Source organism: Platichthys flesus, chromosome 13, assembly GCF_949316205.1.
Source record: "Platichthys flesus chromosome 13, fPlaFle2.1, whole genome shotgun sequence".
In the NCBI taxonomy this organism is placed as follows: domain Eukaryota; kingdom Metazoa; phylum Chordata; class Actinopteri; order Pleuronectiformes; family Pleuronectidae; genus Platichthys; species Platichthys flesus.
This window is the reverse complement of record NC_084957.1, coordinates 3865696-4009874: the sequence shown is the minus strand read 5'-3', so window position 1 is coordinate 4009874 and position 144179 is coordinate 3865696. Positions and strand designations below refer to the sequence as shown.

Below are 144179 nucleotides of genomic sequence, written 5' to 3'. Positions count from 1 at the left end.
ACTGCGACAGAGCGACGCCCTCTGGAGGAGGAGGAGTGATATGACGCCTTTTGTCAGGGACGCAAACCATTTCCACACTTTCAGGAGATTTCCATGTGTTGTTTTGTTTATGTTCAGGTCACTGCATGGCTTCCAGGGGGCGCTCTGCTCTGCATGGGTATATCATCTCTGTGAACGAGTATAATGAAAAGTTTGCTGTCATAGAAAAGGTGCCACCACAGCAGAACTTTCTCTTTAGAGCGAAAGTTCCTCTTTCACACTTGTTTTACTTTCTCTGTCTTACCCCTCCCTCCTTCCCCCCTGCCCCCCCCCCCCCCCCCCCATCTCCCTCTGAACTGTTCTAGGCTGACGTCTGAAGTCACTGGAATGGGCACACTCTAATTTCTACCCACACCCCCCCCACACACACACACATCCCCCAGTGCATCACATGACTTCTCCCCCCAAATATTAAGTGACTTTTGAAATCGTATCGTTTCCAGTATTTCCCAGTAAAGACCAGTATCTGCACTGTTCCACCTGCTGTATCTGAAACACTGCTGTCTCTGATTCTGAAAGGTCACTTTGATTTCTCACACGTTTTGTTTCACCTCATGTTTTCACATCACGTCACGTTTTTGCCCTGCAGGCGCCTGAGAGTTTATGCAAAGATCGGTGTCACGTTTGAAACCGAGGTTTTTCCCTCCTCCATCACACGCTTACACGTTATATAAGACCAGTAAAGAGATTCAACACGAATCGTCAACAAGCCACGATTTAACCAGATATTTTGTATTTCACGCTGATTTCACGAGTGGTGAAATGGGTGTTTTACTGTGTGCCTGTAGACATTTGCCTGTTTGACTCTTGTGATGATCTGCACTCTAGATTGTTCTGCATGATGTACTTCAGATTCACTTTGACATTAAATGTGTGAAAACGGAGAGAGAGGGATATGGAACAAACCATGAACAGTCTGCATATGACCTGGACTGGTCCAGTGTGATATTACTGTACCTTCTGGGTAAAAGCCAGTAAAGATCCACTCTACTGCACAATTATCATTCTTTTCATGACTTTCACGACACAAAGATTAGATAAATAATACGACTGCAGCAAAGAGTGAAATTCAACTGCATGTTAGCGATTTTGCCGCATTTTTATTCACCTGTATTCCAATCACACGTACTGGTTTGTTACTTATTTATCTCAAAGCGACTAAGTAGCAGATGCATGGCCTGGGAATCATCCATGGAATATATTTGCGCTCATGTTTAGCGAGTGCGATTCCCAGTTTGTGTCCAAAGGGCTTAAGAGCTCCTGGGCAGCCAGACTCTCATTTGTCAATCACATGTATTTTTCAGCTCCTTCCTCGAAGAAGCTCATTACAGTTTGGAAGTCACCAAATCACTGCAGGCACTGAAGAGGTTGTGGGTTTTCTGTTTGTCATGTAGAAAACATACCTGCACTCGTTACTGGCTTTGCAGATATTCTCTACATATATATTTGTACGACTCTCTGCATTGGTCATCCACTGTAAAGCCCGGGCCATGCTGGGTGTGTGAGGGGATGGTTCACCACAGTCTACATGTCACGAGCATCTCTACAGTTACCCTGTCGCTCTTCTGCATGGTCAGAGGCCGACTCAAGATCCAGTTGGTCAATCTAAAGCTGAATGTATTTAAAAAAATGTATTTTATCCACCGACATTTATACACTGGGTTAAAAACACTTCAATCAGGTTGAATATGATACTTATCTGAATGTGTTGAATGTCATGAGGTCGGGCAGCTTAGTACTTTTAGTACACTAGATACATACAGTGTTATGTAACATGTTGAATATGAAGCATAAACTTGCAGCAAGAGTTTTCCTGTGTTTCAGGCTATACGATGAAATAGAAGTAAAGTATATCTCCAATAACACTGACACGGCTGGGATTTAATGATTGCAGGTATAACAGATATTTGTACTCCACATTAGCTTAACACACTTGTGCTTTTTGCCCCCCCACACACACACACTCCCCCCACACTCCCCCCAGCCTGGCTCGTCATAACTCCAGCTCTAATTATAGAAAACAACATCTGGGCCTCGCTGTTGGTGTCATCGCGGTTTTTACGCTCAGATACTTGGATTGTGATTAGGTTTGATTACACATGATGACTCTGTAATGTGTCATCATTAAAACAAGGCTGCTTGTGCCACACATCGCTCCAGCTAAACACAATCACATCACACACGTACAAGTCCATACATTAGAACACATCTGGCTGCATCAAGATGTGCTTCAGTTGAGCAATCTGAGGAAAGGCTGATTGAGGGTGTAAAGATTTTTAATAAAAGGAAAAACTTCCAGTTATCTGCAGAGTCTGATCATTGAAGGAGTTTGCAGGTTCGAGGCCAGTTTAGGGATCGTGACCCATTTGCAAACATCTCAGTTGCCTTTTTTCTTTTTTAATTTGTCATATTTCGATCCGTCACGTTCATCTCATCATTTTCATCCACCTCTCCTGTGTTGCTTCTGTAATTTCCAGTGCTATATTAAACAATTTTTTTGTTACTGTGCAAAAATTGTAAAGTTAGCAGCGAGGTGATATAAATAATGCTGTTTGAAGAAATGTGTCAGATCATGTTTATGCTTGATCATTTGCTTTTCTTGGAGATCTGTATTGGATTTATTATTTATGGAGGTTGACTCTGAAATGTTTTGTAAGAAGAAGAGAATAAAGTTTGTTTTTCTTTTCCCTTGACTTCCTGAAGTTTTGTCTTCTTGTTTATTGTGCTGGAGACGTGTCTTCACTATAACAGAATCTACAACATCTTAAATATTTATTTGGCTGAAGTATTTCATTACCTCCCTGACTCATCGCTTTTGTAGATTGTCCAGAGAAAACTGCAAATGAATTCTAAGCAAGGATTTTTACATTTCTTGCTGATAAAATCATGAAAACAAGTGATTTGATATCATTCAGGTCTTTTCCAACTAGGTTTTTCTAATGGGTCCCACCACGTCCTCACTGAACAGACTATAACTCAGGACCAGAATAACCCGGCGGCCAGTTAGTCAACACTTCTTCTCAACTCAACGACCATGAAGTGGAAAAACTAGCTGCGGTAAATCTCTGAAATCTACATTCGAGACAGGTTAATGGAAATTAAGACGCTAACTGATTTAGTTATGTCTGTTTCCCTTGAATCAGCTGTGATTGACTCGTGCACACACAGGCGCTGACGCTGGAAAGACAGTTTTCTTGTAATCCTATAAGGTCTTTCACATATCATCAATATTAATGTCATGCTTTTAAAGGTTTTCGTTTATTTAACCTCAATATCTGACTCAATGAGGGTTTGATTCAGCCACATGGAGACAAATGATGCTCCCATTCCGGTTCATAATTTTAATTTGTGTTATTACTTGAGAAGGTTCACGCTCTCTCACGTTCAGGAAACACTTTCCTCTGTCTGTCCATTGATCGTTGCTCTGATTGGCCACCTGGGTTACTCTCTTCTGATTGGTCAACAGCTTCCAATGCCTGTAAGAAAGGTCGGCCTCCGCTTTGATCTTCCTGCCTTTGATAGGGGGCGTGTCAGGCTAGCTGCTATGTTTGCGTTATGCAAATGAGGAGGACGTGACATCATGATGCCCCTGGAGGATCAGCTGGACGACTGACGAGGCGTTTCAGGAGCTTAACAAGGAGAACTCACCTTTTTTCATCCACCTCTCTTGTGTTGCTTCTGTAATTTTTAGTGCTTACATTAAAAAAACTTTTTTGTTATTGTGCTTTTAGATCAGCAAAAATTGTAAAGTTATCAGCGAGCTGATATAAATAATGCTGTTTGAAGAAATGTGTCAGATCATGTTTAAACTTGGACTATGGGCAGAGAAGGTCTCTGGTTTGTCTCTGGTTCGACTCCACGGAGAGACAACAAAATACGAACCTGGATTGATCTGTCCAAAAATCCAAGAGTCTCCCTACCCTGTCTAGTGCCCCTGAGCAAGGCACCTTACTCCCCCAACATCTGCTCCCCGAGCGCCGTACGTGGTCGCTCACTGCTCTGTGTGTCCTGCACCAGATGGGTCAAAAGCAGAAGTTAAATTTCCCTACCTTCATGAGTGTTCCTTTGCATGTCTGTGCATGTGTTTGGGACTAATAAATGCATCTTAATCTTAATCTTAATCTTAATCACGTCCTTACTAAACTGACTATAACTCACTGTAGGACCAGAATAACCCGGCGGCCAGTTAGTCAACACTTCTACTCAACTCAACGACCATAAAGTGGAGAAACTAGCTGCGGTAAATCTCTGAAATCTACATTCGAGACAGGTTAATGGAAATTAAGACGCTAACTGATTTAGTTATGTCTGTTTCCCTTGAATCAGCTGTGATTGAGTCGTGCACACACAGGCGCTGACGCGGGAACGGCAGTTTTCTTGTAATCCTATAAGGTCTTTCACATATCATCAATATTAATGTCATGCTTTTAAAGGTTTTTGTTTATTTAGCCTCGATATCTGACTCAATGAGGGTTTGATTCAGCCACATGGAGACAAATGATGCTCACATTCAGGTTCATCTTTTTAAATTGTGTTTTTATTTGAGAAGGTTAACGCTCTCTCACGTTCAGGAAACACTTTCCTCAGTCTGTCCATTGATCGATGCTCTGATTGGCCACCTGGGTTAGTCTCTTCTGATTGGTCAACAGCTTCCAATGCCTGTAAGAAAGGTCGGCCTCCGCTTTGATCTTCCTGCCTTTGATAGGGGGCGTGTCAGGCTATCTGGTATGTTTGCGTTATGCACATGAGGAGGACGTGACATCATGATGCCCCTGGAGGATCAGCTGGACGACTGACGAGGCGTTTCAGGAGCTTAACGAGGAGAAACTCACCTGATCGTTGTCTTTGGGCTTTTTAATGCTGCAGACATTTTACATACACAAAAACCCTAGAAAGTAGAAAGTATATAAACTATATATTATCTTCCCTTTGATGCCATATCGCAGTCAATTGTCCTTGTCTCTGCTTTTCTACACTATAATACTGTATAATTTACTACACTACAATTTAAATCCTATTGTTTAACAGATTTCTCAGGAATGGCCTCAGTCCCAAAGCAAAGTGCAGCTGAGGCTAAACGGCTCAATGGATCTAACACTTGCAGTGTCTCACATCTAAATGAGTGGGTTCTGGTAACTGGACGCCCACAGGGGACATCTTCAGCCATTAGGCCTGTTGCAAATTAACTCTGTTCCTCCCGGGGGGGGACTAGAGGTCACCTTATATGCAGCTCAGTCATCGGTCGACACCAAATCTTTGGTGGCTGCCCAGTTCTCGAGCAGCTTGTGATTTCTCTCCCAAAGTCCCAGATTGATTTAGCAGCTCATTCACCGTGTGAGGAGAAGGAGAGATTATCCTCGTGCCAAACAAATGACAACCTTGGCAGCAGAAAGGGTACGACTCAAATTATTGGAAAACTTCAAAACTTCAAAGCACGTTGTGTTTTTTGCAACATTCATTAACTTCATCGAGGAAGAGATGGCCTCATGTATGTGAACTTTTCCTTTTAGTCATATCACTGCAACTACTGTAAGAATAAGGTTCAATAAAAATATTGAATATGATTAAATCATCAACTTTTACATTAAATATCAATCTATCAGTTATATGCTTATTTTCAAGCACTAAACTTGAACGATGTTGTTTCTTTTGTTACATAATTTAAATTAAGTTGTGTTTTTACTGATATATATACTGGAATTATATCTACATTTTGTCAGCGTGTTATAGCTGCAGCCCAGTGGCTTAGAATGAACTGCTTCTCCACATATGAATAACAGAGAGAGACTCATCATGGAGATTAATTGGAGTGTTTAATTTATTCTGTAATTAACAGCTGATGTGACACAATCTGCTTTCCCCCTGTTGTGTTAGCTCCTCTGCATCTGGCGCTCGGTGAGGGAAACACTCAGTTGTGTGTGAGTGTGTGTGTGTGTGTGTGTGTGTGTGGTGTGGTGGGGGGGGGGGGGGGCTCTGCAGCTTGGTGAGATCAGATGTTTGATTTTCGATGGAATGAGGAGCAGCAGCTGCCCGGAGCAGATTGTTGAAGACGGTTTTAGTGAATCACCGCTGACAGGCTCTCGAGGAACACACTTAAAATCCTCGGTCTACTTTCACCAGTGGAACAAAGAAACACTCGTAAAGTTCACGTCTCATTGTTGTTGGCTTGTTCATCTGGTGGTTGTAGAACTATAGAGCAGGGAGCCAGTTATTAATTATTATTTATTCATGTCACTGATCAAATTTTTTTGTTACAGTTTTTCTAATACAGTAGAAACAGTTCACAGTGATTTCATCTGTCCCCGGCCAAATTCAGCGGTTGATTACTATAACCATATTGTGTTGCTTCTGTGTGATCGTCCCAGAACTTGAGGGAAATGTAACGGTGGTTTTAAAGATAAGGGTGATATCACATTGTACACACACACAAAAACACACAAACACACACTTCTCTCTCTCTCTCTCTGGCTGACTGGCACACACACACAAGCAGAGAAACACACACAGACTCAGCTGACGTCTCTGACCGGCTACAGTTAAAACATTGATCACATAATGAACAATACTTTTATTAAATCTTTCTTCATAGCTGCGTTCAAGCTCTCCCACTGACACCCAAACAGACACACAAATTCACACAAACACACACACACACACACACATATAGAGAGACATAGTTCAAGTGAAGATATTGATTATATCTGCTTGAAGGTTTCTTCTATCATGGTCTCAAGCACCTTTCAGCTGGATCACTTCCAATTGCACAAAAAGCTAATTTCCCTTGGACATTAGCTATGAATGCAGGTGAGATGTTTGAACACTAATGCTCACATCATTGACGTCCTCCTGAGGATTTGAACATCACCACCAATTTCCACTGACAACAAAGGGCTTCTCCATTCGACCCGTCTATAATTAAAACCAGTCTGAGATCGATGCTCCCATCTCACTTCGCTTAAAGGCCTTTAGCATGTTATGCAAGTGGCTGTCATCAATGCAGTGTCAATACAACCACAGGTCAGGGACAAGGCAGGAGGAACCCGACAGTACACAGAGGAAGTCGCCTGTATTAAGAAGATCTCAGGGTCAAACGGCCGAGTGAATCCTCTTCATCTTCTTCTTCATTACGTTACATATTTCTCTCCAGCAATTTGAACTTTTAATCTTTTGAAAGAGTCGACGCAGTCCTGTAAGTCGTCTTGGAGAAAATTGCATGGCCTGCTGGGCAGGAAGTGAATCCACCTGTGGGTTTGGTTTGGTTGTTAACTGGAGGTGGAGGTTTTATCTTTCATAAAGGTAATTTACCTTATGAATCATACATGCACGTGTGTGAGGCTCTGGGGCCACATGGGTCTGTCTGCACAGTTTCTTCCAGTGCATTTACAACCAGATGCTAAGCCTCCACTTACTTTAATTATATAATTAAATATAATTATATACCAATGATTGATATAATGATATAAAATAATCATTGGGTATATGAAATGTAGTTTGTAAGGAGGCCCATTTCGTAGCTTGTTCCAGTTCCTGTCTTTACTTGGACATAATGTTGTTTTTAAAGTTAAAGGGATGGTTCAGAGGAATATAACAATTCTCTCCTTATCCACTCTCCACTCTGCTGAGGGAGGAGTGGGTGAAGGGTTTGATTCCACAAGCACTTTTACAGATTCAGGGGTAAACAGCGCTGCAGCCAAAACCAAAACAACTGAAGTACCACGAGGACTGATTCTTTACACGTAAAAGAAACAACAGTAAACAGAAAACATGTAGGAATGAGTCATGAAAACGTCTCAGTGTTTTCCAGTGGATCATCTGCACATTATCCACTCTGAACACCATTTTGTTGATTTTCGATTTTTCTCTTTCAAATTAGTAAAATCTAATTTCATGCCAGAGCTGACAGTGTATTGATTAACTAGCCCCCTGCTGCTCTCAATGAATCTGTCTGTCTCTCTCTCACACACACACACACACACACATCGACAACACACCCGTCCGCCTTTGGAGTTGTTAAGTAAAACATTGCATTGCTCTGTTCACAGTAATGATGTTTATTTGCATATAGAGCAGGGAAGTAAAATGTTAGAAAGAGCTGATAAGTATTTCCTGCAAAGTTTTGAAGTTGAAATGAAGGTGATATTTTCCAGGAGGTTTTTGGTTTTTGCTTCTTTAATCTTCCATCTGGACTCAACACAGTTTGTTTTTATTACCCCACCACAGAGAAGCTCTTGTCCAAAGAAATCGGCTCTAACTTTCCATTAATAAAAGATATAAAAGGAAACCAATCTTTTGTTTCCGTTGCAAGAAAACATCACACATTCATCTCCATCTGAGGTTAATATTAATACATATAAACTAATATATTATGCATTCCTAATTACTATGATGGACAATGTGCACTGAAAACTCATCCATGAAAGAATGGGCTCACAAGTCTGTGCTTCTTTCATGAAACAGGGTTTGCTTGCTTTCCTCATTCCTCCTGTTCATACAGGAGGAATCCACACCACAAGTTGAGCTGAGCATCGTTAATGAAATAAGAGAATAATATGGTTGAATGGCTGATGGTAAATAATGTTCTCCTTCCGGCCGTGTGTCACAACAATCTGCGTGTTACTCCGCGTCCTCCTGTCACACAGACAGCTCGTAACGTGTCACAGCTGCTGATCAGACGCCCCCCCCCCCCCCCCCCCCCGCTGCCTTGCCCACTGCGACAGAGTAAACATAACTGTGATGAATGGTTTCAAACTGCTGCCTCTCATCAGCACCCTGACCCACTTCCACAGAGATGAATTCACTTTGTCTGAGGAAAAGACCAAAGTGATGCACATGACTGAGCAGGTAGGCGACAGGAGGTGGAGGCAGCTGAGCTGAGTGATGTGTCAGCAAATTCCATCGCACTCCGAGATTCATTACAGGGGCATGTGGACAGGACGCTGGGGAGAGGCCTCCTGGACAGACACTCTCTGTCTCCTAAGTAAACTCTTCCTCCACAACACACACACACTGTCAGTGTCACAACTGGGGGGGGTGGGCGGGGGGGGGGGGGGGGGGGTCTCCCTAAGTTGGATGAATGTGTTTTGTGTTGGGAGCTGCTATTAGTCCTCAAAGGGGCAATTACAGGCCTGGACCAGTCAAATTAGTCCTAAATCCTGTTTTATAGAAATAGATGGCGATCATTAGAAACTTCAGCAGGGTGTTAATCGTTGGAAGAATGTGGAGAGATGTCATCTTATTCCCAGTGTACCCAGTCCACAGCTTCATACTCCCAATACAGCATTTTGGGTCAAAACTTATTGTGACAGGAACAAAAACTAGGTCAGACAGAGAGGAAACTCATCCGAGGCCTCGTTAATTACAACGCATTGACACAGAGACAAACCTGTTGCTGCTGTTCATCGAGATGAATGGATGCGTTTACCTGCATCTCACCCGGATCCAGATTTTCCCTGCTTGCTCCTTTAAATTCATTAAGCAAGGTTAGGGCAAGCTGCCGATGTGGAAAGCCTCATCTCTCCGGCAGCATGTTGCAGGATGTTATTTCTACTGCTCTCGCAACAGCTGCTCTCCAAATCCCTGACCTTGGCTTTCTTTTTACCCGAGTGTCACAGTCCTAACATTTTCTAAAACAGTGGGTGTGTTTGTGTTTGTGTGTATTTTGTCAGACTGAAACCACCTGATCCTTTGTGAGGTGCGGCAAGTATGAAATTAACGTGTGAAGGTCCGGCAGCGTTCGTGTGAGATATATTTTAAGATTAAATTCCTCCCTCCCTGCAGCTGCTTGTGTTGTCTCGGGTCAAGCTCCTCTATTCAATATCCTTGAGCTAATTCGTTCTAATTTAGCATATAAGCAGCTGCTGATGTCGCCCTATGTTGGGACCGAGTGAATGATGGATCAGTGGTTATTAGTGGTCATGAGTGGTGGATGAAGGAGGGAGCGGAGCGGAGTGATGCTGCAGTCAGAGGCAGTAAACACAGCGTTGATAGTGGTTTAGTCAGAAAGGCTCTTTGTGCCTCCTTCCCAATATAATGGTTCCCAGTTTGGCCTGCCATCAGTGTGTGGGTGTTGTTATGGGTCCGGCCTGCACCCTGACACATTTAACAGCGTTGACTAACTCTATTATTTTTGAATCTTTATTTACGGACCATCAACAGTTTAATGGCTTTCATTCTCTTTAGTCGTATAGTTTTGTTATAATTTATTTGTTGTTTAATTCCTAACGGGCGCTTAAAAGTTTCCAAGCCGCCCGGTGCTATGACTGCACCTGAGTGTGGAGCCTGTGGATTGTCTGTCAAGTTGTGTTTAAAGGAAACTAATTTAACTTCACTTGAACGTTGTACGAACCTGCGGAAATGTAATTACACAAGCAAGATACTTCATTTGGCTCACTGCATGACAGCCAGGACTTAGCTCTGCTGTATGGAGCAGATAGGTGAATTTAGAAAGTTCACACGCTCTTATCTAAACACTCACTCAGACAATGTAACCACCATTAGAAAAACACAAAGACCAGGAGGAAGGTTGCATCTTCCTTCGGCCAAGCTGTATCTGCAGCCTTGTTATTTAGATGTCAACGTGTGGACTGAAATCTCACCACTGATCCCAGAAATGTCCCCGAACAAACTCCACCAGTGGTTGACAACTGGCTGTCAATAATATCTGACACACCAAACCGTTTTGAGGATTTGATATTTTTATTTTTGCCATAACGGACATGGACATGTGCTGATCTCCTAATGGATACATTCATCGTGCTGAAATACAGAGCTTTTATTTTGAAAAGTTCTGAACTTGGCTCTATAGATTTTGTCGATTCCTCTCAAATGCATTTTTTAAATCTACACCTGTAACGTAAGTCATTCAAACTCATATATAAACCACACTCATGAACAGAGACAAAACCAGCTCAGTTTTATTTTTTACCAAAAATATTTATAGTCAAATCTGTGCAACTGAACACAAAGGTTTCATTCGTGATGAACCAGGTATCATAAATTACACAAAGTTTTCTATCTAAAAGTTATATATCTTTTTCAGCCTCCACATCAGATTGTGGTTTGAACATGAACTGTCTGTGACTTATTCTGCCATTTGAGTCGATCGTTTGGAAACCCGACACGGAACAATAAATGATAAACTAATGGAGAAAAGCAGGAGCAATGTCCTCGGAATTATTATGTTCATCAGAAATTAAAATGAATACATTTATTCTCTGAAGGCCGATTCACTTTACTTTAAAGTAAAGTATATTCTCTTATGATTATAAAATACTTTCCTTATAATCTAATTCAATCTTCTTAATTAAAATGTTTTTGTACACAAAATAACTCATCTATGAGGAAAGTTTAAAGCCTTCGTTATATAAGCACTTCATTATATCTGTTTTGCAGTGTAGGTTAAAATCCCCACCTCCTCCATGTTAGTGGATGAGACATGGCACCAATTAACTCAAAGTACACATTATGTAAATTTAGTCAAAGATGCATTCTGTCACCTGAGGTAGTTCTTATCACACTGACGTATCCTCCACTGCTCATGTTTCATGTTAGTTATTTGATTGACAGCTGATACTCTGCTGTGACTACGTGTATCGGCAGCATCTTGATACCGCGGTCAGAGTCGGTTTCCGCCATGTTCTGGCTTCATGTCGGGATAGTGGGAGGAAGTAGAGATGCACCATCCATCTTAACTGACAGTCCATGGTGATAACAAGGTCTGTGAGAGCAGCGACTCAGCAACAAAACAGTAAACAAAAACAAAAGAATGACACATAATCATAAGAAATTACAAACATCACTGGGATGTTTGTAATTTCCTTTTGGTCTCTTTACAGCAGCTCTGTCATCTGACCACCTGAAACGCTGCTGCTGAGGATATCATTACTCTCACCAGGCAATTCTCCACTGGGTTAATGGAATGTGGTGGGATCATTATACACAGACACACACATATATGTATGTGTGTGTCTGTGTGTGTGTGTGTTTATAAAGTGGATGAATATGCCCCCATATGGCTTGAGGGGTCACTGAATGGTGGGATTTGGAAATTATGGGAATAATATGCTGTGGCCTTCACCACATGAGCAAAACAACAAATTAGTTCAGGGACTGTATATACATATGTACATATATATATATATATATATATATATATATGTACATATATGTGTGTGTGTGTGTGTGTGTGTGTGTGTGTGTGTCTGTCTTTCTTTTGTATGTGAAGATCTCGTGAACCATTCATCTTATCAGCTTCACACTTATTATGTGTCTTACTTGTGGTCCAGGAAAGTGCAGTTTTGAATTCCGGGCGAATTAGATGCTAAATATGTTAAATTTTAATACATTTTTAAACCTATGAGGGGTCATATCTCTGGCAATTTGTCTTCAAAATAAAAGCAAAACAGTCGTTTTGTTACTGGTGCTTTATGTCGAGCTGAATAACAGAGCTTTTATTTTGACATCTTCTGAACTTGGGTCTGAAGATTGTGTTGGTTGATTGACAGACTGCGAAAAGCAATGTATGAAAAAATAACAGCAGTTAAGTTAATCATTCAAACTTATACACAAGCCACATCTGTGACAGTAATACAGAAAATTTACAATAATTAAAAACTACTTAACTACTAAATCTACCATGCAGATAAACCAGGAAAGATGAACACAATGTTTTTGTTAATTCACTCTTCACCATAGATTTATATATAGATTGTTTTATAAAGAGCTCTGCTCTAAAACACTAAAAAGTGACAGTATATATACAACACTAGACTAGTGTTATATTCTTTGACATCACTTTTGAGCAGTTCAGTACTTCGTGCCACACTGGGGGTTCGACGAGGGACTGGTCCCATTAAAAACTCGCCCTCCTCTCTTGATCAGAAGGGCGCCTGGGAGCATCTGACCTACATTTGAATCATATGGGGAGGAGCAAATGGAATTGGAGGGGTCGGTTAAACTCACTTTTCTAAACTTACATTCGCTCTGTTTTGTAACCTGCACTAAATTGTAACAAAGGAACATTTCACGAGCAACCGTGAGCTTAAGGCTTTGTCCCTCAAATACATTCTTTTCTGTCAGAGCTGCAGACTCGAAGAAGAAGCCTCTGCACGGATTGAAACAGCCTTGAGGTCAACTAATGATATAAAACAAAAGATACGAGAAAAACAGAAACACTTAATGCTCCATCGAATGTGCGGTCATGTGCAGTCTGTTCAGGTCGTATGGGATGTGACCTTATTCATCACATCAATGCAAATTCTATGCACTTCTATGGAAAATATGCTTGTTTCTATGAAAAGTATATACGTATACATATACAATAAACAACCTGGGGACATTGTGCTTTATGAATTGCAATTTGTTGGCTGTTGGTGGCTCAGGGGTAGAGCGGTTGTCCTAGCTAACCAAAAGGTCAGTTGCTCGAATCCCAGGCGAAGGGTCCTTGGGCAAGATGCTGAACCTTGAATGGCCCCTCATGGATAAGATATAAGATAAGCTTCAATTGGGTTAGGGTTAAGGTTATTACAAATGGTACGATGTGCAGTAAAATGTGTTATTGTGCCTGCATCCAGTTTTTAAAACAATGAAAATAAAAGACACACTATCAACATAGAACACGATTAGAGGATGTTGAATGCACTAACTGGAAGTTGCTCTGGATAAAAGCGTCAGCTAAATGTCATGTAGAGTTATGAGGTTGCTTTGAGTCTTATACAGACAAACACCGAGCAGAAAGTGTCTTTGAGCAGTTCCAGGAGAAACAACATGTAGCCTGTGGGGGTGGGGGGTGGGGGGGGGGGGGCTGACATCTTGATCCACAGCAAACAAATCCCCGACATCCCAATTCGTCTGATACAGCACTTAGGGTGATTATAATAATCAATACACCTTTGGTCCATACTGAAGCAACACAACCCCTTTCACACACGAGAAACAATTCCAGATATATTGTGTTCTTGTTGTGTTTATAATTGTATCGTTCCAGGATTTAAGGAACTTTTAAACATTTCATTAAAATGGGGACTCTTTACAGAAAGAGTGCAATCAATGTGGGAAACAACTCAGGTGTAAGGCTGTTTGGATTTATGATAATAATATGAATACTACTACTACTACTACTACTACTAATAATAATAATAATAAATATTGATGGCAGCAGAGTTAAAAGCAGAAGCGACTCAGGACCTGGTCGTGTGTTTCCTTCTCATTCAGTGTCAAGAGACAATTTTCAGATTCACCTTTTCTTAATGATGTAGATAATTGTCTTGGAGGAGAAAGGAGGGCAGCTGACAGAGAGACAGACAGAGAGAGAGAAAGAGAGAGAGAGAGACGGAGAGACAGACAGACAGAGAGGGACAGGAAGAGAGACGGAGAGACAGACAGAGAGAGACAGACAGAGAGAGAGAGAGAAAGGAAGAGAGACGGAGAGACAGACAGAGAGAGAGGGACAGGAAGAGAGACACATAGCAGGCAGGCAGATAGACAGACAGAGAGAAAGAGACGGACAGAGAGAGAGAGAGAGAGAGACGGAGAGACAGACAGACAGAGAGGGACAGGAAGAGAGACGGAGAGACAGAGAGAGAGAGAGAGACAGACAGGAAGAGAGACAGAGAGACAGACAGAGAGAGAGACACATAGACAGGCAGGTGTGGTAGATGCAGGACAGCGGAGCAGCCAACAGACCAGCAGACTGATCCACACGCGCACGGGACTCCTTCTGGCACCATACGCGATATGAAAGGGGGCGGGGAACTCGAGTGTGACGTATGGGACCGGTGCTGCACCTCGAGTGCCCCCCCCCCCCCCCCCCCAACAAGTGCAGCTGCCGCTGTCAGGGAGACATTGAAGAACCAGGAGACACGTCCGGAGACATGAGACTGTTCACCAACTTCCGCGCGTGCAGCTTCGGAACTTTGCCGCGTCCTCGTCACTCGTGCCCGGAGCGGCGCGTGGCCGCGTGGAGACACATGTCCGCTGCCTGTCTGTCCTCTTGTCTGTCCACAGACCTCGGTGCTGACATGTGAACTGCTCTTACACTGCTGCAGCACTTTACTGAGATTCACACCGGATGGAAAAAAAACATTTATTATTACCAGGATCAAACTCTTTCCTGGTAAGTGCACTTTTACAAATACTATGCTGCTATATTTATTTATCAAGTTGTTGCATTTATTGTATCTGTCATATTTGACCACAGAACCACTACACAGTCTAAAGTGATGGTTATTTAATGCTTTGAGATGATTCTTATTTTCCACTTCTCCTGCACCATTGGTCTCATTCAGGCTCATTTAGATCCACTCAGCATCAGACGTCTTAATGATGCATGAGATCTTCCTTCCTACAGTACATGTGAGGCTGTGACACGTTTAGGTTTTAATATCAGATATTATATTATATTATTTTAAACCGGACGGACGGACACACATTAAAGATCAGATCCCTGTGAACAGTGTGTGTCCACCCGTGAGCCTTATTATAAACTGGTTAATGATGTGGTCGTGTTATAAGATCACTGCAGGGTGCACTACAGCCACACTCGTGTACATGTTTATGTGTGTGTGTGTGTGTGTGTGTGTGTGTGTGTGTGCTGGTGCCAAGATCCTGTTCACACCTCCTGCTGAGCTTAGGGGCTTACTTAAAGTGTGTGTGCGAGTGTGTTGTGTGTTTGTGGCCTTGATCTATGAAGTCCTTGCCAAAGAAAAACAGTAAAAAAAAGAAAGAAAGAAGAGAGAGATGGAAACTGAGGGAGAGAGAGAGAGGCTCCGTGGGGAAGATGCCCGCGAGCACAGCGAGGGGTTGCGTGTGTGATCGCTATTAGACCACCAGAGGGTGCACAGTGGTAAAGTGATGACACACACACACACACACACACGCACACACACACACACACACACACACAGCCAGCTATTATCAGCATGTTCGCATGAATGAATGAGAAACACACGAGTCTTGAAACAAAGGATAAAAAATCATCGTTGTTGGAGTCTAGAGAAGATGAGATTTGTCATTTGTCCAGACATGAAATAATGGAGTGATTGATATAATGACTTGTACTTTGTGTTGAGGACAAACATGAACAGGAAGAGGCTTTTAGAAATTGATAACAAAATGCTCAGATAGTGAGACAACATTGGAAACAAAGACGCACAAAGCAGCCAAGATGCCTTCTCCTGTCAAATGTCGAGCTTGATCAATGCATGTTCATTTCCAGCTGTTACTGTCTTCTCTCTGCTTTCAATAACTATTTACCCGTTCATGAATAACACTTTTTTCTTCTATTTCTTCAGTTGCCAACGGAACACGTTGATTCCGACTCCTGGCCCTTTGACGATTACTGTGATATTTCCCTTTTCCCTGCTGTTGCTGGAATATGCTCGATATTTGGAAGAGCTCTTTGGAAATCTTTTTCAAAAGACCACTGTCGAATCACTTCTGAGGGATTATCCGGTGAGGAGCCCACATGTTTCTGAGGATAAGCTGATCCTTTCTTTGTCTTCTTGAAAGGTAATGAGCCGGCAGTTATCACCACTTAACGCGGAGGAACAGGTGAGAGTATGATCGCTCTTGCCTGACAGGCCTCGTGGGAGGTCACTGCTGAATATGCAGGACTTAGCCGGGCCTGATGCGCCCAGGAAACATCCGATCTGTGATGGCTTTGCCCTCGTGCGGGGCTTGCTCCTTGGATTAGTCATGGCAAGTGCCCCGGTGCTGGCTTGCCCTACAAGTTGTCTCTGCATAGAGAAGGGCGGCATGACGGTCGTCCAGTGTGTGTCCCACAACTTGGAGAAGATCCCGACAGATCTCCCCGGTGACACGGTGGTCCTGCATCTGGCGTCCAACCACATCACGCACATCCCCAACCACGCCTTCAGCGAGCTGCGCTACCTGCAGGAGGTGGACCTGTCCAACAACGACATCGAGACTCTGGACGCCGCAGCGTTTCAAGGCGTCTCCGACAGTCTCCTCGTGCTGGACCTGTCCAACAATCGCATCCAGAGTGTCCCCAAAGAGGCCTTCGCCCGGCTCCGAGCCAAGATCAGCCTCTCCAACAACCCGTGGCACTGTGAGTGTACGCTGCAGGAGGTGCTGAGGGAGCTGCGGCTGGACCCGGAGACGGTGAACGAGGTGATGTGCCACACGGCCGTGCAGGAGGAGTACGCGGGCAAGCCGGTGATCCAGGTGCTGGACTCAGGGATCAACTTCTGCAACTTCCACCACAAGACCACCGACGTGGCCATGTTCGTCACCATGTTCGGATGGTTCACCATGGTGATCGCCTACGTCATCTACTACGTGAGACACAACCAGGAGGACGCCCGACGGCACCTGGAGTACCTCAAGTCGCTGCCCAGCAGCTCTCAGATCAGCAAGGACTTCGACACCATCAGCACGGTTCTTTAGCAGGAGGCGTGTGTGTGTGTGTGTGTGTGGCTGTAAATATGTGAGTAAATGTGTGCGGTCATGTACAGAAATGACTGAACAGCTGTTGCAATCAGAAAATCACAAACGTTTTTTAACAACATTATTCAAGGTCTCACTGGAAATATAAAAAACGTTTATCGATTTAAAAAGACTATTTGAATTAGTAGCACACTAAAGTTAACATCTATCTACCTGCTAATCCTCAAACGTCTTTCGTGTGTTTGTGTGTCTGTGTGTGTGTGTGTATGTGTGTCTACCATGTGAAGCGTTCATCTAATCGGCTTCACACTTGTGTTCTTACTTTCCTCAGTCCAAGCCAAGTGTACATTCAATATTAATTCAAATTTAATAAACAGGCGACCAGTGCCATGTAGCAGTCAGTGTGTGTGTGTGTGGGGGGGGGGGGGTCGTTCTGAAGCAGCTCCAGAGCATCAACACAGGACAAGAGAACAGCTCATCCTAAACAGGCAGGTGCAGAACGGGCACTGCACTGGTTAACACACATTGCTAACGTTAATTAGAAAGTTCCTGTTAATTTGTGTGTCACCAATTGAATTTCATGTTGTCAATCAATTCTTGTTCCTTCAACTTTTGATATTTTCCTCTTAGCCTCATAGATATCATCTTTTGATCTAATTAAATACGAGTAGTAACGTGTCTGTACGAGCAGATCACGCAGCAGTGTCAACATTTATAGCAGAAAATAAGCAGAATGCTCATAAAGTCACATTTCCATGAAGGATGACTGATCTACAGTGGAGAGATAGATGCGCCCTGGTGTCGATCCGGCGGGAGGGAACCTGGACTAAGACGGATGAGGAGGACTGCCGTGTCTCCCAGCTACTTTGAATTGATTGATTTATGTACTCAATGTCTCACAGTCATGGTGAAGGCTACTTTACAAGACACAGGGGTTCACTTTAGCTGTGCAGACACATGCATAAACCATGGCAATGAAGCTGCTGGTCCAGGTAATTAGGTTACGCTGCTCTGACTTGATGTGTAGCCGCGGCATCATGACATGTTAAAGATTAAAATCTGTTTTCAACGTCTAAAAGATGGAACCGATACGTCAGCCCCTCCTCGCCAAGGATATGTAAGGAGGGATGTAATCATGTTAATAAGAAGGCAGTGTTCCAGTATTTAAGGGTTAATTTCACACACAGGGACTGAAGCCTTGTCTTCACTGCTGCAGGTATTTTCTCCCCCTCGTTCTGAAAAAGGTCTCTGTCCACACCTCCTTTATTTTACAAAATATCTTCATCCACTCGAGAACAGAAAAACACTGCGAACGCTCACAGGTATCAGCATTAGTGTGTGACAGGGATTTAATCTCTTTCACGCAATATGAATGAGAGAAACATACGATGGATAATATTTCATATATTTCATATCAGCCTCAATATGTGGGCTCAGTGATTAAATGACGATATCAGAGCCAAAAGCTACATTTCCTGTCGAGGAGGAGAAAATATCTGGCACCGATCCGTCACAAACAGACTTTCAGTTCAGTTCAAATGATCCATTAAACTCAGAAGAGTCAGTTATAGCACAGGTTGAAGAGGTTTGTGTGAGTGTGTGATGTTTGAGTGTTATCCCAATTTGTGTTACATGGTGAACAAACAGCAGCACATTAACTCTCCACAGCCTTTACTCCTGTTGATTTGAATGTATCATCGAACTGTTGGTTTGGGCACAAAACCAGTGGATTTTATTTTATAGCCTGCAGGTTACTTTGTTGGTTTAGGAGGAAACTGTTTCCAAGTGCCTACTCTGGGAATCCTACACCATAGCACTGTGCATGAAGATGGGCCACCCCCCTCGCCATTGTAGAACTCAGATTCAGATGCATCCTATAGGCCGAGCCACTTCCTGTGTGAGGCCGGGAACCTGAGTCATAAAGGCGTCAGAAGGGTGGATCTCTCCGAAAGCTACACAATGATAGAAAACACTTTCAAAATGACCTTTTTATGCTTTTCTGTGATTTGAAATCTGTCTGTAGCTTTCCTTATGTGGTGATTCCCACTCATCCAATAGATCCAACAGGTTAAAATAACCTAGGTATAGAGACTTGCTCTTAATTAAGCATTTTAGCTTTCAGTCATGTTTCTACAGAGTACCACTGAAGGGTTCTGTGTGTGTGTAGTCTTGTCTGTGCTGGCCCACATGTACACAACCTTTACAACCTGGAGAAATGCACATGTCCTCTGTGTTGTTGTGTGAAACACTGTACTGTCTTTAGCTGAACCAACATCAAAAGTGTTTGGATGTCTAGAAGAACTTGTATTTGTCTTTTCTTCATCTCTAGAGAACAACTGGTCTGTGAGCTCTGTGGTGGAAATGAAAGGGCTCCAATACTTTTGTGATAATAATGTGATTATCGAGTCTATTTTCTATCTGTTTAAACTGTATGTTTGTTTTAGTGTCTGGATTTCAACACCTTACCAGCATTTGAAAATAAACAACACATATCTTATTTTTTCCGTGGGAAGTTTCGTCTTTTTCTCCAGAGACAGCGAACGGTTCAGATCATTTTGTGAAGAAATCCAAGACTTAATTGTTCTCACTTAATTAATTTACACTCCTTAGGTTCAAGTTAGCAAGATAAAGTAAGTGTTAGTAAATGCTACTGACAGGAACTAATACTTCTTTGGATGAAGAGCAAAATACCCAGAGACGTGTAATAAATTGTATTAGATTTTATTTTTTTAATGGCTTTTCAGCAGAAAGTCCTTTTTTGCCCACAAGTGAGGCAGCGCCCCAGTTTGAGAACACAACGCTGAAATCGATGAAAGTCTCATTACTGATAGAAACCTGTGCCTGCTGCATCACTTTTAAAGCCCAGTGTCTCAAAAGCTTTGTGACACAGTGTAGTAATTATTTGTTGGTGTTTTCTAGAACCTTCAGCACCACAGTTGTGTGTTGTGGCTTTATTTCCCCATGCTGGACTTTATTTTAGCACCTTTTCAGTTTCTGCAAATAATGCTGAGATGCAAATTGTAGAATTGAGTTTGTTGGAACGGGGCTGTGTTAGTGTGTTAGTGTGTGGTCCTGAAAGAGAGGAGCTTACGAGCTGTGACCAAACCATTGAGTCTCCTTTCATCTAACTACACGTTAGAATTATTAGTGAATCGTGGTTTATTTCTTATCATTAACATGACCTGTAAACGAGCGATAGAAAACTGGTTCGCCCAAATGTTAACCTTGTTATTTTTTATTTTTGAAACGCCCTATGGTCTCAAGTTGTCTTCTCACAAGCTCAGAGTTCACAGATACATGCCTCAGCAGGAAGTACACCTGACCCTTGCACTCCATTAAACCTCACATCGTCAACGAGACCCATAAATAGTCCTCGGTGTCGGGATTTGATACTCACAGCAGAACCACAGCCTCGGATTTAAAGGTGCTGACCCTCATCCCAAACCACCCAGCCCCAGGAAACACAGGATGTTTACCTATTTCTATGTTGTCCATGATATTTTACCATGATGTTTTTTGTGGCGTTAAAATCATTAAAAGCTTTTTCTCTATTGCCTCCAGAGAGTTGTCCTTACTGTTTGTTATCCCCTGGTGATGAACATGTAGAACGAGGCACTTAGCTGGAATGTGGCCCATGCATTTGGCTTCTTGTGTTTGTTCACGTTGTCTGTTTGCCCTTTGCACCATCTGCTCACTGGAATGTTATTAGCATCTTTGTTTGAGACCCTGACGCTTCTCATGAGGAAGACAAGATCAGTCAATTCATCCCTGTTCAAGAGACTTTTACCTGATCCAGTATCTCTTCCATTTACTACAGGGCTCAGTTGCTACCTCAGTTGAGGTGAAGTTCTCCATTCCAAGGTTATTTATTACAAGTTTAGATAATTTGGGCGAATGGTGTCATTCTGTTTATCCATTATGATCCACTGTATTAGTAGTTGTACTTTACTACCAGCCAATACCCCTTGTTCAGCCTAGTTCGGAGGTCACAGCATGTCAGTAAGTTGGTGCTGTCCTTTAGTCACCCACACAGGGACTAGTCTCTACACCTTTCATACAAAGTGTTGCATAATGATCAATATATTGTGAATAACATAAAACTATTGATTAGTTCAGCCTCAATGAAATGGTCGAAACAAGTGTAATATGAGGTAAAGTCAAATGAAGATAAGTTCAATGAGACAGGAGCTATAACCAAGTGTTCCAGACAGAGGCTGAAAAGAGGAGCTGCAGCAATGGACAGTTTTCTAAACATTGTGCAATGTTCAGTTCGCAAACTCAAATTAAAATGATGAAGCCTAATATGAGTGTATTTCCTTTAATTGTGAACTGTTGATCTGACTTCCTAAAGGTTTGCACTCAACAAAGAACTTAGCTTTTGCTTTTAAGCCTTAAATGACCACTCCCATTTCTGATGCATGACAGACTGGGTTATCCTGAGCTGTACACCCCCCCCCCCCCCCCCCGCAGTTGACCAACCTCAAACTCTCTTGTCTCATGTGTTTGGACAGTTTGGGCCATTTGGAGGACAGGGGTAGCAGGTGGCGAGGAAGCTGCCAAAGAGAGTCACAGTTTGATTTGCAGAAAAGGTAAAAGTGTCTGGCTGAATCCAAGTGTCCTTGAGCAAGGCGATAACCAGCCACTTGCCCAAATCTCCCCAACTTCAGGGAGATTTTAATGCATTTCATTCATCTTCACTCCAACTATTGTGGTAATCCACGCTTGAAAGTTGGTAAAAGATGTTCTCTAGCTTAAGAAACCAGTTTTGTTTCTGCAGTAGGGTGCGTGCTTCAAATGATGCCAGTATTGTTTCACTCGTCTTATCTCGAAGACGATAATAAGCATCCCTTGAGGCTCCTGCACAGACTACGCTGGATGGCTATAGTTTTCATTTTTTATGGATAATTGGATTCTCAGTTGCCACATGTGTTCAGATAAAGCAAACAAGTGAGGGACATATCAGAGTCTGGATTCCAGTTTTAGTAAAAAACTGAAGAGCAGAATGTCCTGAGCCCTGAACTGCGACTCGCAGTATTGTTTTTCATTAATCCCATATAGATGAAAAAGCACTTTGGTCTCCCACAGGGTCGGGAGCAGTTTGTCATTACGCTGCCTCAGAAACACTACAGTCACCGTCTCAACTCCACAGGTGTCAGGAGGAGAAAGTGTCCAATTAACCCCCTGTGATACTCCACCAGCACCACCGGCCCAGTGGCAGCTCCTGCTCCGGCGCCATCTTTTACACTTCTATGGACGGTAGTTTACGAGTACAAGGACACGTATATGCCATTTCATCACAGCTGACTTTATAGGAATTGATTGTCCTATCTGTAGATATTGAGTTCAGAGTAGTGTACATGTGTTTTTCCTGCTGCATGAAGGGTTTATACTCTGAGAACTGAGCCTTTTTCGGCAATCCTGGAAATCCGAACCCCCACAAAAAATGAAAAAATATTGAAATTAATCACAATGTAGTAAATCAGATTTTCACTGTGATCAAGGTGGTGGCCACAGTGACGCGAGCAGCATCAATCTCTGCCCCTGGAACAACCTGCAGCACACGTTTGTTCCGGTACATTGAGTCTGATGTTCTTTTTGACAGAGGCTTTGTGTGGGAGAGGTTTGGAGTCAGTGCTGTGATACACACATGAGTTCAGGTCATGTACGTTGACTTATTGTTAGTGTACTAGACATTGTGTGGAATATGTTCATTCACAGTTTTGACCATAATTGGTATCCACACTAATGAGGTTGATTTTGGCGTCTAACAACTGGACAGATTACCAAGAAACTGGATGAGGTATGGATCAGGTTAGACACCTTAAAATGATGGTGTGCATCCAGTTATTTTGAATTTTTATTATCTTTTCTGTAACATTGCAGCTTTTTGACAGTTTAACTCTTTTCCTGGGCAACAATTCATGGATCCTGATGCAGGAAATCTGATATATTTGATGGAACTGATATCTACTGTTGGGCCTCGGTGGAGGCTTGTGCTCTACTGAGTGACAGGTTGATTTTAGCTCAGCATATATAGGTTTTTGCCAGAGTTTGCACAGCTCAGCTAGAATTCAGATAAACGCAATAATGAGGGTGAAACGAAGGTGTCTGTGACGTGTGGAGGGAGCTCGATGGAAAGCCAGGCTGCTGTTTTTTGGCCAATTAACAGGGTTTTATAATTTGTTTTAGATTGTTCTGGCTCACTTTAACGTGTTCCTCTTACCACAGGTGCTTTTATATGCTTTATTTGTCCTAAGTGACTTAATATGCATTGATCATTTGACAGACAGGATTCGTGCTGACAGATCCTGGGTTGCTCAAGGCGAATTCTTATTATTCTTGGGACAGCATCGCACCATCTCATCCACGACACCCGAATGTATCTTTGGCCTCAATTATGTATTTCTGTCCCCCCCCCCCCCCCCCCCCCCCCCCCATGGGCATTTGTGGACAGCTTTGTCTTGGACTTGAGATGTTAACCTTCACAAAGGCTTTCAGTGTTGGTAGAAAACACCTTTACTGCCACAATACAACTATACTGCAACAGGAGCTACGCTCGGAGTACACACTGTATTTAGGAGCTGCATTTTGAGCCCCTCTCTCTCTCACACCTTTTTTAGGAATGAGGAATTCACAGTGTGAGGCAGGCGGGTAGGAAGTGGGCTTAGGGAGCTTTTTAATTTACACCTCATAGTCATGCCTTATCTTTATTATACCAAAATATCGTATATATGTGATATCACTTTCATTTATCAAAATGTGTTTCCCAGATTTGTTGATGCGTCTGTACTTTCTGAGTTGTGCTGCATGGGCCCTCGGAGTGCACTTTAGTTTTGATTGAACCACAAAGAGGAGACTTGCGAGTCTGTGGCTTATTTTTATATCTGTTTTTTATCTGAAGGCACAAGATGAAATAGTACAGAACAGAATAAATCCCACCACCATTAAGAGTCCTGTGGCAATTTTTTCTCCGAAGACTGAACGGAATATAAATTAGCTGTCGTCCATTCAGTGAGCACTATATAGAAACCTTTTAAAATGGTCATTTTGGCTCCTTGGCAACATAGAGCTGCATTCACTGCATTACCGACTCCAAGGGTGTTGTGGTGACAAAGGGATGTGTGGGTTGCTGAGGGCAATGTGGTATCCTCAGATGACATTCCTAATCAGGGGCTCAATGCCATCGTTTATATACAGGAGAGCAAATGGAGTCAGGATTCAGGCTGTTCTCCTCCAGGTTTCGTTGGGAATTGTACAGAAGGTTTATTGTTCTGTTTATTATTACAGTGCCAAGGACATCGTTAGATTCTTCATCCAGACAAACTAGTGGTATCACTGGGAAACACCTCCATCCAGTTAAAAACCTAATATTCCCTGAGACGGATATCAGACGGTAAAAAATGCCAAACCATCGCAGCAGAATCCAGATTCTAATCTAGTCATTATGAACTTGTTTGTATCACGGATGTGTTTAGAATGCCGATGTAGGCTTTTGGCACAAACAAGCACAGCACCACCTTTTCAGATTTGCTAATGATAATGAGAAATGCACTGCGCTGCAATTTCAAGTATGTTCCATAACACAAAGAGGAATAACAATGCAGAGAAGAGCTTCTGGAGAGTGTTGTCCACACCTGCTTCGATACGTCACTTTATTGAACCAGCAGGAGAAGAGCCCCACGATCCCCAGAGAAAAAATGATAATGATTAGCTCTTCCTTCTTCTCAGTGGCTGGTGATTACTCCTAAGTGTTGCTGTGACAGTGGTATTGATTCACCTCGATATTCATCATCCATTCGCCTCCGGGCTTTGTGTGAAGCTCCAGCAGCCCAACCCCTTGAAGGACACTGACAAAGGTAGAAGTAGAGATTCTGGCGGACATATTCAGAAAGATTTCATCATTTCTATTTTTTGTCTAATTGCATCTTGACTTTTATCAAGTAAAGCAATTCCTCTTATAAGCAGTCTCCTCAGAAACACAGCAAGGCCACAGACACGTAGTGCAACAGATACCCGAGCCATACACAACACAAAATTCATTTCAGGTGGTGGCTGCTCTCTGTTGATCTAACTAAAGGCCACTGAGACAATAAGCCTCCGTGTGGTTGTGAAGCTGCAAATGGACTCACACCCGCCTGGATTCATCTGCTCCGGAGAGGATGATGATCAACAGATGCTTGAAATCATATTACCTGGCGGGGGTGCACTCGAAATACTGATTCAGTCTGAAGTGTTTCTCTGTAATCTCAGTTTGGGCAGCATGTCCACCAGCAGCTGTTCTGTAATGTACACTACACACTGAATACAGATGTGTAACAATGCATGAAACGTCAAAAAGACATTTAAGTAGTGCTGTGGCTTTTTTCTACACAAAAATATAAATAATAAATAATAATCATGATACCATTTTAGTTTTAGATATTAGTTTAAAGAATGAAGCTGGTGAATAAATCCCATGAAAAACCAATCACTGGCGAGTATAGACTCATGATCTTTGCTCTCGTCCAGGCAAATCCTCTACTAGATAGATAGATGGATAGATTGATAGATGGATAGATGAATAGATGGATAGATGGATAGATGGATAGATGGATAGATGAATAGATGGATAGATGAATAGATGGATAGATGAATAGACATTATTCATCCCAGAAGGCGAATAACAGTGTTCCAGCATCCATTAAATACACAAAGTCTCACATAACCCACCAAACACAAACTGGGGAAGGTGAGGAATCAAAGTGTGTCTCAAGTATAAAGGTAAAAAGGTGAATGAGCAAGAGAGTACTCTGGTGTTTTAAGGAGAATAGTATGGAGGGTGGGGGGGGGGGGGGATATGGAAGTGGAATCAAAGTTCATTTGAGGATATGTACATGAATTTGTCGTACGCCCTTCCAGTCATCTATCAGCTATATCAATTCAGCATGGTGCTGTGTTATTCCTGATAAGCATGAAAACACATTTCATTTTGCATCATAATTAGATGCTGGTCTGTTCTGTCAAGTGCAGCATCTGCAGCTGACCTGTTTCTCTGCCCCATTTGGCACGTCGGGCGTTGTTCTGGGAAATAAAGAAAAAAAGTGAAACCACAAGATTAGTGTTACAACAAAACTGCCGTGGGGTTTTCCCTGATAAAAGTAAAATCAATCTTCTAATACAGCAGGGAGGATTCATTGAACCGGGCCCTCAGCCTTGAAGTGATAAACGGAGACACAGGCACTTACCCGGTGACAACTTCCCACCAATAAAGAGCCGAGACAGGAAAAGAGGAGTTCTGTCTGCGCTGGACTATTCCTCTGGGAGGACGAGCAGCTTGTGATACCTGTCGTCCACCGGCCCCTGCTGTGTGTGACTGCTCAGCAGTGAGTAGAGTTCATCACATCTACAGGATCTGACTCTGCCTCCCCAAGTAGCAGGAGAACCAGGAAGAAAAGAGTCCCTGCAGTCAGTTTCATCTTCTTTCCTCGCAGACAGAAAAATGATATGAGCACTGGGAATGATTCAGCATATTTCACCGTAATAAGTTTATCCCACTGCTGCCAGAAAGCATCTACCCTCCACAGATCATTAAAAAAACAAGAAAGCAGTGCATCCACATGGTTGAATCGTTGATAACCGCTGGCGACACATTCATTCATAAATAAGGTCAACGCATTCCAGTAAGTGCTGTGAAAGCAATGTGACGGGTCCCTAATTAAATCTGGGAAGCTTATTGTCCCTTTTGGTTTCTGCCCAGGAAAACTACACAGCGACTTCTGTCCTGTTACTGAGGAGTGGAGTCGATGCTATAAACAGTCCAGCCTCCGAGTGGAAGTATTTATAGTGGTGGTGCTGCCTCCGTGCCTTCAAACAAGGGACACGAGGTCTTTACTTAATCTTACTTTTATAAAGAAGCTGTCTTGACACATCCTACAACGAAATATTAGGGATAACTAATCTGACCCTTTATCCTGATGTGCTCACGGACTCAGTAAATGTTCACATCTAAGCAAATGATGAGAAAAGCTGTTACCATTTGTAGAAGCTCTGCCTGCTGAGCTTTATTTCACTGAGTAACTTTACTTTTATATTTTACAGTTTTAATTCTGTCCACCTTTGGGGTTTTCAATGTCTTTTCACTTAAAAGATCATTTGACAGTTGACGTGTGGTTCAATAAATTCTATTTATATTTGCTTTACTTTGAATTTCAGCACTGATTTCACATTCAAACGTGACTGACAGCTGAAAGGAGAAGCAACTCACACAATAGATACAACATGAAGTGATGATGCATGACACCTCTTACAGAGGGTCGAAATGTCATTCTTAGGTGAAAATATTCCCAGTTCAATCGTCTTCTGACATCAAGAGATGTCCTGGAACACCAAAACGTTGACAGGTAATCATGCAGAGTCTGTTTCTGTGTGTGCATCAGTATTTAGACTGGGAGTCGTCTGTTTGGCTTCTCTGGTAGAAGTCTGACACGATGGAGTCACACCAGTGGGTCAGCGGCTGGATGAAGGGGCTCAGATAGAAAAACAAAGAATAACTCATCAAAAATGTAATTTATTTGGGACACTGTGACCTCTGAGAAGGTCTCGTGGGTGTTACCCGGTTTATTGTGAGTCTTACAGTGAGGGACAACAAGAAGTGTAACCAGCTGATCGACTGCACCGGAGGACAATGGGTCTGATCTATCAGCTGATTGTGTGATACCTCTGAAAACAAGGGCTTCTCAGAGGTCACAGATAAAGGAAACCTCCTCTGGGGCTTCATGAGTATATTCAGCGTGCAGGTTGTTCCTTTGTTTATCACAGTTGACGAGTGTCTCAGTGGTTTGAACCTTTTTAAACTGGTTTCCAGTTCGTTTTAGAATTGGTCTTAGGGTTCTTTCAAGTACTTACGAGCCCCTTAATGGTCTGAAGCAGAACACTGAGGATCTTTTCTCCCGATACAACCCTCCTCACACCTTCAGACCCTCTGTCAGGGGCCTTCTAACTGTTATTGATTTTTTTGACTGAAGGAAGAGGGACAGAGCTTTTGAAAGGCATCAGGCTCAGGAAAAAACCCTGCTCAAGGGAATAAGGCAGGCTGCGTATTGAAAGCTTCCTTAAAATCAAAGCTTAATAACACCTTTGAACCGCATTCCCTGATTTAATCTAATTCTAGTTTTTAATATTGTATTGGGAGGTTAAGGCCTAAACTCTGTCAGATGTTTCTTGTTTGTATTCTTTTATGTATTCTTATATGAATGTGTCTTTATTTGTTTTTATGTTTTTCATACACTTTTACTTAAGCGTTTTGAGAAGTTCTTTATAAATAGAGATGACTACACAAGCAAATAAAAGAGGAATCATCCATTCATTCATGAATTTGCAAGTTGCTTACAAGAACACTTAAATTAATCAAAAGATGGGACAGAGCAAAAGGGAACTGCTGACACAGCAGTGTCTGTCGGTCATGTCCTTGCCTGTTGTTCATAAATAACACTGTGTTCAAGTTCTTTGTATATAACTGTTGTTTTAAATTAAAAAGTGTTCTGACTAAAGTATGAATTTACACTTTGTCAAATCAAAACTGTTTTCAAAACTTACTGGCTCCAAAGATCCTAGAATCCCTGGTTTGATGAGGTCTCTCAAGCATGGCTGTGCAAACCTGTGTGTGTGTGTGTGTGTGTATGTGTGTGTGTGTGTGTGTGTGTGTCTGTCTAGGTGAATCCTCCAAAGGGACGCTGACACATACATTTGAGGTGTTAAAACATTTAAAGGACCCCTCTCTATAATACAGCTTGGCAGATTTCTACTGACGGCAAATGGAACAGACGTAGAGTGCAAGTCACATGTTCCTGAACTCTGACATGAACTCTATGAAATGTTAATACTTCGAGTCCCAGACTTCCTCCAGACTTTGCTCTTCATATTTTCTCAGTGCATGTCTGAATGTGGCTGTTCAAAGGCAAACACACAATTCAACCACAGTCTGGATTTTCTTTGGACTGTAGAAGGAAGACAGTACCTGCAGACATTCGCAAGTGTGTGTGTGTGTGGGGGGGGGGGATGGGGGGGGGGGGGGGGGTAGGACAATTAGCCTTCTTTTCAGGAGAAACAAGGCCACTCATTCCCACGGCAGCAGCAGCAGCTTGCAAAGAGAATTCCTACAACGCACGCTCCTGTCATCCAGTAGAGCCGGGGCGCATCTAGGCAATTAGGCGGAGTCGCCTCAATCCTGGCAAGAGCGGATGCTATATTAGTTTGGGAATATTCACAGGGAAGCATAAGGTCTCTGATCTGGATAATAATATGTCCTGCGGGTGGGTGAATCAAGCACATGTGTGGATTAAGATGACGTACCCTTAAAATCCAATATCAGAACCTTGAATCGACCTCTGTGAATGAAAGGTGCTTCTCAAATACAATTACCCAACCAATAGATATCCAACCCGTTCACCAGGATGAGAAGCCCATTCTAGTTTGTGTATTTCTACAGACAGTGGACCAGCGGGTGAGGGATCACACAGCATCAGTGCTGCACTTCACGGATCAGGGCGTGTGCACACGGCGGAGGAGCATCTCTTAAAATCCTCTCGGCTCTCGCACTCGGCTAAGTGCTCAAAGCTGCCGAGCAGGAATATGGAGCAGGCGGCTATTTTGGAGAAGAGGCTAAGAAAAGACTGACTTTAAAAAACAATCATGTCCAAATGCTGCTTCCATCCACTGCTCAAACCAGTAAGGCTGTTCGGGGTCATGTGGAGCCAGAGCCTCTCCCGTCTGTCACAGGCGCAGACACACAAAGAAAAATCCAATCAGATACTCAATCACATCGAAGGGCACATGAGGACTGACAAGTTGTGATAAATGACAGAGCTGACTTGGGACCTGGGTTGTGTTGGGTTAAAGACAACTTGGTTTAATCAGGTCACAGCACTGGGTTGAAGGGAGGCAGGATGGTGTTCTGGTTAATACGAGAAGTTCACAGTGACCTTGAACACAACATGGGGATTGACATTAAAGAAAAAACCATGACATTTTCCTGATGTGAACCTCAGGCCTCGTCTTTAGTACAACAGATATATTTATTTACACACCACCTTCATTTAAAAAAATATTTCTGCACAGGCAGATTGAACACAAGAACGACTACGAATGCTCAAATAAGCAACCAGTAGGTGGCGTAACCCCAGAGGAATGCTGTGGTCCAAATATTCTCTGCAAAAGTTAAGACACCAACTTCCAGTAGATGTTTGCAGGTGTTAGCGGATGTCTTCAGTCATGCACCTTTACATATTTGCTCATGCAGATTTGTCGATTACGATCATAATATATATGAGAAAGGGGTAAATATCAATTTCTTTTGCTGGGCACTCTGGCTGTGTACAGTTACGTTATTGAACCTTCCCAAACTTTTCCTTCAGCTCTCTTAAAGTGGGCTCTTACAAAGTGTGTAGTCGTGCTTGTGTGCCGTGGTTTTACGTAACATTTGGTGAGAGGCATCAATCACAAGGAGCAGAGAGCTGCAGAGATGAGCTGAAAGCTTCGAATCATCATCGTCCTCGTTCACTTTCAGCAGCATCAGCAGCTCTTTCCCATCAGAGGGACACATTTCATCCAGTGTTAAAAATATCTTCAAAGATGTCCTTTAGCCTGTTTCCTGTATATGTTGCTTTTTTCCTCTGATTATATCCTCATCCTGCCGTTTAGCTGCATGACACTCATAGCACAGGCTGTTGTAAAGGCCTCTGCCAGAAGTTATTCAAGGATGGAACAGGGGATTAGATGAACAGCGTTGAAAACATTTTTTATTAGATGCAGTCGGAAAGTCATCTTTGTACTCAAAGGAGACATATTGTGCTTCTTCAGTCTTTTCCTTTGTAAAAGTTCCAAAAACATCAAATTTGGAATTTGGCCCAACACGCAGAATGGGGGAGACTGGGTTTGACCCTCCCACTTTCTGGTTAGTGGACATCCCACTCTACCTCAGTCCACAGCCACCTGTAATAAAACATGTCTCCTTTAAACAAACGATACCAATCCCTGTATATGTTATTCAAGGTCTTGTTACTTCTCTTAAACGTGAATTTCCTTTCTGTTTTCAACTAAGGCTGATATGTGTCTATAGTTATGTTTACAAATCATGCCTATACAGTCCTTTTTTTCAAGCAACGGCTGTAGCAGAGTTAATGTGTTTTTTGAAAACTGGATCAGGTCTTGAACTTTTACAGATGAACATGTTGTGGAAACTGGCTTTGACTTCTTGTCAGAGGCTTTATGGAAATAAGGCAGCTGCCCTCCATAATGTAATTGGATGAAATGCTGCATGCACCTGAGGATCCCGGCTCTGTGTCAAAAACAAATCTGTCAATCATTCAGAAAACACATCTGCTCTTAACCCGGTTATTTGGGAGGCTGAGCAGGGGGTCAGTGTTTGTGTCGATGTAAATGGGCCGGTGGGGCATAATTAGAATACATGGCATCCACACGTCCTTGCTCCCATGCTAATCCCCACATTCAGTTCATTTCAGAGAACAAATAGGGATTTAACATTCAGCTCTTCTGAGAGAAGAAACTTTATTTAACAAACAGTTGAAAGCATTTCCAGCAGCAAAGGTCTTTTGGGTTTCGAGACTCAGGACGAGTAAATCTTTACGCGTCAAACTCCTCAGAATTTGTGAAGGCTCCAGTGGAGTCGGTGTTTAGAGAGAATGCTGAGTCTCTGTAATCTGTAGAGTTTGCTCACAGAATTCTTGATGTTCTATCTCAGTGGGGGGGAACTTCTTTCATAGCACAGTCCATTTACATCTTTGCATCATCCTTCAAAGGCCACACAGAGTTATTGAACATATAAATCACACTAACCTCTTTGGTGTAATAGCTGGAACTCCTTTTTCGTGAGGCGTCTGATGTCAAATGGTAGTGATGATAACTCCATTTCTAAAGCACTTTTCTAAACAAGAAACAAAGTGCTACACAACAAACAATATGATATTTTGACAGCACATGAACGCACAGTTTGTTATGTGAAAGTTACTCATTGTGCATCAAACCTTCACCGAAGAGTGTTAACTTCATCTAGAAGCATTTGTCCGTGTAACTCTTCCAGTTTAGCTGCATTTATTTGACAACACTAGACATTGGCCCTTTGCAAACCCGACAAACCAGCCCTTATCTTCAACTGAAAACACTATGTTTGTCCATTTCTCATGGAAAACACATTATTCTGCATTTGCTTTTGTTGACAGTGGCATTGTGTGCGATGTCACTGAAAAGCACATCGCAAACAAACTGTCAAGAACAGAAAAATGGATTAAAGAATATTGTTTTTTCCATGATGCTTTTCATTGGTATTGTTCACACTGACACACACACATCTGACAGATATCACCCTGAATGATTGGGCGGTTCAATATCTCCTTTCATATTTTTTTATGGCAGAAAAATAACTGCTGCCAAGAGAGTTGCTTAATTTGTATTAACACAATGTCTCACAGGCTATTTCCCGGCAGCCGGAGTCCTCTCCACTGAAACATCCAATCCAATACATTAACTCCATTAAACTGACTTGGGCTGCAACACCCACCACACAAACGTTTGTTCTGTGCATTCATGACTAGATCAATAAATATACTGTAAATTAATTGGGAACCACTTTGTAGAAAGTTTAATTCTATGACCATCCTCTGTTCTGTTCTGTAGTGGGGTTAAAGTGTCAAATTACAGACCATCACAGTTATTCCCCTCGGACAGAGCACAGCAGATGAGTCGGACAGATCAGCTCTGTGCTGAAGAAATGGATTTTTAATTAGTGATCAATTATTTGATAGTGAATTACACGGTGTGGGTCAGAGATGGAGAAGAGTCCAGAGCGATACAGTGAGGCTGGACTCATCCTCACGTCAGAGATCAGGGAGTGATGCTGGTTTCAGTTACACTGAGTTTGTGTTGTTTTCTGTACCGTGGTGCTTACACAATGATATTATATATGAAGTCAATGCAGAATGACACTCACCGGAGACGCGTCTTAAAATAAACCCAAGATAGCAGGTCATCCTCATGTAGCGCCTGAAAGGACCATTATCATGATGCAGCTCCGGGAGAATATGGGGAAATTTCCCAAGTGCTGCTGGTGGTTCAGGAACAAATACACAAACAATAGGATGCACTGTCTGCAACCAATATAGTAGGTGTGGAGATACAGCTCAGGGTCATTGTGGATAAATGGATGAGGAGTCAGGGGATCAACAAACTCATTTAGATTCATCCTCTGTGCTGTTTCAACTTCCCCTCCATCTGTCTGACTGAAGCTTCAGGACCTGCAGAAGCTGCAGTGAGCTGCATCCTGAGCTTCTCACTTCCGTCTTCAATTAAACACAAGTTGCCTTCAGTTGTTTGTCGATGAAAACTCAACCAACAGTTCAAATAGTTGTGAGTTACTGTGGAGATACTTTTAGAGAGAGCGTCTGAGTTGTGTGTTGCAGCCTCAACTCAGTCTTGATGTAATATCCTGCAATGTCTCCCCCACATGGAGCAACACAATGATTGGCTTTGTGTCTGACTTTCCAAACTTCTCTAAAGCCTCTATTATCTTCCGATCATATTCCTCGGCATGTCAGTGATTCTCAGAAAAACCCACCTCGCTGATGTCGACATTATAAATGGCCGGTCATGCACCTTTGGGCGAGGGCTTACTCACCCTGTGACATTGTCTATCACTGTGTCATGTTTCCTGTCTTCCCCCCCGGTGTCAGTTTGTTGCCTCTGGTCCAGCTTTGGTATTTTGAAAGAGAGCACAGCTGCCAAGTCTTGAGTTGAACCCCCCCCCCCCCCCCCCCGCCCCCCCGCCATTTCACAGAAACATGTTATAAACTGGTCACATTAATTTGGGTAATTAAAAAAGCTGCAACTTTATAAAAACAGGTTTTAAAATTGTATAAAAAAGAATCAGTGAGCCCCAGTTGTCTCAGTGAAAGTTATTTTTGAAAAACGATCTGGTAAAACGTTCATGGCAGAGGCAGGTGCTGGTGGTGATGCCTCAGCTCTTACTCTTAATCATCCTAATCACAAAATCCATCCTCCTCTTCTTCCTCTCATCACTCTTAACAAATGTAAATGAGGAGAAATGTTCTGTCCTCTTGGTTCAATGTATTTGTTGGCGATTGAGCCGGAGAACCACAGATCTTAATGTTTTTCTGTGAGGTTACAGTATGAGGGAAGGAAAGATCCTGACACAAAAATTATGGAAAACACTTCAATGGTCTAAAACCACAACTCAGTTCTACATAGTTTTGTCACAGAAGTAGAACAAAAGTAATATTAAGAAAAAATGAACATGAACCTTTATATTAAAGGATATTGAATACTTTATATATATTTTAACTTAATGAAAAGTAGTTTAATGTCTCAGTTGACATGAGTCACTGAGTTCACGTCTACGTAAGGAAAGCAAATATGGATTTTGGTGACCTTGTGACCTGAGCATGAAGTGGAAAAAAGAAAGTGACAAAACTTCCCCTTAAAAAGTTAATCTGAGTTACAAGGGAATAAAAGTTACCAGAACTTATTTCTTATTTTCCAGAACACATTTACAGTATTTAGTCAATGGGATGAATATTTTAATTATTAGATGAAAGAAAAGGAAGTCATCCAGCCGTGAAGCCCTTTTGTTCTCTGCACACTTTCCATATCTCTCTACTTTTAGTGTGTTTCCTCTGCATCATTTTGGTTTATGTCCATTTTTAATACAGAGAAAAGCAGACAGGCCAGAGTCAGCCTCACACAGTGCCCCCTGGGTAATTCAGTTTATTATGACTCGCCCAAAGCCCCTGACAGGGAGACGAGCACAAGATGAAGTCCCAGTTCACCACAGAGGGAAAAGTAGAGGTGTCAGTACTGTGAAGTACTGGTGAGACTCAAATCAAATCAAATCAAAATCAAATCAAATATACTTTAATGTCCCTCAGGGAAACTTGTCTTGGGCCAAAGAGCCACAGCAGCTGCAGAACAGCACATTGTACAACAACAACAACAACAACAACAAAACAGTACACGTGGACATATCACGTAAGACCCTGACAAATAATACTGAAATAAAATTCAAGACACCTTAAATGATAAAACACTGAAAGGATAAAACAGATTAAACCTTGCAAAGTGAGGTGGTTGGTTTTACACTCATAGGCTCCTTGACGTCTGCCTGATGGTAACGGGTCAGCCCCACATCAGTAAACCACACCTATAAGCTACTTGACATATTAATATTGCTGATCATTAAAGTGATTTATTTAACCTTTATCAGCATCCAGGCCTTTTAGCACGAACCACATTGTTATTTCACAGGTAATGGGAACTTCATTTCAGTTTAATTTACCCAAAATGCAGAATAACGGGAAGGATGTCCAAAAGTTAAAGATGACCGGAAAACCTACGAAACACATTTACCCACACGGCGGACCAGGATATTTTCTCTGCTTTATTAACACAATGCAATAAACCCTGCAGCATTGTGAGCTAGAAAAACAAAAGAGAAACTCTATCTTGGTGCTGAGAAGATTAATAGAGGAGAGCGATCGGGGGGGACGGAGCTGAGAGCCAGCGCACACTTCCAGGGTAAAGAGCGAGCAGGTTTCCAAAACAGTCCCAGCACACCCAGCTATTTATCTGAAGAAATGAACCATCACTGTATCTAATTTGTGGCAAATTGATCCCGGCGACTCGGGCTGTCATCAATCCTCCTGCCAGTGTGTGAGACTGCGTTTTATATATTGTCGGATCTAGTGGGATGTGGCTGGGAGGACGAGTGTGTCAGCAGGAAGAGCGATGGAGGTGGAGAAACCAGGATGGTGAAGCTCCGCGTGGCAGACGTCAGCGAGGGAGACGACCTTCAGGGGTTAGGTCACAGAGTGGGAATGAATGATCATGTTTAATGTAGAGATGAGTTTATGGGTTGACAAATATAATACTAAAAGTCTCAATGAACATATCTTTTACTTGGAAATACAACTTTTGACTCATATGTGGGCTTTTTGTCAGCAGGGGGCACCAACGAGTGTCATGGCCGACCACAGCAGGTCACACACGTGTTGGCTGCAGCTCTGATGGTTTGTCAAAAATCGAACTGGTCAACACATTGAGGTGTTTCTGACTGGAGGAGGGTGACTGGGATGTGGTTATCTGTGATGTAGATAACCCATTGTGATGTGGTTATCTGGGATGTGGTTATATGTGATGTGGTTATCTCTGTGCAGGATACATTTTGACATGTTTATGCAATCATGTAGAGACATGTGAGACACTTAGTAATAAAATCTGGATACATGAGTGGAGATGGGGCCGTCTGGTGATGACGGACAGTTCTCTCTCCTGCGCCATCATCAAAACATGACGAGGAAATATTTGATCAAAGAATACTGATTCTTTTTTATTGGATAAACAGGAGGTACAGGGAGGTGGCCCGATTCTTTGGGCTCTCATGAATGTTGAATTTTATTATTAAGATAATAACAACGTATAGTTTCTGTAGCTGAGCTGACATTGTATTACCCCATCTAGTGGTAAAAGGCAGTTAATGCATGTGATAAATTACTGCAGTTTAATTAACCTCCTGAATAATTCAAATCATAATATTTACAAATGGCAGCAGATGTTCACACATGTTCAGATGTGTAATGTCTCCCGTGCTGGAATCTTCTCATCCTTATCCTAGATGTTTGTTGATGAAGTATAACTAATGAGAACTTGGTCAAATGAGGTCAATAACCAACCAATCAAAGACTCAGAGGGGGGTCATCTATTAAAAATGATTATGATACATATTCAGTGTTTAATACATGTCTGATATCTTCCAAAGACATAACTCTTGTGTTGGTCTTTCACATAAAGAAGCTCAAGTTATTCACAGGGACATACATGAGCTTTAGTCTTAATAATAATGAAAATATTGCTATTGAATTTTGAAAAGGGGTTATTGTTCCTCACCATTACTTTCACTTCTCTTCGCTTATATTTGTCACTATTGTTATTATTGAATATTACTTGTGAAAGAGTATTTTGATGATGATCCTGTTTCACATAGATAGATAGATAGATAGATAGACAGACAGACAGACAGATATATATATATAGATAGATAGATAGATAGATAGATAGATAGATAGATAGATAGATAGATAGATAGATAGATAGATACATAGATAGATAGATAGATAGATAGATAGATAGATAGATAGATAGATAGATAGATAGATAGATAGATAGATAGATAGATAGATAGATAGACAAACAAACAGACACAAAGACACACACACAGACACACAGACAGAGAGACAGACAGAAAGACAGACAGACACACACACAGACAGACAGACAGACAGAGCAGTGGGCCTCGGCCAGTCAGCAGATTAAAGGGGAGGAGTTTGCTGCGGCTCTGTTGACACAGCGCATCTAAGTGAAGAGTGAACTCGGAGTGATGGCGGTGGACTGATCTTCCTCCTCTTCCTCTCCCTCATCCTCCTGGAGTTGGTCCTCAGCCTGCAGACCCGGGGTGAGGAGCGAGCAGTCATGTTGATCCGCCTCATATCTGCGCTCATCTTCCTCAGAGCCTCCGCGGAGCTGGGTGCACAGAGCACGGGACGCTCCCTGCATCACAACGACCGGAACTTTTCAGACCCGGATCACATGGGACAAGAGCTCATTCACTCCCAGCAGCCAGAGCTGGACCCACTGCCAGGTTCGTACTGGATCCACTGGATCAAAACTCAACGATAGAGCTGGAGGGTCAAATGAACATAAACAACACTGGGAAAGTAAATAGCCACGTTTTATTTTTTTATTTATTGACATATTTATTTTATATTTCTGCTAAATTCACAGTCTAAAGGCTTTTTGTTATAATAGATTCTATTCTAACATGTCCTGGTTCGACCGTCTGTATCAGGATGTATCTGCTGATGAGTAATAAGTGGAGCTGCTCTCACCTCCTGAGCAACAGTTTCTCCATCTGTCTGTGTTTACAGCATCACCACCAAACACGACTCAGTTATATCACTGACAACTCTCTCACTGGAGCGTGAAGGCACGTGTGCAGGGCCCAAATCATAATCATAACAATAACATTATATATTCCAACCACCACAGACTGATTCTATTGTTTTTTTAATCATTATTCACATCTTCTGCTGCTTCTTTAAATTATGTATGTGCAGATATACCCCCCCCCCCCCCCCCCACCTCCCCCCTTGTCCTCTCTGTCCCCCTCCCACCTAAAGTATGTCAGAGACGCTTCTCACAGCCGTCCTCTTGTTTACAGCCGAGCAGTGGACAGGATCTGAAAGAGGGATCTGTGACCCGTGTTCACTTCAGCATCAACTGATTCATGACTAATTCATGCTCCAGTAGGAGTACATAGCCATGGCTCAGCACGTGACCACCCCCCCCCCCCGCCCCCATCTCCCCCCCCGCCCCCTAAGCCTGGGCTTGTTTTCCATTTATCACTTGGAAATGTCCTCAAGCATTCTGATGTGTCTTGTACCCTCCTCCTGCCAAACCATCTCCTCCTCCTCCTCCTCCTCCTCCTCCTCCTCTTCCTCTTCCTCCTCCTCTCTTCCTGTCCCAGCACCACACAGTAAACTCCCCGGGGGGAAGGAATGACTGTCCACTTTCTACTTCTACTTAACGAATAAAAAAAATTACACAAAGCTACACACAGGGCCTTCTCCCGTGAGCCAGATGGTCGTCAGTCTCTCGTGAGATGAACAATCTTCACTGTCGTTCGCTTCTTAAAGGGCAACATCACAGTTTCTCTTTTTCCCCTAGGGAGCATTTTAATAATTTGACAACAGGTCCGGTGGGTTTAAAGGGCATCGGCTCCTCATCAACTCCACCCTGAGCATCCTTTGTCCTCACACGGCATGTATCAGATCTGTATACCCCCCCCCCCCCTCCTCTCTCCATCAGTGGAGGATATGGCTTAATTCCAACACACATACACACCAGCATGTTGAGAGGGTTGGGGGTGGTGGAAGGGGGGGGGGGGGGGGGGGGGTCACCAGAGATAAGTCCCTGTTGGTCCATCTGTTTGTCCTACACGGGTCTCACAGAAATGACCAGTCAACATGTTTTTGTTTGATTCTCTGTGGAAGGATGTGAGACCTTTCTAGACACAGACACAGACACAGACACAGACACAATCACAGACCCGTCATTTATAACTGAAAGAATAAATGTACAAACACACCAAAACCACCTAAATAACAGGTATATAATAAAAAATATGATTTAAAGAGAACAGACAAAAGAGTTATGCAAACAATTCGGTAAATATAATATGATTTGTGTCTAACATTGAAAACCATTTAAATTTGATATCATATAATAATAAGACTTGCAAAAACTAGTGCTAAACAACTCGTAACTAAAATATTATTAGCATTTTAACACAACAACACATATCTGACTGGACATCGGCACAGTTACATAACACAGTATTCAAGTGATGGAGGAATATATTCCTCATCTGCGTCTGTGGCCTCACTCCGTCCCTTTCAATATACTTCATAAACCTTTCTGTGGCGTGTTTCATTTCAGCCGAATGAGGAGATTACAGTAATCTGGGACAGAACACCTCCACTTCAGATTGAGTGACGCCCCCCCCCCCCCTTCTGTTCAGTTTGGCCACTAACGCTGGAACCCACAGAGAGAAGGGGGGGGGGGGGGGGTCAGACCAAAAGCACACGTCCTCTTGTCCATCTGCACTGGCAGCGTTCAGGTTCTCATCTCAGGGGGTCGACGCTCAAGCAGCCAAATGTAGTTATTTGTCATATGGAGGCTTGAAAACGAAGGAGCCCCCCCACTGGCTGTGCGCTCCTGATCAAAGGGAGTTGTTAGGGGCCTGTTGGATGTGGGCTGATCTGGTTATCTGGCTCCGGCTCTCGCTGACATGGTGTGAAAGCTGGTGGCGTAAGGCGCGGCGGCTTCATGAGTCCTCAGCAGAGCTTTGGCAGATCGTTTAGCGGACGGATTATGAGCGATCGGACCGGCAGCAGTTTCAACCGGTGCCACCGTCAGTGCTGAATTGTCAACACCAGACAAAGACACGGTGGACGAACAGAGACGCTGCTGTAGCATCAATAAGAAGAAAAGTGCAGGGAGGACGTTTTATGGCCTCAAAGCACAAAATAACCATGATGCAGTGCTCTGTAACTGAGGAGGGCAGATGATGAGCCAGCTGCTCAGATGTATGTGTCTCCCAAAAACTCACTCTCTGGCCCCGACTGCACAGGAAGTGCAGAGTAGAGAGTATTAATAGCAGGGCAGAAGGTGCCGGTGCAGGCAGAGAGTTGCAGCTTCACACAGAACTCTGGAGGCTGAGCAACTTCTCTGAAGCTTCGCTCTGTGGCTGCATCAGGATTTGTTATAGGAACCTTTTGTAACCTTTTTTCCAGCTGGTCTGTTTTTCGCTCTAACTTTATCTTGTGCTACTCTCAAGATATTCATACATTTTTACCTCACTGACTTCTTATGTTAATATATTTTGACATTACGAGGACAGCGTAATAAGCCGGCAACATAACACTGACACATTTCTGAAGATTCAAGATATACAAGCAAGTTCAGTTGCCTTTGTTATGACTCCTGGACTGAACACTGATATATTATCACTTTGTAGAGTTGTCACACAGACAGTGGCCTAAACGGTGAAAATGAATCCATGCACACCAAAACAATTATCTGAGAGAGTCTAAGGCCCCTTTGCATCCTGAGAGAATAGATCACATAACAAAACATCCTGTCTCCTCTGACCACGTGGGATTGGATCTCACTTCCCAGCTCTATATGCAAATTATTTCAAAAACCCAATTACGTTGTGTTCTGAGTAAACCGATGTGTGTGATGACAATGTGTGTAGTTGTGTCTGTTGGCCGAGATAAGGTGAAAGAGAGCGGAGTCAGGAGGGGTCTAGTGAATAAACATAATAAACAGCTATACTATCGAATAAGATTCTGCCCATTTCAGAAACAGTAAATGTTAATACCAGGTAGAAATAGAGTCTGGAATGTTCGGGGTCTAAATTGCTTATTAACACTTGAACATAGGAAGAACTTCCTCAAAAGACAGAAAACATCTTTGAGAAAAATGTATTTGACGTGTACTTATGTCCCATCTCTTAATATGGAGGAGGCAGGATGTATGCCCTGTACTGCAGCCGCCACCAGGGGGCGATCGAGCCGTCATGTCGCCCTTCTTAAACAGTGTATTGGTTTATACAGACATTTGATAATGAATGGAGCAGCTTTATTATGTGTCCCCTGCTTCACAGAGACACGTGGTGTGTTACTGAGCATTCCTTCATTGTGATGCGACACTGCACCTCGTCCTGAACTTGCTGTTGAACACTGGTGCACTGTGGGAAAGTGGCTAATTGGCGTTTGTGGATAAGATGTCACACTGTCAGAATAGGCCCTGCAATGGGATTGTTTAGGAGCCACTTGGAAACGCAGCGCTCCCCCCCCTTGAGAGGCACTTCATTGGAAACATGTAGTGTCCTCTGCTGCCGGCATGCTAATGTAGCATAACGCTGAATCAAGTGCTTACTTGTTGCTTAATTGCCGGATTGTACCATTTGTATTTGTGTCCACCACTTTGGAATCTGCTGGGATTCATTGATTGATATCCTCCAGGGACTCTGCAAATTAGTTTCCCTGTTGTGTTGACAGTAAGACCTCCGAGCCTGCAGGGTTGTGTGAATGCAGCCAACTCCATGGTGTTAGAGCAGTGAAGAGGAAGATGAAATAATAAGAACACCTCAGAGTGGGATGTGATTTATTCATATTAAAAGTTCTGACCGTATTTGGACTTTTATTAACCTTCACAACCAAACTCTCGTTTTTCTCTCAAAGCAGCATCTTTGACTTACTCCCTTTCTCTCTCTCCCCCCCCCCAGGTTCTACCTTTAACCTGAGAGTCCAGGTCAGTGACGTGCTGAGTCGTCGGCCCCTGAGCAAGGCACTGGTGGAGGTTTACGTCAACTACACCGTCACCAGCACTGCGCTCACCGGGGAGGATGGCGGCGCTCTGCTCCACGTCCCTTACCTCGCCGGTGTGCCCGTCACCGTCGTGGCCAGCAAGGAGGGCTACATCCACTCACTGCTGCCCTGTGAAACCAGCAGGATGCCCAGTAAGATATTTAATGTCCGGGGTCCGTGTGTGTGTGTGGAGTTCTCTCCATGTCTGCCAGGGTTTTCTCTGTCTTCCTTAGAGTAAAGATTTAGTGTGAGTGTGAGTGAGACTTCAGTGGGACAGAGACTTCACCTTTTTATCAGGTCAGAAAATCTTCTGATCCACGACTCAGCCTGTCGAGGCTTAGCTCAGTCCATGGCACTGTTTCACTCCCTGAGGAATCAGTGTGTGTGTGTCTGTGTGTGTGTCTCTCTGAGTGTGTATTGCTTTGACAAATGTGACAGAGCAGTGGTTTTGTTTTCCAGTCGAGTAACTTTAAATAGTGTCCTGTGATTACATGGACATACTCCACTGATTTTCGAAACTTTGTGTTTGTCATCGCAAAACCAATTTCTGCTCCGCATTACTGCATTTTGAATAAAGCACCTAACACATACATAAGTCTATTCAGGAGCTGTGTGTGTGTGTGTGTGTGTGTGTGTGTGTGTGTGTGTATGTTTGTGTGTGTGTCTTTTGTCCCTGCTGTGACGCAGAGAACTAAATCTTGAATCTTAAGCTCCAGTTATTGTTGTGGAAACTTCCCCCATGTCTTTCCTCTGTGTGAGGCGTAATCGGCCACTTGACAAAATGTGCTGTTCCGCTGCCATCTAGTGGATGGACAGATAACTCCTGAGTGTTCACCGTGTGTCTTCCCTCCTCTGCTGCTTCTAGTATTTTCATCAGTGACCATGTCACTACTTGGTGTCAATCAAGGGAACATCTGGCTCTTTGAGGATTCGGTCCTAATCACTGGAAAAACATCTGGTATTTATTATATTCACACTCTCTCTCTCTGTCTCATTCGTTTCACATTATCTCAGCCAAAGATTCATATGTTTGCACATTAAATATTTACTGCTGTTATTTTCCATTCTTCTCTTGTTATTCACAGACGCTCTGTCGCAGCCAGTGGTCCAGTTCCCCCAGAGCCTCCTGAATCTAACAGAGGACAGGAACGTGACCTCGGTCCGAGCCTACCTGACCTTCCCCCAGCTGACGTCAGAGAGCCAAGGCTTTCTCAACACTGTGGGCATCGTGGGCAGTAAGTCAGGTAAATACATGTGTATGTGTATGTGTGTGTGTGTGTGTGTGTGTGTGTGTGTGTGTGTGTGTTGTGTGTGTCTACTAAGTGGACCCACAGAAATATATACATACAAAAATTCCTTGCTTTTTTAAGTACTCTAGCCGCATGTCTGAGGAATTCACACAGAGACAGATATAAAGCATGAGGAGGAGATTGCAAACCCTCCATGTGCTTCACATATAATCTAATAATAGTATTTTATAGTGATAACTTCATGAAAACATAACCCAGACACTGGGGGAATGAAACCTCTTTTAGAAGCGATCGCTCGGGCCTGTCTCCCCCTCTCTCTCGGCGGTTCTCCTCCCCACCTCCTCCTCACATTGTTTATGCAAAATGAGGATGATTAATTGTTGAGGGAGAGTCACTTTGTCATTATCTTCCACATTAAACCACTTTATCCAATCAGCAGTCAGTCTGTCATCAATCTGCTGTTTCTGATACCCTGGTAATGCTCAGCCAGAGGATTCTGACGTGACATATTTCTTCCAAGAAAAGATCTAAGTTATCAAATTGAGCATTGACCCAGAGGACGTGGTGTTCAGCTCCTCTTCAGCAGCGTGTTGTTGTTGTTGTTGTTGTTTCCAGGGCTTGTCAGCGTGGAGCTGAGCCCGATGGCGGCCGTGAGTGTGCAGCTCTTCTCTGGAGACACGGAGCTTCATGTGAACGGCCCCGTGCAGCTCCGCCTCAGCGTTCCCGACAGCTGTGGACTTCAGATGTCCAGCGTTGTCCCAGCGTGGTTCTTCAACCGGACCACTGGTGAGTGGGAACCATCATCATGTCTAAAAACCAGACCCACTGCTCTGCTGATTCAGTGACTGACATCTGGACTGGTTTGATGCCTCAGGTGGGAGCTTCTTGCCATTTTCTATTCCCCCCGTAGAGAAACCAGGTTCTGATCATTCACTCACTGGAAGGTTTCTAACTTCTGTGGCCTCTTTATCTCGACCAGTCAGAGACAGAGAGAGAGAGAGAGAGAGAGAGCTTATCACTGGAGGAGGCAGACGGGTTTTTGGCAGCAGTGCAAGTGACTGTTGACTCCAGCTCTCACTCACTCTGTCGGTTCCTCAGCTTGATGTGTGAATGTTGAAACCACCAGTCTCCTGTGTAAAGACTTGACTCCCTGCAAACCGCCTACCTATGGATCAGGAGGTAGAGCGGGCTGTCCATTAACCAAAGGGTCTATGGCTCGACCCCAGTCTCATGCAGTCTGTGTGCTGAAGTACCCTCGGGCAAGATACTGAGCCCTGATTTGCCCCTTGACGGCCGTGCCAACAGTTTATGAGTGCTAGAAAAAAAATGTAAAAGATGCAAATAAGTCAGATTTTAGAGACCGATTAGGTTAATTCTTATTTTCTTATTCATTCTATGTTTTAATATAAATTTAAAGAAAAACATCTTTTGAAGGATTAATGAGGCTGTGGTTGGTGGAGGTTTTTTTTTAAACTCTGTTGACGTGTGTGTTTGATTTGTTTCCTTCCAGGCGGGTGGATGAGAAAAGGCCTCGGGAAGCTGGTGTCAGTCGATGGAAAACTCTTGTGGACGTTCACTGCTCCTCATCTCGGCTACTGGATCGCAGCTCCTCTGTCCTCTACCAGAGGCAAGTGTCCACAGTAGTGTTAATTAAATGCTATATATAGAACACAGTTCTTTGTCATTATATCTGAGACACCCATCTATGGCATGTAGAGCAGAAACATGATGACGCTGTGGTTATCAGTTAAAATGTATATGCATGAAATAACAGACAATCAGTATTTATGAATTTTTCCAGTTATGGAAAACAGTAGATAATAATTTTCGAAAAACATGTATCATCTTAAAATAATTTTCTCAATCTATGGAAACTGTCCTGGGAATTGTTTGATCCTCTTCTTTCACTTCTGTTCCAGGTTTTTTTGGACTTGCTCTTCCCATTGACTTCATCCTGCAGCATTCGTCTCTCCTGATGGTCGTACTGGGAGGAGCGCTTGTCATCGCCATCTGTCTTCTGGTCGGATTGTTGTGTCATCGCAGGTACACAAGCTTTTATATGAAACTAGTCTACACAGTACTTCCTGTGTGTGGTAAGGCTATTAAAATTAAAGCATTTGAAAAACATTTAAAGACACTTGCTGGTTTTGTCACACACCAAATGATTCTGGTTGTGTTCATGAGTAAATCCCTCTTTCTGCAGATGACATAATATATACAGTGAGTTCCGCTCACTAACCCACATCACAGCTAATTGAACTGCGTCTGTGTGACAGTGTCACGTCCTCACGGCGCCAAAGCTTAACCACAAGTGATGTGTTCAGGGATTTACTGAGAAGAAGTCCTGCAGGGGTGATCTGAGAAATTGTTGTGACACTTCACTGAAACTTTGGTAAATCAAACCTCAGAGCGAGAGTCAAACTTTACACCACACACTTTTTAAAAAGCCCCCAGGACACGATTAATCTGTCCTGTTTCATTTGAGTGTTCATTTAAAATCACCCAATGCAGTTTAACAATTAGTTTCCTACATGGCCGGTACCAGAACAGAATCCGGGGCCTGAGCAACCCATGAGTCTATTTAACATTACACTAGAGTGTGTGAGTGTGTGTGTGTGTTTTTAATGTGTGTATTGCACTGTACTACATAGTCAGTGTTTGCAGGATGAGCTCTCGGGCAAATGATTAAACTAAATGTCATGTTTCATTTCCTTGTCCCGACTCTGCTTAAAGCAAATGTTTTGTCTTGACAGCAGAAGTTCCCCGAGCGGCTCTCAGACCAAGAGGATCCTGCCGCTGACCAGAAGAGACCAAACCACCTCCACGTGTGACGATGACGTCTTTGAGCTGCAAACACACAACGGGCTTCACCAGCCTCTCGCAGAAGATCATCACAACAGCAGTGTGATAGCCAACCCCGGCGCTGTGTGCCTCACCGAGCTGGACCTCAACCCTGGACCGAAGGATGTGACTTGTCTCTTTCAAACCACCGAGCAGATGAGATCTCTGGCTGAGAATTTGTTTTTCTACAACCAGCCTGTTGCCATCCTTCACGCTCCAGCATTCTTCCATGTGGAGGAGCAGGAGGAAGGCACCCAGCGGAGCAGGTCGGCTTCAACCGGCACCGCCTCCGAGCCGCTGAGTGAAGACAGCTTCACCCAGACACAGAGCAAAGGTCCGACTGGGACCCAGAACCAGGAGGGAGAGACGGAGGACCGGCTGGGAGTTCTGGAGGAGCCCACCACCAGCACAGCCAGGGGTCACTTCAGCCTCCCGGAGTCAGCGTCCGTCCCAGGAACACTGAACAGAATCAGGGACAACAGACACTCGCTTCTCGCCTTCGGAGAGTTCTCCAGAGTCCCTCCGCCTCAGACGCCCCGGGCCTGGTTTGTGTCGCTGGAGGGGAAACCCGCGGCCGAGATCCATTACGCGGTGTCGGAGCAGCAGAGGAGACGGAGGCCGGTGGACAGTCGGGACACCAGTTTGGACTCGGGGGTGGACATGAGCGAACTGAACCCGTCGACTGGAAGGAGGACCGTGACCCTGGAGCGCAAGGCTACCTTCACCAAAAGCACATCTGGCAGCAAACCTCCAGCTCCACAGTAAAAGAACCTTGAACCCAGAACTCGTACATTGAGCAGAATCATCCCGTGTATGACAAATCCTGTAGTGACCTCGTTAGTTTAATATTCACATCTGCTTCCCGACATCCTCTCTCTCCTCTTCTCTCCGGCCTCAATGCTCCAGTTTGAACTGAACTCATCTAAATAGCTTTCAAGTGTCAAATAATAATATAACACACTGATGATTCAAAGTGATCTGTTCCACCCCCCCCCCCCCCCCCCCCCCCCGACATTCCTGGGACTGTTGACCGTGAACAATCACAAACTTGATTCCCTCAAGGTTAATCAATGGTTAACACTTAAATACGTCAGTTTAACGATGTAATTTGATTCTTACATGTTTGTGCATAGTTTGCTGTATTTTTCCATGAAGTGAATCTTATATTTTAATATAAATAAATCAATGAATAAATAAACTGAACTGGAAACATTCTTTCTTTGTACAAAACAAATCACACTAATCACACAGATAAATGAAAGTCTGTTCCTGTTCTAAACCCACATTTATGAAACATCTATCTAGAAGCAGTAACATAACAAAAAACATATTGTAGTTATTATTAATTATTTATAAATATCATCCTGCCACAGCTCAGGAATTTGTTTCTTAGACATTTGAGGAGTTGAGCGTATTTAGCTTTAAGACTTAACTGTAATTGAGATGCCATCTTCCAGCACGTAACACATTCGTTTAGGACTTTAAAAAGCAGGTTGCTGCAGTTGATCCAACAAACCACTAGAGGTCACACGTGTGCAAGGTTTCTTTTTTAATGTTTGGGTTTGTCTTGATTTGGAAATGTGGAATTTACTATGGAGCATTGTATAAATTCGTCGTTATTCTACATAAAATGCAATACTATATACAACGATATAACATAGGTCCAAAGTTTTTTCCCTTATTTCCAGTTAAACAAGCATTTAAAACATATGGATGATAAAATATAGTGTTTGTAAGAAACTCTTTGTGCCTTTTGTGTATCATACTTGTATGAGACATGGTTGGCAAATGAGTTAGCATCACCTTTACTTCATGTGTGTATCCACTCACCTCCTCACATCCAGCTGCCTGAGTTCTGCTGGCACACAGACAGACTGACAGGTGCCACTCGACCCTGCAGAGAGGCCTTGACTTCCTGGGTTGAACTCTGGATGTGTGGAGTACGGTTGCAGAAGCAAGGTGGAGAATCCGTTGGTATTGGAAAACAGTCTGACGCACTTGGTAGATCATGAAGACACCAGCAGGATTAGCACTGGACTGTGAGGGACAGTGAATGACAAACTAGCTGCTGCACCTCATGTGAACCGGGCGTCTGCCTCACCACCTTGTATTTCTCTGGAGAAGCGTTGCCAGATGGGAAATGAATCCGGCCAGAAACTCAAAATGATCATATTTTGAGAACAGGGGTTGTTCACTATCGGGAAGCGATTCAGTGGAACAGGTATACGATCCTTTTCAAGGTCTAAGGCTCTTATTTTGAAACATGAGACAGGAAGGTATTGTTCTAAGCAAAGTCTTCCTGTTAAAATACAAATTCAATCAGCACATCAATGTGATAAAATCTCCAGTCGCCCTGAAATGTACTTGTAACCAAGTCCTGACATTCTTAGAATAATGGGGCATCAACATGTCCGAGTACGTTAGCATATTTCCTATTGTTCTACTTTTCTGCTGCCCTCCCAACACGGAGCACATTTCTCACGTGCCGCTGCACTGCCAAGCTTCTTCTCGAAACATGAACCCCCACCAGGCCAGACAGCGAACCCGGCGGTGTCTGTTTCAGAGGCAGGAGGCCAGCTTTAACAGTATTTGTTTTAGCAGCAGGCTACAAGTCAAAAATCCTCCCTGCTGAAGATAAATGGGCTTTGATTTATTCAGATTGAAACCGAGACGTGTGTTTATATAGATGTACAACCTCCTGTTTGCAAAGAGCACCGAGGAAAGAACTGTAATTAATGGTGTGATACCAATGGCATTCAAGTATAATGGCAAACGTGTTTTTTTTTTTTGGTAATCACTACATTCCAGTCGCACATTTGTCAGGGCAGTGATTCAATCCAGTTTTATTTGTATTTTCTATAGTGAGGTGGAGAGAAACCCAACTGTTCCCACAATAAGCAACTGTGCAGAGAAACAAACCTCCAGGACTGTTGTTGTTTTGTAACCCAGCCGGAAAATTAGAGCAATAAAACCAGACATTTTAACAATAGAATTCTCCCCAGAAATAAACAATGCTCTGTGTGGGTTTATCGATTCAACAACCGGCTGTGGAGTCATTGTGGAAGGATGTCAGGAATCAAAAAGAAAGAAAGAAATGACTGAACTGTACAGTTTCTGTTTCTGTAGGGACTTTCACTGATGCTGAAACCGCTCAACTTCCCCTTTCTGCTTGGGATGAACTGTCCCCGTCACAACTGTTGCTGACGCAGGGACAGGAGAACACCCACGTCAAAGGCAGGGCGGATTAATTAACACACAGAACGGTGATGCAGGCAAAGATTACAAACAGGCCGACACAAAACTCACAAACGGTCAAAGGGTCAAACCGCAGACAAGAAGAAAAAAGGAAATAAGAAATGAAGCATGTAGCAATACAACATTACAACATTCTGACAAGAGACAAAGGGAAAGCAAAGATGTGAATAGAAGCAATTTTGATTCAGGTGACGCAAAAAGATTCTTCTATTTGATTATACGCCTGAAAATTTGACTCAGTAGTTAGCACCTAACAGCAAGAAGGTGCTTGGTTCAATTCCCAGTTGAGCCAGGGCCTTTCTGTGTGGAGTTTCATGTTCTCCCACAGTCCAAAGGCAGTGAGGTCAGGTTATATGGACACTAAGTTGACTGGGGGTGTGGGGTGAACTGGTCATTGTGTGTCCTGCCTCCCTCCCAGTGCAGGCTGGTATTGGCTCTGACCTTCATAGGTCGTATAAGATAATTGATGGATGAAAAATTCATGTGATGCTGTTTGAGCCTGTCACTGGTCTGATCTCCTGGGATCAATACCAATTTAAACCACGTGAGCCCTGACATTAGGCACCATCATTGTCAGTTCTCCAATTTCTACAAAATCAGCTAATAGATAGTTTGGGTTTTGGAATAAATCTGAAAACAATAATTACACATTATTACCATGCATTTCATTTGGTTGGATTAATTTACTTTCTGACTAATTTAAACTTTGCACAATAATTCAGATTGGTGGAAGTATAACTGAGCATTACTGTATAAAACCGGCTGGGGCTCATCCCGGATGATTTGTCTGTTCGGTCCCCGTCTCCCTCGTGCTGTGTGCCGAAGGGCAAGACACCGAAACCCAAAGTGCCCCTGACAGCTGCACCAGCAGCGTGTGAATGATGTATGATGGAGAGAATGCTGCACAAAGATGCTCTGTGTGAATGGATGATGGGCAAACAGTGAACTGTGAAGAGCTTAGAGTCATCATCAAGACTAGAAAATATAAAAACAGACCATTTACCATCAGGGTTTGGGGTCAGGATGCTGATATGTGAGGTCAATATCTCCAAAGCTGCTTTTAGACATGCACTGAACTTCAGCTTGTCCAGAGGGGCTTTGGTTCTTCAGGGTTTCTGCCGACTTCCTCCTCCTTGACCCAAAGCATGATGTCTGCAGAAACTCCAGAGGAGCTGATGTGAGAACGCAGCAGAAGATCCCCCTCTGGATTCGCTTGGAGCAAGTGGGGGGGGGGGGGGGGGGGGGGGGACTGGTGAGGCTTCTAACATGCGACGACCACAAAACTAACAACCCCAGCTTTGATTTAAATGTTGTTCCCTTCTGAGGACAAAGGGATTCTTATTGTTCTGCTGTGAACAAAAGACCATGAGACATGTGCTCTGCAGACGAGGCAGATCAAAGATGATTGTTGATATCTTTAAGGCCCCACCCCCCCCACCCCCCCATCCCCCCAAAAAAGGCCAAATTGATTTATGATGGTGGACCTTGTGCAGCTGACTGAACTGCATACAAACATTGGCCTCACTTGCAGGGAGGGAGCGCCGGTGTAGCTTGTAAAGCTGAGCTGACACAACTCAATATTTATTTGGTTTGGGGTGCAAACGCAGAGCAGCTGTTTCTCATGCTGCTCTGGATCCGATGTATGTCAGGAGAGCGGCTGGGGGAGGTCACCGGGTCGCGCTCTGTCTGCGGCCTGCCGGGCTTCAGTGCTTCACGGACCCGCGGCTACGTGAGATCAGCTTTGATGACGAGGATGTTTCTTGACATTGACTCGTTTTTCATGTTCCGGATCATTTCAGTCACTCTTCTGACAGATGCAGGCTGACTTCATTTCTTTTTGTGTGTGTGTGTGTGTGTGTGTGTGTGTGTGTATCCGTCTGTAGCTTGTACTTGACAATCTTTGAAAGCCGGAGACAGATTCTAGACTTTATGTAAAATATGTATCATCCTGATTCCCCTCAGTCCTTTAGAGCCTTTTACTATCTTTTTGTTTTTGGCCTCCAGCGTCACAGTTTGTGGTTCAATCTTAATTTTTTTGGGACACAGCAGCCGGCTGCTCCCATTGAAGATGTTCTATAACACCAGCTGTCTTTCATCAAACAGTGCACATGCTGAGGGAAATCCCCTGAGCCCCCCTTTTGGGGGCTGGTTGCAGTATAGGTCATACACCCTGCCTGCTCCATGTTAATAGATGGACACATTGATTAAAGGGATAGTCCACTTTTGAATGATTTATTTGATGCTTTCAGATTAGACTGACTCTTCAATTGGTCAAGTGCCTGATTGGCAGGACCTCGATACCCTGACTCCATCACGATAACTAGTGCACAGACACGGCTCCAAAAAAGTCAAAGGCGCAAAATGGCAGCTCCTGTGTCCAGAATATTTTAGCCTCATTATTGTGGCGGGAGGAAGTGGAGAAACGGCATCCATCTTTATTTAAGCAATGGCATAGACAACACCAGCTAGCAACTGGCGACAAGTGTCTACAGCACCCAGGGATGAACCAGCTATTCCCCTTGACAGAGTGGAGACCAAAAACAGAGCAAATAGGAAAGCTTATCCAAAAGGGGGCCAAAAAGACCTCAAATCAATGCTCATGAATATATAGTGTATATGTGTGTATGTGTGTATGTGTGTGTGTGTGTGTGTGTGTGTGTGTGTGTGTATAGAGAACAGTTCCCTAGTTGCCATACACTTAAAGGTGCTGATGTGTGTTATTTCTGCTGCCACCATGTTGTTAAAATCCAGTCCAGGTCTAATGTGTTGGCTCTTCAGGTATAATTTTGCTCTATCTTTTCACTAAACACAATTAACCTGCTGTATTTCAGTGTCCAGTTTGCAGGAAATTCCTAAATTTCAACTTTTGGATTTTGCTGTGGACATGAAGAACTGCAGCTGAGTCTGAAAAACCCAACAGCCCCCGGCTCTTTGTAAAAGATATGACAGCAGTTAATGAGAAGAAACACATTCGGTCAAGCCGAGGGGAACAATGTGTTTATGTTTCCTGACTTTCTCATGGTCGTCTGGCTGCAAACGGTCCCTCGTCTGTCGGGTAGTTTACGTGCATCATCGGGGCCTTTCAACCACGAGCAGGGCCTCAGCTGTTCAAATACCAGGCAGCCGACTCCTCGGTGTGTTCGAGCCGCCATGTTTGTGGTCTGACGCCTGCACCGAGCGAGATAAGGCTCAGAAGACGAGAGGTTGAATCCTATGAAAAGGGTTTTGGCTCCTGGATGCGAGCTCTTCAAACATCTGCTTCATGGCTCTTTCTTGTAATGATAGAAGGAAATGATAAAGCACTGATGAAAGCACAAAATAAAACTGCTCGAAGAGGAAACAGCCTTTTGAGGGGCGAGCCGGCTCGGGGTTTATCCGCAAAACAATAAGCAGACAGGCAACTTTTGACTTTGAAAATAATGAAAGGAAATCATTCCTCCTAGCTACAGAGATAGGGGCTAAATTGCAAATTGGTGGCTGCACACAGATGATTGTGCGTACGTGCAGCTGTGGCTCAAAGTGGGATAATGTGAGACTGAGGCAAAGTTGCAAATGTCAGTTTAATTGAGCCAAATAATGTTGTTAGGGTTACACTGGGAGGTCAGGGAGGCGAGGCTGTCCATAGCAGCACGGCCGTGTAGAAGATGTGATAAGAGTTAATCCCTCGGTGACCTTGCTATACTCTTTATTACAGTAGATTGTCGGGGGGGGGGGGGGGTGCTGTAAGGCACATATGTTTTTTTTGAATAGCTGTAATTGAACCTGGTGGAACATGTGCATGTCTGTTTCTCTTCATTCAGATCCCACTCTGATACATCAGGAGGAACTGTGTCGGCTCAGGTGATTCAGGCAGTTGTGTAGGTCTCCACACATAGAAAACATTGTTGAATTCTCACAGCTTGTGTATCTGGGGATTATTAGTTGTGTGGGGTTTTGTCGATTTCCTATTCTCTGCACATTTCTCTACGCTCTCGTCAGTTTGGGCAGTTTGCTCCACTGAACTGCTCGATGTCGAACCCGGCTGCTTTCTTCATTTTTCAATAAACTTCTCAGTCTGTCGTTGACAAGCATCCACTTTAAATCACACATACAGAAGCAAATACACGCACACACACACACAGGCTACATAGACAATTACAAAATGCAATATGAATCCTGAATACTTTCTGAGGTCACAGTATAAACTAAGCCAGAAAACAATCAGTTGCTGCTTGAACTGATTTTAATGAATTTATTACTTATTAATTAATATAAATTTCACTTTGAGCTCAACACAACTGCCTTTGTGGTGTTTCATTGTGTTGTCTTTCATCGGATGTTTGTCAGTACAGCTATTTGTCTTGTTTTTTCTTTAAATGATCTGAATTGTATTGTACTGAATAATACTTTAAATGTTAGTTTGGTTTTTATTTTTCAAACAGTAAGATAGTACATTACGAGAACAATGGACGGCCTTGAGCTGATTCTTTAATATTGCAGTCAAACTAGGACTACTTCAAAAATGTCTAAAGAAAGCGCCACGGCCTCCTCTTGACTCTATTTAAGTTCCAACAATGGAGACGATAACAGCACTTGACATGATCCCTTCAGGGAGCTGAATGGACGAAAAAATAAAAAAAGCATGTAGTTTGTAATATTCCCTTCCCCAAACATCCAGTTCCCCACAGACAAGAGGTGATGTGAGTTGTTGGCCCGGCTGCTCTGCTCATTTCACAATCCCACTCCCCTCTCCTGTCTGGAATCATCACTGAAACACGTGGTCGCTCTTATGTAACCCTAATGTTAGCCAATGGTCCACGGTCGTGAAGCATGTCGACCTCCCAATGAGCTCAGGCAGCACGACCAGCCTTCCTACCAGAAGAAGAGCGCAGAGGAACCGGCCTGTTTGGAGAAGAGAGCGATTCGAGGTGAAACTACAACCACAGAAACAAACAGACACAGGAGCAGCTGAGTCGGTTTGATTCAATACATACATACAAACAAGCAAAGTGCTGAATACACCGCAGAAACATTTTGCAACCTTGGACTTTCTTCTCCAGCCTCTGTCTCTGTCACCCCCCCCCCCCTCCTCAGGACTTTTGCCGTTCCACCGACCGAGCGCTGCCGCTGTTATCTCCAGACAGCAGGGGGGTGTTGAGCACATCTCAAGTTGAACTTCTCCTTTTTTTTTCAAACCGCCCTTTGGCTCTTTTTGTTTCCATGCCAAAACCGATTTTCTTGTGGAATAGCCACAACTGTCTGGCACGGGCCCCCTGTGGATTGGGGACATAATGCAGCAATCAGCATGATGGGGAGATTCTCCGCCTCGCCACAGAAGGACCGTCTGAATTTAACAAAGAGGAGAAAGGTTAGAATAACAGAGCTGGGACCGTTTCTCTGAGCCTCACGTGCACGCCGGTTACGTGCTGTTAATCTCACATTCACATTCAGGATCCACAAAATGCCGTTTGCAGATCTTAGGGATGTTGGAATTGTTTTATCCACATTTTAACCAAATCTATGTTTTAAATGGATTTCATATAACTTCATTCTGATGGACATGGTCATATTAGGAATTGCCTATTTCTACAAAATGGAGTCATACACCCTGAAGTTGTGAAAGTGTATTGTATTTGTTTTTCATGTGTGTCTAAAGGACTTGCAATATATTTCTAAACCCATCCCGATCTAATTCAAATGAAGTGATTGGTTGTACCTGTCTGGCTCTGAGCAACCTGCCTGCCTGTGCACCCCCCCCCCCCCCCCCCTCTCTGTGCATGACCAGTGCCAATAGCCACCAGTTAGCAATGGGAGGGGTAGGCCTGTACTGGTTGCATATTTTCAAAGTGAATCCTGCTCCTGTAATAGTTTTTCCAGGATGACCAACCCTTAACCTCTAAATCATATGTTGCCCCAGATAACAAAGTGCCTCACAAGGCAGCAGTAAAACAGATGAGTCATAACGTCAGCAGGTTTAAAAGACAAATGTTGGAAACAGACAAGACAGTTGCATTTGAAGTGTAATCAGGGAAGGTCTCTCTGATAACAGCACGTATCTGTAGAAGGGACTCAGAAGGATTTACTGAGTCAGTCGACCGGATTTCCTCAAGCTGATGGTTCCCTGAATGCAGATCCTCAGTCTGCTTTGGGTTATTGTAACTGGTAACAGACCTCTGCCTCAGGATCCGTAGGTAGAGGTTCATGTGGGACAGGTAAAGGTTCAGAGATGTAGCAGAGAGAGAGAGGCCATGAAGAACCTCAAAATTAATCATGAGGATCTTAAAACCAGATCTAACACATACTGGGAGCATGAATGTGAATATTGACACACACATGGAGAATGCAGAGCAGATGTGTTTGGAGGAAGTTTGTGTGTTTCTCCTGTGTCTCATTCATTTGTCTGGTGGGTAAACCAACGTCTTCTGGAAAATCTAGAAACAGAAGGAAGAATACACCGACGTGCTCTGAGCTGAGGGCTGCTGGCTCTCTGAGCACTGGTCTGTGTCGCCCTGTGGGATCCTGATGCTGCAGCTGCACCTAACAAGGAGGCTTGTTATCCTGCAGGTTCCTAATGACGCCAGGGATCCATAGATCTAGATGCTAATGTGTGGACACAGTCCTTTTCTTTTCTGTCTTTCATGTTAAAAGAGCAGCTGCAGAGAGGTATCCCTTGTCCGTACTGGATTAATCCTCTCTCCACATAACACCATAACCTAATTACCACACAGGCTCAAGAAGGAAATAGAAAGCTGGAAACATGTTCAGGTTCCCTTTATGAACCATAATTCAACATATGGGACTCTGGGGACATTGGACATCTGTATGTTGAGCTGGGGAGCAAAGGACCCTGGGAAGCATGACCCTGTACTGACCAGTGCTCAGGGACCAAGTACACACGTCAGTACACATCTTACTTCAGTGCTTATCTTCCAAATGTCCTTTTGAACTGTTGTTGACCGATAGCATGATTTCATGCAGGAAGTAGCTTCTGCATATATGACTGCAGGTGTTCTTCACTCATCTAGACGGCTTGATGGACACAATTATGGAATATAATAACTTGTAAAGGGATCCTTCTTTATAAAAGTTATACTACTTGTGCTCTTCATATTGTTAATGATTGATATGCACTTGTATTTGAGCTTTTTCACTTACCTCAACCTCAAATGTGTGTGTAAATGTCACCACCCAAATAGAAAAGATTACACCTCCCCATAACAATATTCTCAGTATTACAGTGGAAGACCAAGTGTATGTAAAATGAAACATGATCAAGCAAAGAAGGACAAATGAATTCATCCCTTCAGTGAATAGTTATTGACTTTTTGTTGTATTTTGGTGGGAAACATTCTTTCACCTGAATTTCTGGAGAGTGATACATCATCAGCTGTAGGGACAAATCTGTTGTTTTATTTCACATTAGAGACAACCTTGATTGTTCACAATGTTCATGAAGAAATGCATGTCTCCCCTGCAGCTCCACAGAACCCATTGTTGTAGACAGTCACTCAGAGCCCCCCCACCTTCCCTTAAATAACCCTGAGGCCTTTGCAGGAAGACAAACGACAGAGGTGCACCCAGCCTATGTGAGCAGGTCATCAGTCTTGAGCCCACCTGTGCTTCGGGCTGTTCTTCCTTCAGGCGCTGATGTTTCCTTTCATTCCGTTTATTTGCTTTTCCATTATGAGAAAATGGTTGAGGACAATTCCCTCTACACACTCAGACCCGCACGTTCATTTACATGATGTAGAGCAAAGGGATAAACTGTGTTCTACAGCAACACGGTGTGAGACTCACACTGGAGTCACCTTTCTCTCAGGATATCTGTCATAGACCTCGTGATGGATCGTTGTTTTTTGTTTGCCATCGGTGAGAGATTTCTGGGATAACAATAACATCTGGATTTGATTACATGGAGCTTGGATTTGAAAAGTGAACGACTGTATGAAAGAGAGAACCATTGTATTGAAACGCAACGGCCGGGGGGAGGTGAACTGTTGTCATGAGCTGGTTTCACATGGAATGTTTGATATTTTAGGAGAATGTGATCCGGTCATTTGTGGCTGTAATATAAATTCTAAACTTGGCAGATGATCAGTTCAGACCAGCCTCAGATCAGGGAAATCCCACAGGCCTGTCAGGGGTGTTGACGTATACGAGCACAAGGTCAATCAGGGCTTTAAAAACAAGAAACAACAATTTCAAATCAAATCCCAAAAACCATGATGAGACCAGAATGAGTCGAGATGTGCTCATACTTTCAGATTCCTGTAAACACCCTGCCTGGTGTGTTTTGTAACGCAGGTCGAAGGCAGTTGATTGATTTCTGTGGGAGCTTATGAATAATGAGATGAAGTAGTTTAGATGAATGGAAACAAAAGCGTTAATGAGCTTCTAGAGAAATACAATAACTAACAAATAGGCACAGAGATCACATTTGAGCAGTTAGAACTAATAACTGCTGGATGGAGGATGAGGAACATGTCAATCAGTTCAAATCCAATCAGATAATAGAATGTAATTGAACAGAATCCTGTTGGTATGTTCTCCATCCTGTTCGCCCACCAGTGAGTCCACAGACAGTCTGCACCATTAACACTTCCTTCCTCGATTGGCTCCTTCCCTTTCTTCAGTCTCCTCACTGATGATGTCTGGGCCCAGGCACAATGCAGCCGCCATCTTCAAAGTGGGAAACGTGCCAAAGCTCAGTCTGCTGAGATGACACTGTCCTGCTAGAAGCACCAGAGAAAATGTTCGGCCATTTCCTTCTTGTTCATTGAGTTTCCTGTTAGGAGTGAGGGTCTCCAGCAGCTCTCTCTCTCTCTCTCTCTCTCTCTCTCTCTCTCTCTCTCTCTCTCTCTCAATCTCCCCAGAGGAAAGGACCAAGGAGGAACAGGAAGGACCGTAACTTCCACACTTTCTATTTCTTTTGTTCTGTCTTGTTTCTCCCTCTCTGGGAGCTGGGGACAAGTCTCCTCATTCATAATGGACGCTTCACCCTGAGCGCTCACAGTGTCTTCTCCTGCCCTGTCCTGAGGACGAGCATGCTCCATTTCCAAATTTGGGTTGGGGAGAATAAAAAGCGTTTTTTTTTTTGTCGTCATTGCTTGAAAAAGAAACAAGTCCACACTGTACACAAAAATATATTTTTACCAGTATAATCTAAATGGATCCTGGAAGCTTAGAGTTTCTTTTAAAAAATATCTTTGCTACCTTGATGTCATTTGGAGTGTCCTTACCTCTATGAGTCATCTTTCCCCACAGAGTTGCAGCTTTTAAAACTGTGCATGTTTTTAGCAAAATCAATTCATTTCAATGGTAATTAGCATATATTTATAAAGCATAACTCTCTGCATATTAATTTAAAGCCCGACGGTTCTTCTGCTACAATATCTTTGATGGAGCAGATGGAGAACCCACACATACTGAAACTTACTTTAGTCTCTTCAGTTGTCATCTTACTGGTCGTTAGTCGTTTGTGCTCATTTAATCCCCCCCCCCCTTATGCACAGTGAAACCTTTACAGATGCTCCAGAGCGAAGCAGCACATCTGGTCTTCAATGATCCAGAGAAAGTTCACTGTGCTCATCAACCTACACAGGCTGCCCAGGGCCCACGTGGTGTCAGTGGCTCAATTCAACAGTCTGGTCACTGGTATTTATTGTTTCCAGCATCAATCAGCAGTGATATTAGTTATGAAAACACACAAGCGTCTCACATTGGAGCTCAGACACTGACAAGAGAGGTGACAGATACGTTTTACTGCACGAAGGATGGAAAATTATGGCCAATCAGAGGTGACACCATTAAAGCATATGGATGTCTCTACACTATTTTATCTCATCTCATCTCATCTCATTTTCATCCGCTTATCCGGGGTCGGGTCGCGGGGGGAGCAGCTCAAGCAGGGGGCCCCAGACTTCCCTTTCCCGGGCCACATTGACCAACTCTGACGGGGGGATCCCGAGGCGTTCCCAGGCCAGTGTTGAGATATAATCTCTCCACCTAGTCCTGGGTCTTCCCCGAGGTCTCCTCCCCACTGGACGTGCCTGAAACACCTCCCAAGGAAGGCGCCCAGTGGGCATCCTTACCAGATGCCCGAACCACCTCAGCTGACTCCTTTCTAAGTGAAGGAGCAGCGGCTCTAATCCGAGTTCCTCACGGATGGCTGAGCTTCTCACCCTATCCCTAAGGGAGACGCCAGCCACCCTTCTGAGAAAACTCATCTCGGCCGCTTGTACCCGCGATCTCGTCCTTTCGGTCATCACCCAGCCCTCATGACCATAGGTGAGGATAGGAACGAAGATCGACCGGTAGATCGAGAGCTTTGCCTTGCTGCTCAGCTCTCTTTTCGTTACAACGGTGCGGTAAAGCGAACGCAATACCGCCCCCGCTGCTCCGATTCTCCGGCCAATCTCACGCTCCATAGTACCCTCACTCGCGAACAAGACCCCAAGGTACTTGAACTCCTTCACTTGGGCTAAGGACTCATTTCCTACCCGGAGTGAGCAATCCATCGGTTTCCTGCTAAGAGTCATGGCCTCAGATTTAGAGGTGCTGATCCTCATCCCAGCCGCTTCACACTCGGCCACCAGCCGATCCAGTGAGTGCTGAAGGTCACAGGCCGATGATCCAATGAGGACCACGTCATCTGCAAAAAGCAGTGACGAGATCCTCAGACCACCGAACTGCAACCCCTCCCCACCCCGACTACGCCTCGATATCCTGTCCATGTATATCACAAACAGGATTGGTGACAAGGCGCAGCCCTGGCGGAGACCAGCATCCACTGAGAACGAAACTGACTGGCTGCCGAGGACGCGAACACAGCTCTCGCTTTGGGAGTACAGGGATTGGATGGCCCTGAGGATAGACCCCCTTACCCCATACTCCCGCAGCACCTCCCACAGTTTCTCCCGGGGGACCCGGTCATACGCCTTCTCCAGATCCACAAAACACATGTAGACCGGATGGGCATACTCCCAGGCCCCCTCCAGGATCCTTGCGAGAGTGAAGAGCTGGTCTGTAGTTCCACGTCCGGGGCGAAAACCGCATTGTTCCTCTTCAATCTGAGGTTCGACGATCGGCCGAACCCTCCTTTCCAGCACCTTGGAGTAGACTTTACCAGGGAGGCTGAGAAGTGTGATGCCCCGGTAATTGGCACACACTCTCTGGTCCCCCTTTTTGAACAGGGGAACCACCACCCCAGTTTGCCACTCCTTTGGCACTGTACCCGACTCCCACGCGATGTTGAATAGGCGTGTCAACCATGACAGCCCCTCAACACCCAGAGCCTTTAGCATTTCTGGCCGGATCTCATCAATCCCTGGGGCCTTGCCACTGCGGAGATGTTTGACCACCTCAGTGACCTCCACCAGGGAAATTGACGATGAAACACCATCAACCTCGAGCTCTGCCTCCAACATAGAGGGCGTGTTATTCGGATTCAGGAGTTCCTCAAAGTGTTCCTTCCAACGTCCGACAACCTCCTCAGTTGAGGTCAACAGAGTCCCATCCTTACTGTACACAGCTTGGATGGTTCCCCGTTTCCCCCTCCTGAGGTGCCGGATAGTCTTCCAGAAACACTTTGGTGCTGACCGAAAGTCCTTCTCCATGACCTCTCCGAACTTCTCCCACACCCGCTGCTTAGCCTCCGACACGGCAGCAGCTGCAGCCCTTCGGGCCTGTCGGTACCCTGCAACCGAGTCAGGAGTCCTCCAGGATATCATATCCCGGAAGGCCTCCTTCTTCAATCGGACGGCTTCCCTGACCACCGGTGTCCACCACGGTGTCCGAGGGTTACCGCCCCTTGAGGAGCCTAAGACCCTGAGGCCACAGCTAGCCACCGCAGCTTCAGCAATGGAGGCTTTGAACACCGCCCACTCCGGCTCAATGCCCCCAACCTCCACAGGAATGCCAGAAAAACTCCGCCGGAGGTGTGAGTTGAAGATACCTAGGACGGGGGCCTCCTCCAGACGTTCCCAGTTCACCCGCACTACTCGTTTGGGCTTACCAGGTCTATCCGGAAATTTCCCCCACTCCCTGATCCAACTCACAACCAGATGGTGGTCGGTTGACAGTTCCGCCCCTCTCTTTACCCGAGTGTCCAAAACATGCGGCCTCAGATCAGATGACACGATCACAAAATCGATCATTGATCTTCGGCCTAGGGTACTCTGGTACCAGGTACACTTATGAGCACCCTTATGTTCGAACATGGTGTTTGTTATGGACAATCCATGGCTAGCACAGAAGTCCAATAACAAACGACCGCTCGGGTTCAGATCAGGGAGGCCGTTCCTCCCCACCACGCCTCTCCAGGTGTCTCCATCGTTGCCCACGTGGGCGTTGAAGTCACCCAGCAGAACTACGGAGTCCCCTACTGGAGCCCCATACAGGACTCCATTCAGGGTCTCCAAGAAGGCCGAGTACTCTGAACTGCTGTTTGGTGCATACGCACAAACAACAGTCAGAGTTTTCCCCCCTACAACCCTTAGGCGCAGGGAGGCGACCCTCTCGTCTACCGGGGTAAACTCCAACACCGCGGCGCTCAGCCGGGGATTTATGAGTATCCCCACACCCGCCCGACGCCTCACGCCCTTGGCAACTCCGGAGAAGAATAAAGTCCAACCCTTATCCAGGAGTACGGTACCAGAGCTGAGACTGTGCGTGGAGGTAAGCCCCACCAGATCTAACTGATAGCGCTCCACCTCCCTCACAAGCTCCGGTTCCTTTCCCCACAGCGAGGTGACGTTCCACGTCCCCAGAGCCAGCTTCTGCCGCCCGGGTCTGGTCCGTCGAGACCCCCTACCTTCGCTGCCACCCATGTGGCTGCGCACCCGACCCCAACGGGTCTTCCCACAGGTGGTGGGCCCATGAGATGAAGAGAGGGGGGGTGCCACGTAGTTTGTTCGGGCTATGCCCGACCGGGCTCCGTGGCAAACCCGGCCACCAGACGCTCGCCATCGAGCCCTCCGTCTGGGCCTAGCTCCAGACGGGGGCCCCGGGCTTCCTCCGGGCTGGGTCCCATCTCCTCTTTTGTCGATATTCATTGAGGGTTTTGAACCATTCTTAGTCTGGCCCCTCACCTGAGACCACTCTGCCATGGGAGACCCTACCAGGAGCACAAGGCTCCAGACAACACAGCCCTCAGGTTCACAGGGACACGCAAACCTCTCCACCACGATAAGGTGACGGTTCAAATTAAAATTGTTTTATTTGTTAAATTGTAAATTCTGTGTACAATTTGAAGTATCTACTAAAACTGTTTCACAGCAATGAGCTGAAACAAAACAACCCCTTCATTATGAGAGACGGCTTCACCCAAAAATCAGTCTCGACAAAACACTAACAGCTGGAAGAGAAGTTGGAAGTTCATAGTTTTGACTGGGGTCATAAATCCTGATCCGGAGCCGGTCACCGCTGCATGAGAACCGTGATGAGCCAAAACGCAGACATCTGGGGGATTCACTGCTCCGGGGTCAGCCGGCTCAGAGTTAAGTTTCAGTTCAGTGCTGGAGAAATACTGTGAGGTTTCTCTGAAGGAAATGAAATGGACGAGGAAGTCGTCATTTTGATCAAAAGGTGATGAAAGAGGGATGTCAGTTTTAAGGTCCGACCCTGTTTCCTCCAAATTACATTTCTGTGAAATAAATAAATCGCTTTTGTGGGAAATGTAATCACTGACAGGGCTTTAGAGTTAGGGTCGACAGAAGGTGGTCGTATTACTGTCATATTACAGACCATGGTTTGAATCCAGTTTCTAAAGATCGATGTGGTTAAGGCCGAGGAATTTAAATTTCTAAACCGATTTAAAAAATGTGACAAGCCTCAGGCATAAGACACAGACTTAACCAATTATTGAGATTATATTGGTTGGAGAACACACACTAGTAAATAACACACAAAACTTCAGGGCTCCAAAATGCTGATGGTTTAGTTTAATTATAAATAATCAATTTGTGGCTGTGACCTTTTTCTATTTTAATATATTCATGCACCTGAGCTGCCAGCGGCCGGAGGCATTATATGTTGTCAGGTTGTCCGTCTGATTTGCTGGCCAAATGTCAAAGCTCAAGGTCACTGTGACCTCACAAAGCACATGTCTTGCCTTTCTTCTGATATGACTTGAGGGAATTATTTTTCATAAGGCACAAACATTCACTTGAGCCTGAATTTCATCTCGGTAGCCCAAGGTCAGAGGTCAAGGTCACGTTGGCCTCTTGAGCGGGATATCCTGAGATCAGCTTGAGGGAATTTCCCTTGAATTTAAAGATTAACTGATGAGATAATATTTGTAGAAATATGTACACAGAAACTTCACTGGCAGGCGGAGGCATACGACCGCACTGCTGTTATGTAGTTCTATATTAAACCAGACCACAATCTTCCCCTGGGAGAGCCTTAAAATAACCATGAGAACGTTTTTAAGTTACTGTTGTCATTACCAGAGGGTATTTAACTGTAAAATCAGATCATTTGGTGTATTCTACCACATATCAGCAAAAAGCACTGAAGCAAATGATCATTTAATCCTGTAAAATACCTTCGTAAGGAAGATTCACAAATCTGTAAATAAGTTTCCATCCACATGTTCTAAGAGGAATTGCCAGGCTGCTTTTATAAAAAATAAAATCATAAATGGAAATAAACAATAAAATCCTGTAATCAAGCCTCTCCCTCAGCTCTGCAGAGGATGAGACGGATACACAACGAGTCTCAGCTGCAGAAAACACAGTGTGTTGCACAACCGGTGTCAAACTGTCTTCATTACTCAGGAGACACACACACAAACTTGCAGCTCAAACCGAAGGCATCAGTTCCCATCCAGACGCTGCAGACACTTAATGAGCTTTGATGGCTGCAGTGCAGAGGTCACAGCAACAACTGAGGGGAATCCTCACACTCATCAAAACAAACTGAGAGGAAAGAGGAACTCATCCCCTGGTCGCGGCCGTGCACCTCCCTGAACACCACAACCCTGAGCCAACAAATTAAAAAGACAGCTCTGACACATGGAGCCTGCTCGTACCTGGCATTCACATCCGTCCTGGGCGATCCCATCACAGCGGGACAGATCCAAGCACGTCAGCTCACACCTTGTTTCATGGCTCTACAATGACACATGATTTTACTCGGCCCTTCAATACGTTCAGAGGATGAGGATCCAAAAGACAAATGTGGCAACATGTGTCCCAGTCCACCTCTGAATATCTCAACATGTCCTGGTTGTTTTTTTCCCACCTGAACTTGGAGCTGACCACTTGTGATTGGATCACCGGAGACAGATGTTAATACCATGTCTGAACTGGTCCGTGAAACAGATCCTGTGAGTTCACTCTGAACTTCTGACCTCGGTTTTTTATGGACGTGTGGTTTCAGGGGGGGGGGGGGGAATGGAAGGAAGAGGTACAGAGTTGGCCGACGAACAGAGACCAGACGGTGCTCGGCTCAGAACGGGTCGGGACACTGACTCTGTTATGCAGCACCTCCCTCACTGGGAGTCACTTCCTGCACCAGTAAGATGACCCTTCACGAATGACACGCTATCACTCTTTCAGAATGTTTTTCTCATATTCACTCTACTGAATCAGAGCGGGTCCATTTCCGCGAGGGGGGGGGGGGGGTGCTCTTACCACACAAATAAAGGATTCGTTAAAAATAGTGTTTCCCACGGAGAGGTCTCTCTCCTTTTTCTATTCCTGTCTTTACATTGAACTATGACCTTGTCTTAACTCATTTCCTGAATGTCTTCAAGTGGAGCAATCCGTCCTGCTGCATTAACTTCATACAGAGATTATCGAAATACAGATTTTAACACAGATGCGTTATCTTCTACTCGCCAGGTCACCAAAGACACAACACGTGAGAAAAGTCGATTCTGCTCCATAGCTTCTGGAAGTGGGCGGACAAAAGATGGCGGTCTAACAGGTTTTAATGTAATTCCAATGCGCAGAGACTGTAGTAAAAGGAGAAACTAAACAAAAACAGAGAAGCCACCAGTGAGAAATCAGAAGGCCCGGGATCGTTCAGGTCCAAATCAAGGGCATGATGTGTTGGAGACAAACGGGAAGTTTCCAGAGTTCACACCCAACACAGGCCACAACAGTCGGGCTGTTAATTCCATTTAAGACCACCACCACGTCCCATCTCCTCTCAACAGCTGCAGTGAGTTTGTTTTAGAGGTTGGGTCGGTTCACAGCATCTTGTTTCACAGGACGCTCCACTACCAGCCCACGGACACAGTGAATCACTGTCCCAGACGACTGGATGGAAGATATCACATCATCTGGTCTCAGTGTGTTCGGACGTGAGAGAGGATCTGTTGTGCTCGTTCAAACAATCAAAGGAGGAATGTGGCTTTCACGCTTCATATCACTTTATAGTTAAGACCGTGCGATACAGCAGGCAGGTTTCAGAAAGGTCCTCGTCTCTCAGTGGGACATTCAGCTCTGTCTGTGTCAGTGTCTCTGAGTTTGTCCCAGCTCCACCTCGTCCTTCCTGCCCATCCTACCCCGGAGCGCCTGAGGGACACACTCTCATCTTCACGCACCACACCTACAGCTCACAGCCAAAGGGCATTCATCTTTCAGGAGCCTCCGTGCTGCAGAGCGGTTCATGTTCTTTCCATTCCAGGCTCAACCGTATCATGATGTTGGAGCCGGGGACAGTTCATAACTCTTCGACTTCCTTGGACACCGGAGCAGGAGAGGACACACGCAGACAGGCCGTGATTTAGGATTGATGCTGAAGAAGGTGAAATCATCTGGTGCCGACATAGAAGGGAAATAAATTGAATGGAGTTCTAGGAAATATGAGATCATGGCAAATACTCCAGGGTATACAAAATGTACGCTTGATGACCACACACACACACACACACACACACACACATATACACACACACATTCGCAGAGTGCATCAATGTGCTGCACGTTCTCTATCATAAATAAATCATACACTGGCAGCACAGCCATTAAGGCCACATTGGGGTTTAGCATCTTGCCCAAGGACACTTCGGCATGTGGTTAAGGATCAAACCAAAGACCCTCTGGTTATTGGAGAGCCTGCAATCCCACTCCGGAGGCAAAGAAACTTACACAGGGGTGGATTCAAGCTGCTGCACATCAGAAGTAAAAAACAACAAAGAGTGAAAATGAATATTTGACACTATTTTCAAGCAAAGCAAACGTAGCAGTAAGGAAGTATAAACAGATTAAAAGAGGCAAAAGAAATTAAGAGGATGACATATAAAGATGGAAGATGTGAAGACTCTGGCTCCGAATTCGTTTTCACTTCATTCTGGCTTCATGTCTGGAAAGCGGTGGGAAGTTGAGACACGTCGTCCATCTCTCTTGACACAGTGAATGGTACTTGACCACAAATAAGACCCATGAAGACCTTGGCCCTAATGGAACACACATCACAGATATTTGTTGTTCAGTTGCTTTAACCTGCTGTGATATTTCACGCCCCCCCCACCCCTCCCCATAATGGAACACTGGCTCATGTAACACAACCTGAGAACACTCCAGCTGTGCATGTGCAGACAGAGTGAGTAGCAGTGGAGCAGGTGGTGATTAACATGATTGGCTGAACAGTAGGAGCAACTTGACATACTGCGAATGCTTCAGAGAGGTGAACTTAAAAATACACGGACAACAAACACCACACCGACGTGTTGGACCCTTTCCGATATATGACCCATATTCACAAGGTTATCTTCTAGGAAAAAACCTAGAACAACAAATAATGTGGGATATTTTCACACTAATGTTACAAAGTTCTTCTGATTGAGAATGACATCAGAACGACAGCTGCAGGAAACAGGGACAATCACACTGATGTTTACTGTAAATCTTTTTGTACCAGTTGTTTGTGACAGAAAAAGACTTGAATGGGCTCATTTACTTCTGTTATATAAACTGAGTACCGATAAACACGCCCTGTATTGATGGAGACGAGAAACTGAGATAAAAGTCATTAATTTAACTTTTGCTTGAATCAGTTAATGCAGGTTTGATGTACGACTCAGAGGAAGATCTGGGACACTATTAAAGTTTCTGTTTCTGTTTCAATTAACTTATGTTAACTGTCGCAGCATGAGATTTATGGTGAATGAAGGGAAATTCCTTACTAGGATTTAACCCATTGAGATCTGTCATCTCATTTCTAAGGGGGTTCTCAACACAATAATACAGGTACAGTACATTTTGACACTTAAACAACATGTTTAACACACACACACACGCAAGAAAAAAAAAACACAACACAGAATACAATCCGTACGTGCAAAATGCTGAATACAAAAGTCAACATAAAAAAAGTTAAATGCATGTTTTATAAAATATAAAATATACAAACATTTGAATCAGTAATTTGAGTACAGGCCTGAAGTCTGTTGTGGGTCGCCCATCATGACAAGGTAGCACCACCACAATTCATCGATGTCGCGGTGCAGCTCTGCAGTGAAATAACTTTAAAGTGAAATGTGTAATCCGACGAGGCAGATGGTTTAACTCCAGAAGAGTCTGACTGCAGCCTCAGGTCCCCCGGCTCTTCTTGTCTCTTTATCAGTTTCCTGGCTGGAGATTAAACACTAATGATGACTCCTCTGCCAGTAAAGCTTGTCAAAAAACAACTTTCATTAGGCGCCCTGTCAGAATAAATCTCTTACTGTTATTTACTTAACTTAGTTTTATCACTTTTGTAGTTTTTTTCTTTCTTACCATTTGCAGCTTGTCCCTTTCCGGTGGTTCTAAAGAACCTTGCAACTGTTTTTATGAGTTACACACATCAGAGAAGACAACAATGATTATAAATTGCAAATGTGTGCAAATATTAAAACAAACTAAATATCAGAAAGCCTTTAGAGAACCGATATTTCAGCAGGGAGCTGAACTGTTCGGTGATAATGTACTAACACTTATAATCCCTCCTGTTAAAATACTAATGGACAAATATGAGTCACTTCAGAAACACCATTAAAGGATACCAGTCAGTTTGCATGTTTCCCTACACAAAGAAATAAATAATCTTTGAGAGGACACAAATTCAAAACAACCAACAATACATCTTTATTGCTCCAGTCAGAAACACAAAGTGGTCAGACTCTGTTTGTGCACATGGAGCTTCAATGTGCCTGGGCACTGGAGTGGGGGGGCGGCTGCACCGCTCCTGGAACCCATTGAAACCAGCGTGTCGAGCACTCGAAGCCGTGGGCGTCCTGCGTTGCCTCTCTCCCATAATGCAGCAGCTCGGGAGCGGATTCTGTTTCTCTGTGAGTTGACTGTCACTTGAAGTGGGTTTCGCAGGTCATGTTGAGTCATTGTGATGATGAGTCACTCATGCTGCTGTGCTGGAGCCGACGGGACAACAACTCTGCGTCAGACTCACACAATTCTATCCGCACTGTAGTTCCTAGTGCTGATTGTCGTCTTTAGCAGAAAGTGGAACGTATAGAGCGTCCAGTCTGTGACACACACACGGGAAACCAGACCCACAATTCAGCTGCTCACGCTTTCTGGACCTTTCAATCTTATCACATGATCGTTAGTTGTGTTTTATTTGTGCACTTGGAGGGACGACAGCATTCTAGATCTCTGCAGATGGTGTAATATCGCATACTTTAGGGGTTAACATAAGAAAATATGCTTTAAAGTGAAGTCCTGAGAAGAGAAGACCAGTTGGGTTGAAAGCTGCTTGTGGCAGGAGGATGTAATGTCGTGATTTGATCAAGTAAACACAGCAGAGTTCCATTAAGAGCTTGAATAATCAAGGCAGGGAGATGATGAGTTATGTTTGGTGGTCTCTCTTTTCGTTATTGTTTTGTCCATTGGCTCAAAGTAGAACTCTACATCCAACCAAGTGTTTAAAGATGATTTGAAATCCATTCCAGTTGCATTGGGCTTGGATTCAGATTCATGTGCACAGTGCAGCACAGGGAGGAAGATATCATTTCTCTTCTTCCTATATTTATTTTCTGTGGACTCCAGCACTCTGACTCGTCAAACACATTAACTATGGATGATTCATTGTAAACACCTCTCCTCACAGATGGTCAGTATATGTTAATACACATTTCAAATGTAACCCGAATTGACTCTGCACAACTTTTGCTGTTGATGCAACAATGATGACAGACTCATAATAGTCCCCCCCCCCCCCCCCCCCCACAGTCTGTGGTCTGATGCAGGACCCGGAAAAACTCCCACACTAGAGTCAACATTCATTCAATATCATTTCCTTAATTGCGTCGGTTTATGAAGAAAGGGCAGAAGAGGGAGGGTGCATTCTGTAAACAATCGTTCCCGTGTTTACAGAAACTTCTTATCTGGGGATGTGCAGGAGAATAAAAGCAACAGATGATTTAGTTTGCTTGGGAAAGGACGAGGGGAAAAGGATTGGGACCCACTAGTTACCATTATAAATATGACTTTCCACCTATAGTGCTTAGAACAATCCGACCATGCACGAGGTCAGGAGATAATGAAATTTGGTTTTATCTTTGTTTATAATATCGTTGAGAACATGTCGTTTTAATTTGACTGTTTACGCTTCTAGGATTGGACGAGTACAAATGTTCGTGCCCTTCTTTTTGGGGAAGGAAAGGAAATAACACAAACATGCACAAGTTCATGTACCGTAACGCTTCCAACAAACTGGCATTCAACTTTAGGCAGGGGCTAAATGATAGATCACTCGAGTGCAGCGAGGAACTCTTGCTGCTCACTCCCGTTGTGTGGCTTCATTACTTGAGCTGTGGCTTTTGCATTCTGCATTTGAAGCTGGCCTCTACAATAGCCACATCAGAAGTTATGTATTTGAGACATTGGTTCTTCAGAGCGAAATTCAGGAACAACGCTTGTGGGTCATATCAGGGACCAATGTGGTCAAGGAGTTTGGAGGATTATTTGGTTTTAAAATCTCGCTGTTGGACTGGAAAGCTGCATCTGTTTCTCAGCTGGACACTTTTCACATTATGACAGAGGTTTCCCAAAGATGTTGGTCAGGCAGTTGCAAGATAAATCTGCATGGCCGGAGGTGGGGGGTGGGGATGGTGGGGGGGGGAGGGGGGGGTCACAAGATGATAAATGAGAGTAGAGGAAGACTAAACATAACTGCTGCAAATCATTTCTATTCATTTTTATGGCATTTTTCTTTATTTGTTGAAAAACATGACAGAGTTGGAGTTTTCTTTCAGAAATGTAAGATCTACAGTTGATCAGAGGAAAGAAAACAAAAGCTCTCAGCTTATATGGAGACACTGAGGCTCTACTTACTGCTGTTTAAAGGTCACAAGCTAAAACGTTTTTGGAAAAGTTCAGATCCCGTTAGAGTGTTAGATCTTTCTGAGTGGAGTTTGCATGTTCTCCCAGTGTCTCTATTGGTTTTCCATCGGTACTCAAGTGTCCTTACATGGTCTGAAGACATGCAGAGATGAGTCAGGGTAATTGGAGAATCTAAATTGACTGTTAGTGTGAATGTAAGAGTGAAGGGCCCTGTCCATGGTGTCCACACCACACTGCTCCAGCTCCCCCGCTTCCCTCAAAGAGATGAGCAGCATAGATAATTGATGGATAGATGGATGGATCGTTGGTCAGCTGCTCGGTGCTGACACAAGTGCACTTAAGATAAAAAAAACACATCATTTTACTTATTTAAGTCAGAACAGGGCTTCTTGAGTTCATGTGTAAGGTTTGGTTTATGTGGAAGGAGTCCTTCACAGTTCATCACCATCACCCTGAAGTGGATCTAAAGGACCTGCTGTATGAGAAGATGATCTCCAGCTCCACTGGTGCAGTTACTGGTATTTGACTAACTTGGTGTGCTGGTTACCTGAAGTGTGTCACGTCACTGCCAGGCTGCTCTCTTGTGCTCAGAGTGTTGAAGAATAAAACCATCTTGGATTTAAAGAATGATTGAATTGAATAACATTATGAGAATAAAGAAAAAAACAGTTTTTAAGGAAATGAGCAACAAGGAGAACCCGTGCTCTCCAGAGCTCCACTCCTTCTGGATCGAGGATCTTACTCTTTCTGGAGAAACTTTGTTTATTTGTTTTCCTGCTTTTGACTATTACCAGACCAATCTGAGATTTCCAAAAGACATTATCGAGGCTCGTAGACCGAAAATTGAACGAATCCGATCAATGAACCTGTGATTTCACCTCAATTTCACACCTTCCATCTTGTTTAAAACTGTCTGAATAGGAGGAGGAGGAGGAGGAGGAGGAGGGGAAGGAGGAGGAGGAGGAGGAGGCTTGTGTGTGCGGTCGCTGTCTGGTTTCCAGGCTACTGGCTCCTCATCATACATTCAGCTGTGCTCTTCAGATATCTGAGCAGAGAGTCTTTGTGTTCACTGACAGAAGCTGCCATTAGTCTCCATTGTGATATTCCACATGTAGCACAGAGCTGCTCTGTTATTTCCCTGATGTATTGTTCTGCAGCTCTGAGTCTTCTGGCTAAAGAGGCACATTCATCAAGATGCAGGCTCCTGTCCCTTCTCCTGTCGGCAGGACTCATATGTGTGATTAAGATTCACAGCAAGTGGCTCGGACACATTGATCTGGCTATTAATAATCAGCCCATAATTTGCAAAGAGCCCTTCAATCATGTTCGGCTCTCTCTGTTTGTGAGTGTGTGTGCTATTACCATTGGTTATACTTATCTGGTTAGTGCAGTACTGTTCACACACACATATTCACATTAGAAATTATAACATATTATGACCAAAGTACTGGACCTCAATTTATATGGTAGAAACATACAATAGGTAATAAGGAGCATTAGGGACAACAAATCTTTTGAGAATAAATTCAGAATATTATGGGAAAAAGGTCATAGCCTCATTTTACAAGATTAAAGTACATTTGTGAGAATACATAAATAAATATTATGAGAGTAAAGTGTGAGTGTGCAAAAGAACTACACAGACTTTTATTGTGGAGGAGGAAATGGTTGGTTGTGGTCATTGATTACATTTGAGTGATGGTTTTGTGAGTTTGTAAAGAATTGACTTCTTTATTTTCATCATATTTTGACTTTTGCTCATTGAATTATGACTTTATTTTCGTAATGTTACAACTTTCTTGTCAGACAGATTTAGTCTTAAACCAACATGCCTCTCTCACTCTGCAGTAATGAGACATTTATTGTTTTTAAAACATCCTCCTGGGAACCGACACTTTGCAATTTGTGTGCTTTGTTTTCCCTAATGTGCTTTTTCCCTCAAGATGCCTCTCATAACAACTATGAGCCACATTTACTTACATTAACTTCACAACTACAAGCTAAGAAAGTGCACACACTTTAAGGCAGTGGGTTTTCACAATTGCAGGAAGACTCCTCATAGTGCTCGGCCCGTCTCCGTCAGAGAGAAACCTGGACAGACATTTCCTCCATGTGATAGCCGACCCCCCCGCTGTGCAGTTTGTCTCATTAGCAGATGTCCTGAATTGTCGGCTCCACTAACAAGTCGCCTCTTTCCCTTTTCTCTCCACTTAACGGAAGGGGATTTGTGTAAACTGTAGATTGTAGAACATTCCAGGGCGACTCGCTGATTGACCGACGGGACTTCAGGAAAACTTGTTTTGTCTTAATGCAGCGAGAGGAACAAATAGTTAAAGAACACATTGAGGGAGGGTGACCCATTCGTTGTGTTTTGTCTTAAAGAAAATGTTTTTACAGTGTGAAAAAATATGAGGAGAACCTGTTCATATGGAAAACGTTGCTTTGGTCAACTCCATTGAACAGGCAGTTCTTTAGTTCTTCACAAAATTCACAAAATATCAAACCTAATGATCAATACTGTGACAATAAGGTCAATGCTCGATTGTTCTCTATTTTTGTTATTGTTTCCCAGGTATTACAAAAGTAGACACATGAGGATTATACTCCAACGAAGAAAGGAAATGACCGACATCATTTCAATACACCTGTAAGAGAACATGATATGTGCTTCTGTCCTATCAGAATATTTCTCTGAATAAACTCACTCACTAACAACACTAACATTAAATATGGCAATGGTGAAGAAATTTGATTCTCTCAACAAATAAAAACAATATATTCAACGACTTGAGGCTTTGCTGAATAGACTTAAATGTGCACTTTACTGACAGAGGACATGTGCATGGATGTTGGACATATAGTTGTCCCCAGTTGTAAATGTGTTCCCTTTATGATGGACAAAAAAACCTAGATGCACTGCTGCTGTAGGACATTTATATAAAGTACCTATGGAGACATTTTACAGTGAAGGGAGAATCCCCACCTGTTGATGGTACCTAAAGGAAAAATGTGTGATACATCTTATTTGGTCAGAACCCATGAAATTGACGAGGACTACATATGTACTTCATTTCATGACAGGTCATCTTACTGCACTTTTATCAAACTGAAGTATATCACTAGTTTTCAGATCTTATTTCCAGTTTTGTGACCCACGTGAAGAGAACAAACAACGAGCGGGCCTCGACCCAAACAAAGCTCTCTGGATCGGTCGTCTCATAATGGGAACCAGTGCTGATGCTGCTGGTGTCAGTGGAGCTGCTGATCTCTTCCAGGTTCCAGGACATATTTAGCAAAGGAGTTAAACCCCCAGCGCCTCTGGTGTCAAATCCAAGGGCACAGGAAGAATGACCGTCACTGCACACAGGCATGTGGTGTGTGTCTGTTGCCACGGACACAAACGCACAACATGCATTGGCTGCAAAATTGAATATAGTGCTAATTTTATGGTGTGAAGGTATGGTACTGTTTTTGTCTTTTTGCACAGACGCACTATTTGCAACATGCACCAAAATAAAGCTCCATTCATATATGAGAGCATTTTGGGACACACACACACACATGCACATAGGGAGACACACATCTCTCATTCCCCGCCCTGTCACAGCTTATCCCTCCATTCTCAGTTTCTGCAAGGCCTGAGCCGCACTCTAACAATACACCTGTCTCCCCCCCCCCCCCCACACACACACACACACTGCATCTGCTGCCAAACAGCTTCAGGCTTTAACTACTTCCTGGAAGCGTCTCAGGCTCGATATATATATACTGAAGCCGTTTTATAAATGACCTATAGAGTGACCTATAATACGGCCACTTGCTGAAAAGGCTTAAAATATATTCACCTCTCTTTGGATATGGAAAGAATATTTCCTTATCTGGAAACAATTAGCGATTAAAAGCAGGATGGGAACATTTATCCAAAATATGCTTTATGATTTTTGCGTGCATGGGGTGAGGATGTTGTGTTGAAGACATACATATCTTCTTTTTGCAGATTCTTGCACGAAATTTGTTTATAAACAGCTGATATGTGATCGACTACCAGAACTTAGCAGTTCCTCTCTTATCTTTTCCTATTTGCATTTGGTTTCCAGCTCTGAGAAAGAGTTCCTTCCGTACGTGTGCCTGTGAGTTCCTGTTAATCCTGACACTGTGTTTTGAATCGTGCAACAAGTCATTCTGCACCTCAAACCCAAACAGCTTGAGACTCCGCCGCTGCAACTCTATCCCCCCCCCGATGGATGAGACGATCTGGGCTGCGTGTCTGATCACCTACTCTCCCTCTCGCTCGACCAATCCGGCTCTGACAAAAGAATTCAGGTCAAAATACTTCTCACCAGCGCCGCAGCTCTCAGTAACATGTCCTCTTCTTCCCTTACCGCTCGTCTCTCTCTCTCTCTCTCTCTCTCTCTTTCTCTCTCTCTGCAGGCTCATATTAACTTTCTCTGACCTCCTCCCAGCACCGGGCATCAGACCTGTGGAGACGGGGCTTTTTTTCCACTCCACCTCCTCATCCCGCTGAGACTGACTCTGCACACACCAATTAGCGACTCCTTAATGAATTAGTAAAAAACTCTCCGGCTCAAATTACTTCCTCCGGACATAGAAATACACCAAATTTCAATTTCACGTCTTGTAAACAACACCCTGTTGGTGTTCCCCAAGGAATGAGAAGGCTTGGTGAACTCCTCACCCAACGTGGGCTTATAGGGGGGGGGGGGGGGGGACTCAGATATCTGCACCTGTCCACGCTGTGATTCCGAGGAAGCCCCTGCTGGGAAGCGAGGGGGCACACAGGAAAGTTTCCGAGGGTTCAGAGAGCGACGGAAAGATAAACAGGAAGCAGAAGAAGAAGAGCTGTGTGAAGAGGTCAGACAAAGTCAGGATCAATTACCTTTTATTTTCAGCTGCTCAAGTAATACTTTGCCATGCTGGTTTTATTAATCTCATCCACAGGTCTAGCTAAGATTTGATATTTCACCAAAGGAAAAAAACAGAAAACAAAACACTGCCACAGAATGAACAGAAAGATGGAACCAGAAGCAAGTGTTGCCTTGAGCAGAAAAACTCGGGGTTACGTAAACAGTTTGGACTGAGACATGTGATCATCATGAGAGATGCTCACTAGCAGTATTTCTTTTTATGGAAACAGAAACAGATCAGGGGATGAATCATGTTCAATGGAGATCTCACTGCAGCCAGCCCGTAGCAGTACAAGAACAAAATGAACTGCAGTGAACCTTTGAGCCCCGACACATGACAAAGGGTCTGCAGCCACATCCGCCCCTCTGATCGATCGTGTGCAGCAATTTCCACTTAGCACAATAAATCATATTTGATTTTTGATCCGATGATGGCACAGGAGAGAGTCAGAGGATCCCCAAAGATCTTACTGATTCTTTTCTTTTTTGAATGGACCCTAACGGTATCAGATCTGACCCTGTCCGACTTATCGAGGCTGGTTGGATCCCATTGCCCCATGACCCCCCCCCCCCCCGTCCTGACCAGGATATAGTGATCTGAAAATTCTGGATGAATAAAACTGAGATATCAAAAGGTCAAAAGGAGAAGGAAGCAGAGAGGGAGGAAGCTGAAAGACGTCAGTGCTCATCAATGCTGACTCCACAGAATTATATGGAAGTGAAAGTGTGATATTTATATGAGACATGAACAAAAAGATCTTTGTTTGAGTTATAGCTGCAGGGAGTTGGGGAGTTGAGCTGAGTTATTAACGCAGGGTCATACCATCCAATATAGTTTTCCATTCTTATTATTATCATTATTCATTTCCATCTCTCTCTGTCTCTCTCTCTCTACTTTTTAAAGTGCCTTGAGATCATGGATGTTGTAGAATTGAACCTCACATGATACCCTGGTCATACGTTCTACTATTTCATAATCTAATTTAAAAGAGATAAACTCAAACACATCAGTGGAGATTAGAAATAATTGTAGCCGCTTCTTGGACACTGAAGAATCTCACGTAAACATTACAAGAACGCGATGATCTGGATAACAACAACTCCTTGGAGGAACAATTGGACTCTGACCCGTGTCAAGCTCCGGCTACATCCTTTTTAAAAACCTGCTGGTCTGACCTGCACACAGCAATATCCTGAGATTCCCCAAAGGTAAACAGACTCATGTCTTTCTACTGCAGCTGGCTCCTCTCCCACGAATGCACGATGGCAGCTATCAGTGCGAGACAGGCTCAGTGTTTTCATTAGGTGAAGAAGGCCCCCCCCCCCTGTCCCAGCTTCCTCTGCTGTGGTGGAGGGGTTTCGAGATGGAGGTGATTAAACAGCGACAAGCGCACACGTTGGCGCCTTCTCATCCTGTGGAGCTTTTTTCAATGTGTTGCTGGGAAGGGTTGAGAGAGAGAGAGAGACTACATTGTTGTGTTTTGGAATTAATTAAACCCGTCTTTGCTGCTGCGCTCCTGAGTAAAGTGGAGTGGGGGGGGGGGGGGGGGGGCATCTTCCTCAGAGGGACGCTCATGCACTAATACCGTGCACTGTTGAGAATGCAACAGCCCCTGTGGCCACAGAGCAGGAGTCTCATTATGAAGCGGCACTTTCAAAATTCCTACTTTTCTCTCGTGTGGAGCTCCAGCTGATTTCCACTCAGACACTCACTGGATTCATTGATCAGGCTGGAATCTTCACCTCTGTGGATTCAGTTCAATACAACAAGCCTCCATTATCAGCGGCATCACCCTGGTTGGTTGACAAGGGATGAAATCACAGAAACTATGGGTTGTAATGTACAAACTCAGCAAAGGGTAGAAAAGAGGTCCAATAGCGGCCAAAGCAGATAAGAATAAAAGTACATTTCCCTCTGTCAACACTGTGGATCCTGGTCCACATGAGATTTTAAAGAATGACTAGATGTACGTGCTATCTATTTAGCTGTCTAAGCTTATGTTATGTTTAGTGTAAAGGACACAGAGCTGCATTTTATACTATGAAAAGTCCTATTTAGTAGCACTTAAATGGTACTTACTTATAGTTTTGCTTTATTTTGAAGAAATTGTACTTTCTTCATTCTTGTTGTCCTGGGTCTGTACCCTCGGGGTTGAATGCGCTTATTGCAAGACGCTTTGGATTAAAGTGTCAGCTAAATGAAATGTTATGTAATGTAATGTATAATAATAAAGTTTGTCATCTCTAACAAAGAGGTTATGATTTTGTTTGTTGGTAATGAACCACTGGATGGATTATCATGAAACTGTTCAAGAGAATGATATTTCTGCCACTTGTAAGTCTTTGCAACATTACTATTATTTATGATAATCATATTGTTGTTATTAGATGACACTTTATCAAAATATATAATAAATAGGGCTTTTTAAAGGTAGAGTAGACACCGTGTCATGATGGAAGGAACAGACTTCAGACCAAACACATAAATATCTTCGGTCTAAAACAAAAGTGTTTACACATTGTTATTTTTAAAGAAACGATTTTAGGCAGCATTCATTTCTAGTCCACATGAGGAACATGTTTCATTAGTTTGTTCAGGAACAGAAAGGACCCTGCTGCCGTCCCACAGTGTGAATGGGAGGACAGTGTAATTACTCCTGTGTTGCAGTGTACAGACGTATCACTGCTGGTGAGGCTAAGTGCAGGCGACAGCGCCCTGAAGCAGCTTCTCCTCTCTCTCTCTACTGGTGTGCAGCCGATCCAGGTCACATGAGAGGGAGACAAGCATCCAGCAGCGCAACACAAAGAACAAAAGCCTGTTCACCTAGAACTACAGGGAGCGTGTTCCTCCACTGTTCTCCATCACCGAAGGAAATCGTCCATCTTTTAAATCTTTTTCTCAGGTGACTTGATGTGAGTCAGATCCCAGCCTCTGTAATGGTGAGAACTGGTGTGTGTCAGACTCGACTGGTGTGAGGCAGTGCAGCGGCAGTGATCCAGTGGTACAGGGAGTTCTAATTGGACAGAGCGGGGACACAGAGACGGCTGCTGCTGCTGGTGGACACGTCTGTGGCCCTGTGTTGTTCTGCAGTTAGAGAGCAGCCACTGAACTTTTGAATTTAATCTGAGAGCAGCTTGAGACCATTTGAACGCATTCTTGTGTCGGACTCGTTTGTTTCAAAGCAGATGTGGAAAATACAACATCATCATCAGGGTGTTGTGAGTTTGAACATTTTGCCAAAGTAAAGTTGTGTGTTTGTATAGATGTAGTTCTGTAGTTATATTATACTAATTGGTATTACATACCACAATCATTTTAAATTCTTTATAATCCATATAAAACAGCATTTTATTTATTACAGTATTATTCATGAATTTGAAATGGGAGGTCCAGCACCAGGGTCGAGCGACCTTTAAATACTTTTAACATCCTCCATAGGGAACACTGAATTATTAAACACATATATTTTGTACGTGCTCCTTGTGTTTCTGTCTGCGTTTGTAACTTTTATTTGCTTTCAACCAACACCAGGTAGTTTTTAAACATTAGCACAACAGCTTCAAAATCATTTTTGATGCTGCACAAACTTTGATTGCCCTAGCGCCCCCTGGAGGTGTAACCATGCTGGAAGATTACGAACAGTTTTTTACGGCATATAACTCACAGAGCAACAACCAGAGCGGAGAAGGTGACAACTAGCTCGCCATTCTCCGTGTGGACGTCATAACAGAGCCACAGAAGAAACTGAAGAGGAAAGAAAGAGGAAACAAAGAGGAGGAAAAGAGAAAGTGAGTGAATATTGGAGCATATTTGACTCATTGACAAGAGTTTAGGAGTTAACGGATGCTGGACAGATGCTGATCGGAAGTTAAATGTCTATCTGTTTTGTGTTTTAACTGAACAAACTGTGATTTTGTATTTGCTGCACAAATAAACTCTACTTACAACATATCCCACTAACCTCTTCAGTGAGACGGCTGGATCTCCTTCTCTCCGGTAAGGTGTCTGATGGCAGATGGTAGTGATTCTACACGCACTGTTTCTTGAAAGACGCCGCACCTCCCTGAAGGACATTGTAGTCTACTGGTTTTAGGTTCTTTTATTTTATGACACAAAAAAAGAATCACTCTTTTTTTTTTTGTAATATGAGATTTTGTCGTATTTATAGATATTATTATGGGCCAAATGAAATTCTAGGTTCCCTTATCTCCTTCCATGCTCTTGATTTATGTGTACGAACTATAACAAAATGCTTTCGGACCCTTGAGCCACATGGTTCTTCGTTATGTGGATCTCAGATAAAGAGTTTACAAAAGTTTACAAGACTGTTCTGCGGCATGGGCTGCAGAGAGAGACGGTGACTGTGAAGATCATCACATGCAGTATTTCATAATGTATGAGGGCATCACATGGGAGCCTGTTAACTCAAACCCAGGAGTCACTGGTTATATAATAATACGAATGTTCTCACACTGTGATCCATTCTGTGATGGGACTTTGGATTAGCCTAGATTATATGTATTTATATATATGTATTTATATATATATATATATATATATCACATCACATTTATATACATATATATATATATATATATTAATATCTATTAATATTAGATTATCTTTCATTTATCTATTCATGTGAACAGTAAAATAGAACCACTTTTATTTTCCGCCCTAGTCTTTTCAGTCAATCTTTAATGTAAAGACTGTTTAGACATAGTTTAATATATATATTGTTTATAATGTTTATACTTATTGGAAGTGTGACGAATCAAATTATCCCATTAACCAATGATGTTGTATTTGTTTAACCATCTTTAAAACAATCTAACTCAGGACAATTAATCAGAATCACAAACAAGTGGATTTAGAGTGGGAATGAAAACCACTTTTCCTCTTTGTTGACCCAATCCTTGATTTTTATCTTTTTAAAGTCGAACCCACAACTTGTTGTAACAGACAACAGGGACCTGGGAGCTGTGTGTGTCTGTTGCTCTTGTCAGTTGCTGTGGGGACCGACACGCCACATGTTTCTCATTACAGAGCCTCGGAGGTGGACGTTATAGAATCCAGAACTGAGGGATTAATCACGTGTGGTGAAAATCTGCTGAACTGATCTGCTCGTGTCCAATAAAGAGAAAAGCTGAGGGGCTAGTGCAGTGCTATATTGTATTAATACATCAGTATTACACAAATCGTCTACTCCAGTGAAATAATAAGACACATTGTATGTAAATATATATATACATATGTAAACATATATATATGTTTTCACATCCAGAAAACAAAACACCACTAGTTACATTCAAACAGCAGTGTCCAGGTGTAAAGGAGTTAATTACAGAGCAGTATGAACAAAAACTTCAGACGTTGTCCTCAATGCTTTTGTCTCATACTTAACAACATAATGTCCCCGGGGTCTCCACCGGCCCTCCAGAGTCACATCAAAGTAATTCACACATAAATATACAAATTAAAAAGGTACACGGGAGCGACTACATTTGCATCTGACCTTTTCCAACGCGCTGAAAAATGAAATTACTGAAATTAGCGTGAGTCCTTGTGATGCGTCACTGCACAGTAAAGACTACACAACATTAACAACCTGCTGCAAAGCCACAAACGCACAAAGTGAATGATTCAACTGAGAAACTGTCCTGCAGATCTGAGATGAAAACCAAACTGTAGTTGTGATGTCGTTGGACTTACTGTGAATAATGTTCAGTGTGAAATTAACCTTAAACACTGGCAGCAAAGAAAATCTTCTCCATCTGTGAAAATAATAAATATAAAAATGTATTTGACTGTTGAGAAAATGGAGACGTCCACAAATCATTAAATTGTGTGATGGTGACTCATGAATACAAGTGAGCATTTGTATGAAAATAGTACTTATGGATTGTGTATTTGAAAGAATTAATAAAAATAATTTGCCCCAAAGAAAAAAGAATAAATGTGAAAAACAGGATGTTCACATTTGTTTCCAATACACAACATAATAGGATAATATTTTCTTTCTTCGCTTTCAAATACAGGCCAAAAAATTGAAAGCTGACAAAACACAGTGGAGATGATGACAAACAACGCAGGCAGACAAATACAATAGCTTGTTGAAAGCTCTCGCCCCCCCCCTTATCAAAACACAGAAGTAGAACAAACAACTTCTTTTATCGACGCCTCACACACTGTCGCACAAAGACGGCTGCTTCATGTCTGAATGCACTCATTAATACTGTAAATGTAAATCATGCACACACACACAAACACACACACACTCAGTCACATGATCAACTTGTCCTCCTCAGAAATGTTAAGATTTACAAAAATGATTTATATCGGCTGACAGTGACTCGTGTTCCCAGCATTGTGGATTGAAATGTGATGAAGACCTTTGGAAGTGATGAAGAGGAAAATAACAGTTTTGGGATTTGAACGTGTGAAACGAGTGTGACTGTGAGGAGGTGCAGTGTTTATTGATCCGCTCCGGATGAAACCGGTTTTCAAACTAAATGCTTTTACAGTGAATGTGCTTTTGAATGTTGATTGTTATGAGACATGACGAACACATGACCACATGTACGTGTGAAGAAGACTGGGTTCAGACTCATATTAGCACAATGTGGGTAAAAAACAACAACCTCTCATTCATTTGAATGGGGTCACTGCATTGTTGTGGGGGGGTTGCCCAAGCAGAAACACATGGGGGGAGGGGGGGGGGGGCAGCATCTTGTTTACCTCGGTCTCATCAACACCACATGATGCAGCTGCAACAGGATTTTCATCGGAGTAGAGAAACTAAATCATCATTAAGCATACTGCTCTTCAAAGATATGAAATATTGTCGGGTGTCACAGCTGTCGTGGTTTTATTCCTCTGTGATAAAACCTTCTCAGAATTAAAAGTTTCACGTCATCTTTCCCCCCTTTTTTAAGCTTTTTCCACTTCTCTTTTCTTCTCAGAACTCAAATAGTGTGAATCTATTTCTACTGATTTCTTTAGCACAAGTTAAAAGTGTGATCACTCATCGCTCATTGTCTCCAAACTTGACTTCTTTAGTACATCTGCACTGTAAAAAACAAGGGAAACTAGAGCATTTCATAGCTGAAGCACACATAGGGTTTGTGCTGGGTGTCTTAGCCACATAACAAAGTTAAAACTTCATATGACCGACCTGCAAACTGACTCGATTCAGCTGATTGGTTCTAGCTTCGTCTGGATTATAGAAAGCATGTCAGGGATTTGACCCATTTCTAAAAGTATAGCTGCACTATGAAGGAACCGGCTCATGGCTCGTAACAACCATACGCCCCACAGTGCTGTTTTGGGTCTGAGCAGCCAGTCGTGTCCACATCACAGAGAGCAGGAGAGTAAAGGCTGAAGACAGCAGTGAGCAGGAATGTGATGCGTTAATGTTCAGCGGAGCCGGGTCACCGTTACATTCAAGTATGACGAGCACACATCGGAGCACATGTGACCTCCTGATGGCTTCTCGTTGATATGATTGTGTGGACAAGTCACTTTATAAAAAACTACACCGTGTGGATTCAAAAGGACGCACACAGGACAGTTAGGGTCACTTACAGTAAAACACACGCTAAGAGAGTTAGCATGATCAAATCTCGTCTGCGTCGACTGCACATGAAGAAACAAACACTGAAACAAACAGGAAACACTCTTAAAGGTCCAATGGGTATTTAATTGACCGATTGTAACTTAATGTAATGTCTATAAATACTGTTTGGTATTTAATTCTGTTTTCATGTATTAAAACAAAAAATATGTCCATGATAAATTAGGTTGAATATGTGAAATATATAATATATGCTTTAATATATTACGATGCACCTGTCGGACGTCCCGTCTCCTTTCGGTGGCAGCCAGGCAGGACTTCGTGGTTTGGCACTAGAACCATGTCAGAGGAATTTACAGTGTGACTAAAAGGCGTTGACCCACGACAGGAGAATCGAGCAGCGTGAAAAAACATTTCATCAGCATCTCAGTCCGAGTGAAGCGGCCCAGTTGCAGACCAGAGCTCACCTCCCAGTTCAGTTAAAGGGCCTGTGTTGGTGTGGGACGGGTGAGAGACGGGGTTCACACACGTTTTCCTCTCTCGTTTCCTTCTTACGTTGTGACCTCAGGAAGCGGCAAGCTCCCTCCCCTCCCCAAACCCCCCCCCCCCCCCCCCCGGCTTCCACAGAGCTCCGAAAAACATGCTGCAGTTGTTTTTTACGGGTGGGACAGGATGGGTAGAGTCTGATAAGCGTGTCCCTGTCAGGCGAGGGGGCTGTCTGACTTCAGGACGTCTGAGTCGTGGCAGCTCTTCCCGTTCATGTGTTCACTGTGGCCGTCGATGCTGTAGCAGCCCTGGACCTCGGTGATGGAGGAGGCCGTGTAGGAGGCGGAGCGCAGGGCGTCCGAGTGGTTTCCTATGCTGCTGCCAAACTGGATATTGTACTGGTTCCAGTGCCTCCTCAGAACTGACTGGACCTGACCGGAGAAAAAACACATTTCAGTTATTAACACAACTGTATTGGGATCATTAGGAGGCAATTTTAAATTTGTATTTTTATAAACCACATGTTGTTGTTGTCTGTTATTGAGCACAACATTGACTTTATGATCGGAGAATATTTTTTTTAATTTGAGATATAGAACATTTTAACCCCTAAAACAAAGTAGACTAAGCATTTTGAAATTTGTAAAGTCACAGCGACTGTGACCTTTGACCTTTAACCACCAAAATGTAATTGGGTCATTAGTCAGTCCAACGGAACATTTTAACCAAATTTGAAAGAATTCTCTCCAGGTGTTCTTGAGATATCTTGTTCACAAGTACACATGAATGTATGAATGGGTGTACAAACATCCCAAAAACAAACTCACCCTGAAAACACACATAGTCAGTTTAGGTCCAGATTCCAAAGTTGAGATATTAAAAAGTGAGTCATTAAACTCACACACTAGACAAGAAATACAAATTACTATTGTAAATAATTTGAATGTGTAGAATATTTCCTAAAATATGGAATTATTCCTTTATCACAGTGTTTTGTTCTGATGTCCTTTTCATTTTAAATAATCGTATTTATATCGGGACGGACTCGATATTCTCTCCGTTATTCATCTCCTCTTCCTTTCAGCTTATTAAGTGGCTCTTGTGAGACGTTCACTTCACACGGAGACAAGCTCCTTTGTATGCAGATCAATCACCTGCATAATTGAAAGCAATCCGTGATGGCTGGCCGACAGCAAACCTTATTGAGTCTGCGGCAAAGCCCCGGGGAGCCGAGGCTGTTTGGACACGAGCCTCCTCATGTGTATATATGTGCACTTAGGTCCAAGTAAAATCATATTCAAAGGGCAAATCTTACTTCTCCGTTGAAGAAGCAGAAGATGGTGGCCACCAGCAGACCCTGGAATGAAAAGAAAAGAACAGATGTCAGACCTCAGTCGCTGGTCTCAAGCTCCGACAGTCGATAGTTTATTTGTGGATCATATTCTGAGGGTTCGAGGTCAAACTGTATTCTGGAGCCGATTCAGCCTGTTGCTCAAGACGTTCTCTGCCCACGCTGGGACACAACAGGACGATCAGATAACACATCGCCCAACATGCAACTGATTGCCCCCCCTCACGCTCGGATAATTCATGCCTTCCTTCCTGCTGTTCTTCACGGGGCTGCAATATAAACAAAGTCTCTTCAGGGACCGACGGGGATGTTTGGCTTCTACTAAACGTTCTTACGAAATCTTGAGGAGATGAAGGCGCGTGTGCACACAGCCGTTGATTTTGGTAAACATCTCTACCACTGGGAGAGAGAGATCCATCGTGAATCATAAACATGTAACAAGGACAACAGGTCTTTACACACAGGAACATTTGAAATACCAATCTAAAAATATACACACCAGGCATGTATTTTAACAGCATTGCATACGTTTACAGCTGTGTGTGTATATTTATAACTCCACAGAGGGGGTTGTGTTTGTGCACCGGTGACTTGTTTGTTGGATTACGGCAAAAAGTACCAAGCTGATCGGCACATAACTCTGTGGGGGGGAGGAAATGTGCAAACTCAGACTTTTTCCTTTTTCTTTTTAGGATCTGCAGGATATATGAGCCAAGGCCGAGGTTTTGCCCTTCCCGCTTCTAAATGAAATGTTCCAAGAAGCTGGTATCAATCACACAAACCCAGCAGCTACCCCGTGGTCTCACCTGGTAATGCATGAGTATGTGCATGATGTAGTCGTAGATCTCCGAGGACACCCGCCCCTCTGGCTTGTAAGGCAGCAGCACGTACTGGATTCCCAGAAGAGGCACCAGGATGAGGGTGGCTCTCACCGCCTTCATGTAGAGACTGGACTCCGCCTGGTGGGTCACCTTCAGCTTGGTGATGAGCACTCGCACGATGTTCAGCAGGAAGAATAAGTTCACCTGCAGGAAGACAGCTGGTTTAAAACTATAAAAAAAACGACTGAAGAATGTGTCAATGAACAACAACTGACCACAGGATGCACCTCAGACAGTGAAAGTCAAAAGGTAAGAAGCTCTAGAGAACAGGGTGCTGGAGGATTGGATTTCACCTTGGTCCCAAATGTAAACTATAAATGTAACAGTGACAAGGTCTATATTTGCTGTTGTTATTTTGGAACACTCGACAGACTAATACCTTTAACATTTGAAAACAATATTAATAACGGCCGCACAATTCAGTTCGTGAAAAAACAACAACTGTGGAAACATTTGTGAAGTCTGCTCGTGAACATTAAATCCTCCGAAGCTCCTTCAGGGACCCGGGTTTCTCTGAAGCGTGCCCGGCTCTACCGATTAGCAGGATTCCTTGAATGCAAAGCAGGCCTGGGGACCGGGGGAGGGGGGGGAGAGAGATCCTCACAGAGGCTGATGCATTGATTTCACAAGATAAACACAATCATGTTTTGCATGTTATGAAACTGTGTCCTGCGCCCCCCCACAGTGTCCACTCGGAAGAAGACCAAATAAGCTCATTGCTGCTCGTTGCACAACAACAAACATGTAATCGTGGGACTAACCTGTTGCTCTATTTGAATAAAATTACATTTCTGTCATTTGCTTTGCTTTAATCCAGAGGTCTTCAACAGGGGGTCCGCAACCCTTAGGGGGTCCATGGATGTACTGCAGGGGGGGTCGCGGAATTTTCCGTTGAGATATATATATTTTTTTATTTGTATTATTTTTTATTGATTTTCCAACCAATTTTTTAAATACACATTAACATTAATCAATATATTTTTAGGCTGATATGACCCTTTGCCTGACCACTTCCATCCGTCCAAGGTTAGATAAGTTGTCTCCACAGATGGCTTGAGGATTCACTGTCTCTTCTACATGTACGTTAAAAATGAAAAAACATGAATCTGTGAATTATTATAATAGCTCAGTGTTGTATGCAAGATGTATGTTTATAAATGGCAGTGGCATGGCCACCCTGTACCTTGCACATGTTTAAATTAAAAACATGAATATATGATACTGTGTAATATTTGAATAGTTTGGTATTGAATGCACAATAACAGGGTAGCTATGTTTATACATGGCACTAGGCCCAATTCAATATAAAACACAATTTTTTACAATATATATAGTATGGGGTCCCTGCTCCATCTCTCCACCAGTTTTGGGGTCCTTGGCCTGAAAAAGACCCCTGCTTTAATCGATTGATATCCGATTCTCACCAGTAGAGCAGCGCAGATGGGGCCGTGGATGATGTAGAGCAGTGACGTTTTGGAGCTGATCCAACAGCTACAGAGGGAAGGAGGACAAAGGAGAAGGGGTTTACACAACAGTGTTGATGCATCGCATGACAGACGACCCACACTGCAGATCAATGGGCGTTCAGAGAAATGGATCTGCATGAACAGGTCGGGAGAATTCATGCAGATCAGCCGGAAAGCTTACTTGTCATTGTAGTAGTAACTTCGAGCAACGGCATGGATGGTCGCCGGAATGAGAGGAAAGCCTGCGAAAAAAAAGTATTATGTTTATTAGCATTAGAGCTGCATTGCTGTCAAACCACTTAAATAATTCAGTTTATCACAATAATGGAACATGCAGGAAATTGGGCCGTTATCTGGTACGCACCCCAGCCGAGGAGGTAGTACCACATCAGGTGCTGCTTCTCAGCGAACACGGCCACCACGATGAGCGTGTGCAGGTAAATCCCCTCACACAGCATCCAGAAGTAGTTGCAGCCAAATAGGTAGAGATGAATGAATTGGGAGACTTTGCAGCTCGTCTGAGGAAGAGACACGTGCACACCGAAGTCAGACTTTCACAGTTGTAAGACATTTGATCAAATAATGAAGCTGTTATAGCGCTAAAATAAACAAACAAAGATTTCTGGACCCGTGTTTAACCTGATTAATGTTAAATTTCTGAAAGTAAGATGATAAAAGGGAACAGCTCAGCCCACAATTTGTGGTGAAAACAATGATATGATTGTCTAGTTAACAATCAAAGAAGGTAAATGAAGCCATGGACTCACTGGATTCCTCTGAACCAGCTCCTGGTTGTTTGCCACTGCCGTCAACAGGATGATGGTGATGACAGAGTTCAGGACGAAGGAGAAGAAGAGGTTTTTGTGAAGCGTGATCCTTTGGCAACTCAAACTCCTGCAAGAAGACAAACGGACGTCAATCCACCGAGCTGCTGATTTCCACGAGGGACTAATGTGCTTGTTGAGATTCGTTGGCTCACTTGAAATGGAAGAATATTCCGAGGGAGACGAGCAGGGACGTCAGGGACAGTCCGTGTCCAATGAGGGCTAAGTAGAAAAGATTCATCGCAGTCTGGGAGGAAACGAGACACCAATGAGATGATCTGGATCCCATTACGACTTCTGCTGTTGTGAGGCAATCTATCACTCTAGTGTCATCAGGATGTTTTCATAGAACCACTGCACTCATCCTGTTCCTTCCCACACCAGTTTATGTAATAGTGAAATGTTAGAGTGCAGTTTATCAAATTCTAAATTGTGACTCTGGTTGAAAAGTGGATGATGAAGGAGAAACCTTCTTGGTCCCTGGAGCCTGTTGGACTGTGACGTAGGTGAACCCCTAAACCTTTCCCAATGATCCCAGTTCTGCAATGTAAGCTTTGGATAATTCCAGTTGATGGATGCTAATGACAATACTCAACAATGTTCCCATGGACACTTCAGCCTTTTAAATGACATGGAGGTCGTGGGCTCCAGACGTGGAACTTTCACGGTGACCAGAGAACGAATTCCTCTCACTTAACATTTCATTATTGTATTCTTGTGCCCCCCCATCCCCACCCCCACACTACATGTAATCCAACATGAGCCTGACATTTGTGTTCACTTGTGTTTTCACGTTATCTGATGCATGTAATGTCACACAGTGCACTAACTGCCTTCAGTATTCCAGTCCTCCAATATTCAAAAGGTCAGTGATAAACAAGGAGTCGGTTCCTCTGAACATCCGTGCAGTGATGGGATCTTAAAGCCACTTACCACTCTGACTTCGTTGGTGTGCTCATTGCAGCGGGTGAAGTTGGTCCATGTCCGGTTGCTGTCGGGATGCAGGAACCAATGACCGGTGTCAGTGCAAATCTTTGTGACCATCTCTGCAGGTAGAAATGATACATAGAGTAGATATGAGAACACAGATCCCAGTGTATTGATATGTGATGGTTTTCATCTTTTTTCTTTTTTGATATTAAACAATGTAAACCCAACTCAATCCAGTCATGAGGTCCAGGGTCATTTATTGTTGTGTTCAAACTCTAATACAAAGTTTGATGTCTGTTTTATGTTCTCTACTATAGGTTTAATTCTGCTGAATGAATCAAACACAGAGATAAAGAGCATTCCACTAATTTTACAAATTAATATCAGTTTATGAGTCACATCTCACTAATATGAAGGAATACAAAGTCAGATTAGCTCCGCTGCATGTATGAGCCACATCTCTCACCTGAAGGATCGAAGTCCTGGAAGTAGTCTGGGCAGTTCTGCTCTGAGATGACCCCGGCCCTGGTGTCGTCCCAACACAGCCAGCCGTCCCACGTTCGATTACACAGGGGCTCTGGAACCACAGAGAGCGTGTTAGTGGGCTAAGCAAGGATTCAATATTGTATTAATTTGTCCTGTTTTTCTGAACTAATGAGATCAAACTCCTTGTTCTTTCCATCTGATCCATCCCGAAACCCTCAGGTGACTGGGACACTAATTGCAAACATATACTAATAATAATACACCAGTATCTCCCGATGTGTCAAACCCAAAGCCTACATTCTGCTTATTTTCTCAAACACCTTCCAATTAGGCTGACGCAGTTATTTGGTCCAGGAAAATAACGAATAGAAAAAGCTTGAAGGCAAGAAGTGTTTTTCAGTTAATTCTTTGTACCTTGTCTGCCGTGGGCGCTGTCCTTCATTATCTTCTGATAGCACTCGAACTGGGCAGTCACGATCTTGTTCCTGGTCAGTCCCATGTCGTGGTAGACGTTGGTCGGATGCTGGTGCTCATGAGTCTCATTGACGCCCATACTCGCCTCCACGAAGAACTGCGAGGGGAGAGAGGTCAGAGACATTACTCCCTAGTAGAGACATCACAAGATAAACCAGTGTTGATTGGATTGTGCTTCTCCACATATATTCCTTTTTTTATTATATTAGTTTCAATACAGAGTTTATCACTGTTTTACACTGTCTGTCCATATCCTTTGTTATAAATAGTTGGTTTTAAAAAAAAAATTCCCTGCGGATGCTCCCGGAATATCACATTGACAAGAGCACGAGGTCTGAGTGACCCTGACCTTTGACTTTCGAACCACAAAAATGAAAACAAGTTCATCCGTCAGTGTAAGTGAACAGCGGTAACACATTTTTGAATGAGTTCCCTGGGGGCTTTCCTGAGATAGAAGAACGGAAGGACAACCTGGAATCATAATACCATACCCTGCAATTTTACATCAGGGCTGTTATGGTATAAGATTTTTATTAAATAATTATTGTGGCCAAACAAGAGCAATATTATGGCAATATCTACAGGAAATTTGAATAATTATGGTGATACTTGTGCATCCCAGCCGGCTCTGAGACAATGTAAAGTTAAAGATAAGTTGTTCCTTGGAATGTGGGAGTAGTATTCCAGTTCTTTTCTTTTATTTTGTGGAGTAAAGTTACTCTACTTATTAACCTAATGCATCTGAATTCCTCATTGGCTGTGTATTTAAACACAGTGGGGATGTATCATAGTGAAGCAGTCTTCTGGCCCTGCATCTGGAAACAGAGTCTATAACATACACAAGCTTCCATTAAATCTATTTGAGCCTCATGGAAAATATGACATCAATTCAGAGTCACTGCCAACAACAGTTTGCAGCTTTTATTTAGTACACAGCAGATATTCCAACCCTGAAGCGGCTTCTTATTTCTGAGTAAAATCTCCAACACACAATAAACAGGTCCCAAAAAGTTTCCAAGTCACAGCTGAATATTAAACTACAGTAGTTATAAATAATGTACATGCTTTAATAATTGTTTTCTGTGAATCATAAATCTAAAGGAGACAATAGATCGGTTTTCCACCAGCTGGACACATAATCCTTCAAGCTGCTATTCAGTTAGTGCATTGTCACCATTAGCTTGTGTGTCTGTGGACCGTCCTACCTTTGTCACATCACACAGCAGAATGAGTAGCACCACCCAGCTCCGCACGATGCTCTCCATCTTCCTTCTGGACATGTCACAGCCGCTTGATGATCGGCCAGCTACAGACCTGAGAACAGAGAATCGACTGTTGAGCGAAATCATCATTGGAGTGAAAGATCATTTCATTCACAGCTGGGGGGGGGGGGGGGTAGGGTCTCCAGCTGTTGATAACAGTCACACATGTTCGTTCTGTTAACACTTGGTTACGTGTGCTGTTGGTGGGTGTGTCCCAGGTCAGACACAACGACAACAATCACAGTTTCCCGCTTGGGACACACAACATAGCCGCCCTCCGTGCTAACATGCTAACGCTCAATGCAAAGCTTGAGAGAAGAAAGTGGGAGATGAAGTACACAACCACATGAACACACACCAGTTTATCTGCCTCTAACTCCTCTTTCACATTAATTACCATGATTCATTCAATAGTTCCTTTTGATTAAGTGTTTGTTTAAACACAATTTTGATTGGCTGCTGCCTCAATGGCCTCATTACCTCTGCTCAACATCAGCCGTGTGGAGCCAAAGCAAACGCAGCGCCAGCAACACAACGTGTCTGCTACTTATTATAAATGACTTAACAGTGATATATTACTAATAGGGTGTTACCACAATAGAAGACTCCGAAGGAAAAAAAGCTTTTCCATCAGTCTTGAGGTTGTAACAGTCAAACGTGTTAGAAATCCTCAAACAGGTTCAGGATCAGAAGATAAACAATTACACCACATTATAAACTGTGTAATTTATCATCTTCAAAACGTCCTTGTAACGTCTCCACAGCACGTGGATCTACTCTGACCTGATCTGCTCTCGGCCTGCTATCATTAAACGTGAGGTCAATAACAACAATGTCAGGATTCTGGCTCAAACAACCACACAGCTGGAATCAACCCAGCGAGAGGCCGCTCATCAAACAAAGTCCTTGTTGTCGTGTGAGCACTCGAGACTCTCCCTGCTGCTGGCTGCTCTGTGCACCACAGACAGGACAGCCGTCAGTGGGATGGTCTCACATCCACGGGACACATTTCATTTTATAAAAGGGACGATGGTGTCTCGTCCGAGCAGAATCCTGGAGAGTCGGTTGCGGCACAGCTGCAGGCCACAAGGATTTCAAACACAAGTGGAGACATTATCCCTCAAGTGGTGAATCTCTGCTCTGCAAAGAGCTGTGGGTGCACCACTGCTCAGGCAGCTTCAGAGAGTTCCAGCCTGCGTCAAAGAGCTAAAGCACCGCATCAGCTCCACTTCATCTTGTGGAGAATGTGGAGACTGCCAGTGAGAATTTTACAATATCATATTATCTGTGAACATCATAGGATCTGTTATTTCCTGCAACAGGCAAGTACTGTCACTACAGTTTGCAGGAAACAGGTTTATTTATCATAGACGTGACAGTTCAGAATCTAAATGTTAGAAATAAACAGGTATAGAGGTTTATGGAGCAATCAATCAAAGGGTTCCCAGGGAACATCATGGAGATGTGCTCCCCCAGAGTTAGAAAAATACATAACTTCGACTTAATGAGGACATTTACATGAAAATGGTCTCGTGGCTAGTTTCCTCCAGCATGTGGGAGTGGGCTCATCAACTGTATATATTTGCTTTCCTCCTGGTCGAAAGGAGTTTTACTTGGTTTGCAGCAAGTTGCTATTTTCTCACAATGCTGAAAAAGGTCCATGTAGAGTATCAGGGAACAAGATGTTGTGGTAACATCTTTCTTCCATCTCATCCTCCTGACGTGAACAGAACCTCAGCTGCTTGTAGAAACCTGCACCGGTCCAGAACATGTCCGTATACTCTTGTTTCCAATCAGACCTCATGAATCGTCTCATATGAAGTCAAGCAGCTTCGCTCCGCCTCCACGTTGCTGAAAGCTGGAAAATTAATGAGCCACTAAATAAGGAGGAGGCAATAAGGAGGGGGGGGGGGCAATCAGTCATCCCCTCACTGGGGGATTTAGAGCCTTTGATTCCCACATCTCTTCCCTGCTGCTCGGTCACCAGAGGGACTGACCCGGTACCTCTGGGTCTGTTTCAAGTTAAACTGCATTACACTGGGGAGAGGGGGGGGGAGCTTACTGAAAGTGGGACTGTAAAACATTATAGTAACATGTAAATTAGAAACAGCCAGGGAAGAATCAGCTGCTCGGCAAATGCAAAAAACCCTGCAACACACACACACGCACACACACACATGAACGCACACACACAGACACATACACTCATGAACGCACACACACACACATGAACGCACACACACACACAGACACACACAGCGCTCTACTTTGCCAAGTCCCCCAGCTATTTCCTGGCAAGAGCTGAGTTTCATACATTAGCCGACTGATACAGGGGATACAACTTGTCAGAAGGACACACAAACACACACACACAAACACACACACACACACAACAGACGTTAAAGAATGTTTTCCCTATAGCTGCATGAACGTGGCCTACAACTACGCTAGTGCAGATTTGTTTCTCATCCCCCTTTTCATTCCCTGTTCCTTATTTAAAGTTCGTGGTTCCACAGAATAATTTCATTTTTAAGAGCGGTAGAGAGGAAGTGAACCTGAGCCTCTCCTCTCGATGGAATCCATTTGTCACGGTGGGAATTTCCAGCATGACATTCTGTTCATTTCTGCCATAAATATCTTATTCACGATGGAAAAAGGAGCGTATACGTTTTGAGCAGTTGATGTTATTGAACAACACAGAAGCTTAATAGTGACTGGGTTTGATGCTGCACGGCCAACAGAGAGGAGCACGGCCTCGTTTCCAATGATAGAGTCCTCGGTAATGAGTTCCATGACAAAAGAGAGGAAGGGTGTTTAACACAGGTTTTAATTGTGTGTCCGATTCTGACGCCGACTTCTTCTCTCATGCAGAATGTAACTAATTTATAACCCACAACCTTTGGCTCCAGTGCAGGAAGCAGTGGGACGTTGAAGGCTAACATGAACTGTACTTAGGGCTCAATTAGACTCCCTTACAGACCTGTGCAGCTGCAGACCCCACGGAAGCACAGTCGCTCTTATTACTTTATAATCCTCTTTGTGTCCGCAGAAACGGACGTGTTCCATATATACCCGGATGATCTGCACACACGATAATGTATCTATAGCCTGGCTCCTCCAGGAATTATTACATAATTGATTGTGTTTGTCTCGTTAGAGCAATGTACCTCTTCACATGACCCCTCTTGTGGTAGTGGCACATTGGTGGTTGAGCAGACTAATGGATGGAGGAAGCATAAAACCAGCCTCAAGGTCTTTGCTCGAACAAGTCCGTATTTTTTGGGAAAGTAGGAAATAAAATGTGGAGCAGTGAGACCCTCTCACTTCTTGAAAGAAGAAGTAAACCTTTGAGTCCATGTAATCCTGGGAGGCCTCCATGAAGGAGTGCAGTTTCATGTTCTGGGATCAAAGGGCCGTGGAATGATCCTGGTCGCCTCCAAGTCTGTTTCAGAAAGTTGGTCCATGTTTGATTTGTTACCAGCGTTAAAAGCGCTTATTAAAAACAAGACAACAAACTTCTGTGATGTCCATTTAATCCTCACAGCTCAAACTAACACATTGGACAGACGTGGAAAAAGCACCAAATCAAATCTGTTGATAAGTAAGTCGGATGTGTAAACGTCACTGACACAACAGGAGATCATTTTATTATCAAACATGAACAAATTCTGGACGGAAAATATTAAAACCTGTCGTGCAAAGACCATTGGCCCCTATTTCACCATTTTCCCTCTTCCAAGAATTAACTTAGGATGTTTTCATTGACTTTGGCTAAAATTCAATGTTTGTTTTTTCATCTACAGTCATGCTTCATCTGATTGCCAACTCAAAATTCACGTTTCTCCAGATGTTCCACAGAAGAAGTTAGATTTGTGACTTACTTCTTTAAACACAAAGAGAAAAAGAGACAGTGTGCAACCATTAAGAAAAACTATGTGTTGCTTTAACTGTTCACGCCTCTATACATCAGGACAGTGTGTTGCTCTGCTGACCTTTCCCTGGCAGCTCCAGAGGAAATCTGTGGGAAGACAACTTATCTTCTATTTCGAGAGGCTGAATAATATGTTTCACAGAAGTCAAATAACTCGGTTTCGTATCACGTCAAAAAATTATTTGCATTTAAGTTCTTGCCTCTGCTTTTACAGCTTGATTCTGTTGAAACTACAGATCACAGCACAATGTCCTTATCTGCTTCTCCTCTCAGGACACAGATCCTGAAAATCCTGATACATAAGGATCTATGAGAATGTTCTCGCAGGTTGAAGCACTTGATTATCGATCTGCTTGGCTCCAATTGAATCCAACCGAGGACCATGCTCTCTGTGGGTGGCCCACTGTTGTGTGTAGGACCTCAGTGTTCCGCACAAGTGGTTAGTCACGTACACTTTGCACGAGGGCCAACAGAAACATACCTGGAAAAACAGCCCTGTGCATAACAGCTGCCGTGTTCTCACCCCAGTGGCAGAGCTCAGCCTGCACTTATCAACTCCCACTGTCCCCACAGACACGCGTGTGCTGTAAACATCCTCTTGCCCCTCACAGGATGTTCGGCGCCCCACACTCCCAGTTCCATTCCGTGGCATTCGGATGTTCATTAGGCTGGTGAGGGCCCAAAACATCATTAGCGCCTTATTGTACAGCAGGATACAGACTTAACAAGCGAGGGGGGGGGGGGGGGGGGGGCAGGAGAGCTGATTAGGTCCCTACGTGCAGGAGAACAATCGATGCATGAAGTGTGTGCTGCTCATCTGCTGTGGTTCATGTTGTCACCATTACTCATAAACTTACTCATAGACTTAAATACCCTGAAAACTTCGATACAGCCGCCAACAACCATGTTCTGTGTAATGTTGCCCTGAGGACGGAATAAAGTGTGTGTGTGTGTTTTGTGACGCAGACGTCTCTGTTCTTTGCTCTGGTAATTTGTCCGTGCACACGCTCACATTAGTGCATGATGGGTCCCTCCCTGTGAAAGTGTTGGCCCCTCTCCCTGTTTACAGACTGAGACGTCTCCGATCAGCGGTGATGTAAACACGACGCCCAGGTTTCTGTGTCGTAACGTCTCTCAGAGCAAACACACACAGTGAAACACACACAGTGAAACACACACAGTGAAAACACCTGTCGACTGAACCTGCACAGCTGTGGACCACCGGCACCACGGCTTCACCTCAGTGTTCAACAGAGGGGGGGGGGGCTGCACTCAGCTAGTTACCAGCTGAGAGGAGCCTGGAGGAGAGATGGCTGCTATCAGGGCATTAAAAACAACAACAACAACAACACCTCAGTACGTTTTTGTAACAGCTATGTGTGATATTATCACAGTATGGAAGTGATGCTATCCTGGTTCAGGTTTAACTGTTTGAAAAAAAGAAAACATAAGGAGAATTTATGCTAAAGAACTAATTTTATTATCTAGTTTGTAATTCATAACTGAAATAGAACACAAATAAATAAATTCCAGGAATACCCAACAAGAGCACCGCCAGTTGGAAATATTGCCAAATTTCTTGGCAAGCTCTATGACTTCTTCTCTGCTCTTAAAACAGTACATTGCCAGTGGCAGTATAGATGAGCTGCTGTTTTGAAAAAGCTAGAGAAGAAGAGATTATAAAAGGGAAAATAAAATAACTGTTTTATCTGAGCAGAACTAAAAAACGTTCTCAGACATGACCTGCGGGTGAGGTCGGCCGGATCGGATACGGAGAGCGACACATCATCTCGTTTTCTACACAGATGCGTTCACAACATCATCCCATCCTCTGCATTATTCAGGTGAGAGGTGGAGCAGCCGGGTGCAGCAGGCGGAGGCAGGAAGTGACATATTAACTCTGCTGCGGAGATCACGTGATCCTCTTAACACAGACTCCAGGGTCGGCTTTAATGGACACAATCTTCGTCTATGTCTTTTATGTTTTGGGCTTTTAAGGGTGATATACATTTTTTTTTAATATACATGGCCCATAGTCCTTTAATACTTGTGGCAGTGCACTCGAGAAATTATACTACACTTGTGAAGAACCCCCTTGAGGACACTGCTTATTTCTTTCCAGTGCAAATATGAAGAAAAATGTTTGTTTTTAATATTTAATATAGTATTCTTTCGGATGTGCACTGACGTTGGAACATGTATTCCATTAAAGCACTCCGGGGCAGATGCATTTTCAAAGTGCAGCCCTCGGCCTCACCTTCATCCATTATTTGTCTGTTTATCGTGTCTAAACGCTCTCACAACACCGACTTGGTGACACAGTTGTGTGTTCTGCATAGCTCACCAGTCATCTCCACCTAACATCATCAAAGAGAGCAGGAGTAGCCTATTATGTCTAACCAAGGCCGACCCTGGCCATACTGTAAGTCTACTGAGAGATGTTACATAACTGTGTTTCTATCGAAGAACAAACTGGGATCCGCTGGATGGAGCGTGCTGGTCCACCAGCCCTCCGGCTCTATTACGATTCATAAATGCTCCCACTGACATTTCAACATTCTCCATATACAGTGTACTACATCCTACTCTATGGAACTCTAAGTGCTCGTGATTCAAATCCACTTCCTACCTTATGTTGGGAACAGAAAGCCTGTTTCAAAAACCAGTGTTACCACACTGACACCAGTCACAACGAGGACAAGCCCAGTTTTGCAGATATTAGGAAATTATGTTTAACCAAATTCTGATCATAGTTTGTTATGATAATTCTACTGTATTTTCTTGCAGGTATTTTCCAAGATTTCCGGGGAGATTTCTCACGGATCGGGAAAATTAGGCATTTTAGGGGACATGAACAAATGTGCACAATTTGGTCCTGATTTAAATAAAATCCCATGCTGTATGTAGAGATGTGGGTCAGGCCACAGGAGATGGATCCATCGAGACAACACTGAAACTCGTAAGTGACTTTAATATTACGGCAGATCTGAGTGTGGTTTAATAAACTGTCTGAATAAAGACTCTATCATCTCAGTCACTTGTGTTAACTGAGCCCGGGACATGAGCGCAGGCCTCATACAAGCCTCCAAGCTGCCAGGGGCTTCTCCAGATGTCAGGGGAAACAATAACAATCCCACACAGATGCGAGGAAGGAGAACCTCCTCAGCTCTCCTCCAACCCAGCCGCCCTCTCAGACGCACACAATGTTCTCTGCATTGACATGGCACCGGGGGAGGGGGGGGGGGGGGGGGGGGGGGGGCTCCAGAGGTCTTGCTGCTTACCAGAACCCAGATGTCTAACTATTCGTGTCAGTGCTTTTACTCCTTCTTTGCCATCTTGCCAACATTCCCAGGGCGAGCACGTGGTTCTACTTAGAGCTATAGAGCTGAGAAGAAGAAACAGGGACACCGCTCTAGCTCTAATGAAATGCTGCTTAATGTTGGTACAACAAATGATTTGTCAGATGCTAAACATACAGCCTGCGGTCACTCAAACCCGTGAGGCTACATGGTCAAAGGACTGATGATGCAGTCAAGTGGCCTCAGGAATTTTGAAAACTGAAAGACTGTCACACACGATCTGCGTCCAGTGATCGTGCAGAGGGATGGACGTGAATGTAAATGCGTCAAGCAGAGTTCTCGTCCCTTCAAAGGCCGTCCATTGCTATAAGCTTCCCTTTGTACCAGTGCCCAGTCCGGCAGTCTTTATATAACCCTGATAATACTGTGATCATTTTCTAGGTAATATTATTAAGGGGTTTCAATCTGGGCGTTGGAAGGATCATCAAATGTCAACAGTCGGTCTGGAAAAGGTTGGGCTATGAATTCTTTACAAATTTTAATTTTTGGCTTGGAAGTCTATGGTATCGTTGTGCACCTCTGGACCAGCGGGGTTGTCCTGTGGCTTTAACTTGACATTCATGTTGGTTGGTCACAAGCTGAAGAGACAACACTGACATATTATCACTTTTTGTTAATGGCAGTTTTCAATGAATCTGAATTTTGTTCTGCTTTTGTGATGACATTTACTTCCAGGACCAGAGCCGTTCTAAAAGTGGTCACTGTTATGGACCGGTTCTCATCCTTATTAGAACACACAATCCATAAAAACTGGAATTTTAAGCATCCATTGTACAATCCAGTGACATACAGGTGAGTCACAGTGGAGCATGCGATGGCTTTTTTAAAACCACCACGAAACAGCTGAGGTCCTAATGATGTCAGATGTTCAGCGTCAGAACTCCTCCCATCGCTTTGTGAGTCACAAAACAAAAACCAGAGCTCTTCTAATGTCACCAGGGGAACGAGTGTGACGACCTGCCCAACACGGCAGCGTTATCAAAGAGAGGCAGAGGACACAGCTCTCAGATAAAGAGATGTTATCGTGTCACGACAGCTGCTGGACATCATAAAACTCTGTCCTGAGCACCGGGGCTTCATGAGGAGAGCCGAGGAATGGGCAGACTTCATCTGTTTATTCTCCTCCATTATCTCCAGTAAACCAAAATCACAGTTCTCCCCCAGGTCAAGATTCAGGGGGATTTGATCAGTCACTTTGACAGCAACATGCAAACGAGAGGATAGACACCTGGAGCCAAGAGCCAGTTAGCCTAGCTTAGCATGAAGACTGGAAATGGAGAAACAGTGGAATGCAACTGAGTATATTGATTTCTGTGTAATACTCTGGATTCTTCTTCTTAACAAGATTTCAGGGTGAAATATTTAACTTTTGACTCCATTACATTCTTCTTCTGATGATTCCTGATTAAGCACCAGTGGATCCAAGTCATTCATCTGTGCACGAGTCGTCTGCAGAGCTAAACAAACCAGTCCACACCTCTCATGGTGTTCTATTGAAGAGTTACAGAACAAAAGCTTGAAAACATTTGTTTTTCTTTCTCTGGTGTTATATTTTGCAGATAGAGCAGGGAAGCTCGACCTGATGGTCACTCGAGACTCATCCTGACGCCAGGTGCACTTTACAGATGTGAATACCCGGTCCAAGCGAGCGCTGAGGCCCGGTTCATACCCGGTGTTACCAATCGGGCCTGAGACATCTGATCCTAACTGGTCACCTCTCATCCAGGTGTGAACCGTGAGTAAGCGTTTTCAGATCCTGTTACTCAGACACCAGTTGGAAGTGGTCTGAGAAGCATGTGGCCGCTTTCTTTTCCTGAATCCTGAGCCACATATGAAGGACCGCTTACTCGGCTGAAGTATTTCCACAATGTTGATTTATGTGTCCTCACTACCACAACATTAACACACCACCACATGAGGGTTTTTCAAGTGGCTAAAATCGTGCATAGTGTAGTGTGCAGTGGATCTCTGTGCACTGCATTGATTTATGAAGGCCCCCTCCTGGCCCTGCTCTCTTTATCACTCGCTCACTCCAACAGACACACATTGACGATACACACATCTGTACACTGATATGGAATCTGCTTCATTCTGTCTTCACAAATAGAAATAACACACGTGTGTATTTGCATGTAGAGAGCAGGGAATAAGATCTGATTACATTCCCCAGGAGACACATTGAGGATGTATTTTAGAACCAGGTGGGAGCAGTTGGAGAAAGAGCTGTCCATTTGGGACCTGGTCTCTGAGGACAGGTGTTTACACCCGGTCTCAGGACTAAGAGGTTCCACTTGACAGCTTGTATCACTTTACATTCAGACAGAGGCAGGCTATGACCTTTCACCCCGTTTCCAGTCTTAGAACCGGGCTAAGCTAACAATAACAACAATAGCAATTCATAAAACTCTAATGCGAATACAGCTTTTGGACAACACGCTGGCCATTAGCTGGTTGAGTAGATACCATCACAACTTCCCATTGTGACATACCATCCTAAAGACATGACAAATAAACATGACCAACAGAATGGCCGTCGTCGGATCCCGAGGATTGGCCGTGGAAAACTATCCCATTCCAGAGGGCCCCCAGTCTACGCAAGGGGAAAGCATAGCACGAATACCTGGATAAAAATACACCAGTTAAAAATAAACCAGGCATAGATCTGCCCCTGCGTGGCTGCTACTAATTCTCCTTGTTGGTGTTAATGTAAATGTTTTGATGTAGCTGCGGGGTTTCCAGGGCAGCGTGGAAAATAGTCCAACCTGCTGAGCATGTGCTTGCTGCTGAACCTGAGGCGTACAGTTCAGTCTGCTGGGAAACAGCGGCTAATTCCACCGGTTCATTCCACTACACGGAGCCGCATGTTCACAGGTCACTAGATTCCCTTTGTCGAGTGCTTTTAGTGCAACCGACAGGCTGAGAGCTTTTACACAATAGCTTAAGCTTTCTTAGCCGGGCTCTCTCTTCCCTCCCTGATTCTGTCGGATGTTTTCTGCATCACAACCGACTGTTGATTGCATTTTCACAGATTTGACTTTCATGGTTGTGTTTGTTGCAGCGATTAATAGGACATTAAACTGGCACGCCGCCCGAGGAGGGGGGGGGGGGGGGGGGGGGGTTCTCACAACAAAACCTGCCCGAGGAGTTTACATGGATGTTTTCATGTTCATGCTCTGATGTTATTTGGAGATAGAAACAGTATAAAGGGGGAAATTCACCCTGTGTCATCTGCCTGCTGGCTATCTGTGCACCGATCACTAAAACGACATATTACACTCATTGTGTAAGACATGATTATGACATGACACAATTATATTGACATGAATCAGACAGAATAACATGGAGGAGCAGTACATCTTTATTCCTCTGGTGGCAAAATGATACTAAAATCAAGAAATAGAAAAGGGCTGAAAAAGAAGTTTCTCACAGTCTCATTTTAAATAGGCCATCATTTTGGTTTTATCAGCAGGGACCACTGGGGCTTCCAGGTCTGGTGGGGGTGAGTGTGTGTGTGTGTGTGTGTGTGTGTGTGTGTGTGGTTCCCCGATGGTATTGCCACGACAGAAATAACCCTGGAGCTCGGTCAAATTCACAGCTGTTTTAGAGGCGGCCCAAAGGAAGCCAAGGAGGAAAATCCTCGCCGTGGGCCCTCGACTTGACCTCCAAGGGAGCGATTCACATCACGACCGCCCCGGCTCAAGTTGCTCTGTATGCTGCGGGTTTGTGTAACAGAATCATTTAACTGCCTACATGTGTGAGCTACTATGAAATTAGAGTCCAAGGGTCTGAAGGATTAGGTTTTTTTAATTGGTAGCATTTAATCACACCAGCCAACAATGGATCAGATTATTTGGTGTTGTAAAACTAACACTCCGGAGAGATCAAACCCGAAAGATCAATTTACCATCAGACACGACACAGTGACCTCACGTTTGAGAAGCTGGGGCAAGAAGATTCAAGACATTTGGAAAAAAGCTAATTCATTTCTGATTCATTTAGTTTTGTTCGGCCAATAAATAAATCCAGTCATGCTTGATGCCCAAATAGCAGCCGTACAACAAGTGGCACGTCGGCAGTAGATTACATGAAGCTCAGGCTATGAAACGGCTTGTGACTTGATGAATGGGAACAAACAAAGGCTTCAAAACAACAGTGGGGTTATTGAGATCTGAAAACAGTCAAATCTATTAGAGTAACATGATTTACACTTTTACGGGAAATCACAGAACATGTGATTCGAAGAGCGGATTCACGTTGTAGCAACACACACATGGACTTTAAAAAGTTAATTTAGTCCCTTGTTTTCCTCATCACATGTGCTACAGAACAATTAATAGAATGATTAAATATTAATTAAAACCATAGACTGTATATAAAGATGGGAAATGTTTTTTCACCTCCTCCAACTATCCAGAATGAAGCCACTTGTGACGGCTGCCATCTTGCACATGTGACGTGTCTTTGAGATTTTAGCTTGGTCGCTCTCCCATCTGTTAACATAGAGGAGGAAGAGTTTCTGCCCTGGTGGCTGACGTGACAAGCCGTCCATCTCTATGAAGTCTATGATTAAAACAGACAAGCAAGATATTACGTGTCCCAATGTCATTCATCAACTAGATAAATACAACTTTCTGCTTGAAGAGTCGGGTCTGATAAAGATTATCAAAAACCATCCAGCCAACTGAGGTATTCATGCAGGTCACGCGAGAAACAGTGATAATGATCACGATAAAGAAAATGTACAATTAAACCCTGTTTGTTATTTCTAAAGGGGAACCAAGCATTTGGGACTTTTATCAACTTTGCAAACCAATTAACTGCACTAACATGGAGAGGGTTTTTGGCACGGCTTCCGGCCGCCCGAGTTTGACAATAATAACAGTCCCATCTTCACAGTAGAGTAAGTTGGCTAATTGGAGATCCAACAGCAATGGCTGCCGCAGAAATGTGCTCATAGCAGCAGAAAATACAGGGTGGAAGCAGAGTGCACCGAGTGGAAAGAGAGTTCTTCACAAACCAGAAAATCTCTGCGCTTACTTTAACAAATTATTCATTAACACCCTGTTCTGTAAGATCCAAGAATAGAATAGGGTAGTTTTGTGTTATTTGTCTGTGAGACCTTTAACTGCAAAAGGATGTTGGTTCATCACTGCTTCATGAGTAAAGATTATACAGTGCGGCAGGTTCACCTTTGGAAGACGAGCAGACACACAAACTCTCTGAGGGACCATGACAATTTGTTGAGCTCACACAAACATGGAGCACCCTTAGAAACCGCACAGCCTCTTTCCACTGTCCTCTATACTCCACAAAGCTCCACAGCTCCCACTGCCAACCTCTGCAAAGCTCCTCAGCTGCTGCATCTGCAGATATGAACCCATGAACGGTGCCGTCGGGGACCTTGTGTGCTGAAATAAAAAAACTGGATAGGAAAAAAGAAAATGACCCTTCATAATGTATGAGCGGAAAAAATGACCTGAGTAGAATTCACACACACACACAGGAAACTGAATCCAGAGCCGGAGGGGAGTGCTTCAGGACCGGTGCATATGAAGCATACCTCATTGAGCTTTTGTGTAAAATAATAACTTCAGGCTGAGGTAAAAAAAACAACATGTATACGTGTGTTACTGATTTGATTCAAATGGAGGTCACATCCCTCGGTGAATAAATGTGAGAGAGAGAGGGAACACAGCAGTCAATGAGCTGCAGGGTGCAGGAGCCCAGAGCGCCTGGATGATTTATGGGGGTTAAGTTCCATGAGCATCATCATCACTCCTGGGACTGGGAGTGTGGTGGTCTTTGTATCAATCAGTTGAGGCTAGCAGCATTGTTTGTAGCAAGGAAATCCAACACAATAGCACTGGATTAACTCACATATAATCCCTGCATGGAGTAGGTAGAAATTAAATCATCCCTTGACCCTGCACTCAATGCTTGTGCACAGCAGAGCTCCTGTATGATCGTGTCAGCAGCAGCGTGAAGGAGATCCCACTGGCACAGGCCTGTAAGTGCTATTCCATCAGGACCAGACTTTTCATACCATGGAGATATCCAGGGCTTTGGAAGCTATGCAGCCACAACCTTTGTCTGCACCACATTTAATAGCTGTTTTCTAGATCCAGGCAGTAAACACTCAGCATGGAGGTTGAAAGTGGTGACTTGCACGACATTCCCACCGTCCAATCAGCTCATGTATTTCGTGTAGGCCCTGGCAAATGGATGTGGTCAGAGCAAAAAGTGCCTCACAGAGCCGTGTGACGGTGCTGCCAACTGGCTGCTTCGACACGTTCACTGTCCAAAGTGTCCTGAGAGGCGACATGCATCGACATTGAGGTCCAGACCCAGTTTTACCAGGACTACTGTGTGGTAACAGCAGGGGTGTGCGATACGAATCGTCTCATATAATGTAACATACTCAAAAAACAAACCCTGAAAGTCCCTTTATCATGCAGCCTATGGGACAGACTACTGCACATGCATCTTGAGAGTGGACAACAGACTGAACATGGTCATTACACCTGAAGATTAGATAGCTGCCTATGAATGCATGAATAAAGTTTTAAAATGAATGAAAAACTGCAACAGGAGGTTCACGTTATATGAGGTTACATTTTAATTCTTCATTCATTCACTCACACATCACAAATCCTTAGAGACCATTTAGAGTATGAAAAGACTCGGGGGACACGTGTCCACTGTCCACGACCGACCTAAACCTGACGAGGTACCAGCAATTTAACATGCTCAGCAAACTTTGGCAGAATTATTCTGCAAAAAAAACAAGTTGTTGTCAAGAAAAGCAACAGATGACAGGAAATATATAAGGAGCATAGCAAAAGACATGGTACCATTTCAGATTGTTGAGAGGAATGGTCTCAAACAACTCTTTAACACTTCAGGGTTAGGGTTAAATCACGTCACCAAACTTTGGTTCAAGCAGCAGCAATTAATATCCCAAAGGTCAAACAACTACTGTTTTTCAATTAACTATGTCCACAACTTGTCCTTAACCAGGTACATTTTAGTTTCCATAACTTTAAACTACTGTGTGTAGTTTTTTTGATATTGTGCAGGAGGAAATTTAAAATCTTTGGTTTAAAGTTTGAAGGACTAGTGTGTAGGATTTATTGATGTCTAGTGGTGAACTTGCAGATTGCAAGCAAGTGAATACCCCTTCCTTCACTCCACCCTTTCCAGGCATGTGTGAGAAGATTGTTTATGTGATAAATGTTCATACAAAGTCAATGTAAAGAACGAAAAAGACGCACATTTCTTTGGTTATTCACACATGTATAGCTGTGCCCTGAACTTGCGTTGCTTGCGTGGGGACCACAAGTTAACACAAATGATCATGCGCCCACACTCGCCTGAGTAAGTAAACGCTGCAAAAGGTGACAAATTCAGCAAATTTTTTAAACACGCCTAAGAATAATGTGTTTCATTTCTTCAATATATCCCCTGAATGTTACACAGTTGTCCTTTATAGGTCCATTGGCTAAATACCACTGAAAACCTGTTGATGCTAGAGTTCACCAATATGAAAGATCTGTATTAAACAGTTACTAATAAATACAACAGCCTATGTGTGCACACTGCAACATCCAGGAGATATCTGCAGTAGATATACAGCTTCAGGCGAACCGTATCGAATTGACAGGAAGTGTTCTTTCATGTGCAGAAACTCTGATGTGTGAATAACCAGGATGCTTTGGCCGGGGCTTTGTCATCACCTTCATAATGACGCTGGGCGCGTCTTTCCTCAGCCAGGTTTATACATCCAGCTGTAACCAGCGTCATCAAATCCTCCTCCTCCTACACATCACCATCACTCAATACCCTCGTCCCTGTCTCTGTTACCGTCCAGCCCACAAACTTCCAGCTTGTCCAAAAATCGGCCCATTATGTAACCATGCAGATGGTTCAGCAGCCAGTGAGCAGGGCTGTCATCAGAGCCTCGACCACTGAATGGAGCTGAACCACCGCTGATCCCCAACCCAATCAGTGGGAAGAGCCGGGGCACGTTTCGCCCTCCATACCCTCCCTCACTGTAATTATTGCTGTTGAATCTATAGAATCTATAGAATGGGTGGATGGGTGGTAAAGTGGATGTACCATAGAGTCAACCCCGGATGAGTCAGCCATGCAGGCGTTAGAAACATTAACAACACTCTGATGATAGCCTCTGATGTTTATGATCGATAGAGATCCTGCAGAGTTCTATTCCCGTTTTTTTTTTTTTAAGGGGCTTTTGCGCATTTCCATGAACCGTTCAGCTCGAATCCCCCCGATCAGTGCATCGTGATCAAACCCCCTCCACGCAACCGAGAGAGGTGAGCCCTTATCTCAAGATACACTGGATCTATCTGATCGTGCACCGTTATGGAAAACCGGGTCCATCTGGGCTGCACGTCCACATCCGGCTCCTGACAGAAGGACAATGCAGATTAAGTGGAGCCGGCTGTGGATGCTCGTGTCCCGGTGTCTCTAATGGATCGAGGACACGATCCGGAGCAGATACACGGGTTTGAATTGACCTGGATTAAAACACGCACTGTCAACACAGTTCTTTGCAGGATCAACACACTCACGCATCACACACACAAACTCACGGTGGTAGTGGGTTTTCAGCGCGTCCTGCCAATGGGGTATAGAACAAAAATCCAGCCGCAGCGCAGGAGCTCGAATCCCCGCAGAGTGAGTCCTCCTCCTCCTGGTCCTGCTCCACACACGGCGGCTCTCTGGCTCCAGTGAGCGCAGCAGCTCTCGGGCTGTCAGCTTGACGTTGGAACGCAACCCACTACTTCCTGTTACATCACACCGGAGCCCACAGCTGAGCGCCCTCCACTCCCACACGCTTCAGGTTGCAGGTTGAAAACACATGTGGATCTGGAGTTGTATACAGTCCCTAAAGAATATGCCTACTTCCTTGTTCATGCATTCTCCAAATGTTTAACAAAACTGAATTGAGTTGAATCCACTCCAGAAGTGAATCAGTTCTTCCTTGGCCAACACCTCTCCCACCAATAAACAATAATTGTTTGCCCAGTCGTTTTGGGTGTAATCCTGCACCAGTAACACCAGTGCCAAGGGCCTAAATCCCATTACATTCCATCAGGACACACTAGATTCCACACTTTAAAAAACCAGTCCTCTGAATATGCCAGCTTTTTTATTCCCCGGTGTGTTGATAAAAAGTCAACATTGTTTAGGCCCCTAATCTGATCTGCTCCTAAAGGTGATGGGTTCTTTCTCCATGCTCCACCCTTCCACCAAGTTCAGTCAAATGGACTATTTTATTTTGAACTTTAGAATCCTGCAGCTTTTCTCTGGGTTGTATAGCAACTGGGCCGAATTCCTCCGCCAATGCTGATTGGCCACTTTATCACCATACAGCATATTGTTATATAAATTGAGATGAGATACGTGCTAATGTGATAATTATCCACATCCACACCAACGTCCCCCTGTTCAGAGATATTAGCACAGATTTCTTCTTTCCATGAAGATGTCATTGCTTCATGAGAAATATATTAAAATGTTGAAACACATTCAACAGTTGCAGCCTCCATAGAGATGACCTGCTCCTGAAGTTCATATCAAGTATTTAAACATAAAGGGCCCATTCTGAGGTAAAGGAAACAACAATTTGTACAATTGAGATAATTACAAGTGAAAACATCCCTTTTGAATTCAATTTCTATTCTTCTACCTAAATCTTACACACTGAACCTTTTAAAGCTAATTTCTTGTCATGTTAGGTCACTAACGCAGTGTAAAACAATAATGACTTCTAAATTCTAAATTCCATTTCTCAAGACAAACTGTGTCTTCCTGCTGTTTGGTGTCTCACAGGTGGAGCACGACAGGTTAATTATGAGATCCTCTGTCACTGTAAGCAACAGATAACATGTAGTCATTTGATACATTTTTTATTTACAAAAAACATAATGATGACTGATGCTTTATGTTAAACTTTTCCAAACACGAAGATTTAATTGCTACTGCAAAACTTTTTCTCTACCATGTGAATTCTGGTGGGAATCTCCTGCACTTTTTTTATTAACTGGTCAAAACTTTAAGTCCAAATCTATCTGTGAGGACTAAGTGTGTTATTGCAGAATCCCCCCCCCCCCCTCCCTCTAACTTTACTAAATCTCTTAAATCCCCCTCAGAAATAACAAGGTATGACTCAGGTACGCTCAGCACAGCACGTAAAGATCAACACTGGTGAATTTAACAGACTCCACATTCGGGTTGTGTTTATTTTGTATTAGTTGGTTCCTCAGAGAATAATTAATGGCTCATGAAAATTTGCATTTTAAGTTTAAAGATAAGTCAAAAGTGCTACGGAAGATTTGCATGTGTGCTAATAAGTTGGGGTATTTTTATTCCATATTGTACTGGTTGTTTAACTTGTACTTTGCACTAATACAAAACAGACTGACAGGGAATGAATATAGTAATTCAAAAAAGATAAGCACAAGTCAAAGAGAGAAAGTTGGAATATAGTGTAAATTTATTTGATGAAATCTGACTCTTTGGTTCTTTACAGCCATAAACTTACCTTACACAACACTGCCCCCCTCTGTTTCAATTTAAGAACAACAACAAAGAGCAGCAACACCAGCAATACAATCTATATTGATCTATAAAGCTGCTTTATATTGATTTAAACAGAGAAAAAAAAACATAAAGTTCACGTATAATTAAGCCTTATCTGACAAGACTAAAGCAGTCGCTACCTCATTCACATTGATTTAGAGCCGTGAGGACATGATCCTTGTGATGAATGTGTTTGGTTCTATTGTCACTGATTCTGGAACAGGGATTGTGCGCTGCTGTAATCTGCTAAGGCTGATCCTCACATTGATAAACAATAGTGAAGCTTCACCGAAAAAACACGATAGAAAAGCATCAGTTTCTGTGTGTGCACAGTCACAGAACAAAAAATCATAGAGTAACTTTGGTGTTTTTCTCAAAAGTCGCAGTGAAACGGTTTATATCAGCACGTTGGCAACACAGTTTCTGAAACTGTTTGATTAAAAACATAACATTCACATGCAAAAGAGCTGATATGCATAACATCAGCGTAAAGAGCTGAATTATTAAATCAGCCAAACGTACGTTTTTTGTCACTGAGATATGGAAACGATTAATGATTCAGTCCCTACAAAGTTAAATCAGGTGCACAAGAGGTTGGTCTGACCGTTGCACTGTGAAACACCTGCAGGAGTAAAGCTAGGAAGACAAATATGGACATAAATACAGGTGACTTCTCAGTAGTGCAGGATCTGAGGCAGTGTTCAGTCCGAGCGATGAACAATGCTGCCGAGGTTTTTCTTCTTTATCCGGATCATCTTCCCGTGACCTGCAACAGAGCAGAGCAGAGAAAATATATTGTTTTAAAATGTCACAACTGCTGTGTTGAAAACTTTGTGTTCACTCTACCTGGTTTATCTGCAGGGAAGCATTTAAAGTCCAAACATTTTAATTGTTAAGCTAGTGACACAATGTTCAGACCCAAAATCTGCCACTTTTCAAAATAAAAGCTTTGTAAATCAGCGTGATAAAGGGAATTACAGTAACAAAACAAATGTTGTGCTTTTTCTTTTTAAACAAATTGCAGAACAGGAGGTGATACTAGGAATGTTGCTTCCATGAGGTATGCGTTCCATATAGACTCTGACAATTTGTGAATTAGTAGGTAGATGATTCACTCATTGAAAGTTAGAGACGGTACAAAATTAATTTTCTTCTCTAAAATGGAAAGGTGCATTTCCAAATCAATCTCCTGAAGTAGTCTTACCCGATCTGATGCACTTTCTGATACAGTGCTTCCGGGACGTGAAGTTGTTCCCGTTTCCTCCGCATCCACTGTATTGGAACATCTGGCATCTCTTGGTCTTGGAGTTGAAGAAGAATCTCTTCTCGGAACCGTTGCATGTTCCCCTGTCCTCTGCACTGACGCACACCCCCTTGTGCTTCCCCTCTGGAAACAGGGAGAACCACAACATGTTTAGAACTAAGAGTTGCTGTAGTTAACTTTTTAAACACAGGGATCTGCAGTGCAGCTTCTCCCGCTGTCATTATAAGTGTCGTTCATCATTTAACCACAAGATGTCAGTCTATGTTAACAGTCCATGGTGACACCTGCTCAGTGAACAAGACCTTTCTATCACTAAACTCAGCAAAGTGCTAACAAACATAACCTGGTATTTAGTTGTGAATTATATAAAACAAAAGTTATTCTAAATTTGTGTAATACATGGTCCGAATAACTCATTGTTGGTCTGAGGACTTCAACTTTTATTCCTGGTGTTATTTCTGAGAGAAACTTTAGAATATAATAAAGATCTCATCAAACATGTGCACCACAGCTACAGCATGGTGAGGAGATAGATCTACTGAGGCTAACTCATCCTGAATCGTTCCTGATAAAATTCAAATGAAGTCTTTAAATGACCTGTTCTGTCCCACTGCGGCACAGAAGATCCACAGAACACAACCCCCACTACATGACAGTACACTCCCTCACTGCTCACACACACTAATGAGAGAGTGGGGATATGCACCGAATGGCCTGTGGGAAGGAGACACTGATGCTCTTTGGTTCTGCCCGTTGCCTTTCACCACCGAAGCTGTTTTGCCAGATGTCTACCATCTTGCATCACTGACACCAACGTTTCTCTCAGCACACACGGGGATTAACAGATGAGGTGGATTTGCTTATTGTGAGGTTTGAGCATTTTAACAAGTCAGCACGGACTGTCTGATGATCTGAGGACTAGATGATTGAGTTGATGAATCCTCACATCAGGAGAGCTGCCCCAAACACACATGTTCTGCTTCTGGTCTGGTGCTTCGTCAGGGGGGTAACTACACAATACGTATGTGTCTCTGACTGATGTGCATGATGTTCACCGGAGGCTGAACCAACCCAAGTGTGTATTATTACTTGTGTCTTTCCATTGACTGTATAACCATCTTCATTCTGAGCATCAAACCATAATAGTCACACTGTCCTACCAGTTGTATCCTGATAGGAGCCATTCAGTTGCACTTGAGGTTGAATCAGAGCCAGTTCCTCTGAGAAAAGAAGACACAACACGTACATCAAGAAATCAGTCGTCTCGTTATAAACAAGAGAAGAAAGAGAGGACAAATACTTTTTTACAATAATAAATTGAATTTTTCAAGTAACTGAACTTTACGTGAGTGTTAATTTTTCTGACACCTTTTAACTTTTACTTTCTACAACACAGAAATCTGAACTTTCTTGTTTTTGTGATTTCAACCTAAATGGACAGGACAAAAACACAGAAAAGATATGTCTTCTATTTTCTCAACAACTTCGCGTCCTATTGATCTCAAACTTCATGTGTGTGTTTCTGAGATTAGAAACCACCGCTGTTAATGGACGAAACAAATCATTCGTGTCACCGCATGTAGCCGATGGCTGCGCCTGCTCAAAGCCTGGAGAACAAGCTGCAGCAAGATGCAGATTCATCTGAGGTGTACCGTGTGGGAGTGTTTTGGACGCAAACTCATTTGAGTCTGTTAATAGAGTTTAATATTACATAAGTGTGTTCTTTAATCACTACCCTGTGGCTGTATGCCTCTGCCAAGCAGTGCGTGTCAAAATAAATATATATATGGTTTTTGTCAGATTCCTATCAGGTCACTGTGACCTTTGACCTTTGGACCAGTGTAATCTCAGCAGGTAATATTTGAGTCCAAGTGAACACTGACCAAAATCTGAAGAAATTCCCTCAAAGCAGACGTAAGACTGAAAAACAAGTTTTGTGAAGTGTGAACTTGACCTTTGACCCCTCAGCCCAAGTTCTAAAACTGACACGTTGATGAGGCAAATAAAAAAGATTTTATCAAGTCACAGTGACCTTGAGCTTTGACCCTTGAAATTGGGATCAGTTGATCTCCACTTACAAGTTAATGTTTGTTTGGGATGTAATGAAACTTTTAAACCAAATTTGAAGAAATTCCCTGGGAGGTCTTTCAAGGAGAACAAGGCAAGAAATAGGTTTAGTGAGGTCACAGCAGCCTTGACCTCTAAAACACTTCCCAGTATTGATAAACTGGGCCATCAACTGTATTTTCCACAAAGATACAGAGCATTAATATAATATACTCTACAAACAGTGAGGTGTAGATTCTGTCTTACCAGGAACTTCAGTCGGCTGGAGAACCTCTAATCTTCTACCAGAGTGTGAGTGGACCTCTGGGGCCTCGGTGGGTTTTGCTATGTGGACACAAAAAGAAAATTAGATAAATAAAAACGCACATTAGAGAAAGTGTCTCCACATGAACGAGTTTGTTAACCGACGTTTTTTTACGTCTTCTATATTTAGAACAAATCTCATTAGGTGCCGGTGATCAGTCTTAATTAAAGTGAGTTTCATTTCATTAGCATCAGGGCGGAGAGGGTGTTGCTCTGAAAACAGATATGATCCTCTAATGAAAGCGGACACAGTCATCTATCTGGAGGCCAGCAACAAAATAACAAAAGAAAAAGTACACAACCCTTTTCCCGTTGATTTTCACGACAACACGAGCAGTTGGCAGACCCGGTCACAGCCGAGCCACTTGCTCCTTATCTCCTCTGACGAGTATACAATCTAAATTTGCCCTCGTCTGCTCTAACTGAGTGTGTTCCGTTCACCTCAACGTGATTGAAATGCTAAGTCAAGGAGCAGTGGGATTTCATTGTGAACTAAAATTTGTCAGAAAGCTAATTATCTGAGGTGGAGCAGTTTGAGGTGATGTCACCAGCTCTGAAACGAGTGTTCACTTGTTGTTCAGCAGCTGCACAGTCCCACGAGGGGGAAGGCAATAAGAAAGTCATTATTTCTGTTCTGGTCAAATTACAGACTTCACAACAACAATGTAAAAAATGGGACTTTAATTATGACTTATAAGGCTGAGGTGTTGGTGTGTTCTCTCTCGTCAAGTGTCGGAATATCACACATCTTCTGCGTGTTCACAGTGGCTGAGCACGAGAGCCCTGGAGATTTTATGCGTTGGTTTTAACCCCTTGTAGACGAATGTCGCGAATTCGCCTCACACCCCATTCCGGTCCTAATGCTGCCGAGGTGACGATTGTATCCCACTAATGCCTAATTGGTGCAAATACTACACATACCAAGGAAGGTATTGGAAGCACTCTGCCGCCATCTAGTGGTCGGAGTGTAAAATACATACTAGCGCCTTGGGACTGTGCAGCAAAGTTATTTTGAGGTATGAAGCTGTATTTGAAATACTGTGATGATGGAACAGCAATGATTGTACAGAAACATATGTTGTTCAATTTCAAGCAAAAGCAGCATCCATATAATAATCTACATACTAGAGACTGGAAAATTGGTTAAATCAAGATTATGCCTAATGTCGCAAATTTGCCTCATACCTAAATAGATATTTATTGCATATGCTATATTGAAATTAACAATCTCCACTTAACTTAGCATCTGTATGACATCCAAAAACACACATTTTTATATAATTGGAAATTAGTTCATGCAATAATGGGTTAAAGAGAATCTAACAATGCCTCCGCCCCGCCAGCCTCTCCTGCAGGAAGGACCACACGGCCTCACCTGGGTTGGGACATCTTCCCTGGCACTCCGCCAGGCTCCTGAAGTTGTTGGCGTTGCCGAAGCAGCCGCCGTAATAGAAATGCTTGCACTCCTGACTCGCGCTCTCAAAGTAGTAGCGCCTCACCATCCCCCGACAGGGCCCGAAGGCCACGTCCAGGTGACAGGGGTTCTTGTCGTCTGGGAAAAGATGGAGAGAGAAACAGGAGGGATGGAAATATATTACAAAACTTTAGTCCTGAGTCTGCTTCTTGAAAACTTAATAATAAAATGTGAGTCTCTTTACAATGCATGATATGCAGCAGTTTGTTTTAACTCCATATTTGGTATTCAGTCTGAATTGTGTGATCAATGATTTTCTACAACTCAGTTATTATTAAACATGAAAATTCTGGATTTTTTTCATAGTTACTTTGTCAAACTGAATTCTACAGTGGTTTTATATTATCACTTTCCATCTCTCAGTCCTTCCTTCGTTCCTTCCTTCCTTCCTTCCATCCTTCCTTCACTACCTCAACTTAATTTTCAGTTTTCTACACTCTGAATTATCTTACAACAAAATCAATGGTAGTTTCTCCATTCATATGCACAATTTGATTCAGATCCCGGACCACATGACATGTTAAAGAGACCAGAGTTCGCTTGAGTCCAGTCAACCATGTTTTAAAGATACAACCCACAGTAATACAGACATGAGGAGGGAAGACAAACCCCTGTGAGGCCTGTGTACAGTATTATGTGCAATAACAGACCAGCAGGCCACATAGCCACACATCCAGACCACCACCTGTCTCCCCAGACCACCCAGTGACACCTCTACTGTCAGGTTCATCACTTCCAGTAAGAACTTCCTGGTGTTGCCTCGTCCCCAGTGAACCACGTCTCCTCCTCTGCCTCATCTCGGCTTTTCTTTTCTGTCACTTCTTCTACTTCTCCTCCCTCAGTTCCCACTTCTCATGCTCCCCCTCTCCGCAGTCATCACACGTTTCATCACACATCACTCTGCCCCTTCCACAGTGTATATAACATATATAACAGGTTGGTTTCCTGTTTCTCTGCCCTTCCTTGGATAAAGTTCTGATTATTTGTTTGTCCAACATTTGTGAGTTTTTTTAAAGTATTTAAATTTCAAAGTAGAGATTATTTTTACTTCGATTTGTCTAATTTGAGTCTTATATTCACTCTGATCAGTGTTGTGTTACTTTGAACGTCAGCACCTTCTGTTGTGGTGCAATTTGTGAATCCCTGCTGTTCGTCACGAGAGCTAAAACATCAACGAGCGACAGCGACGAGCTCGACTGATTCACTTGAGTCTGAAACAACCTCGATGTGAAATACACAACCTCCAGAGGAATGGCTCAGGGTATTGGCTCTGTTGACCAGCACAGGTGCAATGTAACAAGAGCAGAGAGAGAGAGAGAGAGAGAGTGTGTGTGTGTGTGTGTGTGTGTCCAACCATGGCATGTGTACTGGGCTTAATGGTTTGCAACGGAGATAGATGATTTAAGAAATAAAAAAAGGGTTTCAGTTTTGCATGAGTACATTCAAGAGAAATCTCAAAATAACAGTGATACTCTCGAACTCTCCTGATCCTGCTGCTGAGGCGGTGAAATAAAACCTCACTGAGCCGTTAAAGTGTTCATCAGAACAAGCTCATGCTGTAAATCAAACTCTGATCAAAACCCATCTTGTGAAAATATCAAATATGAAGTTTTGGGGACTGATGTGTCTGAAATGATAAAAAGAAACTGGACCATGCAGGAGTCGCGGGGGATTGAAAAGTGTTTCACTCATTATTTGTACAACATTGTTAGAGTGTACTACTGATTATGATTCAACTTTAAATCTGCTCTGATTTTAAATGGGTTAATCATGTTAGCAGGTGCTATCATAGAGCATTACATCCATAAATATCAGTCCTACTATTTTCATATAATACATATAGTATAACAATAATATATGAAAGATTATGCATCATTAACTGTAGTTTCCACATAAGATAGATTGTGTGTCTGCCCCAGAAACAAAACAAAGACACAATGTTCACTATCATTCTGCTTCAGGAGGTTTAATTGCTGCGTCTGCACGTTTTCTCGATACGTCACCAATCGATTCACTTCAGCTTCATCATCTGATGGACAGAGACAGGGCTTTTTTCACATAGAGGCTGATTGTTAATATTGATTTGTGAATACATCACATCAGAAAGATAAATGTCTAACAGTGTCGTGGTCCCTCGTCAAAGAAAACTTCAATATTTTGACAAAACAGGTTGATTTTTGACTTGATTATTAACTCTGCCTTATCTCACCAAACAATTCACTTTGAAGAAATGTTTCAGCTTATATATTTTCTATCTTGATGAAAAGTTTGATGAGAGCATGGTCAACGCTCTAATGTCTGTAAACCACGAATGTAATTATTGTGCCAGCAGTAAAAAGACAAACTGCAAGTTTTGTTGGGAACACGACACACAGGAGGAAACTAGAGTGATTGCCCTATGCCCCTATGCCCCAAATGGCTCTATGGCTCTATGCCTCCGTTGCCCAGTGCAGTTTCAACTGAGGCATAAAAGTGAATATTCAGATTCAACATGGACTTTCCTCCATTTTACAGTTTAGCTAACTGGTTGCTCAGACAAACCAGTGAAAAAACAGATCGATGTCTATACAAGGATATGATGGCAGTTAAGTGACCGCTCAGTGCGATTTGCTGATTCATGAAACACAAACCTAATTAGAAATCTATAAATATCTGTCTTTTCATTTTCATCCTAACAACCAGTCACACAGAACCGTTCCCTCGTGATATCTCGGTGTCCCAGCAGCTGAGGACTCCTGATGTCGGCGGACGTCCAACAGCAGATGCTCCCTCTCTGTTTGGTTGAGCTGTTAAGTCTTTGTATAACCACACTCCACTGAAGGTAAGCCATCTAAATGCATCACTTCATCGGGGTGACTTTGACTTAAAAGCATTGGGAATGAGATGTGTCAAAGGGTAGACTCTCTCTCTCTCTCTCTCTCTCTCTCTCTGTCTCTGCTGCTATCCCTCTCCGGTGATGCACTGATGAATAATTCAGAAACACAGTTCTCTATTAAAGCTGTGAAGGTGGATGAGCTGATTTATCTGGGTTATTTATTTGTTTTGGTGGGGGGGCACAGCTGTGAACCATATCGCTGAGCACTCCAGAGAGTTTTCGGCCTCTGAAACTCGATAGCTAAGCAGAGCTCGGTGTTTGAGAGGGATGAGGAGGATTCTGAGAGTTTACCTGGTCTGTGACTGAACAATTCAGATTTTCAGTTTCACTTTCACACCCAGAAGGATGAGAAGGTTTTAGCTCTATGAAAACAAACTGGGTTTAGACCATAGGACCCTGTAAACCTGTAACTTTCTACCTTCAAAGTTCTTATTGAATTCAATTTCCTCTTAAATGTGCTGACGCAGACTTTGTGTAAGTGTCTGTGGGGAAACAAACCGACCATTGAAATCTAATGGAGCCGATTTAAATGAATGAAGACATAGAAACACCAGTGGCCACTGGATGGAGACACACAGTCAGTCCTGCACACAGTCCCAACCAAGTCAGCTCCTTTTCATGCTCCATAGCAATACAATCATATATTTGTTATTACATTATCAACATGTTATTGTTTGATTGCATTGTAACGTGTGATAAACATCTATAATGTGGGGTCAAATGTTTTTATGTCTGAATAATGAGAATCATAAGGAATGAAGGGAATAGCTGTTATTCTTTTGTAGATTATTCTCATCTATAGTTGAAGGAACCAATCGGTTTGCAGTTAAAAATCGTTTCACTCTGTTAATAAAATAAATGATTAAGATCATTAACTTGTTTTTGTCAAACAAATCGCCTCAAACCACAACACGATGTGAAATTACAATCACATTACGCAGAGAATTAAACCAGAGGAGAAAATAGAAAGGCTGGAACTATCAGGAGCGTTTCATGTTGTTTTCGCCTGAACATTTACTTTAATGATGAAATAATTTCAGCTCTACACAACTGGTCTGTTCTTATTTCCCAGTTTAATGAAGAATAAACCTTCTTCTCTCACCTCCAGTTCACCAGTCATGAAGAAACAACACCTCTGTGTCTCTGTCCTCTTCATGTTGAGGCCATGAAAGCGAAACCAGTCCGAAGAAAGAGATTGGGACACACTGGCTGTGAGTCATTGGTGTTTCATAAAAAAGAAAAGTGAAGAAATGAAAGTATTTTTCTATACTTTTTCTATAGCCAGTTGTGAATCCGTCCCCGGCTCTGTTATCACTCGTCAGAAACCTGAGACGATCCTCGGAGGCTAAGTGGTGATAAGTCAAATGTGAGTGAGCCAACGCGCAGTTTGAGAAATTAAAATGTCTCTGATTGGATGATAAAGACCTGCTGCACAGGACGGGTCATATTTAAACACAGCGCTCCCACAAACACATTAGCCCCTGAGAAAGGTTTTCAGTGAGTTGGAAGGGTGGTGACATTTTCAAATGTCTGCAGCTGCTAAATCAAATCCTGCGTGTTGACGAGTTGAAACCGTTTCCTCTGCAGAGAAGCGATCTCCTTTACTACCACAGCTAATCGCACGAGGGTTTTAAAGGAAACAGGAGCTCACGGATGAGTTTATTGCATGTTACACCCAAAAACACACCCGTGATGAATGAAGAGACTAAGTTCAGTCTTTTTAAACCAAGCAGCTGGAGCAGCAACCTTTCTGTCAGGAGAACAAATGTACAGATGAGTGCATATATAATTCAAATAAAGCCCAGTTAAGATTAAGAATCAACGTTTATAAAGTTTTTGTTTTTAAAAAGTTAAATTGCAAAGGTAAGAATCAATGAAACTGGAACATGCTGTGGTTAGTAAACATAAACGTGCTGATTGGTGAAAGTTGGACTGATGCTAATTTACTTTCATTCTTAATTAATTCACAATGGATGGAATAGAGTTAATAAGCCAGGATCAATGAACATTGATTTGGCTCGAGGCTGCGTAATGTTCTCATTAATAGCTTCATTTATTTGCAGCAACATCACACTCGTGTTTCCTGTTTGTAAATATAATTTCCTCAGTCTTTGCTGTAAAGTCGTCAGCTTCTCTTTCCAAATGATGTGACTCTTATCATCATATTACTCTGTATCACGTTATTCCAGCTCTGACTTGAAGTTCGACGATGTTAACGTTGACATATTTATGTGTTTAAGACCATTATGTCAATTGTAGAATATTCTATAAAGCAATTTCTATACATTCATACTGACATTGGAAACTTGATGAAGTGATCAGTTGGACCTTGAAGGTGACTTAGAATAACTTAAATGAGTTATCTGTTATAGACTTTACATTTATTGACTTTATCTGTGGCTACATTTTTTGAATTTTTAGACTTTGGGTTTTCAGTTCTTGAGACTTTGGGTTTATTCATTTCTGTTTCACACTGAATGTTTTTTACTTGTTGTGTCTCTTTGCTGCAGAAACTTCCCGTCTTTGTCTGGTTTGTCTGTTCAATGTGTTTCAGCTACTCCCAGTTATCCTGCCCTCCTTGTGGTCATATTCCCAGTGCTCCCCAGTCTCCTCTGGCTCACTATGTTTATAATGACTTAGTTCATATGCCCACTGTTTACAGGCCTGGAGTATATATTGCTCTGGAGTAGCAGAGTTATGTATAGAGTTTCTTACCACGAGGACAAACATAATAACTGACTTATTTCTGTAAAGACATTATCATTAGGTTACCAACCAGCACCACCTCCCCTCCATCTGCTTCCAAAGCAAAACAAACACAGGAGCAATGAGGAAACGACAAAGACAGCTAAACAAAGATTAAGTTAAAATGAAGATGAATTACAATGCTGAGAGAGGACATGTTTTTAAGGAGTGAAATAAAAACTATAAATTTGAATAAAATTACAGACAAGTACAAGAAAATCTAAGATGTATAGATACAAATATGATTTATTCAAATTAGATTGAGAACCCAGACTGAAAAATAGATAGAACAAAATGTTGATCTTGAACGTCTGCTGCTCTCAGGGTCTTGAGAGGAGCTGCTGCAGAACATCACTCTGACTTTAGGTGGAATTACACACTGGATGACCTGAAGCTTCCAGTGGGTTCAAAGGGTAAAAGGACATGTGATAACTAGGTGGGACAGAAACCATTAAGAGCTCTATAAACCAGCACAATGATTTTAAAACCAGCTCTGCAGCCGACAGGAAGCCAGAGTCCTGTGTGCTCTCTCTGTCAAGTCCCCAGCAGCTGAGGTTTGAATCAGTTCTATTTGAGACAATGAATACTGGAGGAAATAAGGATATGTGCAGCAGCGTCTCCGTATTGACTCGACAGAGAAACGCTCTCTCTCTGGTGAGTGTGTTCCTCTGGTGAAACAATTAGTTTTTATCCCTGGTTCTGATGAGGGGCTCAAAGCTGAGATCTCACTCAAGGCTTAGTGGCGTTAACATTTTGGAATTAAACTCAACGGGACAGGTTATTCTATACGCATTTAGAAAAAGAGTTTATCAGCTAATGCTCGATTTATACTGGGAGCAGCTAACATAGTTGGGAGCAGACTATATATGACGAGGTGTTATATAAATGCCAGCTCAGCAAAAGTGAGGCCAAAGCATCTTGATGGCCCCCTGGTGGCTGGCTGCAGTAAAGGTCACGAGCAACCGGCTCCTCCATGTTAGTGGATGGGCCATGGGCCAAAATAAGAAAATATATGCCAAATTCATTTTCATCAAAGATGGCTTCTGTTATTTTAGGTAGTTCTTATCTATGTTCAAGTGCTCATCTTACCAGTAAGTCAATTAGACATTAGATTGTAAAAATGATTGACAGCTGAGACTGACACCCAATTGGTTGCTATTGTCCAGACTCAGGCTCCAAATGATCACGATGACAGGGTTCGTATCTGGGATAGTTTTACTTCAGTGAGTCCATATTTAAATACAGGTTAAAGTCAAAATCACAATTTTGGATGTTCTTTGTTTAAATTAGGAAAACGTTTAGTTATTTCCATTACAGTTTTGAGGGCAAAGAGGGCGTGATGCACTTTAGATAAAACCAACAACAAGAAGGAGTCAAACTAAACTGCAACATAAATACAAACATTCCAACCAACAACCAGTAAGTAAGGTTTATAGCTCTGTTTAATGGACTCATTTTCTTTTATGATAGAAAAAACACATTACGTTACTTACACGTAAGTAAGACTCTGTCGTTCCACCTTCACATTCCCGTCCAGTTTTATTTTTATATCGACTGAAAGAACAGCTGCAGTCGACAAAACGACAAATCTCTCATGACAGCACAGACGTGTTAGTGAAGAGGCAGACACAGACACACTCACTACATCAACACGGAGGCACGCTGCACACACACTAATTGCCTGCAGGATGCAAATTCATTCACTGTCCTCTTGTCTGACTGCTCAATGAGGAGATGAGGAGGTGAAGGTTACCCTTTGCCAGTGGGAGAAAGCACCACAGAATAACAGGCCATTTAAACACATTGATAGATGTGTTATTGCCAATGCGTGCAAGGGCGTATTTAATGGTGCACAGGCAGGCTTGAGTGTAAGAGGTGTGTTTCATGCTCTAGGTGACAGACAGTGTCACCTACAGCACACAGCTGTTATGTCAGAGAAGAAGAGGCGTTCCCTCTCAGCCCGTTCACAGGTTTCCACGCTTCTCACGCACACACACACAAACACACACACACATGATCTGAGCGCTGCCCCACTCAGCTGAAGTGCTTTTAAACTAAACCATTGCAAGACAATGCGTCTCACCCTGAATTGTGGATATGTCTAACTCTAATTGTCGTGGCTTTGATTGCTTTTTAAAGAGCAGCAGCTTGAAGATGCATTACTGACGCCCCACTTAACACAACGACAGAGAGGATCACTCCAATTTCATCCAACCACGTGCTCCTTTGTGCCGTCAGCCGTTCGACTGCACATTGCACAGCACCTACTGTGGAACACGGAAAACTATTTGTCAGGAAAGAACCCCTGCACATTTTGTACTAAATCTATTACAAAGAATAGACAAATTGCAAAAGAACACAACTTTGAACCCTATCTCCACACTACACATTTTTCAAAAAACAGCCTTGTGTAACAGCATTGTTCTACCTTTTTGTAAATCCTTTGTGCTGCTGCTTTCCTGTGCTGCTGTGTGTAATTTGTGAGTTTCCAGAGAGGATCAATTAAAGGTTGTTTTCTACTTTCAACACTACACTTAAAAGTAGCTGGCAAGTTTAGTCTTGACCATGTTCAGATCAAGGAATGGCTTCAGTTTCCCTGTTTCTTTCCACACACACACCTTCTCAGTGACCTTTATCCATCTGCTTTTAGTCATCCTCCGTTTCTCTGGCATTGTTACAACACATCAAATGCTTTGTGTCACATGCAGTGTGGTAATTCAGCTCCTGTGTGTGTACGAGTGCAGCCTGTTGCTCCAGAGCTGCTTCAACATGACCCTGGTCCTTCAGTGAGTTCTCCTCAAACAGTTCTACAATGCACTGTCTCTTTGTTATTGTCTGTGTGCTGGACGTTGTGTGTAGAGCTTTTTATAAACAGTCCTCAGTGCAGAGTGAAGATGGAAAACGTTGTGTTCATCCTACCTGATTTATCTGCAGTGAAGATTGTGTTCAGTCGCTGTTTTCATCAAATTAAACTGAGTTTGAACAATCGATGACGATTGTGGAACTCTATTCTCTTCTATCTATTTATCGCAGTTGTGCCACTAATAAAATAAATTGGCTCAACAGGTTTTTATATAATATGCTAAAACTGGTGGCTTTCAGCTTGGTTCCACAGGAAGAAGAAAATATGATGATGATGATGATGATGATTGAGAATATAAAAGGAATTTGTTCATATAATCTCTGTGAAATAGTTGCTCAAGCAAAATCAAGCTCTCTTTGATTCTCCCATCCTGTGCCTCACGATGAAATTGATAATGTGACAAATCCAATAACCAAACACATTATCACCAACTTTACTTTAAATTATAGAAGTGTGTTCCAATTGCAAACCGATCTGTGTGAGTGGAAGGTTTTTATACCAACATGGTATCAGGGAGGAGAGAGAGAGAATTAACTGGATCCCTGTGATTGTCTGGATGGTTTTATCTGCATGTTAAACTCATCACTGACCTGGGAACTGCCACCAACCCCCCATCACCAATCCAATGGGGTAAAGTATTTTCAGCCACATTTTTAATTCCAGCCGGAATTAAGGATCTTAATTGAACACTGAGCCTTTTTCAAGCAGCAGAGACACAAACATCTAATAAACATGAACACACTGCTCATGTAACGCACAGGCAACCACCCATGTATAATGCTAATTACTGTACACAGACTTAATTCTGTGATACAACCTCCTCCTCCCTCTTTATTGCTGTGTTTGCTCACTCGGTTGATGAATGATTTGCTAGTGATGGCTCCTATCTAATCTAATCAAACTGCATTATAACACATGATCCTGCCTGCTACTGGAGGAGGATGCCACCTGTGGATGGATTCCTGAGGACTTTTGGTTTAACACTTCAAAACAGTATTTTTGAATCTGCTTTAGACAAATGCTGAGAGGAGAGGGAAAGTTTATTCGTGCTTCTGCTTAACTAACCACGGCTATGCAAATGAGAAACAGCTTGTAATATATTAAACTAACTAATCAGCAGCTGATGTTTTGGTGGTTGGTTTCCTATGGGCGGCGAGGAGCATTTATTATTGGTGCACCTAGTTTTGTGGAATCATATTATTTGAAGCCTTTACAAAGGCAGACAAATTTGAGCAAGAACACAAAAACGACAAACGCCCAAAGAAGCATGATGAGCCAGCAGGAGATGAAGTCAACCATCGGTCATATAACAGGGAAGAACGCTATGTTCCAGTTAATCTACGGGCGAGGCCGACGGGTCAGAATGTGATTTTTAGCTGAAAACTTGTAAATAGACCAACCAGTGCAAACCAGTCCTAAAGAAACTTGTGTGTAGCCTCCATTGTTCTAGCAGTAGTTTGTGGTCCCGGCTCAGTACAGTTGAGATGCATTTGTTTTACATGAACTCGTGGATACACAGAAAGTGGAGTTTTGGGGGAGTTTGGATGAGAGGCCCAAATGCAAAGGAAAAATATGCTTTTTAAAATATTCACCCTGGTCTGGTCAGGGCATAAATTCTGAAAATGTCTCCACAAATGAATAAATGAATATATACATATGTAGGCGTATGTGCTTATGCATATAGTGATATTTGCATATGCTCATATTTCATCATTGTATTAACATTTAAAGCACGCTGACCTTTTCTGTGAAATGCTGCTAAACAAATAAAAAAATGTAATTAAACTGAGCTGAATAATTTGCACCACTAGTTTTCCAAGCCTGACGTCCTTAGCATCAGGAACCAGGAGAGGCTGTCAGTTTGAGCCTGGTCACATGTCAGCAGGGCCGCGGGCCGGAGATGGACACACAGCGATGGCCTCTGTACAAGATCTTTTCTATCTTTGACCACAAGGTCACACATTTCACAAGCAGGGCCAAGTGAAATGAAGAAAGTGTTTCTTCTCTAGGACGCACACGTCCAGCGTCTCTAGCACCGTTAAAATGAGTTAAAATGATGGATTCTACATTTTATCATGGTCAGTTTGATTATATTTAAAAATCTATTTTTCAGTCTCAGGATCCACCTCCTGAGAGATGAGGAAATTGGGAAATTTCAATTTCTTGGAGTTTGAATACTTTTTTAATCGTAAGGATAAATTCATTCTACTTTATCATCAATCTATTGGCCTATGTGCAACCCATAAATAATACAACACTGACGGCCTCCAATAATCAATGCCTTAAGATACGCTGATCAGAATTAATGTGCTGGCGATGTTCCACTTTAGCCAAATGCTAACAAATTACTTTGTAAAAGGATTGTATGCCCACGTTCGCAATATAGTCTAATAAGGAACAGTCCTCAAAAACAAATCTGATTCCCTGTAAGCAATAAGCATTTTTGAATGTGTGGAATCATTTAGTTTTCATGTGGCTGTCAGTGTAGGACTCACCTGAGACAAGACACATTTCCTCACACTCCTCCATGGTCTCAAAGTTGTTGGCGTTCCCTCCACAGCCTCCGTATTCAAACAGCTCACAGTGACCCGTGTCCACGTTGAAGAAGAACCTCTCCTTGATGGCCTTGCACGGCCCCGCCTCGTCCTTCATGGCGCACAACTCGTTGAAGATGAAGAGCTCGGGTTGGCCTCTTTCTGCTGCAGCGGGACAGAAAGACAGCTTTTAGTTCTCCACTTCCTGTGCCACTCTATGGGGGGGTTTCAATGTTTGGGGGAGAAAGAAATTAGGTCATAGCATCAAACCCTAACCTCAGGCTCTGAGATAAGGTAAAGTTTCATGGCAGTATAATTTCCAAAAGGCTGTTTGACAGCTCACGGTCTTTGTGCTGCGTCGTGCAGGGAGGCTGTGTGGAGGATTTGATAAGTGCAAAGAGAAAGGAGCTGTGACCTGAATGACTCAACATTGGAACGGAATAATTAACCACATGCAAATGTCAGGAAATAAAGTCTGTAGAGCCACTCACATGCTATTTTTGATATTTTATAAATAAATGGAGATAAAACGCCCGCAGGCTCCGGTCTCCAGGTGTTTCTATTCAACCTTATGATGCAAAGAGAATGAGGCACCTCTATTCCCTCCAGTGCATGGAAGCAGATCCAGGTTTGTGGCAGTTGGCAGAAGAAGAGTGACTGAACGCTGTGGAAATCTCCCAGCATGCACCAGACAGCATTAGCTTTCCCTGGGGCAGATCGAGTGGCCTATTGCAGAGAGTGAGAGTTTGTGGTTTAAATCATCTGTTAGAGCAGTGGCCAAACAGCAAGAAGGTTCTGGGTTTGAGCCCCAGGGGCAGATCAAGGGGTGGGGCCAGGGGGAAATGGCCCCAGTGGATATATTCATAATGTAAGGAATACAAGTCAACTCCCACATACTTGCGTTTAATTCTTCTTCATCATCTTAGGTATTTTGTGACTGCAGCTCATGGAAAACCAACATTAAATTCTCTTTCCTGTAAGGTGCAAAGTTGCATCAGCACACAGCCTCTCAAAGGAGACATGCTGCCCTTTCTCCAGCACAGCAGACACTAACAGTCCCTCTACCAGACCCGGTAATAAGGGCAACAGCCCACCACTGTAGCACTCCTGCTCCACCCGTCCAATTCCATCTTATAACCGGGAGCTGAGGGAACACAAATCTAACACTACCAATCTCCTCCCTTCCACATGACCTATGGTATTGCGGCTGCATGTCAGAGGTGGAGTGAGGGAGGCTACAGGCTGATCCCTGCAGTCTGGTGGTGGTGGTGGTTCTTTTTTTACATTCCTCTTGCTGTGGCTGATAAGCAGCAGCAGACTGGGTCAACAAGGGAGAAATTACACATCAGCACAAGAGATGTGGGTCTCTGTCTGTCAGCCAGCCGCATGGTGCTGTACGTCTGGAGAGTTACTGCTTCCCTATAAGTGCTCTTGACATGTTACATTCATAATAATATGAGGCCACTTGACCTTTCACCACTGAAATCTAATCATTATTCTGTGTGTCAATTGGTTGAAATTGGAGGCAGGCTTCAGAATCTGTTCATTCTTGAGTCAAATTGAATACTTGACCAAAAGTAGAAGAATTTTCCTCGAGGCGTCCTTGAGATTTTCCATTCACTAAAAAGGTTTTCTGAGGTCACAGTGACCTAAACTTTTTAAACTCTTAAAATCCAATTGAATAGTTACACCAAATATTAAGAAATCCCCTGGAGGCGCTCTTGAGTGAGTATTGTTTTTTATAAGGAGAAGGACTGGCAACCTGGAAACACAGTCCCCTGGCCACTGGCTGGTGACTGGCAGAGGCAGGACAACACCTCATCTCCAGTGGTGTCACAGAAATAATCTGTCCACCTGCAGAGCTCTGTGAATCATCAGAGCCAGCACATTCATCCGCAGCAGTTATTAGAACAAGGGCTCCTCAAGTGCTTGTACTGGACTGAAGGAAGTCCACACAATCTGAAATCTCAGCAGGGTTCATCTCTCTGTTCTTGACACACTGTAATTATCAGGTGGAGCTTTCACAGTGAGATTTTAATACAATATAGAATATCACACAACTCAAGGTTTAAAGTAATTTTTTCCTCTGGTCTCTACTATGAGAAAATATTACAAAAAGACTTGACTGGAATCATGTTAAACTTGAATGAAGGGGAATGTATTCTCCAACCAGAATGTCCCTAGAAACTGCAGATTTATATCTGAATATGCAACAAATAGTTCACACTCACAACTATCAACCATCCAAATATGCTTGCTTGTATTGTAAATCAAGCTCTAGGTATTATTCTCTAAGAAATCAATGAAAATATTGAAAAACAAAATGTTAAAGAAAGGGTTATCAAATCAAACAAACAGACAAACAACTAGAGAAATAGTGTAGAAGCAGACAAATACAGCTCTATGCTTAGATTTACTTAACCTGTTAATGAACTGCCTCCTGTCTGCATTGAGTTCTATAAATAACTCGGTGGATCTTCCTTATCTGGTTATTTATTCAGCAAACAGCAGCAGTTTGGGGAATATCAGCAGTCCCCATGTTGAGGCCTCAGTTCAACCATCACCCTGACCACCACACACATGCTCACTGTTGATCCCCCCTCCCCCCCCCCCCTCTCCTGAACAAACTTTACTGAGAAATAATGACGAGTTCAGATTGTTTGCCCTCGTCTCCATCGCTGGATTCCTCAAGCTGCCATGGCTGCAGCAGAATCCCTCCTTTGGGAGGAAGAGGACAGAAGCAGTGCAGCCTGCTCTTTGTGAAGTACAATCTCCTCCAAACAGGAATATTCAATAAGTTAGAACTCGGCTGCCCGAGTAAAAAAGGGAGGAAAACAGGTTCTTGCCATTGATTTCCACTCGTCTTGTCTGAAGCAGAGCGGAGTGCAATGAGCAGGATGTTCCTCAATCACTCACGTCCAATATCCAGACGGAGCCTTTGTGAGGCAGCTTGAGACACAAAAGAGGACGGAGAAGAAAATGTTTCATCTCGGCAAGGAAAACCAGAAATGATGCCCAAAAAAACACGTCTGCATATCTGAACCCATGCATTTCAAGCACAGTTTTAAAAACTACAAAGCCAGAACAGATGTTTGGACGAATCCAGTTTAGTACACAATCATATAAAGTGAAGAAAATATAAAGGAGAAGAGAGGAAAATGTCACAGCATCAGTTTGAATTCTAAACATGTCATCATTTAAACTTACAATGTATAACTCCGGCCTCTAGGGGTCGCCCAAAACAATAACAAAAGACCTTGTTTGATGATGTTGTAAAGCAGCAAGGGATCATGGGAGTTGTTGTCGTTATCACCTTTGTCAATAAACATTTTAATAAAGAATTGTTACATATCAGATCTTTAACTATCAGGCTTTTGACCACATGGTTCTTTCCACACAGCGAGTCATTTAGCATCTTCTTTGGAACTGTGGGAGTCTACTGGGAACACACCCAGTATAGAACAAAGCCGACCTGCTGTGGGATGGTTGGGTACATTGTTAAACGTTACATAATAAACGAACGGGCAGATTTTCCGTTACCAGCAGCACCGGTCAGTCGACATGTGAGTCACAACAGTGGAGTAAAGTTTGTGTTTTGTTTTCATCAAACACTTAATTGGCCCGGGGTGTTGGTTTGGTTGTTGAACTGTTTTCCAGAGACGATCCTTTATTTGGGTCAAGCTCATAAGAGACACAGGCCTTTACTTCTTAACTCTCCTGTTCCTCCACGTGTTCAAACTAAGCTAAGTCTGTCAGTGGAGCCGGAGTCATGTCAGGCTTTCCACTGTGTCCCCCGATGACGCTAAGCTACCATGAATAACACTCTGCACTTCCTCCAGAATGTCCATATTAAGTCCCCGTCTTTACTGGCAGCCGGCAAGTTAATTAGAGTGTGAAAATATAATTTCTGCTAATGAGAAACCGAGAGCAGCAGAGTGATGAGTGTGAACACGACTCCGTTGTTGTGCTGATGGAATTTTTTCGGAGGGAAATGTAGGGAGACCTTTTTTATACCCGGCCTTTATTAGCCACCAGTCTTTACTTGTGTCTGGAAACGTTTGCATCATGAAGTTTAAAGATGAGAAATGAATTATGGATACAGGGATTTGAACACTGTCTGCGAGCGTCTCTCAAATCCAAACAAAGCTCCAGATGTGTGGACAGGAATCCTCCACTTTGTTAAACAGAGAGTGTGAGGAGATAAATACAGACACACACACACACACAAGACATTCGCACAATCCTTGGAGGTCGACCAACAAATCAGCCTTGATATATGGATCATGCTAAGTAGGCAAAGCGATTTTAGAATGCGTTGAATTTCCATTGGCAGCTGTAGTCTGCTGACAGGCTCCGCTTGGCCAAGACTTCCACACACACACACACACACACACACACACACACACACACACACACACACACATGCAGACACACACATTTGGATAAAGATCTGAGTTGCTCAATAGGCGCACTATGCCAAACGTCTCTGTAATTCCCCATATGGGCGAGTTGTGTTGTTTCGAGGCCCGGTCTCAGCTTGTTCAGTACCAGACGATTATCCTCTCTCCTCATTTCTAGGTCCTCTAGCAGAGAGAGCGGCTGTGCAGCCACGGAGAGCGGAGCAGCAGCCAACAACAACAACAACAACAACAACAACAACAACAACAACAACAACAACAACGTAAAGGTTAGAGTAGAGAACAAATCCCCGATAAGTAAACACCATCATCAGGATGACAGTAAAGTAGATGTGGTCAGAAACAGCTGGAGAGAGGGAGAGAGAGAGAGAGAGAGAGAGAGAGAGAGAGAGAGAGAGAGAGAGAGAGAGAGAGAGAGAGAGAGAGAGACGGAGAAGGACAGAAAGAGAAGCACAGCAGAGCGATGTGTCAGTGTTCAGTGATGTGTCTATAGAAACGCCCTCATAGAAATGTGTGTATGTTCTTTTAATATCATTTCTATAGAAACCTTTAGAGCCTAAACGTTCTGTGGGGCGTGTCCCTCTCAACAGTTTCTCTTGTTGTGTCATTGAGTCAGAAAGTACAAAAGGTTAATGACATATTTAAAGTCTTACTGAGTTAGTACAAATGCAAACATAACCACGTTCAGACTTTTTGTCCAATGAAAACAATAAGAAACTTATTAAGTCTAATTCACCAACTAACAGATTATAGGTATTTATTAGGGTCTGATGATCTACTAACATAAAGCAGCTTCAGCGATTATAAAAGTCTAATGGATCAAGATGTGTTATGACTGTGTGTAATGTCTAAATATATACTAGGACTGTTGTTGGATCGCAGCCCCTGGTCAGTGATCTTTGCTGAAGGAACCATGAGGGGGGGGTGGACGGTGCCAGTGGAGATATGTCCACAGTTCACTGGGAGGACTCATGTGTGTTTCCACAGCCGTGCCCTGAGACCAGTGGACAAAAAGGCTGAGCATGAGTCACAGCCTGTCCCAAGGTCTTACAGCTAAACTCAGAGCAACTCAGGCTGGCCTCATCTGTGTGGGTTAGTGTGTGTGTGTGTGTGTGTGTGTGATTGTGTGCATTTTAAAAGATGTGTTTTATTTGTTTTTTCTCAATTTTCAAGCTTGTCATTAAATTTCCAAGGGAAAGGAAGAAGCAGTAAATAGATGTGTTTATTGGTAAACTCTATTTTATTTTTTTGATTAAAGACATATTGTATGTGGCCCAAACAGTATGAGAGAAGAGTACACGGTTATTGAGGTTGAGAATGAGTATGTTTATTTAAAAGGAGTGATGCATTGTGGGCTATTTCTGGCCCTAATGTTGCTGGGATAGTTTCAATCTGATCATTCTCTGCTTCATTAGCATCAAAACACCATCTTTTTCATGTGCAGCAGCAATTAGGGGACAGAGCTGTGGTGATGAGGTCTCCATGAGCTGTCAATCATGTTTCACCCATATTGTTATAGCATCTAACAAGTAATTAAAAACAAAATTACTGCTAAAATAAGACCGTGAACTAACAGTGTGATGAAAACTACCTAAACTGACAGAATCTATCTTAAAGATTTATTTGACATGAACTTTGGCTTTGTAGTTTGGTCCATGTCTCATATACAAACATGGAGGAGGCAGCTTCATTTCTGTACTTATGCATTTATTTCATGTAATTTTAATACATTTAATGTTACTTAAATCGTCTCTGTTATCTTATTAACATTTGAACATGTTTTATTCTTCCCTTTATTTTATTTAAAGCACTTGTGCTATACAAATATATATACAAATAAAGTTTATTGTTATTATTATTACTTTTGGGAGCCCTCATGTTGTTTTTAAATATATATATAATCTATGAGTCAGTGATGTGGAGACCGGTGACTCATCGTGGCTTGAGGTTCAAAGTGAGTCACATTTGTTTCCTTTTAGATTTTTACTCCAAGAGGCTTTTGTCCTATTTGATAAAACAAATAATGAGCAGAGCACATTTGACAACATGAATACAGAGACACAGGGGATCAGCTCTATATCCCCCCCCCCCCCCCGACAGATCATTTCACATGCAGCTCATTACAGAAAGCTCAAGCACCTTCTCACAGGCTTTCTCCATCACATCGAAGGGTCCCCATTGAAACACGGACACAGCTCCAGTTTGAATCTGTTTCCATTTCTACAAACAATAAAAAAAGCTGAGAGCTCTCGATGTGCGGCTGGGATCCGACCCGGGGGCGACCCTGCAGCCGGAGAGAGGCGGGAACCTGCGACAGGCCCGGTCCTGCACGGCTCGGTACACAGAGCATGACACAAACTCAGCCAGGATTAGCTGGTGTGATCGCAGGTTGGAAAAACAGATTCACATAAAAGATCGTGCAATATCCAGCAGAAAAAAGGTCAGTGTGCAAACGCAGCTTTGCTTTCTCCTTTGCTCTAAATAGAAGCCCTGCAGGGAAACCATCTTAATTATCTAAAGGGCTTGTGGGAGCCATGCATTTTTAATCAGCCTGTTGGTATGGCAGGTGGTGAGGGAGGAGGGATGCAATGGGAAAGTTAATTGTCATTCCTCAACTCAATGGCTTTTGTGCCTGTTTATCCACGGCCAAGCTGGATTCAACATTCATCTCAGATCGCCTTTTCCTTCCACAACTTTATTTTTTTCGTCTGGGTTTTTCAAACATAAGACCCCGGACGGATAAACCCAGAAAAACAACATCTTTCTGCCGCCTCGTGGATTCAACCCTGTATCTAGTAGCTGCAAGCTTGAGTAGCTGCTTTTATCAATTCCACCGACTTCTTTCCGATGTCAGCTCATTCCCCCCCTGCAACGGCATTATCTGTTCCTGGGACCATCTAATTTGAGCCCCTACCTGTTTCCCACTTGGTCTCGATAACAAAAACAACAGCGAGATCCAGAAATCCCTCCTGCTCCAGGGAATCTGCCAAATCCATGCTCCTCCGACATTAGCAAAGTCCGAGCGCCGCCGAAATCAAACAGTCCCACTCAATGCCAATTAGAATCTGTCTTGGCTGGTGCTCGGCCAATCAATTGGGCTAAGTGCATTTCCTGGACTCCAGTGTGTGTGTGTGTGTGAGAGAGATTTCAGGCTGGTGACAGATATCCTCAAACCACTCGTGACTTTGCAACAGCTCAGGTAGGCCAACTGGTTGTGATGGCCCTTTAATGTAACAGGCGATGGCAGCTCCTCCGTCCAGAAGGCACATATGGCAAACGATGATGTGGACATATGATGACATAATGCGAGTTTGCCATGAGTTGCACAGGCCTGTGGGGGGGGGGGGGAATAAAGACCCACGGCACCATCTGCCAAACGGTGAATTATTCATAGCGTGCCTTTGCAACAACAAGCGACTGGTTCACAAGGACGGAGGTGATTCAAACCAGTAATAGAAAAAAAGGTTGCAAACATAAAAAAAAATCAAGTCAAAGGCTTTCACCACTAAGAGCACACCCTGCTCGTGATAACACGTTACTCAGTCCAACGAAATCGTATTACCTGACATGTCCAGGCCTGCATCGTCAATCTAGAAGGTTTGATAAAGTCCTGATACCCCTATGCCAAAAATCTCCCTCTCTGATATCCCAGTTATAATAGCAGCATTAAAAAGAAGGGAACACATGAACTGGCATCTGGCCTATCGCACCATCCTCCGCGAAACCGAGGCCTCAGCCAAGCGTGGAGCGTTGCAGGTGGTTCCCCTCCACGAGGCCTGGGAGCGTTGGGCCATCAGGACACCGCAGATTGCTCAAGCCCCATTGAGTCTCTTCAAAAGATCAGGGATCAGATGCACACATGGAGGGCTTCTTGGCCAAGACCTGCGTGTAAACCAGGTTCAAAGGAATTTCATTCGCTGTGTTGCAACCAGCACATCTCACATCCACTGTGGACTCAGTGTAAATTGAACGGCTGCTTGTTTTAGGTGGATCTTTTCCAGGGTGTTGGTGGGGAGTCTGATTCCAACTTGAGTTATCGTCGCTTGGGGGGAATGTGAAATGGGCCAAACTGTGGGCGAGCTCTCATCAGAATAAGCCATCATTAAAAAATTATCAGCACAACAAATAAGGGACTATATGAATCAAAGACGTGTAAACAGACACTAATAAGCATCAACAAGGACCCTGTGATAAACACTTTAAATCCCCTCAGGCCGACAGCACAGTAGGTTTCAATGGAAGAGTATATATATGAAGGTTTACAGCTTAAAGGCCTGTTAATGTTCTACTAGGAGGTAAAGCTAAAGCACACCCTCCCCGTAAAGCACCTGCACGATGGCTGGATGATCTCTGACCAGAAGAACCAGCATAAGTTTAATAAAAATGCGTTTAAAATCGAATTCTAAACTCATTCATATCGTCTATAGAGGGTTTGAGGCACAACAGAGATAATGTGCAGATGCAATTTTGGCTTTGGGTCGCCGCCTCGTCTTCTTCAGTGTTTTATTTCATCCTCAAAATTCATTTAATACGTGAATTCTAAACCGTCCACACTGCACTCTTTGCAATACTGTTATCTAGCTGCAATATCACCTGCATGTGAATCCAATAAGAGGCTGTTCCTCATCTCCACCATCACACCGCTGCCACGCTGTGTGTGTGAGCGGTGTTTTAATGAGAGCGCCGTTCGCCTCAGGGCAACATCGTCTTCTGTCACAATATCAGGAAAGAGGCGACACTTAACCGAGTCAATAACACCCGGAGGATGGGAACACACGGCCGGAGTCTGAGCAGCCGCCACCGAGAGCATCGACCACATGGAGACAAAACCCTATTGTACTGCTCGCTTTGTCTCGTCTGAGGAGCCGAGCTTAAATGCTACTTTCCTTAATGCATCACTGATACCCCCCCCCCCCCCAGTGAGGGATGGAAGTGTGGGGAGAGGGGGAGAGGTGCAGGTGAAGGAGGAGGAGGAGGAGGAGGAGGAGGAGGAGGAGGAGGAGGAGAAGGTGTTGGTTCAAATGTCTCATGAAACTTTGAACAAATATTATTTGTCCTATAGGGGATCACACACACACACAGACACACACACTTACACACACAGGAAGCCTTATAAGAGGGGAGGAAGTAATTAAACATAAATAAGCAAGCATGTACTCAAGTTAAAGTATGTAAGTACTGGCATTTAAAATTGAAGGAACTTGCCAAGCGTAACCTATTCCCTATATCGACTGTGTCAACTCTCTATTCTGTTCAAAACAAGAATAGGTCAGACTCTGTTGTGTGAGTCGGGGTCTAATTATACCCACCTGCTCTAATTGGATCAGTACCCTCCCTCTCCCTTTCCAAAAATATAAAATATTGTAAATATGTAGTGGAGTCAACAAAGTTTGGAGTATCTTGAAAACGCTATAAATATCCAAAATAACAATAAATGATAAAAGAAATAGATTCAGACTAATTTGAGTGTTCGACTGTTAACATGACTCATCAGGATCTGTTCAGGTTATTATCATGATTTCCTTTCATGTGATGTTTTTGTGCCACTGTGCAATAAATTATTATTATTATTATAATTATAACCAGCGAGTCTCAACAACCTGCTGCTGGAGACGCAGCTCCTGAGGGCGCGTTCAGCTCAGCAGCCTCTCATCTCATTAACGCCCCAACATAACAGTGTTTCCACCCAGTGACAAAGAGAAGAGTCCCATCAGCCACCCAGTGACAAAGAGAAGAGTCCCACCAGCCACAGAGTAAAGAGAGAGCTGGCCCGAAAGCCACCGAGTAACTCCATCATTGGAAGAAAACCATGAATGGACCTTCAAGGACTCCACGGACTTCAGCCATCACTGTTTGTGTGTCTCGGGCTCCTGTTGTATGATGTGGATCTGATTACACAGCCTCATTCCCCCGCTCAGTGCAAATGTCATCCTCCAGCGATTACATTGCAGATGCTCTTCAGATTGGACGAGAGAATCGATGCAGTGCCGAGCAGGTTTATCGTTCAGACCACACAAATGGGGAAAGGGGAGAATGCTTCTTTTATTGGCGGCTGGTGAGTGTCACTGATACTGAGAGTTAAGCTCGGGAGCATGCGAGCGGTTAATCCTCCTGCTGCTGCTGGGATCCCACCTGAGCAGCAAACGATGACAAACACAAGTTCAGCTGAGTTAACACTGGGTTTGTGTTGCATCTCCACAACGTCCCAAGTCTGCACCATCTCATTTCTGTCCTTTCTTATCTAAAGGAACTTCACATATCAAGGTGGCGACCTCAAAAATTAACCTAACAGTTCCCACAATGAGAACAGAATAATGGATAAAAGAGGAGAGCTAGGTGGAAAAGATAGGAGAGAAGAGAGAGGGAGACCAGGGACAGTTGTGTAACCCTCATATTATATTAAAACGATAATGATAGTAGAGGGATATTTATCAATGTGATAACACCGCGGCGTTGCTCTTACTATAGGACCTGAGCTGATAACCCATTTGTTGATTTACTGTTTAAACACGACTGTGTGCTCAGACAACACAAAGCTTATGTTAGAGACAACGCACACAATGTCAAAGACGAGAGTAGAATAACACAAGGAAGAGCATGAACCCCCTGATAAGACTCAACAGTCACCTCCAATTCAACAAGCTGCCTCGGTATCTGCTCCCTGAATAAGACAGAATATGAAATTTTGATTCAATGCACTCTATGCACGACGAGAAATTAAAGAAGTTATTTTATTTCTCCTGCAAGTGGCGCCTATTAAAATCAAGGGATGAGCAAATTTTGCTATTCATCCTTTTTCGATATGGAAATAAATTACTAACCTGTTCAGTTTCAGGTGAGAGGAGAACAAAGACACGTTGTTTTAAATAGATCAAAGGTGCCACAAGTTCTGAGGAGCAATCAGTCCGTTGTGTTGAAAATATTACTTTCATGCAAATCATGAAAAAGAAGAAGACACAACTACACAGTGGGGATCCAAGAAACGCTGCGTCTAGACACAAATACTCTGCTATTTGGAATAATGAAATATTCCTCTTGCTTACAAACCCAGTTCTGCCAATATCCTGCTGTTACTGTTACTGTTCTTCTTTTTTATCTTATTGTTTCCCCATATTCCAATATTAAAACATGTCTTTTATACATTCCCATTACCACAATCACAACACATGTGATGTGTGAGTCAGAGCTTTACACAAGCCTGAAGGATCCAGCTGCACGATGTTGTATTTTAAAATGCGCGTTGGCATAGTTTGTGTTGTTTGGTTCTTTGTTGACTCACGGTCAGGTGCAACCACCCCGATGAAGGAGAGACATCTAAAGACATCTAGTAAATAAATCATGGTGCACTGAAGAAGAGCTATTCATTCAGTGAGCCTGACAGAGCATTGAACCTGGCTGTGTTCTGAAAGTTAGAGATCGAGGTAGAGAAAGCAAAGACGGACAGAACTCAACACATTATCCACAGACTGTGAACCTTTTTCCCGCAGTACACTCGGGCCACATGTAGCTGCTGGTGGAAGCAGCTCGGTTGTGATCTCACTTTCTATGATCATCAACATAAAGCGGTGAAAAACAAGACAACCAACGTCCACTCCCACCGAGTCTGAACTGGCACGGAGCGGAGACGAGTCCTCACTTGTCCTGTGTCTTTCAGTGCTACCTCGGCAAGTTCAGACCTAGTTCACGTCTCTGCTTTGTCCCTTTAAACCTTTCTTACACGCTAATGACACCAGTTGCTCTGGTTTAGAGCAAAGCTGACAGGGATCCTGCACACGCTATCACGTGAGCTTGTTTTTTTTTTCCGGCTAAACTGTATCAACAAATACTGGGCTGAACAAATACTCTTTGCAAAAGTGAGTTTAAAACAAAATCCATTGATACGAGTTAATTCACAACCTTACACGGTAGATTAAAGGAGTATTCAGGCCACTGTGTTGCTCTTTGAATCTACATGCAACCGCTGCATGCAAGTTAAACATAATGACAACGTGCAACATGGTTTTAGAAATGTTCATGCTCAGATATCTTATTAACAAAAGTTTTCAAACTCTTTGTCCTTTGCACTACAACCTCAGGTCAGGGTTTGGGTCAGGTATCAAAACTTAGATGGAAAATACTGGAGAACTGAACTGGTTTCACATCATTTTCTGTGAGGAGTCTGCATGCTCTCCTATCTGTGATGGTTCAGGTGCTCTGGCTCCCTCACACATGCACCCCCGCCTTTTGGATTCACTACAGTGTCGTCCCCCCCCCGCCGCCCGCCACCCTCAAAGCAGTTAACGGTATACAGGATTGATGGAATACAGCATTATCATTGACTTTGACTTTGTAAAGGTGAGGAGCAATATCCTCTGTTCTGATGAAACAGTATGTGAACTCCCCCGGGACGAGAGTCTGACAGTTCTTCAGCAGCTCAGGCAAAGTCAAGCCTTCATCTCTGTGGACCTGAAAATGGCCGTTTAGAGATGATTCCCATTCTCTCTGATGGAGCTTGAGAGAACCTGTCAGGAAGAAACAGATAAACTGTCCAGATCCAAGTGTGCAGGGTTTGTAGGATCTGACCCAAGAAGACAACAAGGCACGGACTACTTCTGGGAATAGGAGATTTCAGTTTTTGATTTCACCATGGACTGTTAATCAGGATAGATGCGTGTGAAGGAATCGATGGAGACTTCACAGTAAAGGGAGCTGAGGTCACTGCATGTTTCCACTCCCATGCTTTCATTTAGGCATCTGTGCATTCCTCAGTTCTGTTGTGACTTACAACAACTCTTATCTCCTAAAGTTCAGTGTCCTATAGGAAACATCACTTCCTGAAACCCGCCCTCCTTAAATAAAACCCTATCCTAACTGTGACTCATCCAGGAAGTAGTATATAGCCTTATCCATTTGCAGATGTCCAGTTGAACTTTCCTGCAGAAATGTTCCCAGCTCAGAAACGATACCAGTATCTCCTGAAACTCCCCAAAGAGAGAGAGTCACAACTACAGACCAATGTCCCTCATTAGCATCCCTGTAGCTGTCAATCACCCTCTGTGCAAAATGTGAACCAACTTTCCAATTAGGAGTCAACGTTAAAGAGATTAAAGCTACAGAGAGAAAGTAATAATGTGTCCCCGGCTGCAGACTGTGCAGACCAAACACAGATCTCTCAGTGTTGACAGAGCTGGACCACAGTCTGGGTTTTCTTTTTTGTTTCCTCAGTCCAATTTGTGCGACTGGAAAAAATAAACCGAAAGGAAAAGTGTTGACAAGAGAAATACGATAACTTCAATTAGCTGTATTTATTCTGTAGGTGCTAAACACAGGGACAGTAACCAGGGACGAACCAGATCTGATCTTATAAAATGTTTATGTACCAAAATGCAACAATATGATCTATTATTTATCTGTGGCTGGAATCAGAGAGGATTTTTACAACTCAGATTTATCAACTGATTGTTCCTGATTACATTTATCTTGATAGAATAGATGATTTAGCAACTAATTGTTTTATCCATAACAGATGTGTAGTCACATTTAAATCCTGTTATTTGATTTGATGCTGAATATATAGATGCAGTAAGTTGATGATTCACAGGTGGCCGACATCTCAGGTGGGGAAATTCCAAACCATATCTAGATACAATATATAAATATCCAAAAAGCTTCTCAGATAACTAATTCAGCAGACATCATGTGTCTCTATACTGAGTTTCACTCCCACACATTCGCCTTGTGGAGAAAAGCTTCCTCACTTGTTTTAAGCTGAACTCTGTGATTCTGCAGAAGACGAGTTTGGCAGAACTTCTGAGAAACGTTTGAAACGATCATAAATCACAATGTTGTCCCCAAACAACCAGATAACGAAATGCAAGTGTCTTAATGAGTTCATAACTCCCATTTAGCTGTAGGGTATAAATCATAAATTCCTGTATGCAGTATCGCTACACATTATACACTGCATTAATTAAGCAGGAAGATACATCATATACTATACACAATAGAAAACAGCAGGGACGGAAACCAGTGAGGTAGCTGGAGGCTTTTACCTTGAGTGGGATCCAACCCTATGTCTACACAGATGCTGTGTTGGGAACAAGCTAGAAGCGTCTGAACTAGGCCAGATGCACAAATGGGATTCAGTCAAGCCACGTCCTCCACCTCAGAGCTATGGTACCTCCTGAGAGTGTTGGTGCTGCACGAAGCGAAGTGAACAGGAAGCTGAAACCGGCCTTGTTGAAACAAAGGTGGATTATTTCTTTGCCCATTAAATGACTCCAAGCTCCTTTCCACTGGTTTCTGGTGTTATTAAATCGATGAGGCCGACTTGAAGCAATAACACTTATTAAAAAAACGCAGGCTCCTCCTCTCGTTGGCTTCAACATGAGCGTCGTAACAGGGAAAAGTTCAATTCCACGAAGAAGCTGCTGACTCACATATCTCAGAATCAAGAGCCCTTTCAGGATTTGATGGGCTCCTGTGAGGACCATAATTAATGATTGAACACATGAATCACACAAACTTCTCAGAAAGGGATTTGGTTGGAACTGCTTCTTTTTGGCGTCTTAACGTTTCACAGAGAAAATAATAATGTCCCTCTCAACTGGCTCCACAGGTTCGGGTCAGTCCTGAGCAGAACTGAGTGTTTTTGCAGAAGTCAGTTTTTATTTTGTCTCAAACAAAGATTCAAACTTAAGTTGTGTGTGTCTCCTCAGAATGAAACATCTTCAGGACGTACACACAGTTGTTGAGTGTGTGTTGCAGGTTGTCTGACACATAAGCAGGTTCCATAATAAACAACTTACTTGTGTTTACTTGTTATGTCCTGACACCTCTCGGCAAACCCTTGCCCAAGTTTTGTAAACTCACCAGTGTGTTCAGATTTCACAGCAGGCTTTTGTTCCTGCAGAGTAGGAAAATGCAATGTTTGCACACAATGTACATTTCACTTCTTCTAGCAGCTCTGATTCTACTTCAGACCTCATTCTGAAGTAGAAGCAAATACCCTCAGTGGAGTCCCCTTATGAAACCACATTTAAATTCACTAAATCTAGATTAAATCTGCAAATTGCACACTCTCATAAATATCAGTGCACTGAAAATGTCTCCTTTACATCCAGATCTGTGAATTATTCATTGGAAGAACAATGAAAACAGTAAAACGCCTTGCAATGATAAAGAAAGTGGAAAATACAAAATTCCCAAATGATGTGAAAACTCCAATAAGTTGTTATAATGTGATTAAGAAGTTTACACGTCAACATAACATGTGTTGTTTTTATTTTTAATTGGTGAGTTTCCCCACAGGCCACATCTAATTGTCTCTCAGTATTAATAGTTTCACACTGTAAACTAGAGATCTGAGCAGTGTCTAATCTGAGTTCTCTCTGTTTCAATGTGGTGCCAACAGCGAGTGCACACGAGGTTATCAAGATGTTCTGAGGATCCCTTCAATGTCGGCAGCACAGCAAAAGTCAGAATCCAGCCACTGTGCCGCAGTTTCAAATCTACGAGTCGAGCCTCCTCATGTCTTCAGTCCTCGAGTCGAGTGTGTGAGCGGCGGATGAGTCCGAGTGAAGTGGGAACACATCACCGCTGTGGCTCCACTCTGACTCACGTCTACAGTTCTCTCTCAGAGGCTCGATGGAGATGTGGACCACACGGACCGAAGCAGCCGTTCACCCAGCAACAAATATGTCCATGTGTTGTCAGGGCAAACATAAAAAACCTCAGAATATGAGATAAGTAATAATTCAAAGTGGAGAAAAGCAAACAAGACTTGACAAATATCAGGCACCCGAGGCAGAAGCTGAACTCAAACAGAATGTGAGAGCAGGCGCGTGTGCAAACACAGAATCCAGACTTTTCATTAGGCGTCAATAGAAATCACTGAAAGTCCAGAAGACGTTGACCTACAGAGAATAATTACTATCTGCACTTTCCAGCTGCAGTCATCGAGTGGCACAGTGGGTTTCAAGTGACAGTGTTGGTCAGTGCTGTTCTGCAGCCGTTAATTAAGATGGCACCGGGCTCCACAGGCCCCTCCCACGCTGTGGCCGCAGGACCACTTCAAACGGCGAGCGAGCGACACTGATGTCACGTCTCCAAGAGGCTCAGCGGGAGCCTGTGTCTGACATCTCAAAACAAATCTGACCAACTTTCTTATTTAGTGTTTTGATTTAATCGATAAAATCCCATGAATGATGTCTTATTGGGGTCTTTGGACAGAATATCACAAAGCTGCCACTGTAGCTATTGAGCATTGAACATGTAGAGATGGACCACAAGATTAAAATCTTCATATCAGTTGTTTTTACTGTTTTGAGTTTAAAGACAGTTGAAAGTGAAGGATTGTGGTTTAAAATCGTCAAACAGACAAACTCTTGATAAACAGGAAAACTCCTAACAGATCTGAGCTTGGTTAATTATAATATTTGTTAAATCTCCTCAAGCATGAAGCATGGAGCTCCATCTAACTTATCTTGGTCCTTAAAGAAGCTTTTGGGGAATTGTTTGTAAAATGGTTTATATTTGGTCTGCATATGTTTCTTTTCAGGCTTATCACATGTTCTGCTCATAGACTGGAAACGTCCCCTCCATCCTGGGAAATGATGCACAGAAACCGTCTGTATGTCACTGACAGATAAGAGAGGAAAGACACTACATACGCCCCCCCCCCCCCCCCCCCCCTGCCTTTAGCCACCATCTGACCCCACGCTCTCCAAATGAACTTTGTGTACTTCCCTCCTAATTAACTTCTGTGCGAGCAGCTCAGTTCTCGCTCTCAGGGATGGAGGGAAGCGAAGAGAGAAGCTGTTTTGAAGTTTCTCCTCCACTTTGGACCAGAGCTGCCTCTGGTTCACCCAGCTCCGTGCAGCTCGTTGATGTGTGTGACACCCAAGCCCTGCAGCCTCATTACCGCCTGCAGGCTGCGCCACCGCGGGACAGGAGGACGAGGAGGAGGAGGTGCCAGGCGGGTTCAGGTGTGGGTCTCGATCTGGACTTTGGCCCCCCCCGAATGACGCCACCATCCCTCCCCACACTAATGAGGAGTTAAAGGGCCTCGGAACAACACAACACAACACAACAAACCAAGCCCTGCAGTGACGGTGGCGAGAGACACAGACCAGGGTTTCACTAACAGTGGAGTAAACAGTATAACACAAGTATCACCTAATGAGCCAGTCTTCAAAATACATAAACCAAGTTGTTATAAACACAGTTTTTGGTGAGTTTAACCAGTCATCCCGACGCGTAATTGTCCGTTTGTTTTGGTTTAACAGACACATACAAACAGAAACCATTCTTCGTTAAAAGTGTTAACGTGTCCAAAGTTTGGGACTCTTTACGCATTTTACGCACGAGTTTCAGGGAGGAATAAACTTTGCCACCACTGCCGTCGTAGTTGAGAGAAAGTGTGAACACGTTTAAAATAGTAATCCGCGCACACGTTTCCTTCCAATTCAGTCATCTTACCTTGTCCATGTCTTCTGCAGGAGCCGAGGCAGGAGAGCGCGCACAGAATCCACCACTTGCCCGATAGAGCCATGCTGCTGCGCGGAGGACTGATCCGCGATGAATGTAAAGTTCAGTGGGAAACTTCATCAAGTTGAAGGGCTGAAGTTGTGTTACTGCGCGTGCGTGTGTGAGTAAGAGCGAGCGCGTGTTTGTGGGTGCGTACTTCCGTCCGATAACAGCAGCAGCAGCAGCAGTGCATGTGCGGGCTCGATGAAATTGAAATTCTCAACCATTTCCTTCACACCAACGCAAAGTTTTCCAGAATTTCCCTGGAGTCAAAACGTATACTAGGAAATTAAAATGAAAAACCAATGACATATTTGTGATATCATGTTTTATCTTATTACCTCTTTTCACTGCTTATTTTTCCTGCCTTAGAATTTGATAATATAGAGAACATGAGCAAAAGCATCTCAGCAGAAAGTGTGTAGCAGGCACACATGCTCCATTTCTCTGCCGGGCCCCAGGTTGCTTCTTCTCAGCCTCTCAGCAGCACTTCAGTCGGCAGCAATTCATCCCACAGTGATGAGAAA

General features: G+C 43.3%; 5 protein-coding genes across 8 annotated transcripts in view; 3 read left to right on the top strand and 2 right to left on the bottom strand.

Moving 5' to 3' along the window:
* Positions 1–2732, top strand: part of pcbp3 (poly(rC) binding protein 3) — a 53295-nt gene extending 50563 nt beyond the window's left edge. Inside the window, exon 17 of one of the 2 annotated variants that reach the window (XM_062403376.1) lies at positions 345–2732. In XM_062403376.1, the coding sequence (XP_062259360.1) occupies positions 345–381 (37 nt within the window). In that variant the 3' untranslated portion in view covers positions 382–2732. Of the gene's footprint in view, positions 87–344 lie in introns of those variants that run through there. The other variant, XM_062403375.1, reaches the window with a different exon arrangement.
* Positions 2733–16641: 13909 nt separating this feature from the next.
* lrrc3 (leucine rich repeat containing 3) lies at positions 16642–17463 on the top strand. Its single transcript, XM_062403174.1, has one exon. It carries the CDS (start codon positions 16642–16644, stop codon positions 17440–17442), a length of 801 nt encoding a protein of 266 aa, XP_062259158.1. The 3' UTR covers positions 17443–17463.
* A 20408-nt stretch (positions 17464–37871) lies between these two features.
* On the top strand, positions 37872–47519 carry LOC133966867 (protein FAM171B-like). 2 transcript variants are annotated; one of them, XM_062401925.1, is made up of 8 exons: positions 37872–38140; positions 42353–42586; positions 43300–43392; positions 43520–43678; positions 44300–44470; positions 45195–45311; positions 45604–45727; positions 46441–47519. In XM_062401925.1, exons 1-8 carry the CDS (start codon positions 37972–37974, stop codon positions 47288–47290), a joined length of 1917 nt encoding a protein of 638 aa, XP_062257909.1. In that variant the 5' UTR covers positions 37872–37971; the 3' UTR covers positions 47291–47519. The 2 variants fall into 2 exon arrangements, with proteins under 2 accessions (XP_062257909.1, XP_062257908.1); XM_062401924.1 differs by having other exon boundaries at positions 46438–47519.
* Positions 47520–84151: 36632 nt separating this feature from the next.
* Positions 84152–107806, bottom strand: calcrla (calcitonin receptor-like a). 2 transcript variants are annotated; one of them, XM_062403140.1, is made up of 13 exons: positions 107611–107802; positions 91652–91760; positions 90387–90543; positions 89953–90063; positions 89490–89602; positions 88712–88803; positions 88500–88626; positions 88097–88250; positions 87914–87974; positions 87691–87757; positions 86192–86410; positions 85350–85391; positions 84152–84465 (listed from the first exon to the last, which is right to left on the bottom strand). In XM_062403140.1, the coding sequence occupies exons 2-13, from the start codon at positions 91724–91726 to the stop codon at positions 84250–84252; spliced, it is 1434 nt and encodes a 477-aa protein (XP_062259124.1). In that variant the 5' UTR covers positions 91727–91760; positions 107611–107802; the 3' UTR covers positions 84152–84249. The 2 variants fall into 2 exon arrangements, 1 of the variants encoding a protein (XP_062259124.1); XR_009924049.1 differs by having other exon boundaries at positions 84360–84465; positions 85350–85654; positions 107611–107806.
* Positions 107807–109494: 1688 nt separating this feature from the next.
* tfpia (tissue factor pathway inhibitor a) lies at positions 109495–143765 on the bottom strand. The gene is made up of 7 exons (XM_062402432.1): positions 143605–143765; positions 125690–125893; positions 114613–114789; positions 113181–113258; positions 112028–112087; positions 110808–110990; positions 109495–110369 (listed from the first exon to the last, which is right to left on the bottom strand). The coding sequence occupies exons 1-7, from the start codon at positions 143675–143677 to the stop codon at positions 110305–110307; spliced, it is 840 nt and encodes a 279-aa protein (XP_062258416.1). The 5' UTR covers positions 143678–143765; the 3' UTR covers positions 109495–110304.
* Positions 143766–144179: the final 414 nt, after the last annotated feature.

Excerpts from the sequence above, each read along its gene's own strand:
- lrrc3 (XM_062403174.1), top strand. The coding sequence starts at position 16,642 with ATGCAGGACTTAGCCGGGCCTGATGCGCCCAGGAAACATCCGATCTGT.
- LOC133966867 (XM_062401924.1), top strand. The coding sequence starts at position 37,972 with ATGTTGATCCGCCTCATATCTGCGCTCATCTTCCTCAGAGCCTCCGCG. Across the intron at positions 38,141-42,352 it reads AGAGCTGGACCCACTGCCAG|GTTCTACCTTTAACCTGAGA; the intron begins GTTCGTACTGGA and ends CCCCCCCCCCAG. Across the intron at positions 45,728-46,437 it reads GGATTGTTGTGTCATCGCAG|CAGAAGTTCCCCGAGCGGCT; the intron begins GTACACAAGCTT and ends TTGTCTTGACAG.
- calcrla (XM_062403140.1), bottom strand. The coding sequence starts at position 91,726 with ATGTCCAGAAGGAAGATGGAGAGCATCGTGCGGAGCTGGGTGGTGCTA. Across the intron at positions 90,064-90,386 it reads CAGCGCCCACGGCAGACAAG|AGCCCCTGTGTAATCGAACG; the intron begins GTACAAAGAATT and ends CTGTGGTTCCAG. Across the intron at positions 87,758-87,913 it reads AGTTACTACTACAATGACAA|CTGTTGGATCAGCTCCAAAA; the intron begins GTAAGCTTTCCG and ends TTCCCTCTGTAG.
- tfpia (XM_062402432.1), bottom strand. The coding sequence starts at position 143,677 with ATGGCTCTATCGGGCAAGTGGTGGATTCTGTGCGCGCTCTCCTGCCTC. Across the intron at positions 114,790-125,689 it reads GGAAATGTGTCTTGTCTCAG|ACGACAAGAACCCCTGTCAC; the intron begins GTGAGTCCTACA and ends ATCTTTTCCCAG. Across the intron at positions 112,088-113,180 it reads CCAGCCGACTGAAGTTCCTG|AGGAACTGGCTCTGATTCAA; the intron begins GTAAGACAGAAT and ends TTCTTTTCTCAG.